Source organism: Hydra vulgaris, chromosome 14 (genome assembly GCF_038396675.1).
Source record: "Hydra vulgaris chromosome 14, alternate assembly HydraT2T_AEP".
NCBI classification, from domain to species: domain Eukaryota; kingdom Metazoa; phylum Cnidaria; class Hydrozoa; order Anthoathecata; family Hydridae; genus Hydra; species Hydra vulgaris.
The window spans coordinates 21,500,508-21,644,686 of NC_088933.1; the positions used below are offsets into that span (position 1 = coordinate 21,500,508).

Genomic DNA, 144,179 nt, shown 5'->3' on the forward strand with positions numbered 1-144,179 from the left:
ATATTACATTTACAATGCAGCAGACTAACTTTGTTTCTCCGATATGCATACAAAAAAAAGATTGTTATGTTTTTATGTTTTGTTATTTTAAATAAATAGATTCAAGATATAAAAGTAAAAAAAAAAATCCTGTTGTGCATTTTTTTTTTTAATAGTTTATTTAAAAAATTCAATTAATTAAAAAAAAATTAATTTTTTGCTGGCTTGCCTCTCCAAAAACCCTTGCTCCTCAGCGGCTGCCTATGCTAGACATGGGTAAAGACGAAGCTGGAAAGAAATTTAGGATAATTGCATAGATTCAGACTTCTAACTATCAGATCCGGATAAAAAAAGCTTAAGAGCATTCTCCAAAACAAGGATCATTAAAATGAACCCTGAATTGTCAAATTTATTAGAAAGCGAACAAAGTGAGTTTTAGAAAGGAAATATTCTAAGGTCACATTTAAGGACTCATTTGAAGAATAAGCTGTTGCCAGTTATACCAACTAATTTAATAATTTATTTTGTTTGATTAAAATTGTCTTTTCTTATTTAAATGCAAAAAAATAAAGTTCAACGTAATATAAACCGTATATAACTAAAAGTTAATATTATTAAAAAAATATACTACTTATAAGCAAAATTGTAATATATTTTGCAGGAGTTTTTTCCTCCTAGATTATTGAAATAACACACTGTGGGCCGTAAAGACTTCTAGAATCTATTAAGATTCTAGAAGTCTTTACGGCCCACAGTGTGTTATTTCAATAATCTAGTGTGTGTGTGTGTGTGTGTGTGTGTGTGTGTGTGTGTGTGTGGCTATTAAGCCACACACACACACACACACACACACACACACACACGCACGCACGCACGCACATATACAAGCGCGCACACCCACTAAGATAGCAGCCTACCTTCGTATTAAATTTCAACTAAATTGCACCTAAAGTTAAATAACTCCGCTTTATTTTGGAATTTTAAATTAACTTTTTAAATAAATAAACTGGAACATAAATTGAGTCAATCCATATTAGACAACAAGTATATTGATAATGAAAATATTGTTCTTTTTTAATTTGTAAAAGTAAAATTTTCGTTCGGAATAAGGGACACGTGTTCTTAATTCCAAACGTACATATCAAATCCCAAAAAATAGCATTCAATTTAAAATAGTAAATAATTTATCATTTATACTAGCGTAGACCTCTAGCTTAGAGTTTAGTAAAAAGGTTTTTTTAACACTAGATTACTTTTATACTTTAATGTAAGGGTGTATATTGCGTAGGTACAGCGTGGGTATTATCTATTAATTAGATCGTGTCTTCCATTATTTCTTTGTAATCAGTTAAAAAATTTCACCTTCACTGTCACTGTCTGTTTCTGCCAGTTAACCACAATTAACTAGCAGAAATCTTAGCTTAAAGTATCAGGTGGGTTGCAGCCTTAGCTAATGTTTCCCCATTAATTGAATTGGAAGCTTGTAGCGCTATTTAGTTTTGGAAGCTTGTAGTGCTGTTTAGCAATGCAAATTTTTATCTCTTATACAGGTGTGTTTTTAAATAGCAGCAATTCAAGGACGAAATTGTTAGTAACCCCTTAATTTTTTCCCCTAAAAATTACTGTTTTATACCTCCATTACAGTGGCGGATCCAGGTTATTGTCCTAGGGGCGGGACGGGGAGGTAATTTGACCAACAAAAAAAAATCCTCTTTTTTTACTTCAGATACACACTTTTTTTTTTTGATTATTTATAATATTTTTAGAAAAGTTTGCTAATAAATATATTGAATGTATCTAAATAATGCTAATAAATATATTGAATGTTTATAAATATCCTGAAAAAATCAAACGTCGAAAATAAATATTTAGTCGGACGGATTTATATCCCCGAGAGTCATAGGCAAAAAAAATTTTTGGGGCCCTAAACAATCTTAAATACTACAATTTTTTTTCCACGTTACTCAATTTAAAAGTCGAGCTTGCTAAAATCATGGTGCATATGCTGCAGTCTTGTCTGCCTGTAGGTAAATCTGGCCTTGTCTGTAATTTGCAACAAAAGACAAAATAATATCTTGAGTATATTCTTTTTTTTAAAAAAGACTTTAATAACTTTAAAAAACTACAATATAATTACCATCATTACCACATTGCTTGTATGCTTCCAGCGCACATTCAGATAGGTCTCGTTGCTTTTTGATTGCGTCTTTCCATTTTAGCCCCCAAAATTCAAATTCTGAAAAAACTTTTATTAATTGGACATTCTCATCAACAGTATTTATGTTGGGCAGCCCTTTTATAAAACTCGGCATATTAGTAATGGATGCTGTAACTCTATTTTTTTTTATTTAATAAGTTTCTAGGTATTGTTACATTTAATTCAAAAGAGTTCAAGGTTTCATCAGAAAATCTGAACTGTAAATCTAGAAGTATGCGATCAAATAGCGGTAAATAAACATAGGCTCTATAGTAAGTTAGAGGATGATTAGTATTGAGGTTTGCGCAATTAGTTTGTTTTCCTGTAACTTGTGGAATCTTGATTTTTAAACCTAAGTCTTCTAGTAACTTTGATGCAGTCATAAATATAGCATTAAAGTTTTCTTCATTCTGCCGTCTTTTATTTACTCTCTTTATGGTATGCATAAAAATAGTTACGGCATATTCCTTATCCAGTAATTTTTTTTGAAAAGCCTCACCTAAAGAGACTGTGATATTTAACACATTGGCTAATGAACAAAGTGTTATTACAAATAAGGGTTCAAATATTGCATTTTTTAGTAATGCGCCCTTTAAATAAGATTTAAAACTTAACACAGAATCATGCCGTTCAATCCATCTCGTTTCGCATAACCTTGTAAGCATTCCTTTATTTATATATTTAAGAACGTTACTTCGCTTCGGCGAAGCTGTAAAAAATGATATTACTTCTTTCATTGTGTTAAATGTATTTTTTACAGCTCGCACAGACGAACATTTAGAAGTTGTTAAGCTTTAAGCATGGTTGTAACATGGATTTTTTATTGCGTTTGGTAGGATCTTCTGTAATTTCGTGACAGTTCCGGTGTTTTCAACTAACATAAGGCTGCATCCATCAGTACCTATACCAACACAATCCTTTAAATTGAAGTCAAATTTTGTCAATTTGTTTGCAACTGTGTTTGCTAGCAGTTCTCCAGTTAATACAGGTTCATAAGTAAAATCAGAATAATTTTCAGTATGTCAGTTTACAAAATCAATAAAATCTTCACGGATTTCACAAGTATTAACATCATTATATCTTAATATGACTGTCATTTGAGAACTACTGGTATCCGTTGTTTAATCAAATGTAATGCTATAAAAATTTCATTTAAAAATTCTTGTTTTAACTAAGTCCTGAATTTGTTGAACGCATAGCTCAACTATTTCATTTTGAATACTTTTACTTATGTATGTTGCTTTAGAATTACAGTTATTAAATATTTTTTTAAATTATGTCCATAGCGCTCACTCGAAAGCGAAGCAATTCCCGAAGATTGCCATCATTAATTACTGAAGAACTTTGATTTATTTCAAAGATCTCCCTATCATCGCGATGACCTCGCAGAACAATATTCTGTCGACCAAGAAATATTAAAGATTCAAATATATAGGCTTTAATCGTTCTCGATTTTCTTTAGCGTGTTTAAGTCTACCTTAGTTAACTAAATTACGTACATCTGTAGACGGACGTTCATATGTTCTGATAAAACCTGATGCTGCCAACATAGCAACTTTGTGATGCGCATTGCAACGATGTAATTGTAAGTCTCCATTCTTACCCAAAAAAAGCTTTAAATAACTTTTAAGAGGTAAAGTAACTACCTTGAGTAATTGCACTTGACCGTGAATTCCCCCAAGTTTTGCAAAAAGAAAGCAATACTTACAAAAAATTACATTAGGGCATTCTGAAATCATTATCCACGGAAATTTATGTATATATTTCGTGGACAAAAACCAATTAACAATCTTATTCTTCTTTAAGTGCACAGAATATGGATATTTGTAATTTGGACCAGGAAACCAGTTCCATTTCAATATTCGGTATTTATCTTGTTCAGTACCTGACGTGTTAAAAATGTCCCAATGTCTATAGGCAAACAGCTATCATCTTTTGTCGCGGATATTGAATCTTTTTTATTAATTTCTGCGTTTTACTTGTAAAATTAGCAGCTTTCATACCAAGTCCAAGTTCTGGAAAAAAAGGACTAAGTTTCATTGTAATTTGATTATCTTCAGCCCCGCCAATAAATGCACGAGTAAATTGTTCGAATGATGACACCAAAGATAAAGGCAAAACAGTAGGATCAGCATGGTCCTGTATTGATAGAATTTTAATTCTTTTGACAAAACAGGCATCTAAGAGCTTGTTCTCTTTACCCTGTTGGTCATTGTAGCTAATAAAAATAATTTCATTTAAAATAGTAAAAATCATTTGTCATTTATTTATTTAAAATAGTAATAAACAAGCTTTTGTTTTCTAAATAAGAATCTAATTCCTAAGAAACTCATTCAGTTACTATATTAAAAAAAAAAAAACCTTCGTATCTTATTAAATTTTTTTTTTTTTTTTAATTTTTTTTAAGTTTACAATGTTAGTCGTGTTACATAATTCATAAGCCGTAATACATAAACATAAGTCGTAATACAATTACGCAAATAATACAATTCAGCGTACTAACAATATAAAGCTAGGTTTCCAAAAGAAGATCATAAGGATCTTATCATCGAAACCTTAAAAAGTAATATTTATAACGTATATATATAAAATAAAACATATATATATATATATATATATATATATATATATATATATATATATATATATATATATATATATATATATATATATATATATATATATATATATGTAAAACATATATATATATATATATGTAAAACATATATATATATGTAAAACATATATATATATATAAAACATATATATATATATATATATATATATATATATATATATATATATATATATATATATATATATATATATATATATATATATATATATATATAAGATTTAACTTATTTACATTATTCAAATATACAACACATTTTAAAATAAGCTGAAGAATTAAAAAATACATTTTACATTTATTTTTAGTAGAATTTTAGAATGTTGTCTATAGAGAGAATTAATTCGAAAACAAATAAAGATAAATCGTTTTTCCATATAAAAGTAAAACATAAGACATTAAATACGTTCAATTTATAAACATCTAGAACCTTCATATAATCAAAAAAATATTTTAAATGTGAAAAGCGATCCGCATAATTAACTACGCGGATTGCATGTTTCTGACGGCGATAAAGATGTTGTAATTTACTTTTATCCGTACTTCCCCAGCCGATGATTGCATAATTTATATAATTGTGTATAAATGAATAATAGAGTTGGGTTAGGTTTTTTTTGTTTAGATAATTTCGGGCTTTGTATAAAATGCCAATGTTTTTAGAAATTTTTGTGCTTATATGATCAATATGTTTTCTCCAAGTAATATTCTCATCAAGATAAACACCTAAGAATTTTATAACAGTATCTCTTTTTATTATCGTTTCATCAATATAAATTTGAGGCATATTACTTGGTAAAAAACGTTTTTTTGAGCAGGAGTGAAAGATAATCCATTTTGTTTTGTTAATATTTAAAGTTAATTTATTAACTTTGAACCAATTAGAAATTAGATTGAGTTCTTTGTTTGTAGTTGAAAAGAGTTCATAAACATCAGTATGGGATAAGAAAAGATTAGTATCATCAGCGAACATTATACTTTTCAATTTGGAAGCATTGTTTAAGTCGTTTACATAGATTAAAAATAGTAGTGGTCCGAGAATAGAACCTTGTGGAACACCACAGGTTATGCTCAAGGGTTCACTTTGCTGACCATCATTACTATACACAAGTTGTTTTCGATTTGTTAAATAGCTTTTAAACCATTTTAAGATTTTATTGTTTAAACCATAATGTTTAATTTTTTTGATTAAAATTCGGTGATTGACCCTATTAAAAGCTTTTGATAGGTCAATAAAAACACCTAGTGTATATTGAGATTTTTCAAAAGATTCAGAGATGTTATGTATAAATTGAATAATAGCATGTTCAGTTGAACTTCCTTTTCTGAAACCATACTGATTGTCGTGAAATAAGTTGTTGTAATTAAAATAATTGTATACTCTGTTGAAGATAATTCTTTCTAAAATTTTAGAAAATATAGAAAGAACAGAGATAGGACGATAGTTACTGATATTGGATCTGTCGCCTTCTTTATGGATAGGGGTAACCCTGACAAGTTTTAAACGTTCAGGAAAAATACCTTGATGAATTGATGCTCTGAAAATTTTAAAAAGAACATTTTTTAATTGTTCGTAGCAATCTATAACAATATTCCCGTTTATTTCATCTGCACCAGGTGCTTTATTTTTTTTTAAGGATTTGAAAGCTTTTTCAAACTCATCAAATGATAGTTCGGCAGATAATTCTTCAGAGCAAATATCTTTGTCAATAGGTACCAAAAAATCATAAAATGAGGTTTGGGTATTTGGTATTTTTCTTGACAGAGTTGATCCAACTTCAGTGAAATATTTATTGAATTCATGAGCTGTTATTTGTGGTTCATACAAGCTATTGTTATCGACTTTCAGCATTTGTGGCAAAGAGCTTGAGCATGTTTTTTGTTTTCCAGTAATTTCTTTTAATACTTTCCAAGTGCTTTTTGAGTCATTTTTAACTTTATTAATTAATTTTGAATAGTAAGTTTTTTTTAAATTTTTTCGAATTAATTCGAAAAGATTTTTGTAATCTTTGTAAATTTTTTCACTAGCTGGTGTTTTTGTTTTCAGATATTTAATGTATAGCTTTTGTTTTGTTTTGGATGATTTTTTGAATCCTTTGGTAATCCAGGGATTATTAAAGTGTTTTGTTTTTAATGTAACTGTAACAATTGGGAAATTAGATTCGTAAATAGAGGTGAATGTTTCAAAGAACTTTTCATAAAGGTTGTTTGCATTTTCATGAGAATTTAAGTGTTTCCAGTGTAATAATGAGAGCTGATTTTTGAAAGACTCAATATTTGATGGTTTAAAAAAACGTTTTTTTATAACTTTATTTAATTTTTGTTGTGGTTGGTCAGTGTTTATGGTTAAATAGAACTTGAAGTGGTTATGATTGAAGTGGTTATGGCTAAATAGAACTTGAAGTGGTTATGGTTAAATAGAACTCGAAGTGTATATAAGTGTAATAAATTGAATGTTACAACTTCAACTGTTGAAACAAATAGTTTTTTTTTGAATTTTAACTATCAAAAACGGTATCGCGTATATACGTATATAAATTATACTACAAATTAAAATAGAATTAAAAAAAAAAATTTACCATTAAAACCAAATCTATTTTTTTTTGTCGAAAGTTTTTAAAAACAGTTTTAAAATTTTTAAAACGATATTAATTTGATTGTTTTTTATTGTTATCTAGTTATATAATAGAATGAATTAATGATGATAATTATCGAAAAAAAACGATGAAAGTTTCTTAAGATTTTAATGTTAACATTAAAATCTTAAGAAACTTTCATCGTTTTTTTTCGATATTGTAAAAATGCTAAAAATGCAATAATAGTTTTTTTTGTAATGAAATTGTTTTAGTTTGTAATTTTAAATTAAATTTTTTTTGAAATTGTTTTGCAAAAAAAAAAAAAGTTAATAGTTAGCTGTAGAATATTTTTTTGTATTTTATTATTTCTTTTACTAATTATTCAATAAAATTTTGAAATTTGACATTTCTTTGGGAAGGGGGGGAAGGGAAGTTACTCTTCTTCCCCCCTCCCTCCCTTTGTATCCGCCACTGCTCCATTATAACAATCATTTTAATGGAGGGGTATAAAATTAGTAAACCCTTAATTTTTTTCCTTAAAAACTATTATTTTATACCCCTCCATTATAATAATTATTATAATAATTTTTAGTTCAGTAACCCCATAATTTTTAGGGAAAAAAATTAAGGGGTTACTGAACAATTTAATTCTTGAATTACTGCTATTTAAAAATAAGTGGTTATAACCACGCTATTCTTCGTCTTTAAAAACATCGCATTTTTTATTCATTTAAAAGTGGCAACCCTAGCTATACTGTACAAATTTGATAATTTTTTAAAAAATGAAATGAAAAAATTGCAGTACCCCAATAAAGTTGATTTAAAACATCAAGCTACAAAAATTAAAACTAAATTAACTAAAAAGTTATTCACAGTCCTTGCAATTCGTGTCCTTGCACACGAATTCAAGTGTTTTGTGATAACTGATAATACATGGAATACACAACAAGTTTGAACACTTTTCACATGCAACCTATTTGCTGATTGAAGCTTCGTCACAAAGGCTTCTGCAATAATAACAAAGACGATTGATCGGATATAGAGTTACAGCTTGCGGCAGGAAGATACTCAATATTTTTACTTGTAGATATCTTTGTTATTTCTTTATATTTGCTAAACTATTTTTGGGGTTTGTAAAGTTTTAAATGATATATTTTTTTTTAAACCTTTGTTTTTTGAGAATGGCTGTTTCTCGAACAACTTTTTTGGTTGCTTTTTCATCTAGTTTTCTTTTTTTTTGCAGTTTGCGTAGCTTCGTTGTGAGCCATTGCAGATAATTTAGTAATATTATAGCATGTTGTTCTTTTAATTATTGTTCCCTCATCTTTACTACCGGTAAGAGGCTTTAATCTGCCTCTAAGCACAATGAGCATTTATTTATTAATATCAAAAGATGATTGTTTAATGGCATTATTGATACTATCCAGTTTTGTGAGCAATATTCCTTTTGTTAAAACTCTATTCATAGAGTTTTTTGAACTTAATCCAATAGTATTATCCAGTAAAACTTTTGAATCGGCTGACTTTTCAGAAAATCAATTGTCAATTTTGTCATTTGTTATATCTTGAAAAATAGCCCAATTGCAGTTTTTAATGGAGTAATTTTTGAACGATTAAGCAGAAATATACCAGTATTTTGGAAACCACCACTTGCTTTTTCCGCTTTACAGCTTTTATTTGTAATAAGGTCTTTTAACATAGCAGGAAACTATTGGTTCCTTAAACTAATAAGAATTTATAACCAAGTAAACTTCTACAATTTGCTTCTGTTTTCAATTTCTGCTTTCTGTCTTAAAAACTCCAACATTTAGTGGTTGAAAAAAATGACTTAAGTGAGCTGGCAATCAAAATAAAAGTATGCTGTTTAATTCAGATAATCTTTTTAACTCGTTCAGTTTTTTTAGTTCACTTTGCGAGAACTAAAAAATTGAACGAAATCATTCTATGAAATTTTCGCTTTCCATCCAACCTAATTAGCTAGTAGAAAATAAACATCAGAAGCTAAAACAGAAGATAAAAACAGCGTCAACGTAGGTGAACCATTTATCAATAATTTCCGGTTGCGAAGACTTCGCTCTTAGAGCTTGCATACTAATAACCTTTCTTTCACAAATGTTTTTTGCATATTTCCTCATTAAACCATAGTAACACGTTCGTATTGGTTTACCGGCCTTAAATAAATAAGTTTGTTTAGTTCCTCGAACACAGTTAAAATATCATTACTTTTTAAGCTGAAGCCGACGCTCATAAATTGTCCAAGTTCAACAATAAGCCTCTCTATTATTTGGCTAATTGCTTTTGGCCTAATAGTATTAGTAATAGTAATAGTAATGAATTTATACAAATCTTTCTAGATTACATGAAACATAATTTAAAAAAAAAGTGAAACCAATAAATTATACAAAAATTTATGGTTTTTAAAATATAAACTTTAAGTAAAAAGAAGCATTTGTTATTCCACAGCAAGTAAGTTGATATCAAAACTGAGAAAAAGAGAAAAAGTATTGCTTTCTTATAATTAAAGTTTACGTTTATAACAAATATTATCTAAAAAGTCAATATTTGTAGCTGCTAAAGCAAGAATTAATTAATAAACACGCAGCTCATCTTCAGTAAAAGACGTACTGCTTGCAGCTGTAGAAAAAAAAAATACTTGTCAATTTTATTCTTAAATACATTAACTTTTTGCATGCTAACGGCAAGTTATTCCGATCATTAACAATACGATTTGTGTGGGAAATTATGACGAGCGTTATTATAAGTGAATTCACGCATAAAAACGTTGGATGGTGATCTGCGAAGTGGTGGATTATACCAATTCATAATCTCAAAACCGTTGACTAGTTTAAACTGTTGGATCAAATCGCCACGTCACCTGCGAGTTTCCAAAGTAGTAAAATTGAGACGCCGACACCTTACAGCATAAGGTAATCCTATTAAATCACGAGACTGAAACTTTTGTTACTTTGTGCTAAATTTTTTTAATTTTTTTGATGTCACCTTTTAAAGTAACAGGAACAGCGAATTCCAGACGCGGTCTAACATACGTAGTGTATAGTTTACTCCAAAGCTTCATATCTATTGATCTAAACTTTTTTTTTTTAATAGGCCGAGTATCGCATTTGCTTTACGTGTTACAACTTGTATGTGTTGATTTCATTTTAGATCATTAGATATAAAGATACCCAAAATCTCTCTCAATATCCGTTGCCTCAAGAGTAAGTGATGTACTTCCATCATTCATTACATATTCATGATTACTATTTCCATAACCAAGGTGTATAACTTTACATTTTGCAAAATTAAATTCCATTAGCCGTTCCTTTGACCATTCTGTGACAATGTTTAAATCGTTTTGAAGAATCAGACAATCGGCATCGTGAAACTCAGGTCTTATTTCTTGTAACGGTTTAGTGTCGTGAGGATAGATTTTATGATCTGATTTTATTTTATCCGTTAAGTCATTTATATATTATGTTATAGCATAAAGCGTTTTCTTTCGTAATTTGAATTTTTGTTAACTTTTGACTTTTTTTTTTTTTTATTAACGTCTAATGTCTAGATAAGGTAAACAAAACTAATGTCAAGATGTTGAAAAATTTATTAAAAAACTTAAAAGCATTTATTTGATTTTTAAGATCACGTCGTTAAAATATTGTTAAAAATTGTTGTTAATTACTTGAATGTAAAAACGCCAACTTTAGCTCACACAAAAATTCCAAAATGCTCAAAAATTTAATCGGAATTCGGAAACGTTTAAATTATGCAGAAGTACTGTTTATTAAATAACAAAGTATAAATTACAAAGTATTGCTAAATTTGATTTTTTTTTTGACAAATAATCATATTTAGTAGGCTTCCTTTTGAAAATCCCACATATATAAAAGGGGTAACAATAAGAGAACTAAAGCTGTTCGGAATTAGGGAAATCTACGGTATTAGAATTTTTTTTTTCAAAATAATGTTTAAAACCTTGTTTTTACAATGTTTGAGAAACAGCAAATAGTAATTAATGTATTTATTTTTATTTTTTTAATTTTTTGTTCTTTACAATCTTTAAAATACAATTATATATAAAATATAATTACAAGTAAAAAGTAAAAATAAAATGAAGTTAAAAATACAAAAGTATGTTTTTAATAGATAAAATGATTTTTTTTAATTTTTTCTTAAATGAGTTGTGTTTCCATTTTTGTGAAAAGTCAAAGTACTTCAAAAACTATTTTATTTCATAGGAAGGCTCCTCGAAATGAAATACAAGATTTACCAATTTTTCATTTCGTAGTTCTTATTTTCTTTTTTCTTTTAGTAAGTATAAGTAATAAAAAGGAGTAGGGGAGTTGTCGGATTTACATTTATACATAAAAACTAAGAACATTAAAAACATTAGGTTGATATACAGTGGCGACAACATAAATAGCACACTTTCATGACCAGTTGGTTTTACTTTTTGATGCCAACTTTTTTGTATTTATAGCAATTGTTGTTATTTTTTATAGCATCAACAATGTTCACCTTTTGGAACGGAAATACTCATTTGACATTTATAGCTGTCAAAATTGCTTGTTTTGAGCATTTTCCGCGGTGCTCTGTGACCGCGGTGCTCTGTGACAAGACCGTACGGTCAAGAGCGTAAGGTCAAGACCGGTCTTGTCACAGAGCACCGCGGAAGTGCATTTAACCAGGAAGTTCACGCCTCCTTCCTTACCGTGACGCGAAATATGTCCAAAGCTCGTTTCGAACCTGGATCTCCTGCTTATAAAGCAAGCGTTCTAACCACTGCGCCACGGCCGCACATTATAAGAATCAGTTGTTTTAAAATTATTGTGTTTCAAGTTTCTTCTAATTTTGCTCATAAAACTGTTAAAAAAAAGCTGACTCAGCTTTAAAAAATGTCCATTTTGTTATAAAATTATACTTTTTAAAATGGTACTTTTTTTCTATTATTAAAAAGTTGATAATTAAACATTTCGCTATTTCTACAAAAGAAATTAGCTTTTTTTAGGTACCCCTAGTACCTTAATCGAAACAAAAAAAAATATTAAAGAGAATATTTTTAATTATACCATATGAACCAATTACAATGTTTCCGCTTATATTGTCTGGACCAATCGCTTTATTAGGTTTAATCGTTTTGTAAGCAGACACGAATTCGCTGAAAGATGCTTCAAATTCATTTAGAAAAGAGTTTAAAGGAGAGATAAAATCATTTATTGAGTTGGTCGTTATAGGAATGTTTTTTGCTAAACTTGGTCCGACTGATACAAAGTAATTGTTTATTTCTCTCGCTTTTCCTTTAGGGTCATACAAAAGCTCATTATTTATTTTAATAGCATTTGGCAAAGAACATGCGTTAATTTCATTATTGCTAATTATTTCATAAATAAATTACCATTTTTGTTTGGAATCGTTTTTGTATTTATCAAATAAGTTACTGTAGTATTTTTTTTTTTTCAAATTTTTTCTTTGAATTTCAAACAGTTTTGAGTAGGTTTTATAGTGTATTTTACTTTTAATTGTTTTTGTTTTTAGGTATTTGATATGTAGTTTTTGTTTAATTTTTGCGGATTTTGTAAGTCCTTCAGTGATCCATTGTGATTTTATACTTTTGTTTGTTTTATAAATTTGACATTTTGGGAAGTTTACATCATAATCCTCATTAAAATTTTTTAGAAAAGCATTTTACATATTGTTTTCGTCTGACAAAGTACTGATACGGCTCCAGTTAATATAAGATAATTGTTCCTTAAATGATTTACATTTTTTTTCGTTTATCTAGCGTTTGGTTAAGATTTGTGTGCGTTATTAAATTGGTAAAAAAAAAAATAGGAAAATGTTCAGATGTACCACTTTTAACTATTCCTTTTTTAATCAACTGATTTAAGATATCAGTCGTTATAATATTGTCAATTAATGAGGCTGACGTTGCAGTTACCCTTTTTGGTTTATTTATTAAAGGAATTGCTCCATTTTCAAATAAATCATTATAAAAAATTTTGATATTCGAGTTTATATGATATTCAAAACAATCTAAGTTCATATCACCAATTAAGTAATTTTTTTTCGTTAAAGCCTTTTATTAAAATATTAGTATTTAAAAACTTGTTAAATTTTTCAATTATTAAAACCTCTTCATCAGCATCAGAAATACTTATGTAAAGGCCTGATTATAAAATGAAAATTAGTGTTTATGTAAATAAGAACACCTTCACCTCGCTTTTTAGTTTTACGCGTATGCGCGATCATATTAAAACCTTTGAGATGGAGATTTGCGTTTGAGTCAGCGTCGCGACGCTGACTCAGGACGATCAAAAAACGGCAAAAATTAGATAAAATTTGACATAATTTGTAAATAAATAATGTTATATATCAAAATAATCATTTTTGGGTCAAAGCTTTCAAGTTTGTTGATAAATGTTTTTTACGCGCAGCCTCGGCGCGTATAATGCGCGTATGCTTGCGTTATACGCGCAGCCTCGGCGCGTATAATGCGCGTATGCTTGCGTTAAAAGTGACTATACGCGTACAAAAAAAATTTTCTTTCAGTTTTAGCATCTTCAAGACAAACACATTATCTTGATATATTGCTCTACTTGATATTTTAAAAAAAAAATGGTTTTTAAAGGATGTTGATACATAGAGAAAAAAAAATCTATTTTGTTACATTTATTTTATTATTTACATTACAATTAATTTTAATAAATTTGTCTGGCAACGGTTTTCCTCGATAGCTCTTATGTTTTCTAAAAGATATGCTTGATACTTTTGGATCTGATCTTACTAGAAGGTAGTGCATCTGATTCATCATTGTGTTTAACCTTGATATTTTTGCCTTGTGCTTAAGTCTAGAATTTCTTTTCTGTTTATTTAAACTCTCCGATGCATCTTTCGAATATACCCCGATTGGCAAAGGTAATTTATGTGAAATAATAGAACTATGTAGTAGCAGTTTATGTACAGTAGGAGACATAACATACCAGTCGTGCAAACTCTCTTTACGTTTAGCTGTTTCAGTGCACTTTTAATCTAATTCATTGATATTAATAGGATATCCACAAGATATGGTTATGAGAATATTATGCAATCTTTTAATTATTTCACAATCAACCTTAGTAATTTCAGAAAAAACTTCATTATTTTTAAATGCTCTTCTGGCAGTATTGCCGTCATTGGTATTTCCAGACCCAGTTTTAGGCATGTAAACATATAGGCTTAACCGTTCTCTTAAAAGCACCTGAATCTCTTTTTTTTAAGTCTACAGATAATTTTTCCTCAATTGTTTTTGGCTTATACTTTTTAACTTCAATTTTTTAACTCAAATGAAGAATAAATTCCAAGCATTTTATCCAGCAATGCACAGCTGAAATTCCGAGACCCAACGCTGACTCATTCTCAGTTTTTGCTTTTAATAAATCAATATTGTTCATTTCGTTGGGTTTAGCATTGCACACATTGTAGGATTGAGTGGATTTTATCTCTGTAAGTGCGTTAACTATTTTATTATCAAACATTGTAAGATCAACTCTATAGCTGATATTAAAGGTCACCTTTCTTCCTGCAATATCAAAAACTTTGCAAAATGTTTTTAAGGTATTTATTTAATTTTTTAGATCTGATTCTTTTTCTCTGGATAAAATTGGACTCTCTTTTTTAAATTGTTGATGAAGAGGTCTACAAAAGTGACAACTTGAAGGATTTCCATTTTTCCAAATTTCGCCATCTTCTACTTTGAGCAATAGTGCCACAAAAGCTGTACTAAAAAGATTTTCTTCACTTTTAAGTTCTATACTTGTGTTGCTTGTCTCGTATTTCTGTTTATAAATACTTTGGCTTGATGCTCCATCAAAACCAATCTTTCCATATAAAACTCCAAATATTTCGTTACCTTGACCCCAATTAGGCATATCCATCATTTCAGTTATTCTACTCACAGTGTGATCTAACATGCTTTGAAGAGTACACTTTGCAGAAATTTCAGAAAAGTGTATATTCTCAAGATAACATTTCAATTTTTCCTCGAAAGTATCGCATAAGGTAGGATAAATATGTACATTGTGTACAAGAGCTGAGTTTTTGACCATTTGATATTGTTTATCGCTGAGATCAGTGTTCATTTTTAACGCAAGAGTTTCCTCTACACTCATATTAATGGGAAAAGTTTTATCCAAAGTTTCATAAACTTTTTCTAAACTCTCTAAAACATTAGAAATATTGTTTTTTAAAATAGAGGCTTTTTTTTTCTCCAGCAGCATTTGTACTTTTTGCAGAAGCTAAAAATGGAGCTTCATGATGTTCAGTGGCTAGTTCTTTGCTCTTCAAGAACACTCCATTGTTTATGGGGCCTTTCAGAACCAAAATGGCTATTTTTATTGTTCATAAGATTTTTTTGAAGCCAACAATTTTCTTTTTGTATAAATGTTTCATAATTTCGTCCACACTGTTTTAGTTTTTTCTTCACCTTTGAAATAAATATAAATAGAGCAACCTTTACTTTGTTTAAGTTTTCTTTGCGAATTTCTTCAGTATTTTTTATTTTATTAAGTAAATCCTTCCATAATCTTAATTTATCCACACCTAATTCACGTATATTTGGGATAAGATCTAATCTTTTCATTGTTATTGTTTTTAAGAACTATCAATATAATAAAACTAATATATCAGAAACATTTTAAATTACATATTATATCTTTTTACTTTACATTGTTTAAAATTTTATTTTGTTATGGCTTTAACAATTGTCACATTGTTACATCCTGTAAAAATACTAAATTACTAAGTTAACTTTATATTACAGGAAATAATAAAGTTGTTCAGTTAAGCTTTTTCAAACATGTTGTATTTTTCGAATAATAAATCGTTCTTTAAAATTGTCAATAAATGTTTTAACAAACTTTTAAATAGTATATAATGACAAAGGCACGTTTTTTAAAACTTTATTTAATATTTATGAATTAAAAACTATATTAGAGCAAGTAATACAAGCAAAAAATTAAAATTTAAGTTTCCCGCCATTTTCATTTGTTTTGATTATAAAAAAATACTTTCAAAAATGGTGGAAAACAAGGTTTTTAAGTGTTTAACAACATTTGTGTTTCTTTAATAACTTCCAATACCGCAGGAGACCGCAGTAATCCCTTTATGTTTTAAAAGTAAAAATGTAATACTAGAAAAAAAAAATTTTTTTGGAACATTTTTTCACCTGACACATAAACCAAAAAAATACAATTACTTGCTGCCTTTTTTTAAAAAAAGTCTTTAAACTTAAACAAAAAAATCAGAATTTTTTTTTTCTTTTTAATAAATTTGAAATATCTAGAGCCAAAAAGTTATCTTCAAAATAAATATACACTTTTATTTAAATTAAAGCTACTCTATTTTAGTTAAATAAAAATCTCACATTTTTCAGATTTCTTTGAAAATAATAACAAATTTTTTCACTTCTTTTTACTATAAAATACAAAATAAAAGTTTTATTAAAAAACTATTTATACTTCTGAAATAAAAAATTATTGCAATTTAATATTATTTAAAAAAGGGCACTTAATTTATAAAAAAGTTGTGAGGGGTTTATTACCATTCTTTTGTTGTTTTGAGTCACTATGCGTCATCCGAATTGCACGGCGTTTCTATTATACATTTTATGCTGAAAATATTTGAAGTTTCCTTAAAAAGATATTTGAAGTCATTACAAAATTTCAAAGTTTTTTTTAAGCTCTTAATATTAAAATGAATAACATTAATATGATTCCGCTCAAGAAGTTATTTTATTTCGTTGTTAAAAAAGTAGGAGCACTTGCTTTGTAGAGCATCTGTATTATGAAAAAGATTTAAACCTTGGCCTATTTTTCCTTCATTTTCAAACTCATTAGTTTTACAAAAATTAAAGACTTTTGATTCAAAATTATTTTGGTCATTTGAATCCATTTTAGTAAAATTATTTAGTAATAATAAAGATAATAAATAAATAAAAAAATTTTCGATCAAAAGTCGCTCGTAATTAATTTTTTATAAAAAACCTTTGGAGTCGTCCATAAATTACGTCACACAGTTTTCGATCGTTAGACCTCCCCCCCCTCCCCCCCCCCATACGTCACAAAACCGTAACACTTAAGTAGCAAGTTTTGTATATGTCGTTACAAAACTACCAACCCCCTCTCCTTAATAGCGAGACGTAATTTTTTTTTTTTTTTTTTTAATTTTTATTTTAGGTGCCCCAAGAAGTCCTAACGGTCTTGTCACAGAGCACCGCGGAAGTGCATTTAACCAGGAAGTTCACGCCTCCTTCCTTACCGTGACGCGAAAATTTGTCCAGAGCTCGTTTCGAACCTGGATCTCCTGCTTATAATGCAAGCGCTCTAACCACTGCGCCACGGCCGCACGATTTGCAAATTTCCCCTCGCTTCGCAACTCTTTTGCTTCCAAAAACAACTTCCTTATCTGCGTCGTTCTTTCACTAAAATTTTCGTTAATGTAAATGTGATCCGTCGAGAGTTTTGATTGATAGTAATTATCCATAAAAACCTTTTTATCTTTATAGTTTAGAAATTTCACTATAATTGTTCTGTTTTTCTTTGAATCTTCAGATGTTCCCGTTAAATGTGCTCGTTCAATAACTTTATTATCTTTGATTCCAAGTTTTCCTATTATTATTAGTTTTTGTATTTTATTTTTGCTCTCTTCCCAGTATTAATTCTCACTTTCAGTAACACCAATAAACCTCGGATGATTACGATTCTGTAACACTAATAAACCTCATATTATTATTTTCGAGTTCAGCTAAATTATCATTTATTTCATTACTTTCAAATTGAGTATTTTTGTAACTTTTATTTTCTGTTTTCTTTGTGGATTCTGGAGGAACAACTTTTTCCTATCAGTTGCTTACATACTCGACTGGTTTCTTTTAATCAATAAATTCATTTTTTTAAATACCATTTTCTTCTTGATGCGATTGTATTTTTTGCTCCATTTTTTCAAATTTCATTGAAACATTTCATTATTGTGTTTTTATGCATTTCTAAGAATTCTTTTATTTGTATGATATTAAATTCTGCCATTTTAATTTTATTAGCACTTAACACGTCACATCGTCCGATCGCCGCAAAAGCATACTCAAAAAAATGAAAACGTGATGAACTTAAAAACGTCGACATTAATGAAGCAGAATAAATTCACAGTGAAATCTAAATTCACAGTGAATATAAGTAAAGAAAAAAAAAACAGGTCGACAGAATGCAATAAAATGTGCTTCATTAATGAATTTGGGCCTAGAAGACCAAGATCCTAGATAAATGTCTTCATCTCATCATCTAAGGAAATAATTTTTGATCGAAATGAAACACTGACATACTTATTGCTTTAAGAGATTTGAACCACAAGGTTGTCATAATGACAAACTCGATATATTATTGAAACCTCTTATGACAAATAGAGTCTATCAATTTTTATGATTAATATTGAACACTTTGGCATCAGAAGATATTAAAAACTACTAGTCAGTGTTAGGTGATTTAAGGCTTTTTCTTGAAAAAAATATTTTTAATGCCTTGGTTTCAATTAGCTTTACAAATTTTTGATATTTTATGATCTCCACATAATATTTGTAATGTTCATCATATATTTTATGATCTCCACTAATTATTTGTAATGTTCATCATTTATTTTATGATCTCTACAAAATATTTATAATGGTTTTCGCATAATTTTGACTTAGTTTCACGACCTTGCTCTTTGTTTCTTGGTTTACTAAAAAATAATGGTTGTTATATTTTTCTGTCAATTTTCTCATTTAAGAATTATGTAACAATTCAATAATTATTATAAGGTTGTTTTGCATCATTTTAATATCAGCAGAGAATAATATGGAGCAGGTTTTAAACGAGCTAAAATGACTCACAAACTGCTCAAAAGTTTAATCTTTCTGCATTGCAACGACAATGACTTCTAAATTTAATTATTTTGTAATTTACTTATTCATTAAGATTCTAAACATATTTTTTTTTTTTAATATTTTTGTTATAACCTCTGTTTCAACTAATCCAAACTAATATTTTTTACAAGACACGCATAAAACTATTTAAATCTAGCGTGGCTGGCGGTCAAATGCGCCTTTTCTGACAGCTGTTTTATCGTAACTTCAATTGGATTTAATATGCTGATATAAATTTTATACTTGGGTGTGAAATAAATCGAAATTTACTTGGTCGCTGATTTTTAAAGCCTGTTTATACTGAAAAATTTTGTTTTTTATCAGTGACTGAAATAATTATTTTTTAATTTTCAAGGCCTATTTTCACTGATTTTTTTTTTTTTTGATAACAATATTTTTAAATTCAAAAACTTTTTATAAATTCCAAAAGTCATGTTGTTAGTTTAAAAAATTACTTTTTTGTTTTAAATGCTTATAAATGAATATGTTCATATATATTTTTTATATATGTTTATCGGAAATTTCTAAAAAAAGTCGTTTTTTCATGTGTATTCTATTTATACCGCCACAGGGGTAAAAACATTTTTGAAAGCGGTAGAAACAGTGGGGTAAAAACATTTGGAAAAAAAAAAAATGTTTCTACCTTTTTGGCAGTATAGATAAAATACATGAAAAAAAAACTTATTACCAGTCCTCTTTGAGATTCAAAAAGTTAGCTTTAAAAATAAGCGAGTAGTTGTTTCTGTTACAAAACAAAACAAGCAATTTTTAATTTTGCGGTGGTTATGAATTTGTATTATAAATAAAAACTATATTTAAAAAATTTACACAATCTCCTAGGGGTTGCACATACGCCATAATTTTTACAAAAATAAAATTTTTTATAATTATTTTATTTAAATCTCTCAACAATTTTAATTAATTCATGTAAAAAATTTCAAAGTTTTTAGCTTTATATTTTTTATCTTTATAGTATTAATACAGGATTTTATCGGTAAGAATACCTTTTTCGAAAAAACCTTTACGAAAAAAACTAATAGTTTTGAAAAAAAATTTATTAAAATGATATTTCATTTAATTCACTTAATTCAAAACTGCAAGAAAAGAAATAATTAAAAATTTTTTTTTTGTAAAAAATGGAGTTTTAGGAAATGGAATTTTAGGAAAAATGCCGAAAAAGTGAAAAAAGGAATAATTTCGGAAAGCCAATTCAGAATAATGAAAACATTGCAGGTCAAAGGGTTGCAGTGAAGTGTTCATAGATTTACTGACTAAAATAGGTACAAGCGTAGTGGAGTGTACATGTAAGTAACAAAGGGTTTGGGTTGAGTAAACAGTCAAAAAGAATAATTTAAAAAACTTTTAAAAGCCTATTGCTCTGCTTAAATTTAGAAAATATAAATCTTTGAATCATGCTTGCACAGTTGTAGCTCAAAAAAATTAGCCTTTTCAAAATTATTTCTATTTTCGTACTTTCGAAACAGATCTATTGTTTTTTTTGCATTTCGAAATAATTCCATATAGCTAGGTTTCAAAACTATTCCGATTATGACACTTTCAAATTTATTCCAAGGTTTCGAACTTATTTTTGATTACGATTTTTTGAAATTATTCTTTTTTTTGATTTCGAAACAGGTACAGCTACCCATATTTTATGTCCTATATTAATCTGAACAATATTACCTTGATATAATTTTAATTAATTTTATTTAATACATTTTGCACCTGTATTTGTTATATATTTTGTAATATAAATGTATATTTTTTGTTTCTTAGTAATTAAAAATAGTATATAATAAATAAAAAGCAATTTATTTTGAATAGCAGCATTTCATACTCGCAGTAATACTAACAACTAAAAATTTGGGCGAGGTTCTAAATTTCCAACAGCAATGATACCTACAAAAAGAGATGTTATAAAGTATTGCTTTTACGCGTTATTGTTGTACACAGTAACGATGATGCTAAAGGCAAAGGGTCAAGTTCTAATCATGAATGTTACCAATTAGTTACTTCAGAAACTGAAAATATATGGCATAAATTTAGTTTTCTAACAATCGAAACAGAAGGAAACTTCTCAAAAGTATGTAGCATCCAATTTAAATAAAATTTCAAGACTTTAAAAAAATGATAATTTTTATGCCGAATGGAAAGCTTTTGACAATATGTTTGATATATGTTTGTTCAATTTTTATGAAACATAACATCCTGTATCGTAGCATAAACCCTGTATCATATCTTAAAACCTGTATCATAGGAGCAAAAATCATGTTATGATACAGGATTTTTGTGTCCAACAAAAGCAACGCAAAAGTCAACTTAGACCACTTGATCATACTTACACACTACTTTTAAAAAAAACGGAAACACGAAAACATTTGTAACAAGGCAGTAGCAGTTAAATACAAATAAAAATGTTGATAAAGAGATGGATTGCATTATTGATGATAGTTCGTATGAATCTGAGGCAATAATAAGATCTGATTTTAACATGTATAAATATATCAAATTAGCTAAATCTAATGAAGAAAATGAAAAACTTTATAAATCTGATGTTGTCTTGAGAAAAAATAAAATAAAAATAGGATTTTTTACAATGAATTGTCTATGGTGGCAGATTTTTTTCTTTTCAGTTGCAGAGATACTGCAGCTATTGTTAATGTTACTCTAAAAGGCGTGGAATGCTAAATGAACTAAATATGCTTGATAGGAAAAAAGTAGAGCGAGAAAGACTTTGTGCTAGACAAAAATGATAATTGGGAGAAAATGTGATACAATGTAAAGGTTTTGATGAAAGAAAAGCCAATGCAATAACAACTACAGGAACAGTTAAAGAAGAAAATATGACAATGTTAGAAAATCAAGCAGTAGCTATGTAGCTATATCTAACAACTGATAATAGAACTTCTCGCTGCATCGCTGATGAGATGCTACCTTATGTGATGCAACTGTATTGAGAGAGCAACCGTGGCGCAATAGTTAGAGTTCTGGCTCAGAACCCAGAGGTCCAAGATTCAACAGCTCCAGCCTAATAAGCGACGGTAAAGAAGAAGGCGTGAACTTCCATGTTAAATGTTTTTCCGCGGTGCTCTGTGATTAAACCGTAATGACTACTGGAAGTACCTTAATAATTATAAAATGACTGTAAAGTATGGTGTCTCAAACTATAATCTGATAAATGCAAAGACACTAAATAAAAACGTTATAATAATAACACTAAAAGTAAATAATAAGAATAATAGTAATAACAACAACAATAATGATAACAATAAATGGCAATATAAAAACATGTGGATGTATATTATATTATGTATAATTATGTATAACAAATTAATAAAAAATTGATGATTAAAAATAAATAATTGAAACAACAGTGTAAAAAATAAATAATGGTAACAATAATAACTAATGACAAATTAGCAAAAAAAAAAACAAAAATAAAAAAGGTAAATATTTAGTTTACAATAAGATAATACAAAAACAATAAATACCACTTCATAATTTATTGTTCTAAACTATTCATTGCTTTTTCTGTAACATCTGATTTATAACTTTAGCACTACGGCTTTTATGTGCGTTCTCACGTGAATTCAACGTGAAGACTGCTAATACCAATCATTATGTATCAATTGTGTCAGCCATTATGCAAAGAAATGTAGCATTCATTATGTAATTAATTTGTACCAAAATGGTACGCAAATAATTAATGATTCGTTAGTAATGTCCAAATGGAAACATTTGTGTAGCAATTATTACAAAAACAATTAAGCGAAAACCAGATTCTTAAACTTTAAAGTAGACTTTTGTAAAGTTAATTATTAAACGTGTGCACGAAATAAATGTGAATGAGTAAATTCGTAATTTTTTTTTCAGTGGTTGTATTAATATATTTTTTCATTGCTTTTATATTTTGTTGGCAACATGTAATGATTTGTGTTTGTATTTTGTTGGCAACATGTAATAATTTGTGTTTATATTTTATTGGCAACATGTAATGATTTCAAAAAAAGATTTTAGTTTGACCATTTAAACTTAAAAATAAGTTTTAAAAATGATAAAAAAGAAAACGTTAAAAAAATATTTTGAACAAAATTTTTGGAAAATCTGAATTTAGCTACAATTCAGTAGCAATAAAGTTGTAAATACATTTCTATATCGTTAGTCATGTAGTTTAACGTTTTTCCTAAACAAAATCAACCAAATGCAAATCTAGTAATAGAGGAAAGGAGGTTTTTTAAGATATAAAACTAGTTAAAAAACTGGTTCACAGTTTTATGAATAACCCAAGACTCTTACTAAGTGAACACACAAAAATATGAGAATTTTCTCATTGTTTTGTTGTATAAGTTTAATATAAACATTTTTTCAAGCTTTGATTTGGCTATTTTTGCAGGTATGACAAAAAATCGGCACCCTATACTTCTGAGTCCACACTTTTTGGTAAAATATATGTTAAAGCGCGTTAACAAAAACGTCTTTTACCTCCTACTAAATCACATGATAGTAGACGTGTGTTTTTGCCCGATTTATCATTAAGTCATTATTGCAAATTGGCTATGAGATGGTATATATAAAAAAAAAAGACAATGAAAGTTGTTCAAAACAGCAAACCCTCCAAACTGCCCAGTATTTAAAATTATTGCAAAGTACTGGGTAAGCTTATAGAATGTATTAGTTTCAGAAATTCGGTCTGACATTGTTTAACTAAAAAATTTACAAAAACTTGGTTATTAAAATAAATATTTATTATGTTAAAATTTTATAATCGTTAAAAAATGTAACACCATGATATTTTTCATTTTGAACTTATAAAATAAATGACAAATAAGAAAATAACAAAGTAGACAAACAAATATGATACATCTATTTATAATCAAAAAAAAAAAAAATATTTTTATTAATACTATAAAATTTAATTAAAATTTTGAATGTACTCCATTTATAAATATTAGACCTGCAGAACTACAAAACTATAAAATTACTTCCGCAATCTTCATGCATCAAATAAATATTACCAGTATATAAACTACAAGGAAATTAATTATGATTTATGCTAGTTACTAATTTAAGGTTATGAATGGATTATTTAAAACAACGGACTGATTCTAATTTAAATTAAATTGAACTATTCTCTTTAGCTTGCAATCAATAGATACTAGCCAATCTTGCAAAAGCAAAAAAATTTAAAAAAGATTTCAGAATGAACTGGCGATTAAATATATTAATTTAAGTAATATGGGTAGAAATAGAGCCTGAAAATATTTCAAAAAATTCATGAAAATACTATAAAACTGCGATCAATTCAAAAATATCAGTCATCTTCATAGTCAGAATCTCCTTTTTGTATTTTACTTTCGTAGCTTTTGACCTCAATTTCGCGTGTCAAAATAGTAGGCTCAGTTAAATTCAGCATGGCTTCTTCTAACTGCAACTTAGAGTAAGCAGCTTTATAATCATCATTTTCTAAATCATTCTGTGTAAGTCCCTCTTGCTCAAACAATTTTCGACACGGCTGTAATAAAAAATGCAAAAAATAAATGCAATAAATAAATAAATGCAATAAATAAATAAATAAATGCAATGTAATAAAAAATGCAACTAAAATTTAAGTCAGACATAATCATAATAAATATTAGACACAATTACACATTAAATCAAATAAATGTACAAAACTGAAACAAATACCATAAAAATAGAGACCATGAGATTTAAATTTATATACATATATATACATACATACATACATATATATACATACATACATACATACATATATATATATATATATATATATATATATATATATATATATATATATATATATATATATATATATATATATATATATATATATATATATATATATATATATGTTGTCAGGTATACCGACAGTAGAAGTCGAAATACCGGTTCAGATTAAAACAGAAATCATCTGGAATATAACAAATAAGAACTGAAAGAACAAAGTTTTACTTTTATACCAAATATTCAAAACCCACTAAATCTTTTTCTATTTACTTTTTTCAGACAACAATGTTAATTAACCAATCTAGCGTCTGACATAGTTGAGTGCAAAACATTATTAAATGTTCTTTCATAACTAGCAACATAGACAGTTGCTGAAGAAAACTTAAATGCTTTAAAAACTCTTGGCAATTCATTTTGCCTTTGCCACAAAAGTTTCAATCTTTCATTGTTTGTTGGAACATCAGATTCAAAAATTATAATTATAAAAATTCCTTGTTCTGCTTAAGATAAGCATTAGCCTCCATTATTAGGCTTAAAAAGGCTAACTTTTAACATCTTTTATTCTAAAGACTTTTATTCACTGCTGAAGAGGAGAAAATTTCATGCTCAAACAGAAAGCCAGTAAATTTTACTTTATTTCATAAATGAGAGTTGTTTTGTAAACAAGCAATTAAATTGTTGGATGATACATAATTATAGTTAAGAGCCTATTAGGTTGGTGATCATAAGACAGCGAGGTTTGTCATCATGGTGTTTTAAAATTTATCTTCCTATACTTTTAGCGCAGCAGTTTTATATATGCTACATATTTTAATTGCTACATTTATTTCACAATATATAGCAGCTTCATCATCTCTGATTCTTTCAAGAGATTGGATTAAAGAAAATACAATTACTTGAGCACCTAAAATGTTGAACTCAATTTTCTGCAACTCATTGCTAAGGGCCTCTATTTTTGCAACGACTTCTTCATAACATTAACATAATGATTAAGTCTTCTTAACTTGGACTTGGTTGGTACTTGAAGAAACAAATAGAGTGCATTTTAAGAACACAATTTCTTTTAACTGCATGTTCAACTACTTCAAGTATTTAAAACATTTATTTCATTTATTTAAACATTTATTTCATTTAGTTAAACTTTTTATTTTTACTCATAAAGTAACACAATTTGTTTGTTTTTTTGAAATTATCTGTTATTCAATTTAAATATTATTAAGTCTGCGAACCCTGTACCTGTTTTGTCAGTCACAAACCTACGCAATTTTTTATATAATATTATAGTCATTATCCATGAATCGCACACCACTTGCTAACTTAGTATCATGTGACAAACCAAAAGTTATACCTACCTTATAAAAAACATTAATGGTTGATAAACTTCGGAAACAATTTTTCAAGCATCGTGTTCGTGCAACAAATAAAGTTTCATGTGTGTCACATGTTTTGTCATACTTTTGAAGTTTTAGGTTGCTTATTCATCATTTTATTTCAAAATTATATTTTGGCATAAAATGTCTAAATCTTCCATTTTTGTCTCAATCATCTCCAAAAATGCTGTTGCTTGCTAAACTAATCAAGCCAAATCTATAAAAACTTTTGTAACACACTTATTTTTCACTAATGAGAAATTGTCATTATTTTTTGCCTAAGAGTATATTAATGTGTTAACTTATTTTTCACTAATGAGAAATTGTCATTATTTTTTGCCTAAGAGTATGTTAATGTGTTAAGAGTATATTAATGTGTTAACAACAATTGAATTAGTTTAGTAATGAAGCTTTGTGAGATATATAGCAAAAAGCTCTACTTTTAAGTATGCTGTACTCTAAGTGAGAGTATTCGTGCATTACCAAAATAAAAAACGGTTTTGCATCATCTTTTTTTATTGATAGATAAGTAATTAAGTTTTATTTGATGTGGTCCAAGCTTTAGGATTCATGCTCAATTAGATTTGCGTTTGAAAATCAAAAATTCTTTGATTTTAAATTTTTAGACGCATGCTAGGATCATGCATTAGAAAATTTTAATAAGAGTTTCAATATTATTATGTTTTGTCTGTTTAAAATATTAGCAAGAGTTTTACAAGTAGCATCCACTAAAATTTCTGCTAAAACTTTAACATGGCAGTCAAGCTTTTCAGTTAGAAGTTTATATTGTTTTGCAAGTTTAATAAATCTGTAAACAAAATTTCTTTTCTTTTTAAAATCACCATAACTTGATTGGGATTCTACTAACAGAATTTAAGTACAAAAATGCAGAATTTCAAGTGCTGCTATTACTTTGTCACTGTTTTGTAATTTGTTATTTCTCATAAGTTATCACTTTATGATTTCACATATTGCTGTACCAGTGCAAGACCATAACATCTCAAAAACTATTTTAAATATAGGAAACGGAGTATTAATCTGCCAAAAGAAATAAGATTTGTGTTTTTTTGATAGAAAAAATGTAACAATGAGAGCATTGCAGTGTTTTTATTTTCTAATATTATTATTTCCATAATGAAGTCAACTTTAACATTGAATTTCTCATAATAGGTAATTTTGAGATGTTATGGTCTTGTATTGGTACAGCGTTATCAAAATGATAAATCTGATTACGTGTTAACTTAAACAAGAGGAAGTAGATAATTATTTACATTATAAACTAAAAGCAGTTTGTCTGTAAAAGAAATGTAAATAATAAATTAACACAGTTTATAAATTAATTATTAAAACAGTTCAGGATAGTCTGAATAATATTGGGGTTAAACTATTAGGCATTATATTATTTTACAATTGTCTTAAAATAAATTTATACCTAAGATTTGAAGTACTTACAACTGTAAAACAGATATGTATGCTATAAAGATAAGCAAAACTAGTAAATATATGCTTAACTAGACATGCTATTGTCGGAGTTTGGGTCAAATAAATTTGATCAAATACAAACTCAAATAAGTTAATTCTAGATTATCAAATACAAATTCAAATACAAAAACTCATACTTTAATTTAAAACAAAAATATTAGATTTTTTTGAGACAAGACTAATAAAATGATGAACTAAATAGAAGAATGAAAACAAGTCTTCTAACAAATAACAAATACCTTAATAAATCAAATTTTAAATTTATTCAAGTGGAAATAATGAAAAAAAAATGAACTTCTTGCTTTTTCTGAAGAAAAAAAAAAACACTCGTTAACTTAGTTTATGGAATTGCAAATACATTTCAATCAAATACAAATACAAATATTTAAGAAATTTTTTAATCAAATACAAATATGACAATTTAGCCTATTTTGACTAAATACAAATACGTACTTGACCCCAACCCTAGCTATAGTACATATCTATCTATCTATCTATCTATCTATCTATCTATCTATATATAAATATATATATATATATACAAAGTCTGAAAATTTCAACTGAAAAGTTTATAACACTGGTCTGTAAAGTAAATATAGATGATAACATTAACTATTTTTCTTTATTATAACACAAACCTAAAAAAATATCTTGAATAAACCATTACACTAATGACACATACAAAAAATAATCTTACTATACTGTCATAATAATACCTCAACAATATTTGACAAAACTTTGAATTGATATACATGCAGAGCCACTTCTTGTCTTTGGACCAACCAAGAGCATAATAAGGAACATAACTTTTCCCATAATGCCTTAAACAAAAATTTCAAAAATTTCATTTGTATTTTTAGATGGTTTTTTTAAAAAAAATAATCACCAAGAAAAGATTTTTTGAAACTTGGTTAATGTTTTCTGAAATCTGGGTAAATAAGAACAATAAAATTGTTTTTTGAAGAACCTAAATTTTAAATCAACATTTTTGTTATAGCGTACTTTAATTTATGCCAAAAAATATGCTTTAAGCTAAAATTAAAGTTACTTTTAAAAAAAGTGGGATTTGTGAAACCTACAAATAAAAAAAAAATGATATAAAAAATATAACAGTTGAAAAAATTTAGAAAATATTCTGTTATGAAGGGAGATTAAACACTACATCGCCATTTTAATGCAAATGATTTTGGCTCATTGTTTATATTATTATTATTTGGCTTTAAGTAAAAAATCGAATCTACTATAGGATATATAAAAAACTTTGATCTGCTATAGGATAATGCTTTAAGGAAACATTTTGTGATTTTTATTTATTAATATCTTTAATTTTTCATTAGCTAATTAAACACTTCATGAAAAATTCAAAAATTTTTTTTTTTTTTTTTGAAATTGCTACACAATTTTAATTTTTTTAAGATCAAAGTTAAATACTCTTAAAAAAAATAAATTACATAACAACAAAGAACAGATCAGATCTAAATCAAGGTCAGGTCAGGTCAGGTTTTGGATCACCAGGATCACCAAGCTACTGGCAACATGCAATCCAGTATTATCTGACCCATGTCCTGATACACTGTAGGAAACTTTAAATTTCCCTGCCTTGGGGCTCTTGGTTGAGGCTCTTACCTAGAGATAGTGTCTCAATAAAAAAACTCATCTTGAACAGATGCTAACTGCCTTCAACTATTTGGGTATGCAGAATAATTTTGTCAACCAACCTTGTACCCCCTAATTCATCTACTAGGCAGACGCAGACATAGACCTGTGTTACATTGTTTCCTGTCTAGTATGATGAATGCTGGATCTTCTTGACTCTACTCAGATTTTGATTGTGCCTCCTCGAGTGGCCATGCAACTCTGCAAGATATTTAACTCTTTAATCAACAAATTTCTAACATTCCACCAAAAATCTAATTTCTCTAATAACTCTTGCAATCAATACAGATTTCAATTTTTTCATTTTTTTTCTCGTTCTATGGCTGACTTGCTAATTGCTGTAACTGAAAGATTATATTGTTCATTAGATGGAGACGGAAAGACAAGGGCTATCGCTCCTAATATATGAAAAGCTTTCAATAAGGTTTAGAATGCTGGTCTTCTCTATAAGCTTGTTTCTAGAAAAATATCTAGAAAAATTTTTGAGATTAAAGTTATACCAATTTTTTGCCATTTTGCCGAAAGCCAATTTTTTTTTCCATTTCCAGTAACTTTTGAGGTACCTCAAGGTTCCATACTCAGTCCTGTATTGTTTCTTATCTAAATTAATGATCTTCCTGACAACCTTACAAAGTAGGTCTAATGGCTGATGACTTTATACTCTTATCTTGACAAAAAGTCTTCTCAAATTCAAGATTGGCTTAGAACAGGCAGCCAATCTTAAATTTTATCTCTTTTCTGCAAAAGCTTGGATATTGCAGTGGCTTATGAATTTTAACTCATAACAAATTATTATTTACTGCAAACAATTATTGCAATATTGTAACTATTTCTATATTGATGTAAAGCCCCCTTCTTTTTGAAATTAATACTGATATAGATCAAGTAAATTTACTAAACTAAAATACAAAATAAAAAACTTTTGAAGTTTTATAAATATTATATACATAACATATTTAAAGGTATTATATACTGTAACAAACAAAAGAGAGATTTGTAAAAAAGCTTACACTTTCTAAAAACATCAAAATACACGGCAGAAATTTGTTGCACATATGTCAAGATAATTATGTTATTAATTTGCTCAGGTAATTAGTTCTAATAAGCTGTAGATAGTCTGAGAAAATTATGGTCTGAAACTTAATAAAGAAAAAAATTAATAAGACCGTCCTGCTACTCCAGAAGATGCCGCTGTGGAGACCAAAAAAAAAAAAAAAAAAAGCCTGTAACTAGCAAAAACTTTAAAACTTTATTTTACCAACTAAAAGTTTTTTTGCTATATTTATTTTTTTGCTATAAATATAAATGCCCAGATTGAAAAAATTGAAAATGTTTTGTAATAATGGGTGGATTTGATATAACTAGCTCCCTGTGACCCAATTTCCTTTGCTTTGTAGATTTGCTATGATGAATGGTTGAAATTTTATTTTCTAAGCTTTGAACTTTGAAAAATCAATCAATAAAGTTAATCTGTGCACCTAGAGCATTAAAAAGACAATTTCTTTTTTAAAGTAGGAAGGTATTTTCATTCAATTTAGACTTTTTCTTTCGAAATGAATTACAGGGTAAAAGTTCTAATGAGCTCTAATCATGCCAATAAAGAGTGTATATATTGTTTTTCTTCTCTAAGAGCAATGTTTAAATGAATTATTTTTCTACCATTTATTCAAAAAAGGTGAAGAAATAAAGGATAGATAAATAGCTGAATAAGTAAAAAAATAAAGGTATATGTAAATAAACTCTAAACCCATATTTTACAAGTCATGACAGCTAGTGTTTATGTGTGTGTGTGTGTGTGTGTGTGTGTGTGTGTGTGTGTGTGTGTGTGTGTGTGTGTGTGTGTGTGTGTGTGTGTGTGTGTGTGTGTGTGTGTGTGTGTGTGTGTATATATATATATATATATATATATATATATATATATATATATATCAACACTGCACCTTAATAGTTATTAAAAAAAATTAAAAATTAAATTAAAACAAACAAAAAGTTAAGTTAAACAAAAAAGAAAAAATACACGAGATAAGAAAACAAATAATAAAAGTGATAAGAAAACAAACAATAAAAAGATAGAAAAAGAAGAAAATATAAACTAATAAAGAAGAAAATTATAAACAAAGTTCATGGAAAAATATAAAATGCAGTCAATATAACCCTAATAAAAATACATTGGCTAAATTTGGTCAAGATTACTTTAAGACTATTTAAAAACTGTTATTTTGCAGCATAGCAAATACATGGTTGCTACTGGTTACTTTTTTTTCTCAACTAAAACACTTTACATTAAAATATTTAATTGTTACTTACTTTTTCAAGAGTAAAGACATAAGATTCACATTCAACGGTTTTACGGAGTTCTCTAATATTTCTTACAACAAAATGATAAAAGTCTTCAGCAACATCTTCAGTTGGCTTCTAATACAAAAAACAGTTTTGAATAAAAATGATGAGTTTATGATATAACACTTAACAACAACTTTATGATTTAAAACTCAGCAACAAGTTTATGATGCAACACTAATCTGCAAGTTTACAATTTAACATCTAACAATGAGTGTATAACTAAACACTTCACAACAAGTTTACATTTTCACATTTAACAAGTTTATGATGTAAACTTTTTAAAACTTAGTGACAAATTTTTAACTTAATAAATAGCAAAAAATTTACAAATGATGTAAAAAAAGTTAATTTTTATGCCTAGCAAATATTGTAAAATTCAGATGCTTACCATCAAATTTAAAATCTTAGAAGATAGTTTTCCCTGATCATATCGAGCAAGTTTCTTCAATAGCTCTTTCATTATTGAACAAAGCTAAATAAATTACAACTTAAGAAACAAAACTTTTTAAAAAAGTTCTTGAGTAATTCCAATGTAAAAAATTTCTTACTTTATCAATTATTAAAGCAATGCTATCCATTTGCGCTTTATGTATAAAATCTTTTATGTTGGTGTGATAAGAAATTTCCTAAAAAATCATTGTAAATTAAAGAAAAAGTAGACAAAATAAATAAAACAGTCATAGTAATTAATATGTAAGATACATAAACATAATATACATGAATAATAAATAAGTAAAGCAAAAATACAGCAGCATAACGAAAAATACATACAACATAACAACAACAATACAGCCGTAACAACATAACAACAACAACAATACAGCAGTAACAACATAACAACAGCAATACAGCAATACAGCAGTAACAACATAACAACAACAACAATACACCAGTAACAACATAACAACAACAATAATACATCAGTAATAACATAACAACAGTAATACAGCTGTAACAACATAAAAACAGCAATAACACAGGAATGAAAACATAGCAACATAAATAAAAGCAACAAACTTCAGGATAAGATAGATCTTCAACTGTGCACAGTTCATCAGCCTTAAAAAAAAAAGTAACTATTTAAAGCAGATTGTTTTAATGAAAATGATAATAAAATTGAGTTTTAATCATGCTTTTTATGGCCAAATTAGTTTATTCTTTATAATATAAAAATGCTGCTTAATTAATATTAGCTGATGTTTTTGTAATAATATAAAGAATTAAAAGGAAAAAAAAAAAATAAAAAAAAAAAGACTTTTTAGCATTTTAACTGCACAACCTCTATTAAAGCAAAATAATGATTGCTTGGAGCTATTAGAAATTGTGTAACCTCAAAATTATATAATAAAGTGTTAACCAAACTTTCCAAACAAAAATATCACATAATTTAACAAAACCCCTTTTCATATGAGCCCCATCTGTGAAATACCTTTTAAATTAAAAGTGGTTGTTTTTATTCACAAACTCAAATTCCTCAAGAAATAAGAGTCCTTTTTTGGACTTCCTACCCCTGAGTAGCACTTTGGCCTTATCCAAAAGAAGTATACAAAATAAAAATTATTACTGTTTAGCAATTATATAACAAGTTATAGTCTTTTTTATAGAGTCAATTTTTTAAAGTCAATTTATAGTCTATGAAAAAAATCAGTATGCATATGTGCTCATGGAGCATCTTGGGGAGTCTTTTTATGAGTCTTTAGTAATTTAGGAAAGGTAAAAAAGTAAAGTATAACTATTTTATAAAAACAATATTAAAATATTAAATGTATTAAAACATTGTTGCATTGCATTTAATATTTATTTTATTATATTTTATAAAAACAGTATTAAAAAGCAAACCACCTTAAGTACCTCACATATTTAACAATTTTTAGTATATTAATTCAATTATTAAATAAGGAAGAGAAACACTTTTGAAATTCAGCAATTAAAAAACAGTTGAATAAACAGGTTTGAAACTCTGAAGTTTAATTATTAGTAACTTTCATAAAAAGAATATTGTCTAGACAAAAAAAAATTGAAACAAATTTAAAAGTTGAAAACCCTATAAAATTTTAATTGATCATAAATTTTTTTAATACTGCATTGTGGTCTTTTGCTATTAATGAACTGAATTGCACTTTTATTCTGTAACAAAATGATGCCAAAAACAAAACTGTAAAGCATAAAACTTTCAAACTCACTAACTTGTTCATCTGCTCTGCAGAGTACATTGATCATCACACAAACTTCAACCGGAATAACATATTCAAGATTTACTTTTCCTACTAAATGCCGTCTAATATCATTTGATACTCTGCTTAAAAAAAAAAGTAGATTAAAAAAATAATAATAATAAAAATGAATAGGCCTGTAAAATTACTACCTGTTTACAATCGCTTCGGTCATGTCAGCAGCCATTCGTTTTAACCGAGTTGCAATATGTTCTGCAAAAATCTCATCTGGCCAATGAAGATCTTGAATAAAGGCTTGAATAGAGCTGAGTTTCCAAAACACCTCTTCTGAAGTAGCACACCCATGTCTGTATAAATTTTTTATGTGTTTATATATTATTAAAAAATTTTATATATGTGACATAGTATAATCTATCTATTAAAAAATAACAATAATATAGTAAAATATGTGTGCAACAACATATCAATCAGTTTGACTTTGCTTCAATATAAAAGGAATAAAAAATTCAAAAAAGTAAAAAATAAACTAGATATTTATTCAAACTTTTAAAGTCTAAACATTCATCGCTTGTTCTAAAGATTTTGAATGTTCATTATTTTTAAAGAATAATTTATATGCTTTTAGTTAAGAGCGATTTTAGGAAGTATGACAAAAGCGAGTTCACTTTTGCCACAGTTCCTAATGTAAAAAAATCAATAGTTAGAACCATTTGTAAACAATCAACTAACAAGAGATTACAGGAGTGGCAACTCACAAGAAATGACAGGACTGGTGACTCATCATAACAAGAGATGAAGTGGTTTGCATGAATGTATAATGACGGTTAGTTTTGATTGTAGGAAATATGTTGTGGGCAAAGTCAAGAAAAAATGACAAGGAGATCGGGTACAAATGTAAAAAATAAGAATATGTAATATAAGTAATATAACACAGTCCCAGGCTCCCAGACACATATGTGTCAGGGAAACACATTGGCCTTGGCAGTAAACAATCAATGACATACAAAATTTTAATTTAAATTCTTTAATTGGTATTTAATGTGAGCATTAAATACTAATTAAATTAAAACTAATAAAATTAAAAATATCTCTTGATTATCAATTAAAAAGAACTTAAAATGCTTCTTGTTTTATTAAATTTTATGCCAAGAGTAAACATTCATTTTGAAGCTGAACTTGTTTTAAATAATTATTTAAAATTATAGAATTTTTTAGTTTCAACTTAGTTTTTATTAATAACTATCATCTAATTGAAGTAAAAATTATTTTCTTCTCTGACGCTGCAAAATTCTTTTTTTTTCTGTAACTCAGCTAAGTATTAAATTAATTTACAAGTAACACACTAAAATAAATAAAAATACCCACCCAACTGATTGATAAGTTTCTTTGGCAAATCCTTTATCAACAGATCTTGCAATTGATGATTCCATGAGGTCTATGTAACGGACAATGGATGGAGAAAACTTTTCCATTAAATGTGTGTGAAACTTCCCCCCTCGTAATGATGCTATTAATAAAAGAATATACTCAATATATTTAAAACAATACAAAATACAATATTTAAAACAATAAGAATAATATATTTAAAACAATACAAAAAAAAACTAAAACCAAACAACTATTAAACAACAGTATAAGAAGAGTTTGAAAAACTCTCCTTGAAAAAAAGATCTGGTAAATGATCAAATGAATGCCAATACCCTGTCTTACATTACCAAAAAAGTTCACAGATTATTTACAAACACTAATTGAATTAAAATTCTATAAAACTGGGGTCAGTGAAGTCATGGTCAGCGATTTTATGGTACCAAAATTTTAGTCTGATACCAAAAAATAATCAGTTCTCTGTACAACTTTCACTCAAAAAATAATGACAGTATAACTGAACACAAATTTAAAACTTATTATTTAAAAAAGAATTAGAAGTTTTCAAATCATGGACTGGTTTGTTTTTTCATTATATAGCATCTCATGACTCATATCAAGAAATTATTTTTATTCTCTGACAGCACCTAAATTTATTAGGTGTTGTGTAGTTTAAAAAAGGTATCAATCCAAATGTGTTGTTTATGGAATACAACCCATTTTCTAATGTTAGAAAATGGGTTGTATTTCATATATTAGTGGCATAAGTATTGGTTAACCATTGATTAACATAACTAAAAAAAAATTATAGGTAAGCATTAGAAAAAGAGCAACATATTTCATTTGAGAAACAAAAATAACAAAAAACAATGACAATAAAAAAAAATTGTCAAAAAAATATCAAAAGGTTTCTTCTAACAGTTTTGCAAAAGAAGAGCCAAGGAATTCAAAAAACTATTTTTACAAAAAATTCAAAGTTAAAACTTCTATTTACATTTTATTATTAAAACTATAATAATAAGATTACAAGTGATGACTTTTAGAAGACCACGAGTGATGACTTTTAGGAGATTATGAGTGATGACTATTAGAAGTTTACCAGTAATGACTATTATAATAAAGAATTTTAATTTGATAGCTATAAAAATAATGAATTAATAAACAACTAATAAAAATTTATATCTAAAAACAAATGGAAAGCAACACAATGAGCTGATAAATTGTTAATTTTATAAGTTTGATCAATCAAACAACAAACAAAACCCAATTTGTAGCGAGAGGGAACGAAACTGAAAAATTTTTGAAGAAAAGATCTGAATAAGTTTTTTATGATAAACTGATATTGTAAAGAAATTGGATTTTTTATTAAGTACATCTAAAATAATAATCTGGTTTACTTGTTCTTTTTCCATTATAAAAATCAATTTTTATGTTGTTTACTAAGATGATTAAAAGATTCTTGGGCTTCATATTCAGAGTTAAAGATAGCAATAATGTTATTATGGGTTGCTAGATATAGTTGAATGTGAGTCTGATAAAGGATATGATCAAGCATGTTTTAACGTTGGCATGTTTTAACGTTACAAAAAAGTTCAAAATTGTATACAATATATATATCTTCAATTTTATATTGCTTTAAAAAGTAAAATATTGCGACATTAAGTTGAAATATATATATATAATATATAATATATATAAATATATAATATGTATATATACATAATATATAAATATATATATATATATATATATATATATATATATATATATATATATATATATATATATATATATATATATATATAATATAACCACACACACACATAATAAATCATAATAATATAAAAACTTTATGGCATTATAGCATTACATTCCATCCGAAGATAATTGTTCAGCATTTGAAATAATGCAAAACTGTCCCAAGTATCAGGTGGCTGACTATCTAATGCCTCATCCATATCAACAGCAAATAATGACCAAAAGATTTCTGTATGTTCTGTCATAAGTTCATGATACCAAGCAAGAGCCTAAAAAAATTTTAATTAAAAAAGTTGTTTAAATATACATATACATATATATATATATATATATACATATATATATATATATATATATATACATATATATATATATATATATATATATATATATATATATATATATATATATATATATATATATATATATATATATATATATATATATATATATATATATACATATATATATATATATATATATATATATATATATATATATATATATCTATATATATATATATATATCTATATATATATTATAAGTTAGAAGCAATTATAAGTTAGAAGAAAATCACTTAACAAAAATTTTTCTCATTTTATACTGTGTTTTATCAATAAAGACTCATCAGAAATGAATGAGCAAATTAATAAAACTTCAATTTATACCAAAAATTAAATTACAGGAAGTCATAAATTTTCACACATTTGTGGAATTTGCCGACACTATTATAAAAAGAATTCTTTGGAAATGATTACTTATGATTTTTTAGAAAAATATTTTTTAAAAGGGAGACTTAATGTAACTATTATATGAGCTCATTTATTTTTATAGTTTCTTAGGAGAAACTTATTTTCGTGCCTGCATTTAGAAATTAATTCCGATTTTTTGTTTAATAAACATTCTTGGTATGCATGTGTAATTATTTCAAATTTTTTTTGTAGGCATAGTATTCATTTTTTGGAAATATTGTTATATGCAGGCGCTGTTTTAAGGATGGAGCAATTCAGTATAAAATCTTCAATATTTTTATCTTTAAATTCCCATATATATTTTGACGGCATGGTGTCATGAATAGTTTTTATTTTTAAAAGATTGCTTATGATTGGCAAAACGTTTTTTCCATTTACCCTCTGTTATGCCAATATATTGTTTATCAGGTACATTTTTAGAGGAAACAACCCATTTATATACCACATTTTTTGTTAAATAACTTCCACTCATTGGACAATTGTTTTTTTACAATTACAATTTTCTGTAGTTTTTTCATTTAAGATTTCTTTTTTGTTTAACAAAGCATTATTGTTACCTTTTATAATTCTTTCCATACTTTTTGTCCAACTGTAGCTAACTTTAATTATATTTTGATTAAAAATTTTATGTAATTTATTAGAGGGCAGGAAATGCTTATCAACCAATTTAAAAAAACTTTTTTTATGTTAGTGGGAACATTTTTGCTATATAGGGGGTTGAACCAAATTACATTTCTAGTTCTATTACGCTTTTTTGCATTCTTTTTTTCAGGGTCAAATTTTAGTTCAAAATTTTCAAAACCACTTTTTTTAAGGGCATCTTCAAATATTTGTTTAGAGGTATTGAAAACAGTTTCATTAGAGGAGTTTTGGTTTAGCCTGTTATTAATTAAAATCGGGATTTGTTTTATAACTTTGAGTGGATGATTTGAGTTAATATTAATATATAATAATTCATCGTTTGGTTTTTTGAAAGGTTTATTTGAATTTTCAGAGAGATTAAATGTGACAATTTATGTTTATGTTTATTTCAATTTGAAAGCCAATATTTAAAAAAAAATTTATATTATCTTTTCTAGTTTTATCGAGTTGTGGGCCAGATTTTTTAAGCATTACTATTAAACCATCGTCACGATAAAGGCCTAAATCTTTTATATTGATTATTTTACTTTATAAATCTAAAATATATAGTTCAACAAATTCAAATATTTTGCTCCGTCATAACTGTCCATTGTTACTTCAAAGCAGTCATGTATGTTTTTCCTTTTTCAAGTTTCCTTATTAAAATAAAGTAAGGTTTTTCTACAATGCTTTATTATATTGATTGTTTTTCCAGGAATAACTGTGGCTTTTTGCAAATTCAATTGTCTTATCTAAAATATCTGCAGTTATTGAAGGGTAAAAATCATTAATATTAAATTGAATAAATGTACCGTCATTTTTATTTTTGATTATAGAGAACCAATGTATAGCATCAGTGGTATTTATCCATTGTTGCAATTTTAATTTATTTCTAAGAATATTATTAATTTTGTCCAATTTAATTTTGCTTACATTTTTTTTATCAATATTTTATGCTTTTAAATTAATTGCGTTTTCCAAAATTTTAGGGGTTTTTTCATAAGAATTAGTATTATTGCCGCCGAAAATTTTTTCATAGTTTTCTGTTGTGAGTTAGAAAATGTTATTTGTTTTATTAGCAAAAACCAAAATATTAATTCTTCTTATAAAATGCTCAACTTTTTCAATCTAAGACATCCTAAAAAACTATAAAAATAAACGAGCTCAAATAACAGTTACATTAAGTCCCCCCTTTTTATTATAGTGTCAGCAAATTCCACAAATGTGTGAAAATTTAAGTAGTTAAGACATTTGCCACTTCCTGTAATTTAATTTTTGGTATAAATTGAAGTTTCATTAATTTGATCATTCATTTCTGATGAGTCTTTATTGATGAAACACAGTGTTAAAAATGAGAAAAATTTTCATTAAGTGATTTTCTACTAATTTTTATATATATATATATATATATATATATATATATATATATATATATATATATATATATATATATATATATATATATTTATATCTATAATATATAGAGATTTATATAGTATATCTATAATATATATATATAAATAAATATAAAGGTCAGCATCAGGTCAGAAAAAATTTGACACTAAAGTTTTAACATAAAATATAGAAACGAGGTTAAACAATTTTAGGTTAGTGCCCAACGGTGTCGCCAATCCTGATATATATATATATATATATATATATATATTTATATATATATATATATATATATATAAAGTCCTCAGAAAGAAAAAAAAAGTTGTTTCTGAGGAAAGTCTTAAAAGAATTGTTTGATAACTTACATAAGGCTAACTATCATGTATATACTTCTTTATACAAAAACATTAACAACAATTTAATTTCTAAAGAGAGTAAAAAATCACAAAACCTCTGAATGATGCTCTTCGTTTTGCTGAATAAGCTCTATGCATAATTCTGCAAGCTGTATAATAATACCAAGTTTCTCTTGTGGAGACACATTTCCCTGAAAGGAGTCTAAGAAGATAATAAACAACTTATCAGCAGATAAAAAATATTAATACAAATTCATAATGCTTTTAACCTCTAAAGACTAGGTAAAATAAATTTGCTTGTCAAATATTTAAAACATTTGCAAAAGAATTTTTATTAAAAAATTAGAGATTCTTGGATCAATGGAACAGTACAAAATAACAATAATAAAAAACTTGGAGTTAATGCTAAACTACTGTTTAAATTAACAGAAGTTCATTGAACTATTTTAAACATAAATTAGCATAAAAGTGGTAATGCAAATTATGTGCACCTTTTAGTTTTTAAAATACAAGCTTTAGTTTTTCAGTAAAAGATTTTGTTATAGCAGATCTCTTAGATGTATAAATACCCACTTACCATGCATAGATAATGCCCACTTATTCTTTGGTGAAAAACTGTAAACTGTAAATGAACAAATAAATGAATAATAAAGTAAACATGTAAATGAACATGAAAGTAAACAACCAATTCAACAGTGAAAAAATGAGTGCTTGACTTTTTATTTTAATTACTACCAATCAATATATTAAATTCCAATAGTGCAGAATTGCAGAAAAAGTTGATAAATTTCATTGGTGTAGAATTGTAGAACAAGGTAATAAATTCCATTGGTGCAGAATTGAAGAACAAGTTAATAAATTCCATTAATGCAGAATTGCAGAAAAAGTTAATAAATAATACTGAAAATCTTAATACTCTTGTTATGATCTGCATATTTGTATTCTTATTATGTTCTATATTGAATGAAAAAACAAATATTCCAGTAACATTTTAAAACAGTATATTTGAATAATTTAAATAAATTTATAAGACTTATCCAAATTTTAAAAAAGTGACTGCTTTGTTTACTTCATAGATTTTGAGTTCATTAAAACTGATAAAAGTTGATTAAAATTAATTAACTTGTTTTACATTTTATTTTGTGTTGCAACATGTTATTTTGTGTTACTTCATATTGTGTCGCTCCATGTGTTGCATCCTCAAATGAAACAAACTTTGTAAAAAACCAAAACTAATAATATATGCTGTATGCAGAACACGGCCAAATAGCTGTATGATAGTGTTCTCATGCAATACAAAGTTTTCGGTAAGCTATTCCTCAAAATTGGATGTTGATAGCAATTACACACTTTAATTGAACCTCAAAAAAGCAAAAAAAAAAAAAACAATACAGCTGTGCTGAAAGCCTTCCAATCAGTAATGGACCAAACTTAGCCAATCCTTAACTTGTTTCAATTGGATTATAATGAGCACCTTAACATCTAAACAAAAGGACTTCATCTTTTCAGAGTAATTATAGTTTTGAAAAAATTAAAAGTGCTGAAAAACCATTATTTGTTTTCTCCCCTTTCCTTATTTCAATAAAAGAAACTTGGGTATATCAAGCTCAAACTTAATAAGGTAACGCAAGCTGCAGAAGCTAAACTTCTAACAAATCATAATTCTCACCAAATTATTTCTGAATTCTTAAAATATATGCTCTCTTTTAGTTGGCACTATATCTAAACTTTTTTAAGAGCAAATATATTTTTGTGAATAAATAGTAATAATTTTTTTGATTGTTTTAGATTTCAGAACTTTCACAAATTTTAGTGTCCATTTGTATTTGACAATAAACAAATAGTCTAACATTTATTCAAAAAACAAATTGTAGACTGATAGTTTACAATTTGTTTTCCTGTATCAATTTAACTGAAGTTAAATTGATGCAGGATTTTTTGATAGACGCTGACAGAAGTTGGTAACAAGGTTCATTCCATGATTTCTGTTTGCACTCTTAACAAAATTTTTTATATTAGTCCTTTTTTTTTTCAACTTTTATATTTATTTATAACTATTTTTTTTTAAATTTTCCATGACAAAGTATATGAACATCTTTGCAAAGAAAAGAGAGCATTAAAAAAAACTTATTTTGTAAAGTTTTTTACTTTTTCTCTCTACAATTTAACTTTTACTAGTTTTACATTTTTGCAAAATTTTTTCAGGTGAAAAATCAACAACCAACTCTATAAAGCAATTGCTTAACTTAAGAAATATGTTAACAATGCTTGGTTGTATGTTGTCTTTAATAACTATCAAAATTATTATGACTATTTTTAAATAATTTAGAGGAAGCTGGTTTTTTTTTTTTTCTCACTTGTCTTGGCAATAAAGGAAGTAGATATCTTTTCTCTTGCTCCTGTAAATTGTAAACCCTCTGTTACTGTAAAGTACTAACTTCATAAACAAAACAACTTCACAGAAATACAATTCTGCACCAATTCCACGATAAATTCCATACTGACTTAACAGTTGACTTTCTGTAACTTGTTAGCTTTATCCATTAAGTATTTTATTGAACTCAACATTTAACATTCAGAATATTATCTACATTAGGACATTATGTTTACATTCAGACATTATGTATGCATTAGGATATTACATCTACATTAGGACATTATGTCAACATTTATGTCTAACTTTAGATTACTTCACCCTTCTCCTTATATTACATCAGGTCAGTTCACCCTTTAATGTACATTTTAAATTTATTATTGTAAAAACCTTCTACTTTAGCATATGATGATAATCTAGTATAATTAACAAGTGCAGCTCTCCGCAAGCAGTCTCGAATAGCTTGCTTAACATCTTCACTGTCTTCAGGATCTGCTGAAGGCATCATTGTATCTTTAGAAAGAACCTAAATTACAACCAAGTATTCAAATAAATGAGATTTAAAAACAAAATCAGGTTAGGAGAAAGGTTAAGAGAAAAGTAGATTTTTATTGTTACTCACAATGACAATAGAAAACTTGAACACTGGCAGGGATAAAACTAGAGCTTTTATTTCAGGGGGAAAAAAAATTCATTAAAAAACACTACAAAAAACAGAAAATAAAAACTGAAATTAAAACCAGGTAATAAGAAATGAAAAGGAAAAAAAATAAAGAAAAACTGGTGCTAAATAAATAAGAATGAGCAGCTGATAGAGCACGAATAAACAAAAAATGTGTTTACCCTTTCAAATATTGTCAAAGTGCTTTTCAAAGCCCCCTCTGGCCTGCCAAAAGGAAAACAATATCTAAAAAAAAAAAGGAAAAGAAAAAGAAAAAAAAATGAAAAAATTCTAAAAAAAAAAATTAACAAATTAAATTTTATAAAACTATTATTTTCATAATCTCATAAACTTTTAAAACTTCATAATAAAACATAAACACTTGCTGTTTATCTTTACTATGCTCATAGGATGCAAATAGCAATGAAGTTGGGTTAATCTTATATTTTATTTCATTAGTTACTTGATACTTAATTTATCTAATAAGTTAATACTTACATATTTATCAAATAACACTAGATAAATATTTCATAAACCATATATGAAAAATATGAAATATATTTTTACTTTTACAGATAAAAGATATTTATCTGTAAATATCTTTCCATTAAATATGAAAAATAAAAAAACTGGCTGTATCTAGGAGATCTGTTAAGACTTTTGATTCTAGACTACATGGATTTGAAAGAGTCCGCTTCTTAGCTTCTTATATATTCTAAACAGACTGTTTTTGTCTTCTCAAAACTAAGTTTGACTAATATTATTCAAATGACAGAAATTATAAAAATATGAGAAGACATTCTGAGTCCCCAACTTGATAAATTTTTATAACATGTAGCCACCCACTTAAGAGAAGACATTGTGAGCCACTAACTTGATGAATATTTGTGAGATTTCTGTAGCTACTCGCTTTATACATTTTTGTAGCATGATTTAGTAAAAACCTATATATTATTTTATATTAAACAAAATATAACGCAGTATATAGGTTTTTATCATTTTATAATAATATAAATATAAAATGCTCAAAAATTAAAATATTCTACATACTGTTGCCTTAAATTGTTTTAATAAAAAAATTAGTAAATAAAATCAATATTATCATTATTTAAACCTCTGGGTTGTTATATCTGTGCAACCCATCAACAGTATGCTAAAGCATCTTATGCTTAGCTGGTCATGTACCATCTTGAGTTTCTTTTTTTTATTTTTTAAATATAATGGTAAAAATCAAAATAAAATAAAAATATATTTATTAAAAGATTTCTTTTAAACATTGTTAGAACCTTGAGGGTACCACAATATATAAGCAAGAAATAAAAATATATGATCAAATTTCAAAAAAAAAAAATTTTTATGAAAGTGCAAAAAAAAGTTATTGAAATTTATTTTATTAATTCATCTATATGAAATAATAAAAATAAATAATTAAATTTTAAATAGAAAAATAAAAAAATAAAATTATAACAGTAAAGTTAAATAAAACAAAATAAAACATTTTCTGACATTTTAAGCAAATATTTTGATTTTAAATTTACCTAAAATGAGTTATCTGGTTTGCCAAATAAGATTTCAAACGATTCTTCATTTCATCAAATCGCTCTTTCTCATCAACAGTGACTGTATTTACACCATCTGGTCTGAACATTAAATTACAATTAATTTTTATATAAATAACAATAAAAAACCAGAAAGTTTTCTTAAAAATAAAATCTTGTTAAAACGTAAAACAATTATTCAATAAACAAGTAACTAGTATATACATACAAATACAAGTTTATTATTAAGCATTATATATACATGTATAGAGGTAACTATTATATATACATATATACAGGTCACTATTATATATACATATAAGATAACTATTATATATATATATATGTATATACATATATATATATATATATATATACATACATACATACATATATATATATATATATATATATCTTATACTGCTCATTTTAATACATTGTTTGGTTAATTTCCATTTCAGCAGAATCAATGAATGGTTGAGAGATTCCACAAGGGAATAGGGTAATCCACACAAAAATTTGTATTTTCCCTTGTATTTTATAACTTTTGATGCATACTTAGGATTATTTTAAGTAAAATTCAGTATAGGAAACTTTATTTGTATGTTTAAATGTCTTTACATTTAAACATACAAATATGGTTTATCATCAACAGTAAATTCATGGTTTCTGAATTTGAGACAAATATATCCACACTTCAGTTGTAACTGCTTTTTTGTTTATCAGTGCGATAAGGATTTTGTTTTTTTTTAAAAACAAAATCCTAATTGCTTATCTTTAAAAAACAATTTTATTTCTAAAGTTATTACAATGCAGGAATGATTACATTTCTTTGCAATTTTTCTTGCCAAAGTTCAAGACCAGTTGTTAAAGAGGTCTTTCAAATAATTGATGTTTCTAGCAGTCATAATTTTTATTTTCCATTTGATCCAGGCTTACAAGATATTGGTTTGTTTATATTGTTCTTCCACTTAGCCAAATAGCCCTTCTTAGTTCTTTTAAGGTGATAAGAGGCAACAAAATCCTCTACAAAGTTCTTGATTTTAGCAATAAGATACAAAGTTGCACATTTGTTTAATTAAAATATTCAGTTTTGTATTTTCTTTTTTCGAAAAAGCTGTATGAGTTCAAGTCAGCAAAAAAAGTTGGCAAATATATATCTATATATAATTATATATGTGCTATAGTAAATAGATATACAAATATAGAAGCTTTTTTTTATTCTTCATTATTTTTTTCTTTTTGCAAAAAACCGTATGGAATTAAATAGACATAAAATGTTGGCAGGCATATACCTATGTAAGCTGTAGTGTGTGTGTGTGTGTGTGTGTGTGTGTGTGTGTGTGTGTGTGTGTGTGTATATATATATATATATATATATATATATCAAGCCTTCCTGGGAAGCGGGTGCAGTCGCACGCCTTGTATGTCCACATTTAAAGTACCATTTTTAGACTAACTGACCACGGCAGTTTGCACCTTTTATAAAGCTTAACTAACTAACTTATAAAGCGTTTTAAAATTTTTTTTTTTTTATAATTTGCGGCAAAAAGCTAAACTTATTTACTAAGGAAAAAAAAACAATTCTTAAATAAGGAATCAAAATTGTAACGAAATGTCAAGTTTAATTAAAAACTAGAAAATTTATTAATTAAAAAAAGAAAATTAAAAAATTTTTTTTGATAAAATTTTTATACAACTTTTTTATTCTTTCTTTTTTAGAGTTGTTGTTGAAAAAAACATTACTTTTATAACGATTTAACAACAATTGAAAGTTTTGATATGCAATTTATTCAAGATTTTTATCAGTCCATATAATTAAGAAACTAATTTGCTATGTACGCTAGAACTATAAGAAATTTTGTTAATTTTTTTTCTTATGTTTATTCGTTTATTACATTTATTCGTTTTTACGCTTTTTTGCTTTTAAAAAAGTTTTTAATATATTTGACATTTTTTCTCAATACTTGTATAATAGGAAAATAAGAAAATAATTTGTTACTTATTTGTAAAAAATATTATTTGATTAATAAATTTTGTTAATGATGGAATAAGTTAAATAAAAGAATAACAAAGTTTCTTTAATAAATGTATTTATTAAAGAAATGCATTTGATGCATTTGAAATTGTTTGAATTTGAAATTGTTGAAGTATGAAATTGTTTCCTTTATATTGCTTAATTTCCAATACTAATACGAATTACTAGAGATGATGAACATAAAATTTGCTGTTTAAAAAAATGTATTTAAAAACTTAAACAAAAGTTTTAAATAGGCTTCTAAAAATTTTGTTAAGAAAGTTCAGTAAATTAACAATGCCCAAAAAATTTTGCAGCATTGTTTCATTTTTTTACATAAAAAACTTGTTAAAAAAAAAAATTTCACAAATAAATAGCATTTAGTTTTCTCACTTTTCTGTCCATTGATAAAAACAGTAAAGTTTAGCAAAGACATTTGAAAAACAAATTTAAAAACTGTTGTTGTTTCTAGCGAAAATAATAAAGTATTTCCTTAATATATTGACTACAAAAAAGTTTCAATAAAATTGTATATCGAAAAATGTTTTATATTTTCATTATAGTCTTATCTGCCTTTTTCCTTGACTTGTATTGATTTTGGTAGTGGAAAATAACAAACGCTCTAAAAATAAGAATACAAAAACAGTAAATATTTAGGTATATTATTTTTTTGACAACAATTTTCTTTATTTTATTAATAAATTTTTTTTAGCTTATTTTATTCAGGTTTTCTATTTCGTGTAGTCTTTGGTTCTTTTCTTTGAGTAATGCTGATCTATTCTCTAGTTTCTTATAGCGTTATTTTGCCATGAATTCTTAAAACGCTTTCTATATAAAAACTTGGTCAAGTTGTCTAAAAAAATAACTTTAAGCGTGGACGTACAAGGCGTGCGACCGCACGCGCTTCCGGGGAAGGCTTGATATATATATATGTACTTATATATATATAAACAATGTATTTTTTACCTGATGATTGCAAAACGCATGAAACTTTTAGTAGTAAAAATTAGGTAGTTATTTTTATTTAATCTCGTCAAAAAATCAATTATATATATAAATATATATATATATATATATATATATATATATATATATATATATATATATATATATATATATATATATATATATATAAATATATAAATAAATATATATATATATATATATATATATATATATATATATATATATATATATATATATATATATATAATTGTTTGTGTATGTACATACACATGTACACACACCACACATATGCATATATGGGCAATTCCGTGAGAAAGAGGATAAAAAAAAAAAAAAAAAAAAAAAGTTATGAAAACACATACTAAACTCCATAACTATTTTTTTTAACTACTTAAAAATACTTTTAAGCAAAAAAGTTATTAAAAAAATCATTTTATTATATCATAGCATAGTTTTATTGTTGTAAGGGTTGTATAAAAGTGGTTTGATGCTTATTTACAGTATTTTTGTGTAGCGTTATAAATCCTATCATATATCCATAATTGAGAACTTTGATAGTGTTAAAGTGCATTTTTTTAACATAATACACATGGTTGTAAATAATTATTTATATTTTTTTTCTTACACCATTGATAGTGTCATTTTATTTGTTGTTTTTGAGCATTGGATTTTTGTTACGACCATCACGACAGAAAAAACATAAAAATGCTTGTAAAACTTCAAGTAAAAACTATGGAACTCAGCATATAATAACAACATTATGAGCTAAATACACACACCAAATGATTTTTTTTTTAAATCATGGCGTTCACTGCATTAAGCCTGACAAAGTTATTTTGTTTAAAAGTGGTAAAAAATAAGCTATACAACCGTCATGCTATGTAGAGTTAATTTTTGAAAAAAGGTTAAGACTTTAATGCTGTAACTTTTAAATACTAAATTATATAGTAGTATTTCACAATTCTGTAAAGCTCTAAGTCATTTCCATTTTCAGTTCATTTTTAATAGTTTAAAGAGTGTCAAATGTTATGACTGCCACTCTTGCGGGATTGCCCATATATATATGTCATAGAGTATGGTTATTTTAAAATACCTGTTCCCCACAACATGAGATGCACAAAATGCATAACTATAATGAAAAAGAGTAGGATCAATCATTGTTCCATTTTCTGCTCGTTCTAGCAAATCTGCCAAATAACAGAGGTGCCTGTGACAGCCACGAACACCATAGCGAGCACAGTATTCATCAAGTACAAAAAGCTGACCAGGTGAAAACCAACCCTATAATTAAAATAACTCTAAAATAAAGTAACTTCATATTTAAAAGTATTACAATTTTAAGTTGCAGATTCGATATTTTTAAATAACATTAATTTATTTTCCATGATTGTATATTCTTTATACCATTTTTCATCATATAAATTTTAAATAATATATATTTACCTCATTAATGTTCACAATATTTACCCTGCAATAAATGCTGTTGAAGTGTTATAACCACTTGGGTTGGAGTCAAATACAAATTTTTGTATTGTAGAAAAAATACAAATATTTGTAACTTATTTCTGTTAATTTTTTTGAATTGTGTAAAATATTAACTAACTTTGTTTATTACTTAAATCTTTAAAGTGGTAAAATAGAATAACTTTTGATAAGAAAATTAATTTTCGGTTTGTTAGCCAACTTTGTGTAGAATTTAATTAGCTTTATAACATATATGATTACATGATGGCTTTACAACCATGATATGATTTTAATAGTTAAAAAAAATCTAAAAAAATTGCTTTTGTTGATAATAGAAGTTTACTTAGTGATGCACATAGCAATTAAATGAATCTAATCCTGAGTCAGTAAAATGTCAATTAATTTTTATATGAGCATTTTTAATTATGCTAAGCAGTATTTTTCTTTGAAACTAGATTTAGTATAAACAAAGTAAGCAATTAAATAATTTTTTTTTTAACTTACAACCACCTTAGCTAATTATTGTTCATTCTATTAAAGTTTGAATATAAATTAAGTTAAACAACAAACACCAACAGCTGTAGATATTTTTTTATTGTATAATCATGCAATTAAAATGCATATAAATACACAAATAAATGTTAACACAATAAATCTATGTGGAAATTCATTATTTTATAAACTAAAATTTTAATATTTAAGAAAATAATTACCAAACACGTGTAAGAATCATTAAGTCGATGAAGCAATGTAAGGCGTTGAAGCATGGCAAACATTTCTGCTTGATCAAACTCAAATGGATTTGCTTGTACAATGTCACCAAGCCCATGCTTTAAAGCTCTATCCATGTCTACATTGAAAAAAAAATTCTGATTTTTAATTTAAAAAATAATATTACTACACTAGTATAGTAGTTAGAATATACTATTTTATGTATGATAAAATTGTATTTTAATGTTTTATTTTTAGTTGTTTTTTAAAAAAAAAAAAAAAAAAATACTTAAACATAAATTTCTATTGAGTATAACCAAAATAAATTTTTCATTATTATTAGGTGCATTTTGCAACACAACATTATTATAGAAATTTATTTCTAAAAAACTGCAGACAATTTATAATAAGAAAATAAGACACTTAAAAAGTTAAAAAACAGTTAACGAAAGTTAATTTTGCAACTTGTATAAATCAAGAAAGTCAATAAAAATTTATAAAAAATAATTTAGGAAGATATAAGTAGAAGCTTCTATCTAAATATGTTGCAATTCATAGATATTGGAATATCTAAAGATATCATGTTGATGGCTAAAAAAACTGAGTTTTAGTTAAGTTTAGTTAAGTTAAAAATCAACTACTGTGAGTTCTAAGCAGTAACAAGAAAATTGATCAACTATTGTGAGCCCTACACAGTAACAGTATAAAATCATATTGTAGTATATTTAAGCTGTTTTAAGTTATCAAAAAAAAAGACTTTATCACAACTGGAATGTAGGTTTCATTGCATGAAAAACATGGTTGCAATATTGAATGTATGGTTCCAACATCGAGTATGGTTGTATTATTAATAAATAATTAGTATTTGAAGGAAAAATATTCTGAGTCATTAATATCGATTTAAAAAAATTAGATTTATGTTTAAAATTTGTTATATCCCTGAGGTTAATAAAAATGTTTTAATAACTTTAACAAAGCTGTGGTACAGTGGTTTGAGTTCTGGCTAGGTAAGGAAGGATATATATATGTATATATATATATATATATATATATATATATATATATATGTGTGTATATATATATATGTATATATATATATATATATGTGTATATATATATAGAATTTAGGTGTGGCCTAAAAAAAAAAAGAAGAGAGAAAGATCATTGCATTCTGAAATTTAAGAAAAAGGCAATGTGGGCATGAACCATGCCCATTAGGGTGCATTGCTTAGTACCATAATTTATAAAAATCACTATTTTTCAAAGTAACTACTCAAATTTTTATATAAAATTAAATTTTAATTTGAGTTTTCTTTTAGTGTTTTTTAATTTGAAAATGCTTTGGTAGTACAATTGACACTATGCAATATTTCATTAATTATAAAATTTTTAAATTTTTTTAGAAAAGTGTAAACTCTAAATCATTTTATATTCATACTTGTTTTATCAGAAACTGATTAAACTTTCTTAATAATGAGAACCTAGGAACACCATTCCCTCCCTAACCCCCTCGCCCTGAATTTATGTCATCATCCCTAATATAGGGGAATCATTTTTTAATCAAAAAATTACTCAACCTCATATAATTTAATTTGCTAAAAGATTTATAACTATTTAAAAAATATTTTTTGTAAAATATTTTATTAAAAATACACTTCTCATTTGAAGCGGTTCTAAGTTTTACAGGTGTAAGTTTTAAATAAAAAATGAATAAAATACATAATATACAATTTTCTTTTATTTCCTAGTTACATTATTTCTATAATATCTTTCTTTGATTTAAAGGTGGGAAGTTTTTCTCTATGTATCATTCTTGTTCTAACAAATACATCTCTTCTTTCTTGGCAATAAACAATGGCAGAGGCTTCCATCACACTTTTGATGCAGCGTTCTGTTGCTTGAGTGTCAATGCTGAATTTAGGATTTTTCAATGATTTTCAAAGAACTTGGAGAACTCTGCTTGAGAAAGATTACATGTAAATATTGGTTCATAACAATCTTTTAAATTCCAAGAAATTAATTCCTAAAGATTAGTAACGTCAAGGTTAATCTTCGGAGATATTCTTTATCAAACAGCAGTGTCTCCAAGGTCATTATTTCCTCTAATTTGTAAAATCTTATTAACACCAAACTTTCTTTCATTTTCTTTAGAGCTAGTCAAGAGTGAAACCAGAATACACTCACTATGCTGTACCAAGCCCCAGTTCGTATATATAGTGTGATAATATTCACCACATTGACTGGAGTGTCTTAAGAATTTTAAGTTCATTTACATGCTTAAGATTTTTGCAAACTGATCCTGCAAATCCATCCTTGCTTTTTGTTAGACGATCAAGTGATATAATTAAATTTCTTAACTTGAGTTCATTTGTATGTTTCATGCAAATCACCCAATAGCATTTATGGATTCCCCCTGGCCATTCTGTGTTGGTATTAGTTGAACCCATACCTAATACTATGCATGATTCAGTAGCATTGTTTTTTTGAAGCAGCTCATAGAGTGATTCAGCTATCTTTTTTGCAGTTTTTTCCAGATGAATGGCAAGTTCTGGTGTGACGTGAGCAAGATAGCATCCAGTTGGCTCCTAAGTTACACTTATATGCTCCTCTTTTATGACTCTAGGGTGAAGTTTTCCATAATTATCTGGAATTAAAGTTTTGGACCAGTCTTTTTTCCCATCATACGCAATTCCAATTATATTTTCGTTAATACATCTATTAAAAAATACAATTATTTCAATAATTGTATTTTCTTTCATAACATTATTCTAAGCCCTTCGCATTTTGTTTGGGTCAACAGAAAGGTATAACATATCAGGAGAAAGATAACCTGCAGCTATAAAATCTTTTATTATACCAGTGACTATAGCTGCTGCACCAACATTAAAAATATGTTATATCTTATTGCAGCTGATGCCACATTTGTTATGGTCATTTTGTTTTGCTTTAGACTTGGTTTTTCTAAGTATCTTGTAACCAGTGATGCCAATCTTACAAGTTTTTCATCAAGCAACTTTCCAAACAAAGTTATTATTTCATTCTTTAGTGCAGTATTTATATTGTATGTATCATTATTGTTTTCTTCCAGCAGATCGAAAACTAGTTCAGGATTCTAAATTGTTTAAAAATGCAATTTCTATAATATACATTATTAGTTACCAATATTGGTAAGTGATAATATATATAATAGAATATATAAATTTTATATTCAAAAAAGTTTAATATATATTAAACATTAAAAAGTTAGTTTTAAAGTCTATTTTAGATTGCGGTAAGAAATGTTTTAAAACAATTAAAGAATTCCATTAATTCATTGTAATTTAGCTAACCTGAAATTTATTAAACTCATTTTTTCTTCATTTTCTTTTTTTTTTCCTTTTTCTTTCAGCTTCTTTCTGAATGTTTTTTCTTTTTTCTCTACTGTGTAGGTGAATCAATTCTTTATAACCACATAAACCAATTTGCACACTTTCTTTTTAAGCCTCTGATTATGAAGCCAAAAAAGATCAAGTACAGGAAATTTTTGTAATAGAGGACATGAACAATAAACATGTGCACCTATCTTGCAGTTTTTGGGATCATTGCAAAGTGATGCTGCCTCTGTGCATATATTGATTGTATGAGTTCATGGTATGAAATCAAAGAGACTATTGAGGTCATTAATTATTTTATTGGTTGCTTCTTTGGATGATTTTGCGATTTTCAAAAACTTGGATATTTTATTCCATAGTCTTTCTATTTTTTCCGTGAGTGATTTTTTCAAAATTGTAACTGGTGGTTTAAACTGACTATTTGCTTTGAGCCATAGAACTGGCGACAGTTTAGCAAGTTCTCTGCTAAACTGGTGACAGCTCAATGGTTCAAAGCAAAGAAGAACCTTTTTTATAAAAAAAAGTTTCTAGTATATAAACGAAATTTGAGGTCTTGGGTATATAAACTGAATATGAAATATATAAACTGAATATGAAATTTCAAAATAGTTTTCACATCAAAATAGTTAAATCAGCTCATCTTTAATGTCTTCTTAATGGTTTTTTACATACGTTTTTTGTGAGATTATTATTGTATTTAATTTTATGTCTGACGATGGTCTGAGCTAATCAGACTGAAATATCACATAAAAAAATTAAAAATTTTATGATTTATATATTAAATAAATAAACTGAATTAAACTTTTGCTTCTTTCGTTTCTTTGCTTTGAATATATCTTTTCTTAACAAAAGCAATATGTATTTAGACTATTTAACAATATTAATTCAAATAATAACTAAATAGATAAAACATCTACTACAAGGTCAAAAAATCAACCACGTAATTTTATCAAACAATTCATTTTATCATATATATATAATATGCATACTCACTGAATATGAATAATATGAACACGTTATAAAAACAAACTTTATGATATTTTGATAACTGGTATTAATTTTACAATGTGAGTGTTACTCACCTTGAAAATTATAGTTGTTGCAACACATTCTAAAAATTTTTTTTACAATAAACTGTAAAATGCACAACTAAAAGTCTCATTTGTACGACCAAAACTTTTTCAAATTAAAAAACACAAAAAAGAAACTCAAATTAAAATTTAATTTTACATAGGAATATCAATACACTGTATTATTTTAATCAAAATGATTTTAGCAATGTACCCAATGCCCATGAGTGGGGATGGTTTATCCCCACTTCTTTACATAGATATTTGTATTTTTGTTCATCTAATTTTATATTATAATTTTTATCATTAAATAAATTTTTATGTGTAAATTTTAAATATCTTTATAGTGATTTAAAAATGCATTAAATATTATATTTAATGCAATTTAAAACGTCGATAAATATCCAAATATTTAAAACGTCGTCAGCAACTTATTTAAATCGGAAAGCTTTTAAATTTAAAAGTTTACTAAAGTTCGATAGCTTTTTAATGAGAAACTTGCTTGGCTCGCCAATTTTGGTCAAATAAATTGCTAGTTAAAATGTCACTTAAAAGAACTTTTGTTGCAATATGCTGTTTTAGAATTAATTTAAATAAGCTACAAAGGTATTTAAGGGACAGAGATCGTTCACTACACAAAAGCAGCAAGTATATTTAATTGAATTATCCAGTATACTGGATGTTTCAATAAAAAATAAAATATTTTAATACAAAAATTTTTTTTTTTTGAATTTTCAAATACAAAATTTACATAAATTTTGATTAAGATAATCAGTAAAAATGAAAAATTAAATAAGTTAAAAGAGTTAATTAGTTTTTGAATAGTAAGAATTAACTGAACAAACAATTTATTAAACATATTGAAAAATGTAAACTAGGAATAACAAACATCAATTATAAAATAAAGTTTTTTTTAACTTTTGAATGAATGGTCTTGCTTGTTAGTGACAATGCTTTTTTTCACAAAACAATGTTCTTGATCAACTTAACTCATTTCTTTGTTGTGCGTACTAATTACGTTTTCTACTTATCTAGAGTAACACTTTAAATCTGAGGCCAATGTAGTTTTTTTTCTTTTCACAATGATCTTTTGAACCTTTGGGAATTCTGCATTGTACACAGGCCATCAGGCAGGCAGCTTCAGTTTATTTGTATTTTAGCGGTCCAGTATTTTAACTACTTTTTTCAGTGTTTCCTTTGCATTTGCAAAAAAGTACATAAAAAAATTATTCTACAGAATTATTGACAATCGTAGCAGACAACTCAATTAAGATACAAACAACATTTCAATTGCCACTGAGAGTAATATAACCACTGAGAGTATAAAAAATAACTTAAACTATCCTTACATCCTGTAAGTTACATCCTGTATATTAAACAAAACTATTAATTAATCAAACACAGATTTATAAAATAGAAAACATTCTCACCCCCTCTAATTTTTTGTATTACACGATCAGCCCCAGATGGTGGCTTTGGAAAGGAAGGTTTAAAAGACTGACCAGTTGCATTGCATAGATTATAAACCCAATTGACTCGATCAGCATTTTCATCAGCAGCAAACAACACCTCATCTCCAGCTTTAACGATATTAAAAAAGAATCTGCCTCCTTCTAATTCTTCTAACTCAAAAAAAAATATATATATATATAAAAATCAATCTTTGCTTCCGTTGTATAAAATTGTATTCAAGACAGTAGTCATCATTATAAAATTTTATTTTGAATTTATAATATACAAAGTCCTCAAGAATAAAAACTATTCTTGCTTTAAGTTAAAATGTCACAATTTGTTAAAATTTCATTAATAATACAATTTGAATAAAAATACTTTTCAAAGAATGATGTATATAGTTTAATGATATGAACTAAAATAGTATGAAATTATTATGCAGTTATGTAATACATTAAGAATTGATTGGATAATCACAATTATAGCAATATTTTACTTAAACTTATTATTAAAATTTTATTGCGTTAAAAACATTATTTTACTTTTCGTGAATGCTGTGATCTGTTATTTATTTTTTTTCTAATATTTTATAGATATTATATCAGAGTTTATAATGATGAAAAAAAAATGGTTATGATTATAATAACTTTTATTTAATAATATAAATTGTATTTATGTTTTTAAAATGTTTTATTATTTATATTATACTATTATTATTACTATTATTATCATTAATACTATTACTATTATTAGTATGAAATATAAAACATCAATTTTAAAATTTTTTTAATTTCTTCTTATTCTATTCACCTTCCCAAGGCAGGGTGGTATACTATAGTCAAGAAGGGTACATTATTGTAGTTAGAATCCTCCTCTCAACTCTTTAACTCCAAAACATAAACCTTAACGGACAAGGTTACTACATAGAGAAACAATTTGAACTTGGTTTTACAAGAGACTTGGTGGGGATCAAACTCTGAACTTCTCATTCATAAAGCGAGTGTTCTACCACTACACCACATACCCCAAGTTGACAAAGCTACACATTAATTTTTATTTTATCTTTGTCAAATAATAAGATGAATAAAGAATGATGAAAATTTAGTTTATAATTGTTGTAGCAGTTTTTAAATATAAGCTGTTTAAAGTCATTGTACTGCTAAGACCATTTTTAGCTTGATCTTAAGTTAGTTGCTTTAGGCAGGTTTCTTAATTTTTTTAAACGTTGTTGATTCTTTTTCATATGTGCCAATACACCATGTCATTAATGGTTTCGACATACCAACTTATATTCTTATTCATATTTGAACTTTGAGTGGAAAAATTTAGCATTTCTAAAAATTGGAAAATAGCTCTTTTATAAAAGTTGCCTTTTGATTTCAGAGACTTAACATATTTTCCAATCACTTTAATCACTTTCACACAATCAATATTCACTTTATGAAGTTTTATGAAGTTCAGCACATACATAGTTTATTACTTATAAAAAATTGAGTATTGATTATGGTTTATTTTTTATTTTTACTAGACTACCTGTTTAACCTACTATTTTATTCAGAACACTTTGCAGATTATTATTCAAAATTTTATATCAAAATTATTCAACGGCATGGTGAGCTTGTGAATATGAAAAAGAACCAATTAAATTTCAAAAATCCAAAAACTGTTAAACGCAAACCAACTTAGAACGAAGCTAAAAATTAGTTTAATTACTTAAACTGAAAAATGGCTCCATCAATAATCGAATCTTTTATGATATTTTATGGTTTTTAATTATATAATGAAATCGAATATTTTATGATTAAATAAAAATAAAATGTAGCTTCATCAACTTTACGTTTTATATTTAAATACTTATTAGAGATTACCTTTGAAGAACTTATTATTATTATTACTATTATTATTATTATTGTAAATTTTATGTGAAAAAAATTAAAAGTTTACTTTTAGCTAGTTTTATCAACTATCCATCAATTTCCGTGAATTGACATGTCATTAACTTTAAAACATGATGTTTTCGCTAAATTGTAGCAAATTCGGTAACAACTTCTTCATTAACTAATTTGTTTTTAAATGACATATATAAAAATTAAAAAAACCTTCAGTTTTTTCAGTAAAGTTTACAGTGTATGATTCAACTCCCATTACTTCTCGAGGTGATTGCTTTTTAGGTCGATATGAACATAACACAAACTTGTATTGGCTAACCTAAAATAGATAGATTTAGATATGCAAATTCAAAATTTTTAAATAGTTATAAATCAGTTTTGAAAATGTTTAAAATAGTGTTCTAAATAGTGCCGGACAAACAGGCTAGGTTTAATCATTGATAAGGTCAGGCACAAAATAGTTTCGAAATCATCGATAAGGTATTAGATATGTAAAAGACTTTTTAAGATATTTTTAATTTATTTTTAGTTTAAAATTTATCTGTAAAGCAAAGGAGCTCAGAATTATCAGTAAGGCTAATCAAGACTTTTCTTTTTTAGCAGCAACCATTTTAAAACTCTAAAAAACTGATGCATTGAGAGTTATTCAGTTATTTACTGCAAACAACTATTATAGAACTGTCAACATTCCTATATTAATGAATGACAACCCTCTTACTGAGTCTTCTTCTTTACATCTTCTTGGAAACCATATATACAATCGATTGCTAAATTAGCATCTGCTAAGGTTGCTTTTCTTTATCATACTCACCATTTTCTTACTCCTGATTCCATTCTCTACCTCTACAAATCTTTTATTCATTCCTGTACGGAATACTGTTTGTCATATTTGGGATGGTTTTTCTAATGATGCTCTTTCTCTTCTAGACAAGGTCCAAAAATGAATTGTAAACGTAGTTGGACCTGCTCTATCTGCTAAGCTTGAGCCTCTTTCCCATCATCATAAAGTTGCATCTTTTTCTTTTCTACAAATTCTATCATGGTTGCTGCTCAAAGGAGCTATTATCTCTACTTTCATCAACTAAAACTCAATCTCACATGACACATTCAGCAAAGTCGTAAGTCTAAAAACTTTTATTCATCTATCCCCCCCCCCCCACTCTAACGCTTTTGAACTCTCTCACATCTTCATGTTCTCCCGACTCATACAACCTTCAACTTTTTAAGTCTTCTGTCAACTGTTTCCTTGCTCTATTCTTTTTTTCTACTTACTCTCAACTTAACACAGGCTTGGACAGGAATGGTGTGCGATCGCACGTTGTAAATAACTACGCTTATAATATTTTTTCTTTACAATTTGACCACAGCGGTTTTGACACTTTAACAATTTAAATGTTATAAAAAAATTGTTACATTATAAATAACTTTTAATCATTAATCTTTTCTAAAGTTTTTATTTTACGCAGAGGCTTAAATAAAATTAAAAAGTAATTATGGTGATGGTGTTCAAAATAAATGTATTTTGTGTAAATTAACAAATGCCATATTAAATTTTTTTTTATGTATATATCTTTTGTGTATATGTATAAACCTTATGTATACATCTTATATATATTTATATATAAGATGTATACATCTTATGTATATATCTTATATATGTTTAAAACTTCTTTATAACTTGACTAATTAAAGCATGAAATAAAAGCATAAATGAAATGAATGAAATGAAATGATTAAAAATTACTTTTTTAAATAAACTACAGTATTTTTTTAAACCTTTTTTTTCGTGCAACTTTTAAGAAAAATGTTTATATAATTTAAAAATAATATATGTAACACTTTTTAGTAATTTAAATAAAATTGGTTCATTCATTAAACAACCATTAGAAGTAATTTGCAAAAGACTTTGGCATAACTTTAACAAAACGTTTCAAAAGAAGTAATTTATTTTAAACGCAATTAAAAATGTAACAAAAATTAATTTTTGTTTTGTTATTTTTTGGTTTTATTTTATTGCATATATATTTTATTTTTCGCAAGGAATTGTTTTCTTTTTTCATTTATTTTTTATTAATTTTTTTCCTAGGCTAGCTTGCTTTACTTTTTTCAGTGCATTTCTAAAATGTTTAAAAATCATCTAAACATCTAAACAGTCAAAGTCAAGTTGTCAAAAAATAAAACCATTTGCGTGGTCAGCAATACCATTCAATCGCACATCATTCCTGTCCTAGTCTGTTTGCTTTCCGACAGTGTTTGCTTGCACAGGGTGTCCTGCCAATATTTTAAGGTGAATTTCCCTGAATTTTTTTTTATCTGTTTTCCCTGACTTAATTTAAAGTTACCCAAACTCAACTTCACAAAAATTGACCTAGATTCCTTTAGAAAAATGCTCTTCAACTTATATGCTATGCAACTTATTTAAGTTATGTAAGTTTGATGAAGAACCATTTTCCCTGATTTCTCCCTGATTTTTTTTAATCCAACTTAGTTTCCCTGATAATCTCCTGATTTTTTTGCAGATATCTGAATTCCCTGTTTTCCCTGATTTCCCTGACCTGGCAGATACTCTGTTGCAGCTTTGTTGGGAGAGAATCAGAATAAAGCAAATAAATTTCTTATCTAGTTTTGTTATTTTAATTTAAATAATTGGGTGGTATTGCCTGTGTTTAACTTGCCTGCTATAGTCTAAATTTCAATAAAATCCCATTTTCGTTTTTTTTTCCTTATAAGACTATGCAACCATTCGTTTCCATACAACTCTTTTTATTGTTGGTACCACATGTTATGATATCAAAATACTGATTATCTATATATATCAATATGAATTATCAATATGATATCAAAAATAGTATATAAGCAATACCACACGATACAAGACCATCCTTTTTAGTATCGACTAACACAATACTGGTTATCTAGTATCTAAATTCAAATGACTTATTATACCTTATACAAGTGTAAGCTTTCTTAAACAAAATTTATTTCGAGTTTGAATTATTTATCATATAGTAAAGGCTTTTTTTTGAATTGTTTATCATAAAGCAAAAGGCTGGTGACTACTTGTTCTATAAAAATAAGCAAAAAATAAAAATAAAAATATTTTTTCAAAACTAGAAGAACTTTTGGACTTTTTTAAAATAATTTGCATGGATTTAATATGGTAAATTTTCATTAATCAAGGGGAACAAACACTAACAATTTACACTAACAAGAAAATTAAGTCTTTATATAAAATTTATGATTGTAATTTTATTACTTTTTCATGTTTGTTCTTTGCTTTTGACTTTCAGTGTATATCAGTTTACTATTATTATTATTATTTTTTTTGATAAATGATGCAAACTTTTATGCTTGTCTCTAAAATATTTATCTTAAAATAAAAAAAAATTATATAAAACAAAATATTTTTCCCCTTTTAAAATACATTAAATTGAATGATTGAGAGTCAATATTTTTGCTAATGGGGCACATGAAAGATATTTTTTTTTAAATTCATTTGAAACTTTTAAAAAACTTATAAAAAAATAGATTTAAATTTAAAGCACTTTTAATAACTGTATTTAATAGCCAACATTTTATAATATATTTATTGCTGGAAAAAATTACTTTAAACAATTTTTAAAATTATCATTTAAAAACTTGAATGTTTAATAACCTTTTTACAACTTATACATCACAATTTCAATTTAATTTAAATATACAATGATACATTAAATGCAATGATATAAAGATGTTTTAATAACAATAACTTATAACAATAACAAAGTATATTTTTAAAATTTTAGTAAGAGCAGATATTGCATTGTTTTATACCAATTCAACAAACTGTTTTAGAGTTTCCTTAGCTTGTAATGACTCATATATATATATATATATATATATATATATATATATATATATATATATATATATATATATATATATATATATATATATATATATATATATATATGTATATATATATATATATATGTATATATATATATATATATATATATATATATATATATATATATATATATATATATATATACATAGAAAAACATATATTTACACATGCTTTTTGACAATAACAAGATTTTTCTCTCTCCTTCACTTAGCTCCACAGTGGGCCAGAGATCAACATAAATGCTGAAAATGAGTATTTGTGGAATCTTTTTTTTTTGCAAAACTTTAAAAAGAAATATCCCACAATAAAAAATTCTGTCATTTAAATATTTTCATTTTTATTTTAGAAGTCCTGGGAAAGTTTTGAAGCTCATTCATTTAAAAAACTTCTTTTTTAAAAGAAAAAAAAAAGAAAATATTCATAAAATTAACTCTATAACTCCGAAACATGAAACTTGACGAACAAGGCCGCTGTGCGGAGAAAGAAGTTGAGCACAGTACTACCAGGGACATGGTGGGGATTGAACTCGGAACCTCTCGCTTATAAAGTGAGCGCTCTACCACTACACCACTACCACATAAAAATATATGTGGTATATAAAATATAAAAATAAAAATGTTGTATTTTAGAACTTTTTTCTTAACTTTAAATATGACAGTTAAAATATTACAAAATATAATAAAAAGTTACCATAAATGGCTCAAGATCTTTTTTCGCCCACATTTCCCCACTATGAGATTAACTTTTTTACAGTGTCTTAATATTGTAGAAGGTTTCTCATTAAAAATATCTTGCACAAAGTTGCGCCAGTTAAAGTTTAGCAGGTTTTAAACCTTAATTTAAGTGTTCTAAGTATGAACTCTAAATAAATAATTGCAATTATGGAAACTACGAGAGACAATAAAATTTAATGCTATTCTACTTTATTAAGTAATGCGGTTTTTTTATTTGTAAACTTAAACTTATTTCAGTTAATTATCGATAATGTTTTTAATTATTTAAAATACGAATACTATTTAAAAACTTTAAAAAACTATAACTTTATTTTTAAATTGAAAGTTTCTTCTACCAATCATTATGAAAAATAAAGAAATTACTTGAAAATTGTTTCATGCTTTGGAAAACAACTTAATCAAATCAGTTACCGACCCTGATGCTTATAAAGTTACAGGGATCTCTAACATAAACTTAAAATTATTTCTAAACAATTTAACAAAAAATGGAAATTGAACAGACACAAGGATAGATTTAAGTTGCATAACAAAATCTGGTTAGAAAAAGAACTACAAACAAGCGATGCATGTTTTGAAACAGATAAACTAGATAAGGGCCAAAACTCAGGCTTGGCTTTACCTACTTCTTCTCACAATTTAGGTATGATATTTCATAAAAATGAAAGTAATGGACTCAAGATGTTTATTACTATTTAACCATGTTTTAGCAAGAGTTTATACTAAATACAATAATCTGATATTTTAATTTAAATTAGTTGTCTACGGAAGACCACCAGGTGCAAATTCCATTCACCCAAGCTTCTAAATAATCAAAATAGAGGAGAGCAGAAAAAACAAACACTGCTGTCAAAAGAGAGGAGATTAAAAAAAAAGAAAAAAAAAAAAAGATTTTACTCACTTATTTTGAAACTAAAAGAGGAAAGAGGTTCAGCGATGCTAAGGTATACTATAGTCATTTTTAATTCATCTTATTAAATTATCTTATTAAAAAAAAACTCCAAAATACTAAGCATAATAAACTTTCTTAATGGATTGTATTTATCTCACTCTTCAAATTTACAATTTTACACTTAAGGTTGTGAAGCAAATATTAAAATCAGAGAAGATGGTGCAGTTAACTCAACAACAATGTATACTGTAGAGGAAGCATTAGCTTTGATTTTGGACTGCCAACTTAGTAAAGTCAATTATCAAGCAATTCGAATTGGAGCAGTTTCTGAAGAAAACAAATTGTATCCAACTTATCATGAAGTAAGGGAAGTAAAAGAGATAAGTATCAGTTATGGTGAGGAACAATCTTTATTTCTATCCTGCATCATTCCAATTAAACTTTATATTGAAGATATATAGAATCTGGCAAATCACTAAAGACAAATGAAAAACCATCCTCTACGTTTTACTGCCGTCCAGTGCAATTTTAATATATAAAAGAAAGTGCTGAGGTTATTAGATAAGAATATATTTCCTTCGAGAACAATAATTTGAAACCAACAATCTTTAATTACATTATTATCAAACATAAGCTAGAATGTACAATGACTGATGATCATGGTGATCAATGAATTTTGCATTTTTTTAAAAATCACTAATACAGTTTACATTGCGCTTGGATTGAGCACATTACATGCATGGATTAGGTGCTCTAAATGCTGTCTTTATGTAAGTTATAGAATTGAATTAGGAAATTGAAAAGTTGAGGGAGAAGATTTCAGTTCAGATCCACTTATTAGTTCTCTAAGAAAGAGTTCGATATGCATTAAAGAACTTGAATTTGACAAAGATTGTATTAAATTTTATTGTAACATTTTTTTAATTTTAAGTTTTGTATATTTTTAATCTGATTTCTGATAAAATATCTTATAAATAAATGTTTTTTTGTTTATAAAAAGGGGTCTAACACATAAAAAATATTTTAATTAATTAATGCTTTGAATCTGGGAAAAACTGTTTCTAAAAACAACCAAAAGTTATGTCTAAAATCCCTAACACCCTACACACCCTTTTCTATTAGGGTGTTTAGGATGCCTGCATCTGCACAAAAAAAACAATTACTTGTTTTAAAAAAGGTCTTCACGATGACTAGAGTCACTGATAAAATTTCAATCTGATAACTTTAAAGATAAAGGAGTTATGATTTTTTGTCCATTTTTTGTCAACCCTGGCCCACTGTGAGCTCCAATGAATTCAAATTTATCATATACACTAAAATGCTGTCTGTTAAGTTAGGATATTCAATGACCATAAAAGTCAAGGTCAAACTTTTTACAAAGTTAAATTTGATTTTAAAATGGATTGCTAGTTTTGATCATATGCTGCGTGTTCAAGAGCAAAATCATTTCTTTATAAGTTGATTAGTATTTAACATATAATTATCATTAGACAAATATTATGCTAACAAATTTGTATTTGCAAATAAATTTATTTTATAAATGATTGTTGTTTTGCTATATTTTTGTTGTTGCCAGGTGAAGTTACATAGAACCTAGTGTTTTATGGCATTAAAATTTAAAAATGTGTTTCATGTAGGAGCCATTATTAGAATACTATTTTTAATAGATGGCTTGGCTTAGCTTTTCGTTGATGTCTATCATAAAGATTGATTATTAGATTAGTTTCATTACTGTAATTCACTGCCAAGAATAAATGTTTTTTATAAATGCATATTGATTATATCTTAACTTGTTATATTGATTATATCATTATCTTTAATGTTGTGATATTATTGCAACAAAAGAAAATAAAAAAATATCCTAAAAATCGCAAAAGAAATTTAGAGTAATTTTTTTACATGTTTCTATTTAGATACTTTTGATTTTTAATACTTTCAATTTACATTTATTTAAGGAAACCTATTATGTCAATAAAAATGTAATCAATGCAGTTATTGTTACTTTTAATACTTATTGTGCCTTTTCTTTAGAAAGACTTTGTTTGGCTACTTATTTCAAAATAACTGCTGTTATGAATTTCAATGGTACCTTCATAACATAAGGTATAAAGTCTAAAAGCTGAGATAATATATATTTTTTTGATACCGTTTATAAAAATAATAAACGTTATAAACACAAATAAACTTTTGACAGCCCTTTTATATGATGTCATCTTAATTAAAATTTTTTTGCTGTACACTTGTTGAGTTTGATGTGATATTTTTTAAAGTTATGAGTACCTAAGCAAACTCTTAACTGTAGTACCGAAACGTGAAATTTTATTTTAGTTATGGAGAAAAAAAAGGAATTAACAGCGAATTGTTAGGCCACTAACAATAAAATAACTGAAAAGATGGACTAATCGTCCAATATAGTCTAATATTAGTAATATACTAATAGTCAAAATGTCAAAGAAAACAGTTCAACATCACCTACATAATCTTGGTTACAGTTCATGAAGTCTAGCTAAGAAGCCTAAACTGACACCAAAAATAATGCAAAAAAGGCTGGAGTGGGCAAAATAGTACAGAAATTCAATGGAAGATTGTTGGAAACCATTCAAATTAATTCAAATGATCTTAAAATATTCACTTTCTTACATCAAACTTGCAAGAATTAATTAGCAATCTTTGTACAATATTTTAACGTATGCTTTAACGATGAAAGTACTCTCCAAGTATTAACAAAAAAGGCTCAATACGTAAAAAGAAAAAAAGTGAAAGAATACTTATTGAACTGCGTCATTTAAACTGCTTAACACCCCACCTCTGCAATGATCTGATTAGTGATATGTGGAAGGGAAATGTAGATGTTCTATAAAATCAAAGGAATAATGAATCAGTTGCAATATAAAAAAGCCCTGGAACAAAGATTGTTGCTACAATAGGTAGAATGATTTGATCCAGGTAATAAAAAAACCTTCATGCAAAACGAGGCACCATGTCACACAGATAAATCAATTTAAAAATTTCTATCAGAACAGAATATTCCTATACTTCCTATAACAGAATATTCCTATACTTGACTGGCTAAGAGACTCTCTTGATCTAAATTCTATAGAAAATGTTTGGGCGCTCCTAAAGAAAGAAATATCTAGAGAAAATATTATAAATAAAGTGTATTTAATAGAAAGAACTATTCACCACTGGAATCATAATGAAATATTGTAGAAAATGACTGAAAAATGCATCAAAAGTATGCCAAAAAAGGTTCTTGCCATTAGAGATGCAAAAGGGGGAATTAGTGATCCCCTTTTGATATTGATCTTGAATACACTTGTAGTAATTTAAAAAAAATAAAATTTATAAGAAATTTGATAATTGCTTTTAATTTGTCAAAAAAATACTAATTTCTTAAAAAAAATTACTTTTGAGTACATAAATCATAAAAAAATATTAAATAGACTTTGAAATTAGAGAACGTATGGTTGCTCATAATAAATTGTGACACGACTATATATATATATATATATATATATATATATATATATATATATATATATATATATATATATATATATATATATATGTATATATATATATATATATATATATATATATATAATTATATATATATAAGTCTATTATAAATTTATTAAGTATATAATCAAGTATATAAAAAATAATTCACTTGATAATAATTAAACTGCATGTTCATTTTAAATTAGAAAGCAGTTTTCTGTTTTGCACAAACAATGAATGGAAAGTTATAAAGTCATTACTACTGACAAATAGATTGGAATATTTACTATTTTCAAAACGTGTTCGTCTAAATAAAAATAAATTATAAAATTAAAACTTGATAGAATTTTGAAAAATCAAAAGTTTTAAACAGCAAATTTGAAGAATCGGCCAGGAAAACTTCGTTTAAAAAATCATATGAAACTGATTGAAAATCTAAAAATAGTTAAAAGCTAAAAAAATTCATGTCATTTTGGGACACCCTAATATATATATATATATATATATATATATATATATATATATATATATATATATATATATATATATATATATATATATATATATATATATATATATATATATATATATATATATATATATATATATATATATATATATATATATGTACATACAACCCTCGGAATTAGGGTCGGCATTCGGCAATGCCGACCTAACTGCCAACCTGAAAGTGTTTGAGGTCGGCAATTTTTTGCTGATCTCATTTTTCCTAATTCCGAGGGTTATATATATATATATATATATATATATATATATATATATATATATATATATATATATATATATATATACACATAGAGGCAAAACCAGGAAAGCATGAGATTTCATGTCATTTATTTAAATGTGTTTCAATAATATAAAAAAATAAGTAAAGATCAAAGTTATTTACTTTAAATGGCTTTCAAAAAAGTTTTTTATTTTATTTTATTCTCAACAAAACCTTTCTACTTTTCGAGTTAATTAACTTTAAAAATTCTTATATAAAGTTTATTAAAGAGATTATTGCGGTTTGGAGTTGTCGCTTATAAAATTAAAATTTTTTTTTTTAAATTTCTATTTTTTTTATTTACTTATAAAAAAATCTTATAAAACTAAATAATATAAATTGAAATTTGCACAACTTTCAATGATACTTCAATTCAAACCATTAGCTACTTAATTTAAAAGCGTTTTGCTAATATAAAAACATTAGTATAGACGTGTCGAAATTTTTAATGTAATTAAAAACAACTTTTTTAGCGCATTTTTTTAAACCGTGGTTTAATTATCAAAACAAAATACTATTTGCGTGGTCGTATAAAGACTTATAATCACATGCCTTCCTGGCCAAGCCTATATATATATATATATATACATATATATATATATATATATATATATATATATATATATATATATATATATATATATATATATATATATATATATATATATACACATATATATATACATATATATATATATATATATATATTAGGGGTATTTAAAAAAAAGTGATTTTTCAAATCTAAAAAACCATACCCCCTAAATTTGGGGCAAATATATAAAAAATGAGCCTCACAAAGTTTGAGCGTTGTCCGTTCACTTTTGACCCCCCCTCAAGCTAAGAATTTAGGGGAAAATTGACTGAAAAGTGGTCGTTTTCTGGCGTCTTGAGGGAGGGGCAATTTTTTTTTCAAATTTTTTTTTTCCTGCTATATATATATAGGCCTATATTTTTGTTTAAAAATATATGGTTTTTTCTTTACTTCTCAAAAATCTATGTTTGGTGATATTGAAAATCATAAAAATTAGTATTTTTTAAAATATATTTTCTGTTATGCCTAATGTTATATACATATATTTTCGTGTAAATTCTGATAGTTTAAAACTTTGAATTTTTCTAATAAATACAGATTAGTACATACAATAAACATTAAAAATGAGTGAAGCACAACTTAGGTCAATGAAAAAGGAGCTTTTTATTATAAAAGAGGCAAAACCAGCTATATCAGGTATAAACATTTTTATTAATATTGGAATTATAATGAGTCATTAGTTGCTAAAAAATTTATTTTATTTATAAAATATAAATTTTTCTACTGATATATACAACTTCCAACAGGCTTGGATATACTTCAACATTTAATATATAACCAACAATGTCGATCTGTATCAATATTAAGTATTATTGCTTGTCCCCTTAAAAAAAATTTTTCTAGATGTTCGGAGAGTTGTTGTGAATGTATTTTGTCTAAAATAAAGAAACCCTGGATTAAAGCTGAATTTGATGTGTTAACTGATTTAAGTTTAGTTAAAAAACTTTTTAAATTGCATAAGTCCTATTCCAACTTGAAAAAAAATGCAAAAAGAAATAGTGGTGATTTGGCTAAATAAAAACGAGTTTGAGATTGAAATAAAAAAACTTTTTTGGGCTGGTAATTCTAATCTCAAAGACACAATCAGTAAAGATAAAAAAAGATCACTAAAAGACAAGATTGAAGATCTAAAATTTCTTGAAGATCAGGAAAATGAAAGAAAGTTTGTTATTGGTTCAGAGGATATTAAATATAGAAAAAAGGTATTCAATACTTTTAATTAATTACTTTAGCTCTTTCTCAAGCTCTGTTAATTCTTTTTTCCACTAATTTTAAAATTAAAAACTAAAACTACATTTTTTCTGTTAATTAGGCAAAAGAAAGCATCAGGAAGAAAAATCGTTTACAGCCTAAGATTTTGAGAGATGATGTACCCAACGTTGAACATATAGACACAATTCTAAGCGATGATTCTTCGATTGAATCTGATTTCGAGCCAGGTGATTGGTATCATATAGAAGTCTCATAAAACCCAGACACAGTAATTGCAAAAATTCCAAAAGATGTTTTTGCTGGTAATGTTTCACTTACTGCTACAGCCTGTGATATATCACCAAATGTTTTACAGAAGGTAACAAATGCAATTCTATATCAATCAGGTGTTGATCTTAAAGAAGCAGTCAGTCTACCGCATATAGAAAAATGAAAAAAAGAAAATGAAAACATGGCAAAAATTTCAAAAGAAGATGTTAAAGCAGCCATAGACGCATCTCCATATCCATGTATAATTCATTTTGATGGGAAGACCTTGTTTGAGCTAAACAAAGGAAAAATGTTAAAGAGGGACAGAATGGCTGTTTTAGTTAACATTAATGGACAGACTTACCTACATGGAGTACCTCCACTAGCGTCATCCACTGGTGAAGATCAGTTCTTAGGTGTAATGAACTTAATTAAGGAGTATCAACTTACGTCAAAATCTAGAGGAATATGCTTTGATACAACATCATCCAACACTGGGACGAATAAAGGATCAGTTTCCAGAATATCTCAAGAACTGGATAAGTATCTCCTCCAAATAGCATGTAGGCATCATGTGACTGAATTAAGAATGCTTCACTTTTGGAAATTAGTGACCAATGAAGAAACTAGTAGACCTGATAATCCTCTTTTCAAAAAGCTTAAAAATATTTTTGAAGAACCTAATTTTAACTATAATTCAGTTCTACTGTTACAGTTTGATTGGAATAAGGTTAAAAGCAGTTTTTTAGAAAAGGCAGCTATGAAATCATTACATTTTGCAAAGCATACGTTAGTAAACCAGGTATTATAAGAGATGATAGAAGTGAGCTTGCAGAATTAGTTGTCACGTACTTATCTTCTATAAAATATAAAGTAAGAAAAACTGGTGCTATTCATCATGCAAGATTTTTAGGAAAAGCAATTTATTATCTAAAGCTTTGGCTTTTATCCAATCAACTTACGTTTGTTCAGGAAAATAATAAACTGAAAATTGAAATTAAGCTTATTACAAAATTTATTGTTTGCTTTTATGCAAAATGGTATCTACAATCTGAGGATGTCATCAAAGCTCCTTTTCTTGACATTACAGCCATACATCAAATGCATCTGTACAAGAAGGTATGTACAAACCCAATAGCTGTCGATGCTGTATTAGAGTCTCAGTATAAACACTGTTGGTATTTGGATTCAACAATGATACCTTTAGCTTTGCTAGATGATGAGTTAGCATCAGAGGAGAAGGCAAAACTTGCATCAGCAATTCTGTCATTTGCATAGCTCTGACTATTATAGACCTGAGAATAAAGTAAAGCAAGATATCAAGGAAATTTATAAAATGAATACAAAAATTGGGAAAAAACCACCATCCTTGTCTGCCTTGGTTAATGTCTTTTCTTACCTGATTTTTGACATGATTGGGTTTGATAAGCAACGAGTTCAAGACTGGCTCTCACTTCCACCAAACTATTGGCATACTCAGTCATGCTTCAAAAGTTTTCAAAAATATGCTGAAACTTTGATTTTTGTAAATGACCATTCAGAACGGTCAATAGGTATGATGGGGCAGTATATTCATAGATATTCAGATGAAACTGAAAAGCACAACAGATTGCTAACTGTGGACAAAGTTTGATCTGTATTCAGATCACAAGAACAAAAATCCGGTACAATTTCAAAGATTAAGTTTAATGATGGACTTGGTGTGATGCGAAAAAAGATTAAACTTGATTATTATTAGATTTGTAAATTTTTTTTCTGTTATAAAACTTGAATATAAATTTATAATTTTATTTATTCTTGCTCATTTTGATTTTTCAATATAGATAAATAGTATTTTTTTCAATATAGATAAACAACATTGCTGAGGTCACAACCAACTACTGTTCATTCTTTCTGGCAAAATGAAGTTGGTTGCTCCCTCTGGTATGTCTTGGGAATAGTTAGAGAGGCCTTGTGTGTATATGTTAATACACACAAGGCTTATAAATATATATATATATATATATATATATATATATATATATATATATATATATATATATATATATATAAATATATATATATATATATATATATATATATATATATATATATATATGTATATATATATTTATATATATATATATATATATATATATATATATATATATATATATATATATATATATAAATCTAACTTTAACTACAAAAATTCTGATTTTCATGATTTTCAATACCACCAAACATAGATTTTTGAGAAGTAGGAAAAAAACCATATATTTTTAAACAAAAATATAGGCCTATATACATATAGCAGAAAAAAAAAAATTTGAAAAAAAAATTTGAAAAAAAAATTTGAAAAAAAAAAAATTACCCCTCCCTCAAGGCGCCCAAAAATTACCACTTTTTGGTCAATTTTCCCCTAAATTTTTAACTTGAGGGGGGGAAAAAAGTGATCGGACAGCGCTCAAACTTTGCGAGGCTCATTTTTTATACATTTGCCCCAAATTTAGGGGGTATGGTTTTTTAGATTTGAAAATTCACTTTTTTTGAATACCTCTAATATATATATATATATATATATATATATATATATATATATATATATATATATATATATATATATATATATATATATATATATATATATATATATATATATATATATACATATAAAACTAATAAATGCATGTTTAGATAAAATGCCTGATGTCACACTGACACAGCCTGCTGCCAGGGGCTTTAGTACATACATCAACTGTCTTATAGCCTGATGCTGCAAAGGAGTGCCGCTACATTGACTGAGGGGTTGGGATAAGACAGCTAACTTTTTTTTCATAACTCTTTGTTTTTTTCATCTTTTTCTGAAAAGGTCATAGGCTATAATGATAAGCAAAACAATTAAGCAATTCCTGATTTAAATACATTATAGTGTATATATATATATTATATATATATATATATATATATATATATATATATATATATATATATATATATATATATATATATATATATATATATATATATATATATATATATATATATATATTATGGCATACTTTGAAACAGTCTAACATTATATTGAAATAGGTAGCTGATGGAATATTCAGCACATACATTGTCTAGTTATTTAGGTAGAATATTGACTATGGGTTTACAGCATTAGCAGGAAGTGAGAGATTTATTTCTCACTCTAATCTACACTCCCCTAAAGTGGTTTACGGTTGCAATTTATGGCTCTTGCAAAAGTATAATTTTTTCAAAATATATAACCACTTTTTTGTCTTTGTTTTTAGATATCGATTAGAAAAATTGAAAAAACTTGTGCTAACTACATATAATAAAAAAGACTTTAAAAAGTGTGAGTTTCATATTGACTTTTTTGCTTATAAAATGCGATTGTTTATTTAGTAACTAAAAAGTCATTGGTTTTATTTACTTTTTAAAAAAGGTCACCCCCAATAACTCTTGATTACTCATTGGGTTAAATATATCACTAAAATAAATTTTTTCTTAAATATATTTACCTGGATCTCAAAAGAATCAGAACTTTATGACGATTTTAAAATTTATAACATTTATTATCAAAAAACATTGTAAAAAAAAAATCTTACAAAATGTCTTACAAAAAATATTCTTGAAGAATGACCATATCAAGTTTAGTTTAAAGGTGTTTTATTTTTTGTATTCAAATAAGTAATTTATTATTTCTGAAATCTAAAAAAAAATTATTTTGAGACCCAAGTTCAGGGATGAAACCAGACCTGTTTTGGTACCCCTGGAGCAGTGTGGGCGCCCAAACAAATATTTATTATTTGTTACTTCTTATTTAAAATAGGAAAAAAAGTTTTGGCTTCTAATTAATTTTTTTTAATTTTGTTTAATGTTCAAAACTGTCATTTAATTACTAACCAAATGTTAGATTTTAAAAAAAATGAAATAAATCTTATTTTGAAACTCATTTTAAAGGTAATAGAATATATGAAAAAAAATTTTTTAGAAAGATAGAATGATTTAAAAAAATTCATTTAGAATACTCATTGCTTGTTGCCAATTAAGAGTTAACTATTTTAAATAATAAATGAACATGAGTAAAAATTTCAGACATAATAACAATATAGTAATCAAGCAAATTTAATTTTTGAATGCGGTAGTGGTGTAGTAATAGAGCGCTCGCTTTATAAGCGAGAGGTTCCAAGATCGATTCCCGCCACGTCCCTGGTAGTACCGCGCTCAACTTGTTTCTTCGCGCAGCGGCCTTGTTCATCAAGGTTCGTGTTTTGGAGTTAGAGAGTTGAGAGAGGGTTATAACCACAAGTAGCCTCCTCATCTGTAGTGGCGTTCTCGGCCTTGGAGAGGTGAATTATAAAAAAAAAAAAAAAAAAAAAAGAATGAATGAAATCTTTAGTTAGCCACTTTATTGGTAACCGGTTGTTAAAACAAATAATGTTTAAGTGAATTTTTTTAAATTCTTTTTTTTCAACAATACAGTCTGGTTTTTATCTTTGTTATTAAAACGTTGCATTAAATTAATTTTTAATTAATAATTTTATATTATTAATTTTATATTATTAATTTTATATTATTAGTACTACTTCAAATATATTCAAATATATATCAAAATCATTTTTATTAACACCTTTATCTAAAAGTTATTATTCACTAATATAAACAAGTAAATTTTTCGCTTTCATGTTTTGTAGCCTTAGAGACCCTCAACCATTTTATTTTACTTTAGGAAAGGAAAAAACGAAACAAAAACTTTTTTCAGAAACTTTTGTTTCTCTTCATATTCTTTTTGACTTTAATAATTATAAAAATAACGATTACAATAACTTAAAAAAAAGTTTTACTGAGATTTGGTCATTTTTAAACTTCAATGTCTTTAATTAAAAAAATATCTTAGTAAATGTAACTTATTTAATGTACGCATTTTTATTCAAATATTTATTTAGTCATTAAGTTTACCATAATAATCTCTTTTATTCAAATAAAGGCTTAAAGCACTGTGAAAATTATTATAATGTATTTAAAGAAATGTCTTTTACAACGAGATGCTATTTTATTATTTATTAACTCTTTATCTTTGGATAAAACTCAACAAGGCAAACACAAACAAAGTGATATTTATAGCTGCAGAATTGGTTTTAACTAGGAGGAGGAGGGGAAGAGAAAGGCTACTACAAAAGCAATCCCCCCCCCCCCCTCAACATTGCCGGGGAAAAAACGGTATCCCCAATTAAAAGCCATCATATTTTAGTTACTTTCAAATCAAAGTTCACCTTTTTTTATACAGTAAACTGAAGATACAAGATTGCTTAATGTATTTACTATATTGTATATAGATAACATTTTGGTAACATTTTTTAGTTACTTTTTCCATACAACTTTTTCAAAAAAAAAATAATAATAATAACAAAGATGAATAAACAGATTGCTACCCCAACCCAAACCCTTAGTCAATATAGTGGTACTCCCCTATGTGTTCTACATATTAGTCAGGTCAGTCAATGTATGTCTGTCAATGTATGTACTGTCAGGTCAGTCAATGTATGTCTGTCAATGTATGTACTGTCAGGTCAGTCAATGTATGTCTGTCAATGTATGTACTGTCAGGTCAGTCAATGTACTGAAGCCCTGTAATTGTAACTTTTTTAACTATACTTATTTAGAAGTTTCTTTACATACAAAAAGTTTATTAAAAGAAAAAAAAAAGATAATTTAATACAGACCTTGGCAAGAGTAAATGAACGCAAGAGCAAAGAAAAGCTCTCCAAAAACATACATGACGAGCCATGCAAGCTGCTCCTCTAAATACCTTCTTACAAGAGCTTTTTGTTTTAGCACAAGCTATCACTTATTCATTATTGCTTATTTAATACAAAATTTGGTTTTATACTTGTTACAAACATATTTTTTATTATTAATGCTACAAGAATATATACATAACAAGAGTCACTTATTATGTTGTGAAAAAATTCTATAAACGACCATTGTTTTGGGGTTTTCAAATAAGCTATGCATTTATTTATTAGCAAGATTACTTATTAGATAAAAAGTTTGACAAAGAGCTATAAAAGTTTTTACTGCTTATAAAAAATGTTTTATACTTTCCTATTGTAATAGAAGGCAGGCATTTTAAGAACTATTACAACAATTAAAAAATTCCATACTAAAAGTTAATATTGTATTAAAGTAATTAATATATAAAATATTTCATATAATTCATTATAGAAAATAAAAATTATTATGCAATAATTTAAAGTGTAATAATTTTAATTTTATCAGTTAAAAAACTATATATTTTATTAATATAATTTAGAGTAATAATTTTATATTTATCAATTAGTCCAATTTAATCAAAAACATTTGCATTTCAATTGGATCTGTTTTTTAATTTTTTTTTTTTTTTTGTAAAAATGACTTGGTGTTTTTTATTTTAAATACAATGGTAATTTTTTTTTTGAGAGAAAAAATTATACTTATACGAGAGCTGTAATTTGCTCCCGTAAACCATTTTAGAGCTAAAGTTCTGGCTTCCCGCTGAGGCCTGATAATACAACAACTTAAAACAATTATAAATTTAAAGACAGTATAAAAGAATAAAAAAGTGTACTTGTATAAGCATAAAATATCTCTTTTTCCATTGTTTCCATATGTTCTGACCTTTTGCATATAAAAATCTATTTAAAAATATTTTTTTATAATTCAAGTTATTTACAATAACTTCAAATACAATTTTTTAAATTTTAATGAAAATAATTATTAAAAAAACTTTACCCCCCCTTTTTCACATTTTGAGGTCTTTCCATTTTAATGGAGACTTTTAGCTTAATAGTATCGCCACTCCATGATTTATGAGGTACCATAGTGTACCACTCATAGTTATCTTGCATTCCGCAATGTGGAGTTATTGTTACCTATAGTTAAAGAAAAGATTCTGAATGCAAAAAATTTCTTTTAAAAATGGCTTTCTATGCATTTGCAGATAGTAATACGATCTCAGTTTTTTAAAGCAAAGTTAAAAAAAAGCATGTTCTGCTTGGCCTTGTTTAGATAATGTAACTGTTACCGGGTTTGGAAGTAATTGGTATCCCATATGGATATTGCTTCCTGAAACTGATAAATGCTGTTTTGAGTTAAATCAATGCAAATGTCAGACAGGTTGTACAGCGTGCTAGCACGATGCTGTAAATGTGTTTGTATCAACTTAAAATGTACTGCTCTTTGCAGCTGTGAAAGGGAGTGTACCAGATATTAAAATGAAGCATGGTTTTATTTTATTAAAAGACTTTATATATTTATCAAGTGTTTTTGGCTTGTTAGCTGCAGTAACTGTGTTATTCAGATTGTTAACAAAATTTAGAAAAAAAATTAGAAAAAGTAACTCCATCAAAGTTTTATAGCTAGTTCACAATCTAGCTATAAAAGGAGGATGACTGTTAGTACCTATTCATTTACAAAGTCATTACACAACAACAAGTATACTTTGTCATAGATAAGCATGTAATATGTTCACCAGGTAAAAATAGTATAAATCGAGATGGTGAAAGTCACCAATTCAATTCCTACTTGTTGCATTTTCTTATACAATTTTTATGATAGTATATGCACTGCAGGTTGAGTAAATACAACACTGATAGCATTTATTACTCAAGATGGCAGCCACTAACATCGTGGTTTTTGCACCCAGGTCATTTCCGGTAAAGCTATGAAAATATACTTGATATGATTTATCTTCTGAAATTTAGCTGAATGATTTAAAACTTATTAAAGTTTTGACAAACTGTGATAAGGTTTGATTTAAGCCAGTTTCCATCATGCCACCTTTTGCCACCAAATCTCTAAATGATCAGCATAATTATCTGAGTAGTTGGTAAAATTTTCATGCTTTTATCCACTTATGTACAATTTCAACCATTTTTAATGCTTATCTTTTTTTAATAATGAAATAGTCCATGCATCACAGTATAATGACATAGTCCATACATCACAGCATAATATTAAAAAAGGTTCATAAGATATTTTAATTTAGAAAACAAACTAAATTTAAAAAATTATAGAATACACAAAAACTTTCAAAGTAAAAATAATAAACTTACACAAGCAAGTTCCTTATCATCAGAGAGCATTAGCTTAGAAGATTGCTCAGCCATCAAGCGAAGTTTTAATATTGGCAAAGGCTGGTTAGTTGTCCAGTCACCTTGTGTCTCCCATCTTTTATAAAAATGATCATATAATATTGCAAAATTATTAGAAATTGTTTATAATTTGGAAATAATTTTTTATAAATAACTTTTTTCAAAATAAATTTTCTACTTTAAGTTAAAGTCATATATTAACTATTATTTTTACTGTTATTACTTTACAATTTTCATTATTTATTATTTAAATTAAATTTATTATTTTACTTCTACTACCTTACTTTTCTTTTTCTAAAAAATTTAGATTTTTCACTTTCTTTTTCTTCAAAAAAATCAATTTTTTTTTAAAGAGTAAACAAACTGTGTGGACTATTTTTAGAAAAAGAAGGTTTATGAATAAAAGACTTATAAATATAAAAGTTGGTTAAAAAGGTAGATCCTAAAATTGAATAGGCAAGTTCGCCTTTCACCATCCCAACTCAATTTGCAAAGTATTTTTAAGAAGAAACAAAAAATAAGATTAAACTTGAATAAATTATTACCAAATACTTTTGAGCTTTCCCTCAATTAAAAGGTAAACTAAATATTACCTTTCAATAATGTATAAAAGAAAATCCTTTAAAAAGAAGTTTGGATGTGTATGAATATAGGATCCAAACTTTTCCAAACGAAAAGTATAAATAATTTTTAATAAACTAAAATAAAATAAAATAAATATTTAGTTTTTTTAATCTCTTATAAGAAATTACAAATGGTATTTAAGAATTTAAATTAGGAAAACATGTTTTAATTGAATAAAATGTAATGTTTATTGATACAGGCAAGGATACACATAAAAGCCAAAATTTTTTATAACCATTAACGTTTTTAACTAATAAAAAACATGATTTATTTTAGAAAGCTACTTTATTTGTTTGTGGAGGATTTTTAAACAACAGTTTGCTGTTACCATAAAAAATATTTTCGAATTGCTGTATCTAGGTAAAAAAAAAAAGATGAATACTTTGCAAAATACAAAGCATTCTCTGACACTTTAAAACCTTTATCAATCTTTGCCATCACAAAGATGACGCGAATGCACAGATTTTAGATGTAGATAAGATGTTGAGACCAACATAAAAAAAAAACTCTGTTTACAATGATTGATAAAGTACAATTAAATAAAGTTTAATCAACATTACAAGATTTACTATGGAAAGTACCAAAGAGCCAGAAAGGTGCTTTTAATATTAGATTAACATTTGTACAACTTCTTTACAAACTGAACTTTAACCAAAAAAGAAGAACCAGAAGGAGATTATAAAATTCATTTATTGACTTTTTATTGTTCCAGTTCAGGTTTTTTAGGCCCATAATAGAAAATATGCATTAAATGAATTAATGGTCATTCATACCAAAATTTTGAAAATTGACTCAACAAAAATTATTTAAAAAGTTAACCTAAATTTAATTACATACATAACTGTATGCATCTACAACATTATTGACTACTCGGTGTAGTTAAGGCAATTTACAAATTATTCGAATTCTTTTATTTAAAATAGCATAATTTTATCAGCATATGTCTAAACAAGAGCTTTAGATGTTATAATTTTTTTTGCTTTTGGTTTTTTTTAACATTTAAAAAAACCTTTTTTTATATACATAATTTTCAAAAGCTCTTTACTACCCGCAGGGATGAACCCAGACCTGTTTTAGTATGCGGTATGGGTGTCCAAAAAAAAGCGCCCAAAAATTATTTTGATTTTTAATTTTTTCTTTTGCTTTTTTATTAAAAATAGAAAAAAAAATTTCAGTTTTAAATGCAGTAGTATACAAATAACTTTCAGTTTAGTTTGGCTGACTCATTTTTTCTTTCGGTCGATAAAATAAATTAAAAAGAAATAGCTTTTTTAAGTAATTACGTGACGTAACTGTTTATCAGTTACTAACTGAACATTAGTTTAAAAAAAAAGAATGTTGTTATGAAACTTAAATTTAAAAACACATTGCAAAATTCTATAACAATAATGTATAACAAATTTGCTTTTTTGAAAGAACGATTTTAAAATATTCATTAAGAGTAAAGTTAACTTTTGTTTTTTGGCAATTAAGAGTTAACTGCTTTTCATAATAAATGAACAAAAGTAAAAAAGTTCAGTCTTAATAACTATCGCGCAAATTTAATTTTTGAATGAATGAACTTTTGATCTTTTGCTTGCTTTTTAAGTTTACATGAGGAAAATACGAAATGTAAACTTTTTAAGAAAGTTTTGTTTCTTTTCCATATTCTTTTTGACTTTTAAAATAATAAAAATAATGATTGCAATAACTTAATAAGTTTCATTAAGATCTATTTAAAATTATCCATAGTAAATGTAACTTATTTATTAAATAACATTTTTTTAGTTATACTTAATGATTAAAAAAATATTATATATTTTTAAAAATATAATGTTTTTTATCTAAACAAATATAACATTTTTAAAATTATGTTTACCGTAATTATCTCTTCTATAATTATCTTTAATTTTAAAGGCGCCTTAGTAAATACATTTATTAAATGCTAATATTTTTTGTTCAAATAGTTATATGAATACAAGATGTAAAACTATTTTGTTAACTTTACAAATGTTATGCGATTTAATATATGTAAATAAATTATGTAATGTAAATATTAATTAAAAATGTAATTACTGATTATTTAAAACATTAATAAATACTAAAATTAAATATACTAAAATATAGTTAATAAATGTTCAAAATACTTAAAACAATCCTAGTAAAGTCTTATATTAAACTAACTCCTTATCCTAGGATAAAACTAAACAAGATAAACACAAATGATTAAAATGAAAATTGAATAAATGATGATTAAAAATCATTGTCGCGGCACTGGCTTTAACTAGGGAAGGAGGTGGAAATGGGGATGGGGGTTAAACTCAAAAATATCACCCCCACCCCAAAGTTGCCGAAAAAAAAGCGGTATCCCCATATAAACTCTAGATTCTTCAATAAACTCTAAGCGGTATCCCCAAATGAACTCTAGGTTCTTCTGACCCATAATAGTGAACCTAAAGAACACTATTTTGGAGTCTTTAGATCAATTCCGCTCATTAGCATTAACATGAATTTAGGTAAAATCTTTTGAAAAAGTGCCTTAATTTACTATTGATCCTTGTTCTAATCGGTTCTGACATATATCACCTGTATATAGTTGTCAAAACACAATACTTCTATCGATTTTCACAAAAAATACTAGAGTTCCGACCGAGAAAGAGCTTATAATTGAAAAAAATTGCCAATAAACAATCAGTAGAATCATTTTATTAAACTATGATGTTCATTTTACCTAAACAACATATTTATTTAAAATCTTATTTAAATTTGGACAAGTGATTGTGATTTTAAGAAGATTTTTTTTTTAAAAAAAGATTCTTCAGTCTGGCTTTTTTTGCTATAAACATTTATATTTTATGATACCGCAAAATTTATCATTTTAATATTTTTCGTCTTTTCATAATTCACAGACCTGATCATTAAACAGAAATATGTCATAGTCAACAAAATATCATACAGACGCTATAATATCTTAAAATTGCCTTAACTACACCGAGTAGTAAAATAAATTATTATAAACCAAAAAAAAATCCTTGAGTTCACTGAAATTTTTAGTTCAAAATGGAGACTTTTTATTATAAAAAGTTATTATTTAAAAAAATAACTCTTCTTTCCCTGACCTTGGGCCCACCCCTTGTACAACAAGTTTATTAATGACTTAAAAAAACCCTCCAAAAAACATTTTACAAAAAAAAGGTAAGATTAGCTAATTTAGATTTGCGATACTTAAATTAATATTTAGAAAAAGTGAAAAATTGCAATATTTTATTCTTTAAAAGTTATCTTTGCTGTTTACAGTTGTAAATCAAAAAAAAAACAATTGAGGTAACATAACCATTTTGAACTCAAAAATACCCAAAATGCCTTTCTTACTCAATTTACATTTAGTTAAGGTGATCTAACAAATTTTAAAAATTGGTATTTAAATGTAGACAATGCCATTTAATCAACTGTCCATGTACCAAATTTCATTCATTAAATTAGTACTGTTATCTAATGAAAAAAACTGTTGCAAAAATGCTGAGTAAGCAAACTTTAAACCCGAACATCTCAATAACTATAAAGAGTTCTTAAACTTTATCATTTTTTTTATCAATCCTAATTTTTGAATATACAAATTTTTCTCTTTTAATAGAAATGGACTTTGCAAACTCCAACACAAAATACATATTTCAAACAAGAAAATACATATTTAAAAAAAAAAACAAAGTAATACTCACAAAGGAGCTCCAGCCTCTGCTTGGTCAGTTTGTAACTTACTATCTCCTTCAAGCTAAATTTACAAATGATTTTTATAATTTTAGCTTTAAAAATTGATTTTATTTTAAACTTAAATAAAAAACTCAACACTGCAAATCAGGATCACTTTAAAAGTAATCTATTTAAAACACTTAAACAATCTATTCAAAACACTATTTTACACAATCTATTTAAAACACTATTTTAAACTTACACAATTTTAAACAATCTATTTAAAACACTATTAAACAATATATTTAACACATTATTAAACAATACTGGAGTATGCTTTTAAGGATACTGTGACAGCCTAATCGATCGATTGTTGTTTGTTCAACAGTCAAATCTTGCTTTAGAGAAGTTAACTGAGGACAAGTTTTTCAGATCTGTTGTAAAAAAAAATTATGTCTTAATAGATTTTTCGTTGTTTCTCTGTAATTTTTGAAACAGTGACATATAACTTGATTTTTAACAATCTTTATGTTGTTTTCTGTTTTATTTATTTTGCTCATGATTTATATAGTTGGATCATACCCCCCTTCCCTTTCTCTCTGTTCAGTTAGAGTTGTCAATAGAACTAGAGTTGTCAATCAAACTTTTAAATGCTCTTCATAACATAACAACGAAATTGATTTAACAAATTTGTTGACTTGATGCTGTACTCTTTCAATTACTTTACAGTCACTTTTTAAGTATGGGGACTCAACATTCTAATTGCATTACTTGTTTCATAGTGCAATATTCCACATTTTTGGACGTTAAATCTTATAAGCCTGTCCATTTGAATGCTGCATTTAAATCTTTCTGTAGACTTGAGGCACTTTCCTCTGAGATTAGCTTTATTAGAATCTTGGTATCACTAGCAAATAATTTGCATATATTGACTAACTTGTCTGGTAGATCATCAATATATTTAATAAATATCAAGGGTCCAATAAAGGAGCCCTGTGGCACATCACTAAAAATTTCAAGCCACTTAGAAACAACTTCACCAAGAACAACTCTTTGTCTTTTACTTTTTAAAAAGCTTTCTATCCATTTAAAAACTAAACCATGAATACCATCACCTTTTTTATAGATTTGTGTTATGCTTGCATACTTAAACTAAATTGGAAGTTGACTGGTCCTGAGTAATACCCTAAAGATAAGAGCTAATGGTAAAGGAAACAATATATCACAATTTTTGAGGACTGAACAAAGTTGTCAGCTCTCTCTGATTTATTTTCATTCAGTAATTTTAGTTTTGATAGAACTGACTCAAAGCTTATACCATCAGGTTCAATGTTTTTAAATTTAATTACATCAATTAATTCAAGATTAAAAGATGGGAGATTGCCTTTATTTTCAATGTGATAATAGAATAGATTTGTGTAATGAGATGTATAAAAGAGTTGATAAGTCTAAGCAATTATGTAAGTAGTACAAAAGCAAAAACTAAAAAATATGCTTAGCATTTCAACTGTAGGCTGAATAAAAAATATGCTAAGCCTTTCAACTGTAGGCTGAATAAAAAATATGCTTAGCATTTCAACTGTAGGCTGAATAAAAAATATACAAAATATTACTTGTTGCAAAATAAAATAAAAAAAGTCATGTTAAATACATTACTAGTGCTTTTTTATTTGAGACAAAGATTTAAGTTTCTAAGTACCATTTATTAAAAAAAAAACCTTGTGCTTTCATTTGCCTTATTACAAAAAAAATTAAACGTGCACTTTATGAACATAATGGATGAAGTGTTATTACATGTTTACAAGAAATTTACTTTTTTGTAAAAAATAGAAAAGGATGAAAAACCGAAAAAAAATTTATGATAAAAATAATAAAACTTTATTTTAAGAAAATTTTTATTTATTAAACAATATTTATTATGCACGCTTTAACAAAATAGATAATTATGTTAAACCCAAACATCAGCTTTAATTTTATTACTTATATAAACTTATCTTAAATTTATTTATTATTTTACAATTTAGAAAACTTTTTTCTAAATTATAAGGAAATTTCTGCTTTCACTTTTCCCACACTCTGTCACATATCTAAACTGATGTAACTATTATAAAAAATTATTATCTTCCAAAAAATAAAACCTATAAATATAAACAAAGACATTGCAAAAGCTCTATTGCTTCAAGCATAAGTATTGTAATAATTAATTAAATAAAAAACTGTTACTATGGATATAACTCTATTATTAATTTTTCAAAACAATTGAGGGAGTCTAGATTCTTGTCGTTAGGGATCGCCCAGAAATTACACAACGCTAAATTAAAAAAGGAAGTAGGAGATCTTAAGTTCTTTTTCTGGGATTTTCATTAAACTTAAAGGGCTGTTCTGTTTTTTTATTTAACTAAAGGTTCTGCAAAGAAGAACTTTTGATCTTTTTTGTTTTGCTTGTTAATGAAAATTAGTGCTGCGTAAATTATGGACAATCTCTAACGAAATATATTTATACTTGATAACAAGTATATTTATTCTTGATAACAAGTGTATCTAAACTCCTTTGAAATGCTATTTTGAAAAATAAATGATGGACTTATATGGAATTATAAAAAAAATAAACTCTTTATAAGATGCCATTTAAAGTTTGTAATGCTTTTTCATTTTTTTGATACAATCAATCATTATAACAAAACAAACAAAAAAAATTAAATATCAAGTGGCGCTAATATAAAAATAAATAATCAAAAAAATTAAAAAAAAATAATAACAATAAATAAAATAAAAATTGGTAGCTTTAACAGCCAACTAAAAAAAAAAGTTAGCCCTAAATATTTCATGGGTATATTGCTAATAAACAAATTGTAAAAATCAATATATAAAAATTGTAAAAATCAAAATATATATATATAAATATATATATATATATAAATATATATATAAATATATGTAAATATATATAAAAAAAAAATATATATATATACATACATATATATATATATATATATATATATATATATATATATATATATATATATACACATATATATATATATATGTATATATATATATATATATATATATGTATATATATATATATATATACACACATATATATATATATATATATATATATATATGTATATATATATATATATATATATATATGTATATATATATATGTATATATATATATATATATATATATATATATATATATATATATATATATATATATATATATATATATATATATATATATATATATATATATATATATATATATATATATATATATATATATATATATATATATATATATATATATATAGGATGGTGTGGGGTAATATGGGTAATATGGATAGAATTTTAGATATATATTTTTAACATAATTTTTTTTTTAAGTTAATAACCACCATAAAAACTTTTGCTAAAACTATATATATATATATATATATACATATATATATATATATATATATATATATATATATATATATATATATATATATATATATATATATATATATATATATATATATATATATATATATATATATATATATATATATATATATATATATATAGGATGGTGTGGGGTAATATGGGTAATATGGATAGAATTTCAGATATATATTTTTAACATAATTTTTTTTTAAGTTAATAACCACCATAAAAACTTTTGTTATTTTTCTTTACATTCAGGGTGTATACAATAACTTCACAATGAGTAGAACATAAATATATTTTCAATATATTTATGTTCTACTCATTGTGAAGTTATTGTATAACTTCACAATGAGTAGAACTAACTTACTAATTCTTTTTTAACAACACCTTTCATATATCCATATTACCCCACTGGTGGGGTAATATGGATACTTATATTATATTTGAAGCATATATCACATTTATTACTTTTCATGAATTTAAAACGTCAAACAGTATTGGTTATGACTAGCAGATTTCTTTTTCTTACTAATAATATTCTTCTTTTTAGTTTTATTCTTCTCTTTTTTTTTGCAACCTTGCAACAACACCTTGAGCTGTTAAAATTTTGCCCTTTTTAGCCAGAAGACTTTGATACATTGTATACTGACTCCCCTTCCTTAACAAGCTGTATGGCAGTCATAAACATGCTGTGATTGTATGTATCAATAGTCTTGCATTGATATTTTATTTCAGGCATGATAATTTATTTCAGTCATTATTTTATCTAAAATATTATAAAATTAATTTTAATTATATAAAATATAAAATTTAATTACAAAGTAAAATATGATAATAAAATAAATAAAATGAGGAATACAAAAATTTAATATAATTAGAATGAAAAAATAAAATATATTTAGATGGGAGTTAAAGTTTTACCCGCCATCCTAGAAAAACAAATTTAATGCAAATAGTTCAGTAGCATTATATAAAACTATTATATGTAACTAAAAAATGTATAATACTATATTTAAAAGCAAAAGTGAGCATAGTATATAAATAAATGTCATGTAGCTTATGATTCAGTAACAAAATTCTATAATGTTATTAGGATTTTATACTTTTTATATATATCCATTTTACCCCACTATCATTTTACCTGTATATTCATTTTACCTTATTTTAGATTTTTGTTTATTTATCAATATGGGTTATAGAACTTATAAATTAAATTTTACATGTTGTTACATCATGGTCCAACTAATAAATTTACATCATTATTCTTGGATAAATATGCAGACAAAAGTTTTGAAACGTAATGTTTTTTATATTTTTTTCAAAATAAAATGTTTAGCATTTTAACTATTCATGTAAATCAAATATAAAAATTGTTAATGCAAAATAAAAGAAGCTAATTATGTGCATAAACTGTTGGTAATTTTCAGGTTTTAGCATTATGTATAGATAACTTACTCCATGCATACTTATTGAATATATCCATATTACCCCAACAATCCATATTACCCAACCTTACCCTATATAAAAGAATATTTAGGTTGGCAATCTGACATCTACTGAAATAGTGAGCAGCCGGAGGCCTAAGTACATACATTGATTGATGTTGTCAATGAGGTTAGGACAGGACATCTTTTTCAATTTTTAAAAAATTTTTTTAAATGCAAATTAAACCATATGGATTTAGGTTGACAGAAATAGCCAAAAAGACCTAATGGTCTCTTTGGGACAGCTTTGGGAAGAGCATTTAACTATGAAGTTCATGCCTCCTTTCTTAACGATGATGCGAAATATCACCAGAGCTTATTTTAAACCATGGATCGCTTGTTTTTAAAATAAACGTTCTAACCACTACACCACGACTACTTTATATATATATTTATATCAGGGGCTATTCTACACTCTTTTCAACAGTGTTGAACGTATTTGGGCAACGTTTTGAGGACCTTTTTGGGCATCATCTAAGGACCTTTTTTTTTCTTTTTTTTATAGGACAAATATTGTTTTTTTTTCACAAAAAATGCCTATGCAGCAATGTTTATGCCAAATTTCCTTATGTCAGGTGCCAAGATGGGGACCAAATTATAGCCCCTGTATATATATATATATATATATATATATATATATATATATATATATATATATATATATATATATATATATATATATGTATATATATATATATGTATATATATATATGTATATATATATATATATATATATATATATATATATATATATATATATATATATATACACTTATAGAATCACTTACAGGGACAGATTTTACAAAAAAACGAATACTTACGGGGAAATTAACATTATCGGGGACATTTTTGTGCACCTGTTTAAAAATTTTGTTGTCCCAAAAATGTCCCAGTAAACACAGACTAGGAGTGTGTATATACATATATATATATATATATATATATATATATATATATATATATATATATATATATATATATATATATATATAATATATATAGTTTACACTAGTATGTAAATTATGTTAGTGCATTTTACAAACATTTATTATTGCTTGATGTTCTTAAAAAACAGAACAAAAATAAATTAGTAAAAACACTTATTTAGTATAAACAATTTTAACAGACTGTAGAAGAAAAAATTGTTTATACTAATAAACAATTAGTATAAACAATTTTTTCTTCTACAGTCTGTTTCTCCTTCAATAGGTTTATTAAGAAAAAATGTCAAAAAATTTTTATAAACCTGATGATTGCCTTATAAACCTGATGAAATATTTTATATATTTTAAAGTGAAATAGAAATAGAAATGTTACAAGGTAACAAACTATAGCCATTCAAGCTTAAATAATAAATGTTAAAAAAACAAAACTAACTTAACTTATGTAAATAGAAGGATATTTTTGAATATAAAATTGTAGAAGAGTTATATTTTCTAAGTATTTTTTCTACTATTAAATATTTTGCTATTATTAATTATTTCTATTATTAATTATTTTTCTAAAAAATAATTAATAATAGAAATAATTAAAAAAAACTAATAATTTCATAAGACCACAATGCTGCATTGATTAATAAAAATTAAAAACTGAAAATTACAAACAAAATATCTATTGCTCTATTAATTTTGTTTAATTTTGTTTGTGAAAAAATATGTGACTTGATAAGGAATCATGTGGACAAACAAGAGGCTCCACCCTTGATAGTGAGTTTAAGATGTATGGGGCTTTGCCTCAAAAAAATTACCTACCTATTCTAAATGTTTATAATTAAATGTAACTAAAAACCTATTCTATATGTATATAATTCTATATATTAATAAAAACCTATGTATTAAAAGATACCTCCATGACAACAAATATAATTCGATTTTGGCGTATAGAACTTAAACCAGAAGCCTCCATAACTGTAACCTAATATAAAAGAGCATTTTACAATATCACCATCATTTCATGATTATCCTTAATTAGAAATGCAAATTTGATACCTGTAATTTGAATGAAAGACCAGACACAGCTTTAATTAATACTTCATTATCATCATTTACATCCATCATTGAAATAACATTATTTTGTCCACTAACAAAAAAATTCAACAAATATTTAACTTTATTTAAAAAATTTGAGAGCTGTAAATTTATAACCTTTGACAATCTGATTATTGATGATATTAATAAATTTAGCAAAAAGTAATTGTAGTTAAACAAATACCGTTTCATTTTTGGGAAACCTGATTTTCCCTCAGAGCCACTTTTGGTAGGAGGAAAACCATCAAGATGAATTGACATGAGAGATTTCACCATTGCTTTCTGTTCCTCAATATATATTTCTTCCATATTTTTGTGAATAAATTTTGGCATAGTCTAAATGTTTAAAATTGCATTGACTGAGTTCTAAATATGTTAGAACAAAAAACATTTTTAGAGGTGCCCCAAGTCCCTTGAATATTTAGAGGGTCCCTAATATATGTAAAAGAAGTTCTTCAAAAACCTGGTACTCTAAAAAAGCGAAATTAAATAAATATTTCGCACCCTAATATATATATATATATATATATATATATATATATATATATATATATATATATATATATATATATATATATATATATATATATATAAATATATATAAATATATATATATATATATATATATATATAAATATATATATATATATATATATATATATATATATATATATATATATATATATATATATGTATATATATATATATATATATATATATATATATACAGGCCTCGGCAGGAATCGAGAGCTTTAGCTCTAGCTCTCACCCACACTCCTCTAAAATGGTTTACGGGAGCAATTTACGGCTTCGCAAAAGTTCGCAAAAGTATAATTTTTTCTCTCAATAGTATAATTATAATTATAATTAAAATGAAAAATACAAAGTCATTTTTATAAGAAAATATAAATTAGTTGCATAATAAATTGCAATGCTTTTCAAAACGTTCGGTTGTTGCAATTAAAAATAATAATTAAAAAAGAGCACTAATTGAAATGCACTTGTTTTTAATTTGATATGACTAACTGATAAATATAACATTATTACACTCTAAATTATATTGACAAAATATAAAACTATTTAACTAATAAAATATCAAATTATTTCCCTTTATTATTGTATAATAATTTTTATTTTATGTAATGAATTGTATATATTATACATTATTTAATGAGGAACTTTTGATTGTTACAATAATCCTTAAAATGCCTGAATTCTATTACAATAAGAAAATATAAAACAATTTTTATAAGCAGTAGAAAATTTTATAGCTCTTTGTCAAATTTTTGATCAAATAAGTAATGCTTTTAACAAATAAACGATAGCTAGCTAGATAGATGTGTAAAAACCCAAAGACAACGCTCGTCTAAAGAATTTTTTCATAGCGCAATAAATGACACTTGTTATGTATATACTCTTATAATATTAACATTACAAACGTATATTTGTAACAAGTATAAAACCAAGTTTTGTATTTAATAAGAAATTTTTTTATGGAATAAACAGATAGCTCGTGCAAAAACTAAAAGCTCTCGTAAGAAGCTGTTGAGTCACATGACTCGCCATGTTTGTTTTAGAAGAGCTTTTCTCCACTCTCACGCTCATTTATTCCCGCCAAGGCCTCTCTTTATATATATATATATATATACATATATACATACATACATATATATATATATATATATATATATATATATATATATATATATATATATATATATATATATATATATATATATATATATATATATATATATATATATATATATATATATATATATATATATATATATATATATATATATATATCAGTCGTGGACAGGAAAGGCCCACGATCGCACTCTAATCTTGACCATGCATGTAACTGTTTTTTATGAAAGCTTGACCTCTCTTTAGATAATTAAAAAAGCACTGAACAAAACCAACACAGAAAAAAAATTATAAACAGACTAAACTAGATAAAAAGGAAGAAACCTTAACAAAAGAGAAATTTAAAAAAAAATTAAAACCTCTAGCTTTAAAAAAAATTAACTAATATAAATCAGAAAAACTAAAACTCTAATAGAAAGTTATTTTTAATTATGTTTAGTAATTACGTTAAGGTTGAATAATTCGTCCCTTTGGTTTGATGAGTTCCTAAGTAATTTTTTTTTTATATTAAAAGAATAGCAAATAAATCTTTTTTTTCTTTTTTTTTTAATGTCTAAATAAAATTATTTTTATGATTTTTTTTTAATAATAAAAATAATAGATAAACAAATAAAAAAATAATCATAAAAACAGTTTTATTTAGACATTTTAAAAAAATTAAAAGATTTTTTTAAAATTCTCCTAATACAAATTCAACGCCACAAACTATAAAACTTTGATCTTTTCTAATGTTTTTATAAAATTAGGAGAACTCTTTTAAATAAAAAAAACTTATATTATTTAATAATCATTTAATAAAAAACTAACTTTATTTAAATTATTAAAAAGTATTTTTTTAAAAAGTTTATTGAAACGCATTCGTTGTTAAAAAAAATTACATTCATTATTAAAAAAATTTTTTCTGAAACAAAGTTTTATTTAATATTCTATGATATTATATAGCGTTTTAATATATAGCGTTTTAATATTCTATGATAACTTATTTTAAAACGTTTTAAAATAACTTATTTTATATCTTTATTTAAAAGTGTTCAGCTTAGTGTAAACAAATTTTATTAGAAAGTTTACACAGCATAACAAAAAAATTATTTTGTTATGTTTTCGACTATCAAATATATGGGTTCATCAAAAAGTTTATTAAAACAATCGTTTTCATTGTTGTTTATGAACTGCAAAAATTGTTTTAAAAACATTTACATTTGTTGTAAAAAAATACACTTATTAACAATATCTTTCGATAATTTAAATATGTCTTTTAAAGTATACAATTTTTAAAAGCAATTTCTCGATTTCAAAACATTTTCAAAAATCTTAAAAGCCATGGTTAAGTTGTCACAAAAAATAAAATAAACATGTGGTCAGGAATAAAGTGCAATCGCATACCTTTCCTGTCCACAACGAAACGATAAAACTTTTCAGTTTTTATTTAGGAAGTATTTTATTATATATATATATATATATATATATATATATATATATATATATATATATATATATATATATATATATATATATATATATTAGCTGACCCAAAATTAAAAGATAAAATAAATAAAAAAGGCAAGCATGTTTTGCAAAACCATGATGTTTATGATAAAATCAAGACAAATGGGTCTTCTAAATGTTTCTTTAAAAGATCACAAAGTAAATTTTGCTAATAATCGTACAGTACAACTTTTAAAGCCAATGAACAATATGATTGGAAAAATTAGCAAAATTATTTTATCAAAAACTAACAATGAATTCCTCAGTAAGTTATTAATTTTACGTCACTGATTGGTTTTTGAAAATTAAGGATAAACATCTCTACAAATTTTTAGTTTTTGGCATCAATGATTCTTATCCTTCACTAAGTGAAAAATTAACATTGCAATCAACTTTGCTGAAAAACATCTAATAATAAATATTGAATACAAAACATTAATAGGAAACACAAGGAAAACTTTACTTTTTAACAACAAAGATGCGTGGATTAAGAAAAAAGGTGAACCTTTTGATGTTACAATGGGTGCTTACGCTGGTATTGAAGTATGTGAGTTAGTAGGAATTTTTCTTTCATTCCAACTTTTGCAGTATTATAATAGAGATGATTTTGGTCTATATCGTGATTAATAGCTAGCAATATTTAAAAACAAAAATGGTCAGCAAATAGAAAAAATCAAAAAACATTTTGTAAAAATTTTAAAAAGTAAAGATCTTCTCATTTCCATCCAATGCAATATAAAAATAATTAACTATCTCAACGTGACATTTGACCTCAATAACAATTCTTTTCAACCATACAATGAGCACTGATTCAAACCACCCACCAAGTATTATCAAAAGACTCCGTCGCACTTTTACACAGTGATACAAATTTGTATGCAAGAACTTGCGACTACATTACAAAGACTGCTTGCCCATTGAACAATCAGTGTTTATTAGGTAATATTGTTTATCAGGCTACTGTGATTGATGAAAATCCTAATCCTAAAGAAAAAGAAAAAAATATATTTCGGTATCAGCGAGACACCATTCAAACTTAGACACGCAAATCATTTAGCTTTCTAAGGAGATTTGGAGTTTAAAAGAAAACAACATATAGCACACAATAAAGTGGAAAATTATAAAATGCTGTAAACCTATTAAAACAACATACAAAATTTGTAACCTCTGCCTTCATGTGAAATTTATGATTTTATATCACAAAGAAAACAACCGTCCCAATTAAAAAGACAAAATAATATCAAAGGCTGGCGCAGATGTATTTATAATACATTGTTTCCAGTTTAGGATGTTGAATGCTGAATCTTCTTGACTCAATGCGAGGGTTTTACTTGTCTCTCTGTTTTTATGACTAGGCAACTCATTCTATTATCTCCTAATGTGAGGGTACAGCTCTGAAACTCAGTTTTATGGTAGTCAGGTTTCCAAACTCTGTGGTAGCTCTCAGAGAGGCTGATCCCATCAAAAGCTGTAAAATATCAGAGTACTAACATTGCCATGTTGCGCATGGATGGTGTTCCTATTCCTACTTTTGATGTGCATTGTTTTGTTCCTACTGTTCCTACTTTTAATGTGCTTTGTTACGGCTTAGAGTTTATTAATAGTAATGGGGCAATTGCTTAGGCTATTATATAGTGTAATAAGTTATATCTATGCTTTGAGTCAAGTTCTTTAACAAATTTAACAAATTAAAAATGACTTCAGTACCCAAACTTTAAAACACAAAAAACTATTGTCATCACCAAATTCTCTTAACCTATCATTCACTAATATTTGTGGTCTTCAAAATAACTTTTCTTCTGTTGAGTCTTATCTCTTGCAAAGTTTATCAGATCTACTCACTCTTTGTGAAACTAATTTGAGTTTGGCTGTCTCACCTTGCGATCTTAGTGTTGAAGGTTATCTTCCTTACTTAGTAAAGTCACACGCTTTGACTAGGCATTTACATTCGTAAGAACTCCCCTATATGTGGGGAAAATATATATGAATCCACTAACTATTCTTTTATGTGCTTTCGTTTAGTAGCAGTTTACTCTATCACCTTTCTCTTTGTTCTATATTGCTCTCCTTTATCTCAAAACTGCACTCTTTTCGATGTTATTTCTGATCAAATTGACCAAGCCCTCTCTCTTTATCTATTAGTCAATATCATTGTTGTTGGCGACATCAATGCTTATCACACTGAATGGCTAAGCTCAAGTGTCAGTGACTCAGCAGGCATTAAAACCCAAAAATTTTGCATTTCTCTAACTCAAATAGTCAACTTTCCAACTCACTTTCCTAACAATCCAAATCATTTACCTTTTCTACTCAACTTATGTCTTGTTCCTGATCCTAGTTAGTGCTCAGTTTCTTCACATTCACCCTTAGGTGCTTCTAATCACAGTCTGATCTCTTTAAATCTACTACCTCATTCTTCATCATTAGAATACCCCTATTATCATACCTCTTTCAACTACCTTTAGGCTGACTGGGACTCTTTGCGTGATTTTCTTCATGATGGCCCTTGGGTAGAAATTTTTTACCTTCCTGCTGACAAATGTGCTTCTTACATAACTTCTTGGATTCAGGCTGGCATGGAATCTTTTATACCCTCTTGACAATTCCAAGTAAAACCTCATTTTTCTCATGGTTTTCTATTGCAATTTTCAATCGAAACCATTACTTTTATATCTATCAGCAAAACAATTCTTCAGAATACAGACATCTGTTTACCATTGCAAGAAACCATTGTAGAAAGGTTTTCCCAAACTAATGCCAAAAGCCACTATTCTCAGGTCATGAAATCTCGTATTTCATTTCAAAAACTAGGCTCTCGTGACTATTGGAGAATCTTTAATAGTATCAATAATAAGGGCAAATTCCACCTCTCTTGTATGGTTCAAATTTTGTCACCTCAACTAAAAACAAAGCTGAACTGTTTGCTAAGAACATTTCATCAATATCATCTCTTCATTCCACTAGTTGCGTACTACCTGATATAGCCGACAAACACGTTGATCCATTAGTTGACATTTGTATCATTCCAGCTTCTGTATCTAAAGTGATTTCCTACTTAGACTCTTCTACAGCTTGTGGTCCAAACAACATACCTGTTATAGTCGTGCAGAAGTGTTCTTCGGAGCTGTCATTTATACTTTTAAAACTATTTAACAAGTGCTTATCACTTGTTAAATGTCTTGTTTTCCAGCCTGCTGGAAAACGGTATCCCTATATTCAAAAAATTTAGAGAGCGATTTGATTCGTCTAACTATCGTCCCATTAGTCTTCTTCATAAGCAACCATAAGCAAGGTTTTCGAATCTTTAATTAACAAGCACTTAATATCTCATCTTAAATCTAACAGCAAACTTTCATCAGTATGGATTTTGATCTTCTCATTCTACAGCTGATTTGCTAACAATAATAACTGATAGGTTTTATCGTGTATTAGATAGAGGTGGAGAGGTTGAGGCTATCGCTCTTGACATTTCTAAAGCTTTTGATAAAGTTTGGCATGCCGATCTTCTCCATAAGCTTTTTTTTTACAATGTATCAGGTAACATCTTTAAGATTATTGAATCCTTTCTTTCTAAATATAGTATAAAAGTTGTCCTCGATGGACACCAATCTTCTTCATATCCTGTAACCTCAGGGGTTAGTCAAGGTTCTATCCTTGGCCCTATACTTTTTTTAATTTACATTAACAATCTTTCAGATATTCTCACATCGAAGGTGGCATTGGTCGCTGATGGTACTACCATTTATTCTTGTCATGATAAGAAGCTAACACTCTCTGACCTTGGAGGGGGCATTTGAGCTTGAAAAGGATCTCACTTCTGCTTAAGCATGGGGCTCACAGTGGCTGGTGAACTTTAATTAAGATAAAACTCAATTTTTTTCAGCCAATCGTTATCGCAATAATTTAGATCTTCCTATATTTATGAACGGTGATGTACTCGATGAGTCATCTACTCTTCATCTTCTAGGATTAACTCACACTTCCAATCTTTCTTGGAAACCATATATCAAATCAGTTGCAAAATTAGCATCTGCTAAGGTTGCATCTCTTTATCGAGCTCGTCACTTTCTTACTTCGGATTCTATTCTCTATGTCTATAAATCTCAAATCCGGCCTTGTATGGAATACCGTTGCCATATCTGGGGCGGTTCTTCTGATGATACCCTTTCTCTTTTAGACAAGGTGCAAAAACGCATTGTAAACATAGTTGGACCTGCTCTTGCAGCCAACCTCCAACCATTATCACATTGTCGTAATGTTGCTTCTCTTTCCCTTTTCTACAAGTACTATAATGGGCACTGCTCTAAAAAGCTAGCGTCTCTTGTGCCATCTACTAAAATTCATTCTCGTGTTACTCGTCATCAAATTAAGTGTCATCCTTTTTTTGTGACTGTTCCTAAGTGCTCCAAAAACGCTTATTCCTCTAGTTTTTTTCCTCGAACATCAGCTCTTTGGAATTCGCTTCCTTCATCTTGCTTTCCTGGTTCATATAATTTGCAATCCTTTAAGTCATCTGTCAATCGTTATCTTGCTCTACAATCTTCATCTTTTCTCTTCCAGTAACTTCTAACTTTAATTAGTGGCTGCTTGCAGCCTTGTTGGAAGCGATGAACAATTGTTTATGAACAATTGGGGAACCACATACCAGCAATAGTTTTTGAGTATAAGAGCTGTAGTTTCATAGCAATACTGGCCAAAACTTTCAGAGTTCAACTCATAACAGGAGCATACTGATGTTAGGATTGTCTTCAATCTAATAATCACATCTACTGAATATCCCATTATATCAGCGAAAGTTTCAGCATTTTCAAATGCCCATCTGGCAGTGTTTCCATCGTGTTGCCAAAACCCTGTTTGGGCATATCAACTATAAGACTTGGCTCTTCTCTAAACATCAGTTGAATGTACTTGTTTCTACATTTTACTGATGCTTTTTCAGCAGGGGATTAGATTAAGTATTTTTTATTATCTAGCTTGTATCCTATATGTAAAAAATATTCAAAACATCTGAGCCAGCAATGCAAAGTAGGGTGTCCCATTTTTAACCTGACCAAAAAAAATTCAAATGCACCCTATCTCAATCATCCTTATTTGATCCCAGGACACACCAAAAAATTTTTTAGGTCTCTAAGTAAAGGGGTTCCAGTACAAGGTATTTTCATATGCGAGGTTCCATGGAATTATTTACCCCCTCCCTTTCGGAGCCCCTAATTTATGAATTGAATAGGAGAAAATTGTCCATTTTACATTTATTTTTGTTCTGAAAAAAAAAATCTTTCATTTAAGAGTTAATACTTGTACAAACTTGTCATTTACAACAATTAAAGACAAATAAAGTCAAAAACCAAATTAAAATTACATAAAATCACTTTTTTTCATGTCTTTTCCAACCTCTTTTCGGTTTATTTGCATGGAATCTTCTAAAAGACCTTTGTCATGACTTTCAGCCACAAATTAAGATGTCTTATTTTAGACATAAAATGAGATTTTTTATACAAAAATTGAAATATTGTGTCTTGGATGAATAATAGTCAGATTCAAATATGTTGTTTTTGGAATATTTTGTCATTGTTTTAGCCGCATTAATGCTCTATTCAAATAATTGCTTTTATGTAAAATATTATAAGATCCTTTCATTTTATACTTTTCAGATGATAACAATTTTCTTAAAATAAATAATGGCCGATGATGATGATGGATTTCCTCGTAAATCTCCAAGGACTAGAAATGGACAGAGTAATGTAAGAAATGAGAGTAAACTAAGAAAAATGAGGAGAGCTCCTTGGTAACTACACGTTGCAGAAGTCTTCCTTCAATTAGATATACCTCTTTTAAGACTAACAGGGATTGTCAACCAGAAGCCTCAGGTACATCCTTCAACATAAGTTTAGCTCCACAGAGAACTAATAGGTGTAAAAGAACAATCTACATACTTCAGCATCCATTACATATGTTTGCACCAAACAGGTAATATTTTAAGATTTAATTAAAATAATGAATTGGAAAAGCTTTTTATAGGTAAAAAACTTTTGAAACAAATAAAAAGATAAAAACTTTTATATATGTTTAGACTACCCACACTGGGAGAAGTTTGTCGTCAAATATATTGGCTCAGGTCAAGCAAGAATAATCAAAACGCAAAACTATCCTGTGCACAAAAGACAATGTCAAGATCTATGCTTTGCATTGGCGGGAAGTGTACGAAAAGTAACAGGGGAGAATTACTGGAGTATGCATTCTGAGAGAACTGTTAAGTATTTGGGACAAGGGTGGGTTTGATTCAAGATTTCGGGTTACAGAACAAGTAGTGAAGAAGAAGCTTAAGAAATCTTATGAACGCTACAAGAAACTGTGTAGTCTTGGAACCCTTATGGAAATATACAAGATGAAAGAAGAGCAATATAAAATAAAAACAGAGAGTTTTATAAAAGAAGCAAACTGTGTTTTTCCTGTTTATAAAACAGACATCTTAAAACTTAAGAGATAAATTTTATCAAGAAAAAATGATAGAAGGGGAAAAACAAATGTTAGATATGATAGAAATTATGCGTAGAGAAGAACAACATAAAAAAGAAATCTCAAAGAAAAAAGCTATAGAGGACATAGAAAGGATGAAAGATTTTGAGAATCTTCAAGTGGTACGAGTGCCACTGATACTGACGGTGAATTTGAGCCTTGCCAAAAAAAAAAAAGAAGATCAGTGAAGATAGAGTTTACATGGAGTTTTCAATGAATGATGTTCTTGACAAGTGGGTTCCTTTCTTGATTAGGTACAAGATCAGTGTTTGAGCTGAAACTTCACTTCTGTCCTCACTTTTCAAGATTGGTAGTGTTGATCTAAATACAGTTCCTGTATCAAAGAGTAGTCTACATAGAAACAAAAAGATTGTGATTGAAAATGAAGCTAGAATAGTGAAAGAAGAAAATCTGGACAAAGTTTGGGGTTTAAAAGTCATCATTCATTTTGATACAAAACTGGTCGAACACTATCGAACTGACCAAAAAATTTCTGCATTTGTAGAAAGGCTTGCTCTCAGTATATCATCCCCCCAGGTCAATGAACCCTTAGATTTTTTGCTAGGTGCTCTAGAAATTGAGTCATCTAAAGGTCAGGATCAGGCTACAGCCATTCATAACATAGAGTATTATGAGCTCACTGACCAGATCATTGGTTGTAGTGCAGATACAACGGCCTCTAATTCTGGAAAATACAAGGGGGCAATTAAGTTCTTGGTGGATCATGTGCTTAAAAGACCTGTGCTTTGGCTGCTCTGTAGGTAAATAAATATTTTGATAACATATTTTAAAAGTTTGTTGCACTAAACTGTTGCAAAATTATTACATTTTGTATCTTTTGAAAATTGATCTTTAAAGGCACCATTTATCTGAAAGGCATATTTCCCATGCAATGGATTATATTCAAGGTTCAAGAAAATCTCTATCACATGCAATCAGGGATGCGGAGTCCCAAAAAGGACTCTGGATTTGAAAGTCACAAAAATATTACTTTATCCTAGTTTTTGGTATCCAGGAGCTCTAAAAATATAAATAAGTTTATGGACTACTAACAGGAAAAAATTAAGACTTTTAAGTTAGAGGAACAATCATTTTTCGAGCCCGGAGTCCTTAGGTATAATGGCGGTAAGGACTCTGGGACTCCAGGACTCCGGGCTTAAAAACAATAAGTTTCAAGTCACTAAATCTCATGAATGTTTTTATTATAGCAGATAATAAGTCAACAAACATGTTTAGAGCTTCTGGACACTACAGACTTGGAAAAAGTAGAGATATAAAGTCGGAGTTTTTTTGGGACTCCGCATCCCTGCATACAATATATAAAGATATTCAAAAAATCTGGCCAGAAATGAGAGAAAGGGCAAATAATGTTGATCATTTGCTTTTTTTCAATTATGGAAGAGAGGAGTATATGGTAGGTACTGATTTTCATAGAAGGGTATTAGATACTAAGAACTGTATTAGAAGGGTATCAGATACTAAGAACTTCCGCATAACAGCCCTAAAACAAGATTGCTTTCAAAGGGGAGATTATAAAGTTCTTCGTGAGCTAATAGTAATTTAACTTGGTGGCCATGTACTTGGTTTCCAGTTCAAACAATCAGGTGCCCACCATCAAGCAAGGTTCATGGCTGATTGTCTATACTTGCTTACAATGTAGCTGATTTCAAAGATTAATTTAAAGTTGAATAATAGTTAGAAAGATATGCTCGAACTGTCAACTGACTTTATTGTCACATTTTATGGAGCATACTTTTTAAAGTCTCCTCTGGCGGCCCAAGCTCCATCACATGATTTGGATGCTTTTAAGCTAGCTTATGAAATGATGAGCAATAAGCTATATATATCCAAATATGGTCCCCTGGGAAAGCTGCTCCATGCAAGCCTGGTTCGTCATAGTTGGTACCTGACCCCAAAGCTAGTTATTCTTTCAATAGCAAATAGACATTTAGAACTGAAGAAAAGAGCTGGACTAGCTCAGAAGCTGCTAGGTTTTAATAGTCCGCAACCTGATAATTTTGAACGGGAACAACCTCAACCTCCAACTCATGTGATTCCTATGTCAGTTTTGTCCGACTTTATCACTAAGGACTCTTGACTGCTCTTCATATACCTAGGTATAACTAAGGGAGTAATCAAAACATAGATAAAGGATAACTTTGAAAATGATTCCTACAGACATTTTCAACATCAGATCGAGAATCTAGCAGTAGTAAATGACAGGGCTGAGCGCCATATAAAACTTGTGAAAGATTTTGTGGCTGAAAGTCATGAAGAAAGTCTCCTACAGGATACCATGCAAGTTGTGCAAAAAAACTGAAAAGAGTTAGGAAAAAACAAGAAAAAAAGTGATTTTATGTAATTTTAATGTGATTTTCGACTTTATTTGTCTTTAATTGTTGTAAATGACAAGTTTGTACAAGTATTAACTCTTAAATGAAAGATTTTTTTTTTCAGAACAAAAATAAATGTAAAATGGACAATTTTCTACTATTCAATTTATAAATTAGGGGCACCGAAAGGGAGGGGGGCGAATAATTCCATGGAACCTCACATATAAAATACCTTGTACTGGAACCCCTTGACTTGGAGACCTGAAAAATATTTTCGTGTGTCCTGGGACCAAATAAGGATGATTAAGATAGGGTGCATTTAAATTTTTTTTCAAACTAGATTCAACCATCAAACATGGTTAAATCTAGTTTAAACTTAAATGTGATAATCGTATCCAGTTGGCCTTCCTCTACTTCTAACTTTACTTCAAACTTGACTAGTCTATTCATTTCTGCTTTTAAAAGTTCATACTCATTTCTTATCGATTCTTCAATTTCTTTTTGATATTGGAGATGTAGGGGTCTATAGTAATGTGTACTAGAGGGTTTCTTATTTAACCATACATTTTTGTTCATGATTGTTATTTTAAGTGGAGCAATAGCTGTCTGGAAAAGACTTTGTTCGTTAACTGAGGCATCACCAATATTTGTATCAGTATATTTTTGTTTATAGACACTTTGACTGGAGGCACCATCAAAACCACATTTAAAGTGAAGTAGACCTTTAAACCTCCCCCCGATTTCAGCAAACATTCTCATAGAGTCTTGGCATTTCGTAAAAGTTAATATCCTTGTCAGAGTATGATTAAACATACCCTGTAGAGGAGTTGAAGCAGATGCTTCTGTCACAATTAAAGTCTCAGGATAACATTTGTGTCTCACATTCTTAATTTGATGAAATGAATAATACCTGCATTATGTATTATTAATGAACAGTAAATATCTGCATTATGTATTATTGATGAACAGTATCAAATTATTTCTGATAATTTGATACTGTTCATCAGAAAGGTTACACTGAATTTTTAAGCTCAAGGCTTAAAAATTCAGAGTTTCATGAGAACAACGAAGTCTTTTTTGTTAGGATCTCTAGTGGCTTTTTTATTGAAGCTAATGCCAATGCTTTAGCAGGATGTTCAGCCAACTTGGCAACCTTAAACAAAATAATATTTAATATTTAAGCTTATAAACTTTTTTTTAACTGGGTTGAATTTAATTGATTTAATATTACCTTAAATATCCTGCTTCTATCACCTAAATCTTCTCAGTTCTTGCACTTTCTACCTGGACCTGCTGCAAAACTTTTTTTGTCAACAGTTTCATCTTTGTTCAACCATGTTTGTACGTATTCTAAAAGTCTAGAGGACTTAGGTACTGAATATTTCCACAACTTTGATCGGAATTAACATTTAAATATTATTAGAGTTTTCTTTAGATTTATCATTTCAGGTTTTTTAATACTTTTATAGTATAGACCCTCCAGTCTACAAAACTCATGTAGAAGAGCCTCAAATAAATTATCATGATTAATTCCTAATTCTTGAATTATAGGAACTAAATGTGTTCTTTTCATGTTGAATGTAAGCAATAAACTATTGTTAGTTATTTTATACGCGAGTTTTAATTTTAAAACATGCACTATGCCATCAAACGTTGCATATTATTGTTTTCGAGGTTTGATAATTAGCACCATCTGCTTGAGCATGAGTTTTTTACTAATAGGAACTAAATGTATTATTTGTGTGATGAGCGTAAGCAATGAACTATTGTTCACTACTTTATACGCAAGTTTTAATTAATAGAAAAAAAAGTACAAAAAAAAAACACTATTTAAAAGGTCTTATTTTAGGCAATATTTAAAGGTCTTATTTTAATTGGGGCAAGTTGGTACAACCCTCTCCATAGCTTAAAGGTTAAAACAAAAATAGAAAACCATTTCCTAGCCCTAATTGACTTACATTTCCCAGCCGGCCACAAGCTACATAAAATATTCAACTGAAATTCTATCAAGATTAGCTACAGTTGCATGCCTAACATAAAATCCATCTTATATTCCCATAATTTCAAAATTTTGCACAACAAAAATCAATTAAAAACCAAGCAATGTAACTGCCTAGATAAGGCATTTTGCCTTTTGAATAACCAGTGTTTGTCTACCAAGCAACTATAAGTTCCAGTGATTATAAACATAATAAAAAAATATATTATGGCATTAGTCATACACTACTTAAATTAAAAAAAGCAAACTATCTCAAATCATTTGCATCAGTTAAGTATAGAAATGTCACAGAACTCTCGAAGGAAATATGGAGCGTAAAAGACCAAAACATAAAGCCTATTATAAAATGGAAAAGTATCAAATATTGCAAACCCTACAATGTAATAACAAAAATATGCCACCTTTGTTTCTAAAAAAAATATGTAATTTTATCACATAATGGTAAAAACCTACTGAATAAAAAAAAAACAATAATGTATCTCAATGTCAGCATTCATAAAAATAAAGATATAATACAAAACTTTGAATGACAATTATGCTTCATATAAGCGCTATTTACTAATGAAAAAACCTCAAACAAAATTAAAAGCTATAAAAACTGAATTTCTATTATGTTAATTATTTTATCGAAATAATTATTAATAGAAAACAAAATTGTTTATTGTTAACAACAATTTTTTTTGTATACAAAGTTATTAAATGAAACACAAAAAAAAATCATAAAAGAAATATATATAATAAAAACTTTTATAATATATATTTCTATCGGAGTCCCGGAGTCCTTGCCGCCATTATACCTAAGGACTCCGGGCTCGAAAATTTAAAAAATTTACTTAAATTTCTATTTAATAATAAAAAACAAATTAATAATTAAAAAAAGTTAAATTTTATTTTATTTCATATTATGCTTTATCATTTTTTTATTGCAATGTTTGATTTTTTTCATTTAAATAATATAATAAACAAGTTAAATAATATTTAACTTGTTTTGTGGTAATTAATATTATTGTAGTAATTTAAAATTAATGTATTTAAAAAATTATGGCGTCACATTAGGCTAATGTGTTAAGCAATTTTTATTTAAAACAAGGCCTGTTATATATATATATATATATATATATATATATATATATATATATATATATATATATATATATATATATATATATATATATATATATATATATATATATATATATATATATATATATATATATTCAATATGACAATAAATACTCTTATGATCCTTATAAAAACTTAATTTCAAATTTTAAAAATATATACTTTGTATCGGTTGAACACGATGACATTCAGTACCTTTTTGCTGTTAATTATGCAAAAACTACTTAACAGATTTTTGTAATTATTTGACATAATGAAGCTAATTGAATTATTTATTTCAATAATTTTTTACATTTTTTATTGGACACTTAGATAGAAATCGAATATCTTTGTGAGTACTTGACATTATCTGCTGGATCTTGCTTTGAGTTACTTTTTTTGAGGCAGATATACTTTTTATCCTAAAATCTTTTTCATTTGTAGCTAATTTCTTGCTTTTCAATAAGATTCTTTTTGTAATTTACCAATAACTTTCAATAAATTGCTGCTCATGACAATTTGGAGGATTTGCTTCTATAGGCACAAATTTGACGCCATTTTATTCATATCATTCTAGAGACTTCTTGGAGTAATGACTTGTAGCTAAATCAGGCATTTCTTTAAGCATTCTTTAATATATAAATTTGCGTTCAAAGTTTTACAAGTAATGTACAATGTACTTTTTAAACCACAGGAGCAGATTGCTTGACATATAAGGAATTTGGGAGCAAATTTTTCAATTTGAATATACTTGAATTTTTTGGCAACATGTCTACCTTTCGACTAATAAATACATTGCTGCCCTGACAATTGTGAAAAGTCCTTTTTGCAATAGGTTTCATTGTCTTCAATTATGCACAAGTTTTCTTGGTTTAAAAGTTTATATAGCTTTTTTGAGCCACGAATTGCTTTAATTTCTTCATCAATGGATCACTTTGGAGTTTTCTTTTTATGATATGCTTTATATTCCTGAGATCTAAGTACTTTTCCTATCAAAGCTAGGTTGGATTTAAATTTTCTTGTAAGATCTTCCTGCGACTGACATGGATTTGCCTTTGCAAAATGGGCGAATAATTGATTTTGCTTTATATTTATCTTTAAATCCTTTTTTTTTCCACTTGCAGCTTCTCTTTCAAAAGATTGAGTCTGTTTATATTGCCGCAAAATAAATCCAACTGATGATCGAGAAACACCGGTCAACTTTGAAATGTCAACTTGTGACAATGAAAGATTTTGAAAAAAAAATTTTAAAACTTTTTTTCGATTTAATATTTGTCTTACTCATTTTCAATTACTCATTTTCAATTTCATTTAGTCCGATAGCAATTATAACCAATACTTATTACCATTACGATTAAACAACAACACATTAGCTTACGTATGCAAAAAAATTAAAAAATTTGTCAAGTAGTTTTTGAGTAATTAACAATTAAAAGGTGCTGAATTTCATTGTGTTCAACCAATAATACTATTTAAAACAGTATTACCTCTTTTGAAAGTGTACTTAGTATCTTTTGTCTAGAATTTAACTCTCTACGAATCCATGCGGCTTGCTCATCACTGTTATCCAGCTATAAAAAAGTTCAAATATTTATTTAAACTTCGTAGAGTATAAAGATATCATAAAACTCAAGAAAAAATATATAAATAATATCACTTAACATAAAGTAAACTGGGGTAAGAGTAATCGGAAAAAAAGTAAACGGTTTAACAATTTTGTTTCTTTTGCATTTATTACAAGCTAAAACAAAAAATCTTTAAAAATGGGAGGCCCTTATTGTAGAGAATTTTGTGCTCTATCTAAAGGTGTAAATTTATTTTTGCCTTAGCAAACTTTATAACTCTCACCCTAGTAAAAAAAAAATTTTTTCAAAAAAATTAACTTTAAAACTCGCAAAACTAAAATTAAATTTTACTAAACTAAAAAGACTATTTTGCAGAAAATTTTATGATGATCAAGATTCTCTTTACAAAATTAAATTCGCTATTTCTGGAAAAAAGTTATGAGCAAAAAACCGAGATAAATACTTTCCAGGGGAAGTATTATAGGGGACATGCAAATTACTAGTGATGTACCGATAGCACAATTGTTGCCAATGCCAATACCGATGTCAATGAATGGGAAAAGGCCGATAATGATGCCAATACCAATGAATTAACTAATTATTAAAATTTTGAAAATTTAAGAACATATAACTTTAAATCGTGTAAATTTTTTTATGGAATCAGACTGGTAAACAAATACTTGGACTCAAATTAGAGCCAAACCATTATGTCAAAAGATAATAGAAAAACTCAATTAAAAAAATATACACATTTCAGTTTTTTTTTACTATAAAAAGAAAACTTTCAAAAAATGAAATGCAATTTTGGAGGAACGCTTTTTAGTTCTATTTTAAAAAGAAAATGGTATTTAGATAAGCAGTTAATTAGAATTTTGTAACTTTATTAATTTATTAGTAATCTAAACAATAATCATATAGAAATATAGAAGGCTATACTTGAATATATATAAATAACAACTCTTAAATAGGTTACTTTTAGGTATAACAATAGAACAACACAAAATTAATTTATTCTAAAAACAACATTATGGTAATAAAAGTATAAGTACAACTGTTAAATTAAAGCTTATAAACATCATTTTGAAAATAAACAAGTTTGCCTATAAACAAAGTCAATATAAACAATTTCTCAAAAAAAATTCTAAGTAATGCATAAAGTTTAGTTTATTTACTACTTAATTATTATCATAATGCCGGATAAAAATACTGATTCTGATAGTGCAAAAAGTGGCTTATAAACTTAAGCCAATGTCAATTAATCTGTACATCACTAGTAATTACTCTCACTTATGAATTAAGATGAGCGCAGCTAAATTAATTAATAATTATTAATTAAATGTTTTTCAGGGGAAGAGTAAAAATGCTAATTGCGAACACTTTGCATTAAGATAAGCGCGGCTAAATTAATCAAAAACTAATTAAAATGTAAATAAATAGCAAAGACTATCTATCTAAAATATATAATCTATAAAAAAAATCTTTAGATAGCTAGTCTTTGCTATCTATCTAAAAATTTTTAAAACAAAAATGACTTGTACTTGCATTTGTGAAACGCAAAATTTTACATTGAAGAGCAACTTGCAGTAGAAAAAATCAAAAAAGGCAAAGAATCATTCATTAAAGCTTTAGAGGTATATAACATATCAACTCTTCACAAGTGTGTGCACAACAAAGTCCAATCACATGGTAGAGGTAAAACTACTGTGCTAAGTACAGCGATTGAGTTTGTTCTTGCTTCAGTAGTTATCAGTGTAGCCGATTAGGTATTCGGCAGAATGTTTGCAGATGTCATCACAACAGTTGGGGGCTATTTGGTATCTAAAAATCAAAGTTATTTGTTTCCACCAAACAGTATACCAACTCAAGAATGGTATCAAGAATGGTAGCTCTCTCATCTCTTGTCAGAGTAGCTCTCTCTTTTGTCTCTCTTGTTCATCTCTCAGAGTTTCTTCCTGTACCCAGGACAAAATAACAAGTTATTTCAATACACTTCAAAAACAATTTCTTGAAGAAAATATCAACAATAACACTTAGTACAAATTGTGGAACTTTGATGAAATGGGATTTTCAGGCAATTGAGGCAAACAGCATATAATTTGCTGGCTTGGTGCTAAATGCTCTTCAAAATTGGTTGGTGCAACAAAAAAATTGATTACACATATTGGTACCATTCTGCCACCATTCATAGTTTACAAATCAATATCAAAACTATACAAAAAATGATATGAAAGAGGACCACTAAACACTATATTTACAACATCCAAATCAGGTTGGATAGAAGAGAAACAATTTATCCAATGTCTCACTAAAGTATTCATACCAGCAATCAAATTAATTTCAGGTAATGAGTTTGGTCAACTTGAGTAGGTATTCACATTTTAGTCTTAGACAGACACAGCACACGTTACTTACAATGTTTACTTTAACCAATAGACATAGGTGTATGCTGTCACAGTAAACAAATTTAATGCATATTACTTACAGAACTTTATACAGCTACAAATTTCAACAATTTAACAAAAGAAAGTTTTATTCATTTACAAGCAAAAATTTTTAGCTCCTGTGACACATTTACACAAACACAAATAAGTACTGGATTTCAAAACACTGGTTTGTTTCTACTTGATATTAGTAAAGTTAATAGATCAAAATTACAAATTGCTCAAATATTTCAAGTACCATCTCAACCTGCATCATCATCTTCAAACAAGCCTGTTTGATCATCTTCATCCCAGCCTATACGACCAACTAACAACAGTCAGCATCAAACTCCAGACTCCAAGACCCCAAGACTCAAAGGCAAATCTGAAAAATGTTTTACAGCACCACCATGTTGACACACAAAAAAACCAAAATAATCAACATTACGAGAGTTGAAAACCAGTGTCCAAGTAAACTAAAGCATAACAATCAGGCCAAAAAGTCAAAGCAATTAAACACAAGATTGACTTCAGTGAAGTTTCAGATAAAACAACTTAAATTTATTTAATTAACAAATGGTTTTTTGTTTTTTTTGTATATTTGATTAAAATAGTTTTTGTAAACTTCACTTCTAATGAGATTAGTTTTCATTTCATTTTTAATTAATGATTTTTGATTTGCTTGGTTTTCCTAATATCTATCAAATGTTATTAAAATTGAACTGAATTTTATGAAGAAAAAGAAAAGATGTTTACTTTCCTTATAAGAGGAAAAAAATAGTTGATTTTTATAAAAAAACAAAAACATTTCCACTATTATAAGAGGAAAAAAATAGTTGATTTTTATAAAAAAACAAAAACATTTCCACTATTATAAGAATAGTGGAAAAGTAAACATTTTTTTTCTTCATAAAAATCAATTATTTTTTTTTAATTTCAAAATATTTTTTCTCAATTTTTATATATTTATATAATGTAAAAAATTATCTATAAAACAAAAACAAAAAAAATTGCCAACCTCATTTATCCTAATCAACCCTCAGAATTAGGGTCGGCATTCAGCAATGCCGAGCTAACTGCCTTCCTGACAGTGTCTTACATTAGCAATTTTTTGCCAACCTCAGGATTTTAAAACTTAATTTTAATTGCTATATTAGATAAATTAAAAACAGCAAAGGAAACGCTTTATTAATTAAATTTTAAACAAAATTCAATTAAATTTTAAACAAAACAATTTGAATAAAAAAATTTTAAATTTAAAGTTAAATAATTAAAATGAAAATGATTTAATTAAATTTTAATAAATTTTATTAAAAATTAAATTTTATTAAAAACCTTACGCTTTTATTAAAAAAACAAAAAAACTAATATTTCATTAAAACAAGTAAAATGAAAATAAAAAACAAATGTTTTGTTTAAAATAAAAACAAAAAACTAATGTTTTTTTTTAATTTTAGATAAAATGATTAAAACACAACCTGCAAAATTAATGTTTATAATCCTAATAAAATGGTAAAGTGCTACGTTTGCTATTCAAATTTTTAGGCCATCAAAGTCGTCAAACTCAGTGTTTGTTTTTCTCTCAATTTTATGCTAAATATATTTGCTATATATTCCTAAAATAATTTTCTACCAAAAAGGCTGCCATGTACAAGGTTTTTGGTCAGCAATTTTTTGCCAACCTTTTTTTCCTAATTCCAAGAGCTGCATAATATAACTGCATGTTGCTTACCATTTTAAGAAATAAAAGAAATAGTATTAAAAAGTCAATACAAAAACAAAATATAATATAAATTAACACATATACAAAGTGCAATGTAAAATAACATACAACAACATACATGTTAAACTTCATGTTATTTTTCTTAAGCACTGCACATTCACTTTGATATATAGTTTAAAATGTGAATGAATTATACCTGACAAGCATTGAAAAGGATCTGATGCTCATATTTTTTTACTCCTAAAACTGTCTGAAACATTTCATACAGCTGCTCCTTAGATAAAATTAACTCAGAAGCAGCTGTGGCAGCAAGGCGTGCAGGTGTCCTTTTTTGATCTTCATCACCTCTGTATATAGCATCAAATTTCGCCATCCAAGAACTCAACACAGTTTCTTTACTTAAACCTTGAATATCAGGTATGCTACGAACACGTTTTGTAATATTAGCTTTAAAAATCTCACGAAAATCGTTAGCAGAATATCCACCTGAGTTAACCATTTTATGTACTCTGTCACAACAAAGAAAACTGTCATAGTATGATTGAACAGCAATACGAAAAGCTTCATCAGCAATTATGTTTGTTTTACCATCTAAAAACGAAGTAAAACGATCTTTAATAGTTGTTAAATTTTGTTTAGTAACTTTAGAAGCTCTTCGAGCCATATCTGTAGACTGCTTTGCATTAAATGGATATGCAATACAACGTGAAACAAATACATAAAGTTGCAATCTTTTCATATGTTCAGAATCAGCTCGAAAATCATCATTAGATATTCCGTCACTTGAAAAATTTGAAATACTACTAATTTCATTTCTATTGAAAAGTTTTGTACTAGCATTTGAACTTGTACGTGAAGGTTTAGGAGAACCAGAAGAAATTAAACTTATATTATCTAAAGACCCATTTTGACCACTCTTAGGGTTTGAGATTATATAGTCATTTGAAACATCATTAACAGATCCTTTAGGAGTGCTTTTTTGTAAAGTTTGATTTTTATTATCCTCATCAGTATCTGAAGAATCGGTATCTATCATTTTTACACGTATAACTTCATACTTTTAAAAATATTTTATATTGCAACCATTGAGTAATAAAAAGCATTTTTTATTCTAAAAAATGTAAAGTATTAAAATATAATTAAAAAAATCTTTTCTCAAATTTTAAGCAACTTTTTGACTACCCTATAACAAGTTAGTTTAAAATAGTTATTAGTAACTGATAAAAATTATAACATTAAATACAAATACTTACAAATACATACACCCTTAATAGACTATATTATATAAACTTATATTAATCATGTCATATAAAATTAAAAAGTCCTCAAAATTTTTGGTATCACTTTAAATATTAACTTTAGTAATTTAAAAAAATTTAATTCATATAAAATTATATAACTAGAATTGTAAACATGCTTTAACTACACTACTATATATATTTACATATATTATAATTATATATGTGTATATATATATATATAAATATATATATATTTATATATATATGTAAATATATAGTAGTAGTAGTAGTAGTAGTAGTAGTAGTAGTAGTAGTAGTAGTAGTAGTAGTAGTAGTAGTAGTAGTAGTAGTAGTAGTAGCAGTAGTAGTAGTAGTAGTAGTAGTAGAAGTAGTAGTAGTAGTAGTAGTAGTAGTAGTAGTAGTAGTAGTAGTAGTAGTAGTAGTAGTAGTAGTAGTAGTAGTAGTAGTAGTAGTAGTAGTAGTAGTAGTAGTAGTAGTAGTAGTAGTAGTAGTAGAGTAGTAGTAGTAGCAGTAGTAGTAGTATATAAATAGCATATACAAACTGTATATACATATACATATATTTTAAACATATATAAATATATATAATATATATAATAATTAATATTATATATATGTATATATATAATAATAATAATAATTAAAATAAATTGATTTTACAAACAAAACTTACCATTTCAGCATTTAATGGTATACCCTATACAGAGTTATGACTTCCTATACTTCGAAATTTTTACTTATCTTATTAAAATTAATTTTAACTAATTATTATTATTATTTTTTTTAACCTTAGTTTAAGTATTGGTAAACTGAGCCATTTAAACCTCGCTGTAGGTTAGTACAGTTAGACATTATTTACCAATAGTTCAATTTTTTTTTTACAATTTTTTTTTATAAAAAAAAAATAGCTAAAAAATTTAAGTATAATACAAAAGCAAAAAAAATATTTGTGCATTTACTTTATTACAAACTAAACTAACTTAAAGTATAATTTAAAAAAAATAAATGTATAATTAAAAGCATATATTTATTATACGATGACTATTTAAAAATATATTCAATTAAGGCAAATGTATAATTAAAAATCTCATATTTATTTAATCCTTGGGATTTCCACCTAGAACGGGTTTATTATTTGATTTGATTTAATGTAAGATGTAAAAACTAACTTAAATAAAAAATTTATAGCTTGCAAGTTTCAATCATTCCTTTGTAAAGTGTATCCGCTCGACGGCTTTTACTTATTACACCTAGACATCCCGAATTTAAAATACATTTTCTTTCTATATATTTTTTTTAAATAATCCAAAAATGATTTTTGGTTTCTTTAAAAACTCCAGCCGTTTTTAATGTGTTTCCAATAGCATAATTTATCAAACAGGCATAAAATGAAGCTTTTGGGCATTGGAATTTTAGCTGTATATTTTGTTTAAAACTATAACTAAAGAAAATAAGAAGATATAAAAACGCGCAAAAATAACAAGTATTAGCTAAGTTATATTAATTTGAACTTAATAAATTTAAAGTTCAATTTAAAATTATTCTGGTTAATAGCTACGTAATACTGTTCAAGGGCGGCGCCAAGGGTGGGCTTATTGGGCTTCATTCCCTTAACTTTTTTGCTATTAAAATCTATATTTATTTAAAAAAGGAAAAAGCTCTTTAACGCGCGTGAAAAAAAAGAAAAACAGTACAACAATCAAAAACTTAAGTAAAGCTAATCAGTTAGAAAAACTTTAAACATGATGTAAACATGTATTACTGAGTGTTAAAAAGATGCATCTAGAAAAAAAGCCTACTCGTAAGACAGTAAAGATGTAGATAAAAATTCTCAGTATTTTTCTGCTCAAGTATGTTAACTTGATTTGTCTTTATTTTGATTTGTCAACAATTCTATTGGATGTTCAGCAAGATGACGTCAGAAGTTACATCTCTTCCAAAAGAGATGTAAAGAGTAACTTTTCTAAAAATGTTTTTAGTTAGTTATACTACAGCTGAAGGTTTGTTTTGAATTTGTTTTAAATATAAGAAGTATGACTATTTAAAAAATAACAATCAAAATTCAGCATTCAGCATTTCACAATCTGCGCAGTAACCTAGTGGGCACAGGACCTAAAAAAGACGTCTTTTGGACGTAATTGCGTTTGTAATTTCTGACATTAGTGTGGGGCCAAATCTTTTGCCTAGCATAATTTTTTTTTTCTTTGTTGTTGATTTTTTCAATCTTGCAGCTTTTTTAAATACAAAACAAAACAGTTTGAAAAGACTTAAAATTTTTAAAAATTTTGTTATGCTATTAACAGTGATGGGCATAGTTAACTAATTTTTTAGTTAACTTTTAGTTAAACTACTTTTTTCTAGTTAAATGCAATAGTTAAACTAAATTTTTTTATTTAAGTTAAACTTTTAGTTTAACTAACTTTTTTCCTAGTTTAGTTGAAAAAGTTTAACTAAATTTTTATTAACTAAATTTTTTATATATCGCCAAATAAATCGTTCTATTTCTATGCACCACTCACCTGACCAAGGACTCCAAGGATTCTGTTATTACTATTTTTATGTATTTATTTATTTAGTGCATGAACTGGACTTTTCAACATCATTTCCGCTTGGACTGTATCAATAAAACGGTTAGCGGAAACATAAATTCATCAACAAATTTTCTTGAGTTGAAAAAAAAAAAGTTAAAAAGTTGAATTTTAGTTAACTATTTCTAATTAGTTTAAGTTAACTACTCTTTATAAAAAGTTTGTTACTAAAAGTTTAACTACTTTTTTTTAGTTTTAGTTAGTAGTTTAGTTAAACTAAAATAAAAAAGTTTGTGCCCATCACTGGCTATTAATACCGTAACAAAATTTTTTACATTATAAATCTTTTTTACTGTAACTGTTTTTGCTTGAGCTGTAAACGTCTTTAGCATAAGTTTAGTTTGAGAGTGGTATATGGAACAATTGCGCATAATATATGTATAATATAAAAAACTTTTACATTTTTTAACTATTAGAAGTCTCTTTTGCTATATATATATATATATATATATATATATATATATATATATATATATATATATATATATATATATATATATATATATATATATATATATATATATATATATATGCTATATATATATATATATATATATATATATATATATATATATATATATATATATATATATATATATATATATATATATATATATATTTGCTATAAATATATTGGGCAGGATTGAAAAAACTGAAAAATGTAATATGCTAAGGAGCGGATTTGAACTCTCGGAATATTTGAACGTTTGAGAAAAAACGTATCATTTTATAAACCTCTTATACCGATTGCAATTAACCAACACTTCTCATGCTGGTTCTCTAAATAAGCGCGACTTTAGTTGGATAGTTTATGTAAATATTTACATAAACTAAAAGAGATTTATAAAATGCTATGTTTTGCTCTCAAACGTTTAACTTTGATAGCTTAGTGGTTTAGTGTGCTGTGTTCCTAGTATCGTTTTCCGAGGATTCAAATCCACCCCTTAGCATTTTACATTTTTTTCAATCTTGTCCTATATATTTGTAGAAAAATTTATATATATATATAAAAATAAAATTCGATTAGTTAAAAAAAATTTTGAGTTTTCTTATATTACACATATATTATGCACAATCGTTCCATATACCACCCTCAAACTAAACTTATGCTAAAGACGTTTACACTTACAGACGTTTGTACTTATCGGAGCTTTTACATTTGCGTAATCTTAAATGACATATTATTATTAGAGCTGTTTCGAGTAACTTAATTACTTAAGTAATTGTTTAAACGAGTCAATTACTTATATAAATTTTTATTACTTAAGTAAAATCAATAATTTTTTTTTCGAATTTAATCGAAAGGAAGTTGGTATTTTATAAAAATTTGTATAAACACACACACTCACACACATATATATATATATGTATATATGTATATGTGTACATATATATATATATATATATATATATATATATATATATATATATATATATATATATATATATATATATATATATATATATATATATATATATATATATATAAATTAGTAAAAAACATATTTAATTTTCTTTAACAATTTGTTTCGCTATCATGTTCCAGAGAAGCCAACTAATGACGAAACAAAATGTGTGTGTTTGTGCGTGTGTATGTATGTGTGTATGTGTGTGTATGTGTGTGTGTGCGTGTGTGTGTGTGTGTGTGTGTGTGTGTGTGTGTGTGTGTGTGTGTGTGTGTGTGTGTGTGTGTGTGTGTGTGTGTGTATAATAATAATTAGGGGTGTTCAAGTAATCAGAAAAATTACTTGAGTAATTTTAAGTAATTTTTTTCAAATTACTTAATTAATTTAAGTATTTTTAAGTAATTTTAGTTATATTCCTAACAATGAAATATTGCATACATTTTTGTTTCATAGTACTATAAAGGTATACCAAATCATAACCTAGCTAAATCTTAGGACAGAACGCTAAAAACATAATTTTTTGATAAATTTATCACTTAAAGATATTTTCAAATTTGTAATAAATAAAATAAAAGTCTAGAAGCACTAAAACATCTTTTTACAACAACTGATGATGGTGCTAAAATCTTTAAAGTACAGTTCAATTTTTAAAGCTTTATCGGACAGTCATTTAGTCCTTTGATCTTTTTTTAATATTCACCTCCCTAAGGCTGAGGGGGTATTTTCAGTCGAGGAGGCCACTCTTTTTTTAATATTTTTCGATTGTGGTTACGACTCTTTCTCAACTTTTTAACTCCGAAACACAAACCTTAACAAACAAGGCCGCTCTGCAGTTAAACGCAGTACTTCCGCGTGGAACTTCAAACCTCTCGCTTATGTAAATTTTTTTTCAAAACACCGAGATTTAAGTTTTTCCCATCCTAATATTATGGTACTATTTAAAAATATTTTTTACGAAATCTTAATAACTATTTTAGAGCCCCCTAAACGCCCCCAAAGACAAGTCCCAAATTCGTATTTTTAACAGCAGTGAAATTGCATGCATTTATTACAAAATTGGTTAATAACGTAAAACAACTTTTAGATTGACGCGATTTATTATTTTATAACTGTTATGATAATTTACAGCAATATAATGCTAAATATTGTTTATTACAGTGAAATAAATTTAAAATAAGAATGCTGATAAGAAGCGGCAAAGTTTTAGAAACAGAGTGCAAGTCGACATCTTTGCCAACCAGTTCAAGTCTTCAAATACTTTTAACTTGATTTCACCTCCATCATCCACATAAGACCTACTACTCGTGCATCTACAAACTTTTAGCTAATTGGACACCCATCACCATCAATTGCTGGTTCCAAGCAGCCTGATTTTCAACAAGTTTTAAAATTTTATCTTTTCCTACAACACGATAAAGAAAATGTTCGAAACCATATAACAAATCAAAAAATTACGCATACAGTTATTGACAATGTGGTCACTTTTTTGAACATGGCCGCATCAAAACGAAAACAAGACAAAGTTATCTGTTGGATGTTATGGCACTTTGGAATGAGTTTTACAGCTTGTCTAAGAACAAGAATCGTAAAGGTAATCCGAGTGGGAAACGTGGCAACTTCTTGGCCATGTTGAATTGCCTTTTAGATATCGGGTCACCTGATGCTATTAAGAAAATTACGAAATCCAGAATTCTGCCGTCATAAAAGAAAGATGATGGTATATCTTTTTATTTAGATTAAAAAAGAGACAGAAAGGCAACCATGGATGGTCATGATAAAGTTTTTGAGATCAAGGCACAATTGCAAATAGTAAGATACAAATGGAAATTGACACAATGCGATAAAGAAAAAGAAATAGTAGAACATGAAGGCAGACTGGATGATCAGGATAATGGAGACATGGAAGTCAACGATGAAGAACAAAATCTTGATTAGGATGTTGCAATTGCTGTTACGGAAGTAGATTCAGGCATAAGGTGGGACTTGAATTATAAACCTCCAATCGGTAGGCAATCAGAATTTGTTATTCTTCACATACCCAAAATAATTATGCAATGTGAAGAAATTACATCAACAGTCGACAGGCTGAGGCTGTCCGATAATCAGACAACAATGATTGTTTCTGCGGCGATTAAAGCAGCTGGTGGAAACTTGGACAATTTTGATATCTCCAGATTGACATCTCGTCAAAACAGAATGTTAAATCAATAGAAAAGTGCTGAGACTGTTATAGATAGCGTCAAACTTAACACTCCTCAATTTGGTGCCCTTCACTGGAATGGAAAACTGTTGAAAGACGTAGTAGGTGAGCAACATGAACAGTTAGCCGTGCTCGTGTCTGGAGCTCCAGTATATAGTGAGGGAAAATTGCTAGAAGTTCTTGCTCTTTCTGACTCAAAAAGAAAAACTCAAGCCAATGCAACATTGGATCTCCTAGAAGCTCGGAAGTTCAGTGACAATGTTGTGGCATTAGTATTTGATACAAAAGCCAGTAGCAATTGTGCTGCTAAACTGATCAAAGAAAGCTTAGGTAGAAAACTTCTTTACATTGCTTGTCGACATTATATCTTAGAAATTTTCTTCAGAGCAATTTGGATGAAATTGTTTGGAAATATTTTTGGACCAGAAAATAAGTTTTTTGCCAATTTTAACGCTTCTTGGCCAACATCGGATAAAGAGTTGGCATATAAAACTTTAGAAATTGAAGGCACCTGGTTGAAAACCATCAAAGAACAGACCATAAAGCATTTTACACATCTACTTGCGAATGAAAATGCTGCAACATTTCCAACTATTGTGAATGTGCCGAAAACACACTCATCATATTTGGGCGTGGTGTGCATTTTCTGAAACCAGGAGCCATTTATCAAGCATGGTTTGTAACATCTATGCTGGAAAAATGTTCATGTTTTCAAGACAAATGCCATATGCCGAGGAGTTGAAGATTAAACTTTTTAGAATGAATTGATTTCTTTCACTTTTCCACCCACTAGCTCGGACAAAAGCTAGCACTGGCGCTAATGCGCCTTTTAATGATCTGCAGATCGTTCATGACATGATGAATTTCAAAGAAATAGGCAAGGAAGTTGCTGATGTTATTCTTTCAAAAATAAACAATCACCGATGATATTTGACAGAAGAGGTAGTTCCATTTGATTTCTGCAGTAAAAACGTTTTATCCTCTGTGATACTGGAGTTGGCAGCAAAGCTCTTGGAAATTTCAGTGCCGGAGAATTTTCGTCTTGGAAAACCGGTTTTTTGTAAAATCACTCGTCAAACAGGTTTGTCAAATCTTCTAGGGCCTGAATCCCACACATTGTTCAGCATTCTTGGTATCAACACAGACTGGCTTGCTAAACCAATTCACCAGTTGACAGAGCACCCAGGTTATCAAGAAACTGAGAAATTTTTTTGTACGGTGAAGGTCTTTAACAATACTGCAAAAAGAGGAGTAAAACTGATTTCAGAATTTGAGACCATAATTACCAGTGATCCACAACAAAGGGCATGGCTGCTGCAGAGTGTAAAAAGTTACAGACAGCAATATCCTAATTTTGACAAAAAAAACACAGGGACAATGAAAAAACTTATTGAGAAATCACTTAATTTCCATTTTTTAAGATTTGTTATATTATTTAGTTCATAGCACAGAACAACACTGAGTCAGACTGACAAATAAGTATATGATTTGCAAACTGTGCATTGACTTATTGATTAGATTTTCAAATCTAATCAATTATTCAAAGCATATATATATATATATATATATATATATATATATATGTATATATATATATATATATATATATATATATATATATATATATATATATATATATATATGTATATATATATATACACACACACACACACACACACACACACACACACACACACACACACACACACACACACACACACACAAATATATATAATATATATATATATATGTATGTATGTATGTATAGGTTTGTCCCTAACATTTTGAAAAGAAAAAGTTTTTTAAAAGCATATCATGTTGAAATTCAAAAAAACTAATGAAAATTTTTGTATGAAAAATAGTAATAAATAAATATATAAAAATAAATTTTTATAACATAACTTTTACAACATAACTTTTACAACATAACTTTTACAACATAACTTTTACAACATAACTTTTACAATATAACTTTTACAACATAACTTGCAATAAAATTTATACGTTATAACTTTTCTTTCGAAAAAGTAAAATAAAAAGTTACCAAAGAGAAAAATATCAAAAATAAAATGTCGATGAATTTAAAAAAAAATATATTAATTAAAATTATCAGTCAAAATCGACAAGGACCTGACACTAAGTTGACAAGATAAACTTTAAAATAAATTGAAAAAGCTTTTCTGTACCACCCAGCTAACTTCAGAAGAAATCACGCACTCCGTCACAAACCAGAATTATTTGCTTCAATTTTGCTTGGAATTCGTAAAGAGTATCTAGAGTTAGAAGTTTATTAGATAGAGCTTTATTCCATACTTTTAATCCTCTAATAGATATTGAAAACTGCGTTAGGGAAAAAAAAAAAAAAAGTGTTTTGAGTATCTGGTTAAGTATCTGTGCTTATTTATTATGAATAACGAATAAAAAATGTTAAGTGTGTAAAACGGTCTACATTAGATAATATTCTAACTGTATGTTTTGTTTTATTAAAGAGTTTTTTAATGTTGGTCTGATTTGTGTTACATCAAGCTATGTTTGCGTAATTCAGACAACAATGAATAAAGGAGAAATATAGCAAGTTTAAACAAGTTTGATTTAATAAAGGTCTCGCTTTATAATGAAGACCAATATTTTTTTGGATTTTACCTTCAAGATAATGTATATGATCTGTCCAAGTTACGTTTTTGTCAAGAAGTACGCTTAAAACTTTTAACGAATAATCTCTCTTTATAGCTTGAGTGCCATCATAAAGTATTCGAAGTTTTAAGAGGATTTTATCGTGTTAATGAAAGCGATGAAAAAAAGTATGCTTTGATTAGTTAAATTATTAGATATTTTTTTTGCATTAAACCATTCTGTAAGTTTTAGGAGTTCCATGTTAATTGAGTTAAACAATATTTTTATATCATGATGAACATGAAATAAATTTGTATTATCAGCATACAAAATAAGGTTTAATAGATTACAAAATTTGCTTAAATCATTATTATAAATTAAAAGGAAGAGTGGTCCTAATATTGACCTTTGGGGAACCACGCAATTCATATTCATACTATTAATTCCGCAACTAAAGTAATGTATTGTTTCCTATTTTACAAATAGCTTTGAAACCATTTATTATATTCGCATGTTTAACTCTGTAATTTTCTAGTTTATTTAAGAAAATATAATGATCAACAGTGTCAAATGCTTTGCTAAAATCAATAACTTAACATGTATTTATTTTCATGGAATGCCTAAGAAATATTTTGAACAAGATGAATAATTGCTTGAGCAGTGGAGTGATTCTTTTTAAACCCAAATTGATTATTATAAAGAATATTATTATTTTCAAGAAAGCTAAATAGTCTGTGAGACATACACAGCAAACATTCGGTCTAAAAAAGATGTCTTTAAAGCGCATAAAAAACGTCTAATACGTTTAAAAGACATATTAAAATTGTCTTTTATAGATAAAATGTTTGCTGGGTAATGTATTCTAATAGTTTTGAAAAATATGGTAGTATTGAGATTGGTCTGTAATTAAAAACGCTCGTAACATCTTCAGATTTTAGGACTGGCACCTACCTTGTAATTTTAGGTTTATCCGGAAAGATATCTTGTTCGAGAAACAAATTAAAAATATGCATGAACGGGAATTTTAAATAAAAAATTGATTTTATTATTACATTACTGCAAACATCGTCAACGCCTAGACCTTTGTTTGGTTTTAAAAAAGAGGCAGAATTAGATAGTTCTATTTTAGTTAATTTACTGTCTTCAATTATTGTATTATTAGCAATTAAGTATGATTTAAAATTAGATTTACGAATTTCAATTTTTGATACTGAATTTGTGTCTGAGTTAACAAATGCATGGTTAAACGACTAACGACATTTTTTAAACAGTTAAAAATAGTTAATAACTAGTCGATAATGCCTGCGGCAAAGTAGCTTTTTAGGGAGGCGGAAGCTGTTGGTGGCGGCCTTCTAATCAATTTTTAGCGGCAAAATGTTCTTTCTTTCACCTCCAGTAGCCTCCACCCTACTATTTGGCTGCCGCAGCCAGAGTTTTTCTTTGGAGGCAAAATATTTTGGAGACCGACGCCATTAGGGAGATGGAAGTCAATGGTGGCCGCCTCCAGCAAAAATTGTGGAGGCAGAACCATTTGGAGGCCGCCTCCAATGGTTTCTGCCTCCCATCTGGCCGCGACCGCCAAATCGGAGGCGGAAATACTTGCCTCCCGCCGGCGGGTGTAATGAAAAATAATTGCACGTTTGCTTTTAAGTTAACGAGAAATTAAACATTAACTAGAAGCAAATGTTAAATATTTGACATCATGTTTCATTTTAAATGATTGTTTTCAAAAGCTTTGAGTATTTAAAGAAATTCTAACTTTTTTTTAAACTAATAAATTAAGTAGAATAAATTAGTAGTTTCATTATGCAAAACAAAAGTTAAAAGTTGGAAATTTTACTTTTATGCCTTTAGCGAATAAATTTTTTTGACAAAAAAAAAAAAAAAAAAAAAAAAAAATTAATTAAATTGACTGATTTTGGTCAAAGTTTTTAAGAACAAGTTAACATGGAAAAATTTTTTTATTTATTTTATCATTTACCATAACGCTAAAACTTACTTTTAATAATTGGATATTGTAAAGGTTATTGAAAAAATATCTGCTAATGTTTATTAAAAATTTGCGACCACGCTGTATTATGCTAATAGTTTTGCCAAATTACAACAACAAGAAAAAAAAAATAAACTTTAAACTGACTCTATATTATGAAAACGTTTAAAAATTTAAAACATTTAAAACTTTAAAAAGGTAGAATTGAAAATTGAATTTAAAAAGTTTTAAAATATTTAAATTGAGTTTATTAAATATTTTAATTGTTTCAGAGAGGTTTCTTGCTTTACGTTCAAAACTATAAATTGTTTGCAAGCATTATTTTTTATGTTTGCGTGTTCGAATAATTTTTTCTTATTTGTATGCGCTTTTTTGTACATAAATTATTACTCATTTATTTTAGCTATTTCATCAAAAAATCCATTGTAATTTAATTTAATCACTTACAACATAAATTTGATTAATTTATTAACCACCATCTAAATCCTATTTAAATAAATATTGCAATGCTTTTAGTTTAAAAATGCCTGCCACAGCCTAAACTCCCTATTTATGTCAGTCATACTATCTACACAACACTGTGACTACGGCTATATTAGCCGATATATGTATGTGTATGTATTCTAAAAAACTTTGAAAAATAAAAACAAAGATTCTTTTAATAAACATTAATTATAGGTAAAACAGTTATGTTACAGTTAAGACGCAAAAAATAGTTTTATTTTTTGTTTTTTAAAAGAGATGAATCTAAAAAACACGTATCCAAAACATATCAATAATTATTATTCATAATGATAATTTATATTTTTATAATACAAATAATAACTATTATTATTAATGTTATTAATAAATAAAATATGTGCCATAGTTATAATTTTTAAACAAAGTATTTTAAGATGATTTTAAGACGTTTTTTGGAACAAGAGCGCAAAAATAAATTTATTTTAGGCCGCTACGGCATTACCTCTCCCAGTGGGCACAGTACGTTTTTTAAACGTTCTTTGGACATTTTTATTAGCTTTAAACCTAGTAAAAACGTCTAAAAACATTAGTATGAATTTTACTCTCGCGTTTTTTTCCTTTTTTTATACTACCCAATAAAAATGTCATATAAAACCTTTACTTCCAGGTAAAAATCTCCAATAAAATTTTCTTTAAATTGAATTTCCTATTTTAAATTGAATTTAATATTTTCTCTTCATATAAGTTTCATGCGAGCCATTATTGTATGTATGTATATAATATATATTATATATATATAATATATATATATATTATAATATATATAACATATATACTATAATATATATAGTATACATACTATAATATATATACTATATATACTATAATATATATACTATAACATATATATACTATAATATATATACTATAACATATATATACTATAATATATATACTATAACATATATATATATATATATATATATATATATATATATATATATATATATATATATATATATATATATATATATATATATATATCAATAAACATCCATTTTTTAATAAACCAAAGTTCAATAAACATCCATTTTTTAATAAACCAAATTTCAATAAACATCTATTTTTTAATAAACCAAATTTCAATAAACATCCATTTTTTGATAAACCAAATTTCAATAAACATCCATATTTTAATAAACCAAATTTCAATAAACATCCATTTTTTAATAAACCAAATTTCAATAAACATCCATTTAGGTAGAATTGAATTTTATAATTAAAAAATGTTTTGGAATTCTCATACGTTATTTTTTTCCTTTTATTTTACATCGAGTTAATTAAAAATCAATTTGATTATCATAACAAAAGTTAATTTCACTGTATTTGAAATTAACTTCTGTTAATTAAAGACAAGATTTAAAGCTTGTTTTATATTTTAGAAAAAGTAATTGTTTGTTTTACATTTTAAATTAAATAGCATTACATACACTCATTTTTTTATAAGGTTAACGTTGTTAAAGAATTATACTTTGTCAAGCAAATCCAAATTTTGTCTCACGACTAATGTCGCGTTTAATGTTTCATCCGAAAGTCAAGTTCTCAAATGAGTGTAGACCATTGCAAAACTACTAAAATCTCGTTCAAGTTTAACCTGTGAAAATGCAAAACCAAAATCAACTTGAGAAATTTTATAGAGTTTCATCCACTTATAATCATCACGATTTAAATGCCAATATTCAATAAATATTAAAATTTTCATTTACCCCAATACGTGGCTCACTATACACAATATTTGTTATTTGCTCATAAATTCTTGTATTTGATATAACATGTATGGTTTGACGTTGACTTCCCTCTGAAAGAAGATAGATTAGTTATTAGTTATTTATCATGCAACAAATTTTATCTAAGTTATCTGATTAAATTCAATCAAATTAATAAGATATAGAAAAGCTTTGTAAACTAAGCTTACTTGTAAATCAATAAAATGTTATACTTTTTTTTAATTTGATTTTTGAATAGAAAAAATAGATGAACTTATGACCCTAACCCTTGACATTATTAATTTTCTACTGATGATGAAAGTTAATATAAAATAGATGAACTTACGATCCTAACCCTTGACATTATTAATTTTCTACTGATGATGAAAGTTAATATAAAATAGATGAACTTACGATCCTAACCCTTGACATTATTAATTTTCTACTGATGATGAAAGTTAATATAAAATAGATGAACTTACGATCCTAACCCTTGACATTATTAATTTTCTACTGATGATGAAAGTTAATATAAAATAGATGAACTTACGATCCTAACCCTTGACATTATTAATTTTCTACTGATGATGAAAGTTAATATAAAATAGATGAACTTACGATCCTAACCCTTGACATTATTAATTTTCTACTGATGATGAAAGTTAATATAAAATAGATGAACTTACGATCCTAACCCTTGACATTATTAATTTTCTACTGATGATGAAAGTTAATATAAAATAGATGAACTTACGATCCTAACCCTTGACATTATTAATTTTCTACTGATGATGAAAGTTAATATAAAATAGATGAACTTACGATCCTAACCCTTGACATTATTAATTTTCTACTGATGATGAAAGTTAATATAAAATAGATGAACTTACGATCCTAACCCTTGACATTATTAATTTTCTACTGATGATGAAAGTTAATATAAAATAGATGAACTTACGATCCTAACCCTTGACATTATTAATTTTCTACTGATGATGAAAGTTAATATAAAAGTAGTAAGTAGTTTTGAATTTTTATTGATTTACAATGGAAACGACTTCTCAATAAATTGTTAAAGATTCCATGACCAGCATTATTCTATGCGAAACGAGGATCCAATAAGAGTACAGCAATGAAAGCATCGCACTCAAAAATTTTTGCGACTATATATTTAAAGCTTCGAGAAGTTCAGATTTGAAATTGTTTTTTCCATCGGGAATCTTTTCCGAGTTCATTACCATTCTCATACATCGTAAAAAGAAGTCCAACATGGTTTAGTCTGATCTTTTAAAATCCTTCATTGCGAAAAAAATCCTCTTTTACTCCACAAAACATCTTGGAACAGGTTGTACCAATATTGTTTTCTAACACATTTAATCTTTTTTTTTTTTTTTAGGTTATTTAGGTGCTCCCAGAAGTTCTTACGGCCTTATTGATTTTGCCTTTTAGCTTAGAAGCGTTAATCATGTTCTAACCTTGATCTGAACAAGTTGAGTAAATATCGTCTACTTCTTTCCCTACATTTGCAAGCAGAGTAACCATCTGATCGGATAAAACCGTCCCAAATTGCCGTAAGTGCTGAGTGAGCATTCCTAATGTTCGATCATGCAATTTTATGTTTTTTGTATACCGAATACTTCCAGAAAAAACATTCGTATTGAGACGAGACGCCGAATCAAACATTAATGATGATTATTCAAAAATTATTGGAAAAGTTTTCTGTCTTTTCTAATAATTTTATGAATTTGATTAGCAGCTCTAAGAATAAATTCTTTTGCTTTTTGACAACTCCATGTCACCCCAAAATGCTTGAAAAGCTTTTGGTATGACATGAAAGTTAATAAGCAGCTGTCATTGGCAATTTTCTCATTAGGATTGACTTTATAAAATCTTTTACTGTATCGTTAACATCAAAGTCATACTAAACCGTTCTACGTGAAACAAAAACAAAAACTTCTTCAACGTTATCATAATTTTTGTTTCGAACTTTTTTTCTTTAAAAAATTCCAAGTTTTGTGACAATATCATCGTGCTTTGAATGCAAATGATTTTTGAGGTGAGAAACATTACTGGCAAGAATTAATGAGTTTTTTTCTTCGCACACTTTGCATTTCCATTTCTTATTTTCAGTCACTTCAAAATATTCTTTAACTCCTTCGTTTTGCATCTTACTCTATATGCAGCTTAAATTATTGTAAACAAATTCTCAGAAAAAAGGTTACTTATTTAAAAAAGTCATCCTTATTACTTGTTATGAATGACTTTATCTAAAATTAAAGACAAATTAATGTAATTGATAAAGGTTGCATAATAATATACATCCCATGTAAACTTAATTATTAATTAAGATTATTTTAAAATCTAATGCACTTATAATTTATGTAGTTGTGAATAAGACACGGTTTGTTAACAGTATATCATAATATTTACGGTATATCAAACATTTCATTCGGATTCACGTAACAAAAAAACAGTATTAATTCAATATTTTTAAACATTTTAAAGATTGCTGTTTGTTTCAACCTGGTTACAAAAAGCAGGTAGTATCTATTCAATGCTATTAAATCAATAGTATTGACAAAATACAACGTGGTCGCAAAATACTTTATTACTTGGGAAGTCAAAATCTCAAGAATGAAAAAAATTAAAACAAGTTTTTTACTGTCGAATAAAAATAGGTGAATAACAGTGGAAAAAAAGTGGTGAAAAAAAAAAAAAAGGTGAATAAAAATATAGAATGAAAATTTTTACTGGGGAATATAAGTTTATCGTTAGTAAAAAACAGAGTAAAAATTTCATACTAAGCCGGAATTTAAAAAAGCAAAAATTTTTTTATACATTTTGAAAAGAAGAGTATATAACAAATAAGTAAATTTATGTCAGTTAGGATCAAAAAATATTTTTGTTACAAGATTTTTGCTTGAAGTGGGTTTTAGTTCTTTAATTATTTATTTTAATGACGGTAAACACGGTCTTAACAGAGTTTTTAATTTCGTTAATGTAAAACTTGACTTGAAAAGTTTATTGGCGTTTCATCAAACAGATATTCATCAAAGCGTTTAAAAAATATGCTTATAAAAGATGACGTCAAAGTTAAAAAAAAGAATATAATACTTATTATACCTAGCATACAATTGCTTTCAAAGCTTAAGTATTACTATAACTAACTTCAAAAGTCGTGTTGCAAGTTAAAGCTTTATTTTAACGTGATTTTGAATTTTCTGCTTTTTTATGAAAGATCTACATATTTAGCGATATTTACGTTGTAAGATATATATAAACTAATTTGAATTAAATGGTGGTTTATAAATTTTAGTTACAGATCTGAAATTTTTTTTTTTTTGGTGGTTTTTTAAAATTTTTAATTTTGATCATTCTGTATTGTAAAAATAATTAAAAAACACTAAACTCACAAAGAATTAATAAAATTAAATTAATTTGATGTCAGCTTAAATAATATTTTTTCCAATAAAAAAACTTTAACGAAAGTTAAATTTTCTTTTGAAAAACAAATATTTTGCAATCGAATTTTTAGCTTGTGTTCATACGAAGAGTTTTTGCCCCACCACGCTGGAACTCGGTGGTTCATAGGCGAGACCTCGCCTAGGCAGGATAATTATTTTACATGCAAACGCGATATTAATATTGTATGTGTTTTAAAGGAGAAGTGAGATCTCAGTGGTTTTTTTTTTATCCCGGTTAGGTGGGATAATTTTTATCCGTATTCACAGCCCCTAAAGCGCGTGTTTCATTTCAATTCTGTAGCAAAAAATTTTGCTATCAATAAAAAAATTTTATTTATAAAAGTTTGGATTATTGGAAAATTCAAACCGACATCAAATTAAATTAATTTTAATAATTTCTAATAATACTAAGAGATGTTGTGTTTTCCAAATATTTTTAAAATATATAATGACTAAAATTAATAATTTAGTGTTATAGTCCAAAAATTAAAGTTTTAGCGTGACGTAAAGAGAGACAAAAGATCAAACATTGATTAAAAACTGACAATTTAATTATTTGTCATAAACTCTTTTTTTTGATTTTTTTGCTTAAGACATGTAAACAAAATTTCCCATTCTTAACATTTGTTTTGAATATGAAATTACTAATTAATTCGATAGTCCTAGAAAAACAACCGCTCTGACAAAGTTATCACTTTTTTATTCCAAAAAAATCTAAATAGTCAATAAATCATATAAAACAAAACTTGGATGTTAAATATTTTACTTTTTTTTTCAGTTAATATGATCGTTCGTTAACTTACAGACAAAAGATAAACGTGCAATTATTTTTAATTACATCCGCCGGCGGTAGGCATATGATTCCGCCTCCAATTCGGCGGCCGCAGCCAGCTAGGAGGTAGAAGCAATTGGCACCTCCAAAATATTTTGCCTTTAAAAAAAAAACTCTGGCTGCTGCCGCCAAATGAAAGGCGGAAGCAACTGGAGTCGGAATAAAGAACATTTTGCCGCTAAAAAATATTTGGGAGGCAGCCGCCGTCCACTGCGCAAGAAAAGTTGAGGCGAGAAAATTTACGCCGTTTATCAACAATGAATTAATAATTTTGCAGTCATTTATAATGAGTTTTTTTGGAAGACTATTACAATTCGTTTTTGTTTTTATACTTACGACGTCTTTAATTATGCCATAATTTTTGTAAATTGTTTTTAATTTTTAATAATTGGTAAATGCAACTTTTTTGAAAACTATGTAATCGATTCGAAAAATCATTCGTAATTTGTGTAATTTGACTCATTTTGAAAAGTTCTTTTTTTTAATGAATATTTCATAAAAGCGCATTTTTAATAAATTGATACCCGGTGTTATCCATGGATTTTGAAATGTTTTTTCTTTAATAAATTTTATAACTTGTATAATATAATTTTATAATTTGCATAATTTTTGGAAATGCTTTATTATAGTGGTTGCGAAATATCTGATTGAAACTGTTATAAGCTATATCAGTACTTTTGGTTTTTAGGACAGCTTCCCGATCTGTGGAAGATAAAAAGCTTTTAAAATGACGGATTGAAGCGTCAGTTACAAATACTACCACTACTACTACACTACTACTACTACTACTACTACTACTACTACTACTACTACTACTACTACTACTACTACTACTACTACTACTACTACTACTACTACTACTACTACTACTACTAATTTTACTTTAAAAACAACTAAAAGTTTTTAACTTGTGCATGAAATTTTCATGGTATACTCCATATGCTATAAAAGTTCGGTTACAAATACTTAGGGTATACTTAGGGGGTATAGGTAGGGGGCTAGACACCCCTCCCCTAAGAGGCGTAGGAGGGATGTGTCTAGCATAGGTACGTAGGGGGCAGGACAACCCCTCCTCGGTTAGCTTCTTTGAGAAAGCTGTGTAAAAAAAAATACATTTAATGTATATATTTTTCTAATATTTCTCATCAAGAAAAATATTAGTATTTGAAGTTATTCAGATTTTTTACTTAAAAATAGTTTTTTAGTAGTTTACTACATTAAAGCGGCCTAAGCGGGAATATATGCTTCAAAATAGTCATGGAGATGTTTTTGAAAGTTTAATTTTATACTTTTTTTTTTTTTTTAATTTTTTTTAGGTGCCCCAAGAAGTCCTTACGGTCTTATCACAGAGCACCGTGGATGAGCATTTAATTGGAAGTTCACGCCTCCTTCCTAACCGATGCACAGTGTATCGCTTCATACAAGCTAGGTGGACAAAAATATTTTATTTTTTAATTTCATTCCTAAGAATGTAGTTAACAATACTTTGGTGTTTTATTGATTAGTTATGCAGTAGGTTAGCCTGGGGGAGGCAGAGGGCAATTACCCCGCGCGTTTAAGCTTAAAGGGGCGCCAAAAAGTCAATTTTACTATAAAAAGTATTTTTTTTTTTTTAATTTTATTGTAAAAAAGGCGATATTTTAATAATTTTTAAGTTTTTAAAAGTTTTTGTTTTGAAAAAGATAATTAAGTAATAAAAATAAATACTAAATTTCAACACATAAATAATGTAATAAAATTTTGCCTAAAATAAAGATATACTCACTACAAATATACAAAATATAAAAATATAGTCGCTTCACTACGTAAAATAAAAAATATTTTATTAATAATTAATTATTATCGGATGAATCATTGTTATTTTCATACCCGATGAATCGGACTTAAATAATCTTCATCGTCACACATAATTCTATTTTCAAAAAGCTGTGGTGGTATTATAGGTGGTGTAATTAAATTCAAAACTTCCAACGGTAGTTTACCAGTTTTCTTACTTGACAATTCTCTGTGTGAGTGGATGACAGGATCTGATGTATAAAAGCATATTGAACAAATCTATATTTGTGCAAATACGTGAATTTTTTCTTGTATGGTGTTCGCGGAATCGACGAAAATCTTTATTGCGGGCTTCTTGAGACTCTTCGACAGTTGTCCTATTGGAAGAAGGCTTGTTTTTTGAAACTTTCGTGCAATGTACAAGTATTTTGTGCACAGTAACAGGCATATAGTACCACGTATACAGATTAATATAAAGAGTTTTGGTTTCAGAACAAAGCTTTTCAAATTCATAATAGTTAATATCATAGCCAAAGGAAAGTGTTCTTAATAAAATACTGAAATTTTCAATGAGATTGATGTCTAAACCCGTAACTTCGCCACTCAACTCTGGTGAACTTGACTCAAGTTCGCTTCTTGCATTCCACCCTAAATCTTTTAGTTCACCGTTCATCATTTTAGGAGTCGCACCACATATGTAACATTTTTGTTGGGAACTTGTGTCAACCAAGGATTTGCAAACTTTTTCATCTATCATTGATAGTATTAGGTCATGTTTAACAGTAATTTGACACTCGTTGAGTCTTATAGATGTTGGAACAAGTTGAGAAACTTCTTTTAAAGCTTGGTTAGTTTCTGTTGTAGTTAAAAGATTTGTTTCTTTTGAAAAAATAAATTTAATTGGTCGGCAATAAAGCATGGATGAAGGTCGTGGATTTTGCCAAATAATATTTTGACCGTCACTCAGTCTCAACGGAACAAATGAAAACACAAACAGAAACTCATCAGTAGCATCAGAGTTTTTAAATCTCTGTTTGTATGTGCTGTGACCGGAGCTCCCATCACATCCTTATTTGCTAATTAGTGTGAATGGCTTAGTAAACTTAATACTTTTAAGAACTTCGCATTGGGCTTCAATTAGGCGTTCAGTAGTTTTATCAAGTATAGCTTGAAGGCTAATTTCGGCCTGTGTTTCTGTAACAGAAATATGTTCATCTAATGGATAACATAACTTTTTTGAATTGCATAGACTATAATAAGATGGAAATAATATATGTCCTGCCTTTAAAGACCACTTTCTCGTCTGTTTATAAGAATGACTTGTACATTTAGAGTCAATGTAATAAGTTTATGCCTCGTCACAATTTAACTGCCTGCCATCACAAATAAAGCCTTTTGATTTAATTTTTTCTGATGATTCCAGACTTTTTCTGATTAAAGTAGCTTGGTTTCTGTGCCCCAACACACGGCATGCTACTTCAGCAGCTGTGGTCAACTGAGTTGCACTTTGCGATTTTACTTAGTTTTCAACTCTTCGTTTTTTGGTTTTAAAGGACGAGTCTTCAAAGTTCTTTTTTGGTCGTCCTTGAATTTCTCCAGATAATGAAAAAGTACTTTGCTGGTATATACTTACTTTAAATTCTACATTTTCCCCCTCTAACCAAATTTTATTTTTGTTTAAAAAACGGTCCATCATCATATGTGCTGCAGACCATTTTATTGCGAATTCTGAAACCATACATGAAATTTTTAACCGCAAAGACCTCTTAGAATCTCTAGTCAAATCAGTTACATTATTAACACAAAATCTTTGCAAAATAAAATCCAATAAATGAGAATTTCTTTCTTCTTGATTATGTCTTCGCCATTCTTTAAATAACTCTATTTTTGAAAAAGAGCGCACATGATCTAAATGAAATTTAATAACAAAAAATTGTGAATTTATGTGGTGAAAATTTTTTCTTTGTTGTACACAGGGGCGGACTTAAACCCCGTCAAGTGCTGCAAGTGACGGGGTAAAAAAATTAAAATAAAAATATGTATTATGACGTCTAACGCCCGCCTAATATTAATTGCCGATATATATATTTTTGTTAGAAAATATAATTAGATAAAGTTTATAGTGAAAACTATGCTTTGCGGACGTTTGAAAAAGTGTTTTATAAAAATTGCTAATGTAAACTATACTTTGCAGGATATGAGAAAGCTATTTTATAAAACTTGCTAATGTAAACTCTACTTTGCAGGATATGAGAAAATTGGATAAGTTCATTGGTTTACGCTATTAAAAGTAACAATCTGATTCGTTTAAAAAAAACAACATGTTTAGTCCTTTGCCGCATTTGCAGCAGTAATTTGATTGGTTGCAAAGATCGATAAACAACTTAAAAGAATTCAAGTAACTCAAAGAACTCCCTTCTATAAACAAAGTATTTCCTTAAATTTTTAACGTTTAAGCATGGCTTACAACTTGATTGATGATGTACTTAAAAGATTTAAAACCGATAATCTTGTCGATTTAAATACATTTTATGAAACTTTATTGGATACATTTATTTACAACAATAACAAAAGGGTTAGTAACGAAGGTCTTTTCAGTCGATATATTGATGGCACAATAAGAAGAAATATATGTGCCGAAGTTTGTATCCCTTCTTACTTAAAAGACAATAAAATGCATTGTATTGCTCTAAGGTAAGTCACTTTACTTTTTTTCAAAAATAATTATCTTATTGTATTTTATTACAATTAGTTAATATGTTTTAACACAAAATTTAATACTTTTTTGTAAAAATATTTATTGTTAATACCGTATTAATCTAATCTATAACAAATTACACTCGTTGACTAATCAACATTTAATAAGTGTCAACACCGTCAAATGATTTTGACATGTATGTATATAATATGTTCATGATGTATAAGTTATATTCCTACATGTCAAAATCATTAGTTGGTTTGTCTGAATTCTTGACTATTGATTTGATTTATGAATTTGTTCAAAAAGCAAAGATTTTTTACTCAATTTTAAATTTATTGATAAAAGAAGTTTAGCTCTTAAAAACATGAAGTAAATATATATTTTTTTTCTTAAGGTCTGAAGCATCTGGAAGTTGTATGTACAGCTCTGCATCATTATTTTTTGTTGCTGACAATACACTGATGAATGTGTTAAGAGTTTTAACGTCCCTTGAAATTTATACACATGCTGATTATTACTGTAAGCATCCTTTATTTTCAAAAATATTTTCTGATTATAGTTCTCATTTTATTAATCTCAAAAGTTTGTTGTGTATGTCAGTATCTCATTCTGCATTAGATTCTGGCTTCGAAAATAATAATATTATTAAAGCTGAACCAATTGCAAACTGTGAGAGCACAGAAAAATGGGCTGGTTTTTTATGTTTGTTAGGTTTATCATCAGTTCTTTCTTGTAATATTGTTTCCTGTTACCCAGATTTCGGTGTTGAAAAGTATAAAATATTTTTTAACCAAGAGATCTCACCACGTACTCCCATTAAATGTTGTTATCAATTTTACATTTTGTTTTGTTATGATGGGAATTTTCAGTCCGGTACATTTCAGCATAATCACTATGTCCCACTAATTTTTATTCCTAAAAAGCGTAAACTTTCCAGTAAATCAGAAACAATAATTTCGAAAAAGTTGCTGCCAGTCTTGTCACCTAATAAATTTCTAGATACAAAACAGACCACCATTGATCAAGTTGCTACAATTGTACCCAGCACAGTAGCCAAAAATCCAAATAAAAAGCCCTACTCTATCCTTACATTCTTTCATAAAACAAACCCAGACTTAGAACCCACTAGTGCAATCTTACAAAATACATCTTGTATTCTAAAATCAAATAGATTTTCTTCTCAATTAGCAATGTCTTCTTCTCAATTGACAACATCTTCTCAATCATTAACATTAAGTAAAGATGTTTCTTCTCACTCAAAGACATCTAAGGACTGTTCTATCAAAATCTTTTTTTACAAAATCTTCAAGCATCAGGAAAGTACCTAATTTTTATAATAATAATAATATTGAATGCCTTTCGAACATTATTTTACCACCTAAAGAAGTAATAAATGCTCTCCAGTCTTTTGAGCAAAATGATGGTGCTTTCTTTAGACAAAAGGTTGAATTTTTAACTGACCTTGAAATTTTTTTAATAACTAAAAATATGTTTATTCCTAATGAAGATTACATTTTCCCAAAAGATTCTGGTCGTCTGTTTAGATATCTTTGGTTGAAAGAGTTTTCTTGGCTGAGATATTCTAAAAGTACTGATGGTGCATTTTGTTTATCTTGTGTATTATTTGGCAATAAATTCAAACTAAGATCACGTAAGTTAACACATTTGTATTTGGAGCCTTTCAATAAATGGTCTGATGCTATTAGATCATTTTCAAATCATGAGTCAACTAAAAATGGTTTACATGCATTTACTATGCCTGTTTTTAATATTTTTTTGAGTCATTCCTCAGGCATAAGTCAACCAATAAATGTCATCATTGATACTAATGTAAAAGAAAAAATAATAAAAAATCGCCAAATACTTCGTCCTATTGTTGATGCTATAATTTTTTGCGGTCAAACCAATACCCCTTTGAGAGGCCACAGAGATGATTCACAATATCTTCCAGAGGCTGGAGAATATTCGAAATGTGGAACTGGTTGTTTTAATAAACTTTTAAATTTTGCTGTACGCAATGGAAATGATGTTTTAGGCTCTCATCTTAATAACTGTTCAAAGAATGCCTCCTGCATTTCGAAGACTTCACAAAATGAAATTATTAAATGCTGTGGTGAAGAAATTAGTGAATCTATACTATCTGAAGTTCGCAAAAATGTTTTTTTTTTTCAATAATTGCAGATGAAGCCTGTGACTCATCTACTAAAGAGCAAATGTCATTAGTTTTACGATTTGTTGATAGTGATTTCAATATCAGAGAAGACTTTATTCAATTTATTCATTGTAATGAAGGAGTTAAAGGAAAAGATTTGCTTAATGTTCTTTTAAATTGTGTAAGCAACTTAAATCTAGATATAAAAAACTGTAGGGGTCAGGGATATGATGGAGCCAGTTCTGTCTCTGGGTATATAAATGGTCTTTCTGCTCAGGTTCTCAATATAAATTCAAAGACTTTGTATACACATTGTCATAGCCATCGACTGAACATATCAGTTTGTGAATCGTGTAATGTCCTATTAGTTTCAGAGGTTTTTAATAAAGTTCGCGAACTTTCTTATTTTTTTAATTATTCAGAAAATAGTCAAAAGTTTTTAGAAGCTAGCATTTTAGAGCGTGAACCTCAAACGCATAAAAAAAAATTAAAAGATATCTGTAGAACTATATGGATTGAGCGTATAGATGGTTTAAACACTTTTCTTGAGCATTATTTATCTATTTTCCATGCCTTATGTATCATGGCTTCCCCTGAGAGTTCTGTTAACAAAGACACACAAAACAAATCTTCTACTTTTTTAAATTCCATTGGCACTTTTCAATTTGTCTTTACCTTAGTTGTGACAACACGTGTCTTTGATTTTACTATACCTGTTACTCGGTTGCTGCAATCAAAAACTATTGATATCTTAGACGGTTTGCATCTTATTACAGCTCTTAAAAATACTTTTATTTCCATCAGAAATGATATAGATAGTTTTCATAATAACTGCTATGAAGCAGCATGTTTGCTTTTAAGTAAAGCTGAAATTTTTGTTTTGAAACCAAGAACCTGTTCTATTCAAAAAAATCGATTTAATGTTCCATCAGAGTCTGTTTCAGAATACTTTAAAAGAGCTGTTACTATCCCTCTTATAGATCATATATCTACATCTATATCTACAAGATTTAAATCAGAAACTGTAGCTGCATATAAAGGGTTATCAATTATTCCATTTAATATTATTTCTTTTCTTAAAAGACCCAAAACCCAATTGTGTTGGAGGAAGCAGTTTGAAATATTCTGTGATTTTTATATAGATGATTTCCCTAATATCAGTGCCTTGAATGGGGAACTAGTTCTTTGGCAAAAATACTGGGAAAGTTTCTCTGGGACTATTCCTGACAATATATCTTTTACTCTTAAATCGATATAATTTCCTGGATTTGAAAATATTAAGATAGCTTTAAGGATACTTGGGACACTTCCTGTTACTTCATGTGAGTGTGAGAGAAGTTTTTCTGTTATGCGTCGGTTAATAGACTATATGAGAACAACAATGTCAGAAGATCGACTTAACGGTTTGGCATTAATGTATATCCATCAAGAAATTGTTCCATGTATTGATAATGTTATCAATAGATTTTCTATAAAAAATAGACGACTTGATTTCAATTATTAGTGTCTATACTGTTTATTCTAATACATACCAACAACTTTAGAAATTTTTGTCTATTATCACCTCTCTTCATATAACAGCTAACAAATAGGCATGGAAACCCCTGGAAAGGCCAAGACTTCAATGGTGTCCTTAACAGGACAGGTTAAATGTAACCCCATACTTTTGTTTGGGATTAACTATATGATTAGTGGTCAAAGTTCAGGCAAACGTTAACCATCTCTTTTTGACCATCTCTTTATATCATTTTCTAATTTAGCGACAAAATAAAAAATTAAAAAAATTATTTCCAATAAATTTTCTCTCAATCAACCTAATAACATTCATAAGTTTTTGTGCCATTTAAATCAGTTTTTTACTGTAGTTGTCAAAACCATTAGCTTTCTTTTTATTTGATCAAAAATGATCTTCTTTCTTGTTGTTAAGGCTTAACTTGGTATGTCTTTTTTTTTTAATCTTGTTATATAAGAATATATATATCTTTTTATTTCACGATGTATTTAAATCCATTTGTATTTTTGTCTTTGTCTTTTCAGTGCTAAATTTTTCTTTCTCCGATTGTCCATGTCCGGAATAAATATATTCCTAGACATGCTGATGAGCCCTGATATTGGGCGAAACAATCATTTGTTGGTTTATATATTTATTATATATTTATATATAAAAAAAGTTTCAAAGTAAAACTAAGATATGGGCTTCTCAATAAAATAGCAAAAAGAAAATCCCTTTAAATCCTTTAGCCCAAAGGCAGGAGGATTTAGGAGATACATAGCGGGCAGGCTATGGGAGCGATGGCCCCCCTTAAATGTTTTTTTTAATAATAACATTTTGTAAAAACGTAAGTAAATTTGGTATGCTGTTTAAAAGTGGCATAAAATTGTGTAGTCTAAATTCTTTTTTTTGGGCTTGCCTGTATAAAAATCGTTAAACCTGTAAATCTGTAAACCTGTTAATCCTGTATATCGCCCCCTTTAATCGTTTGGATCGAACGAAAAGAAAAATTTGCCCACCCCCCTTTACTACATGGTCGGGATCCGCCCTTACTCCCCCCCCCCCCATTTTTTCTATTTGCTTTGTGGGCGTAGTTGCGTCACTTACAACATGGCGTAAGGCGCATTTTTTTGACGGGGGAAATTAAAAACCTGCGTCCGCCCCTGGTACACCTTAGGACTTTAGCTATACACTGTTAATAAATTAGCTTGGATACATGTGGATACAAAAAGTTGTATAAATTTAAAAATTAAAAGCCAAAAAATATTTCACATTTTTAACCCAGCTTTTTAAACCATATTTTAACACATATCGCTTAACTTTTAAATAAAATATTTAATGTAATTAAATAGTACTTACCCTCAAAAGCAAAATCCGTCGCTGCATTAAAATGATTGCTTGTTAAATGTTAATGCAACCATTGTAATTTTTTAATTAATTTTTTTTTAAAATGAAATTACATTTTAACGCCTTTTTAATTGCTTATGACTCATTGCTCTGGAATGTTTTTCATAACAAACAACGCAAGTTATTACTAATGTAGGACTGTTATTGTATTATCAATTAGTCGATTTCTTGATATGACTTTAGTCCACCTAGGTTGTATGAAGCGGTACACTGTGTGACGTCGCAAAACTTGCCCTTAGGTGGGGTTGAACCAGGGATCCTTTGTTTTTGAGGCAAGTGCGCTACCACTGCGCCACGGCTGCTCAAACGCACGGCTGCTTTTCTTAATAGTCCTTACTGTAACATGGTAACTTAAAATCAACAACGTGAGTGATGGAAAAAATTGGCCTAAATAGAGATCGCGGCTCCTTTTTTTATGTTCAAGAAAAAAAACTGCCACACATGGAACAAACTTCGAACTAGAGTATGTTTATGCTTATTTTAAATGAGAATGCTTTGCAAAAAAATTACTGTAATTGGAGCCTGGGAACAACAAAGCCTCTAAAACTCTTGCCAAAATGGAAGGATAAATCATTAAAAAAAATTTAATCATATAATATAGTGTATATATAAATATAGTAATATATCTATTTTAGAATAAACTTATATTTACGGATAGAATTTCATCAGATAATATTTGAGTATTTGAAAGTAGTAAACATGTAAAGTTTATAACACCCTCATTTTGATGGATTTGGAAACTTTATATGGACATAACTTTCGAACACTAAAATATTACTTGATGAAGATTGAAATCTATCGATGAGTATAAACTTAGTTTAAAATAGCAGTAATATAAAACTCAGTAAATTTTCACCCTCATAATTGAGGTTAGGAGAGGCACAAGTTTAAGGGTTTTTGTTGTTTTCAGGTTCCACATTTCGAAATTTTCTGTAAAGCGTTCTTTTTTGATTTAAATATAAACATACCCCAGATTAAAGTTTGCTCCATTTCTGAAAGTTATCTTTCTTAAGCATAAAAAAAAAAGTGAAAAAGTGAGTTTTAAAAAACACTGAACGACTTATCCTATTTATAATAAAACTGTCCCGAATGTAATGATACACCGTGTGACTGTATGAATACGTAGAGCCTCATGCAATATATCACTTACAGTATTGTATCTCAAGAGTATTATCCAGTATAAGAAAAAAAAAGTTTTAAAACCATTTTTAAAAACAAATCGGTCACGTGTTTTAAGTAAGAGGTTTAAATGGTACAAAATAACATATGTATAAGTAACACAGATAAAAACAACAAAGAATAAACTTTTTAAAAGTCTTTTAAAACGTATTTAAAAAAAAGCAGAATGTTTTAACCCTTTCGCGACTGACTTAAAAACAGCTATATGACTGCGCGTAAAATTACGATCTAGGATCATGATCAATTAAAAGAGTATAAAATAAAAATTACTAGTCAGAATTTTACAAATAAGACCTTGTTTTTTTTGTCAAAGAATTGGCTTTCAGGAAATTAAAAAACTAAAAAAAAAAACTTATTATCTTAGTAACGTGATCAAAATATATCATGTTGAAATTAACAAAAATATATAGTTTCTCTATGTAACCTTTAACAAATAAAGAAGAAATACATAAACATACCGTTTTTGAATTTAAATAAATGATACATTTATTTTGGTGATCAAACAAAAAAAATCTTTACCACTATCACTGAAAAAAATATCTAGGATCTCATTCATGACAGTATACTTTTTATCTGTTTTTGTCATTTTTTAAAATTAATTTTTGAGCGATCTATAAATGCAGTTAACAAACGGTTTGAAGCATTAACTTAAGAAATTATTCACATTTCAAAAATAAGTTTAAAGTTTTCCCCAATTGCTATAGATGATTTGAAATATTCAAAATTGTTTATGCACCGCCATGCGGGTCACTCGTCATTTAGAAACAAATTTTATGAACCGCCATACGGGTCACTCGTCACGAAAGGGTTAATTAAAAGTTAAATGACTTTACGCATGATATAACTAGTCATACATCAACTAACCAAATTGGGATTAAATAATGCAAAAACTGATAACTCTTCATGTTTATTAAAAAACTGATAACTCTTCATGTTTATTAAAAAGTAAATTAAAAAAACTTTAATTTGCGTAAATGAGTTGAACACGTTTAAGCCAATTATATTTATCGTCGTGATTTAATTGTGGTTTGCTTTTTTTTTTTTTTTGTAATTGCTGAAACAGCATTGTTATTGTGTTCAGGAAATGGAAAATTATAGGAAATGACAAATTAGAGAAGTTTACGCTTTGACTGATTTTTTTTTTATTACTAGAAAAATGAAACAAGCTTTTGTGAATAATATCGTTATTTTCTTTTTAAGTTTTTTTTTGTTGTTTTCAAGAAGTTATCGATTTATTTGCTTACTTAACTTTGTTATAATATCTTTTGTTGCGTCGCAAACAATTCTTCAAGTCGAGAGATTTCAAGAAATATTAGTTACAGACACCCTAGTCTTTAAAGGAAAATGCATGCGTTATAACACTTGCAATGATGCTGACGCTTTTGGGTTGTCACTAATAGATTCTTGCCAATGTCGCTGTAAAGATTCTACAACAGCGTCAAGTTCAGATAACAAATGTGTATCAGTAGAGAAAATTTCAGGTCAGATTCATGTGTTTTGAAGAAAAAAAGTTATTTTATTTTTAAATTAATTAAGAGGACTTCTAGAAAAGCTACTCTTGAGTTCAGTGCCGTAGCTAGTGGGTCTGAAGCCCCTCTCTAAAACCGTTCTTTTGGGCCCCAATTTTATAAAAAATTTTCACTAGCTATTACTAAAAAAAAATGCTCCATGCAAATGGACCCCTTTAATTCGCTGACCCCCCCCCCCCTACTTATTGGAGGGTGTGAGGTACCCTAGCCACGGTTCTTTTAAACGAAAAATTCAGTCACTTAAGATTTATGAAACTTTTTAAAGAGTAAGGTACTTTTATCAGAAAATATGCTTTTCTCTAACTCGTTTACAGAAACATAGAACAAGAGTTTACGTTTGTACAGAACGTTACTTTTGTTTCATTTTAGTTATAATGAAACTTGAGAGTTGCTGAAGAATTGCGCTTTTATAACTTTGCATTTGCATTTAAATAGAATTGCATTTCGAGAAAAATAAACCTACATTTTTTATTTGTTTATTTTTTAGTAAACTTTAATTGTTTAGTTTAAAAAATGGGTTTAGATAAAATAAAATACCAACCTAGTTAAATCTAATCACGTGCTATAGTTCTTCGACTCCTTTGGTTTGAATTGTAAAATTTCACCAGAAATTAAATTTCAATTTCGTCAAAAACGAAAACTAATTATGTGGCTTTTACTAAAAGCCAAAATGTGAAAAACCGTGTATAGCCCCTATTGAAATTTCATGTAAGGGTACGATTAGCCTACTTATGGGGACGAAAAAAAATTCAATACAATTCACAAAAATTATAAAATTTTAAAAACCATACACAAAAAAAAAGTAATAAAAATATATAGATATATTTTTTTTGCGTGTGAAAACAAAACCTCAGTACATGTAGGCCTAGTGGTATTCTTCCGTAAGTTTCACTTAAAATGCGTCACTGGTTGTGAGTTGTATTTTTACCGGTCTCACATAAGATCAGGTAAAAAAACAAAAACTTATTCAACCTAAACAAAGAAATATTTGAAACAATTTAAAATAACCAAAGTTTTGTCAAGAATATCCCTTTTTCTTCAAGATTTCTGATTATAATTTCTGGAATACCCATTTATCTCCTAAAATAAACATATCAATGTATGTACACCAAGTATTGTATAAACTATATATAATTATTATACTTAACTCTTAAATAATTATTATAATTGTATATATATATATATATAATATATATATATATATAATATATATATATATATATATATATATATATATATATATATATATATATATATATATATATATATATACACAGTACAATCTCTCTAATTCGAATTTTATGGGGGAAAATAAAAGTTCGAATTAGAGAGATATTCGAATTTCAGAAAGTTGACTTTTTTTCAAATATTCTTTTCTAAGTAACGAATAGAAATCAAACAAACGAACAAATAGTAATTTTTTGGCCTAAATGCAATATATATTATGTTTTAAACTTTTAAATTTGAAAATAAAAGTCAGTAATTGTAGATTGTTTTTTATGCGCTAGTAAATTCATGTCAAAGACACGATTTATATCTTCAAGAGCCTTTGTCAAATTATCTCCAAATTAGTTTGCTTTTTCTTAAATTAGTCTAACCATCTTTCCAAAGCATGAAAATTTTTGAAGCATAACTCTATCGCAAAATATAAAGCTTTTTATTTTACCAGCAAGCCACTAATTGGTACATTATCAACTCTCATTCGTTTGAACCATTTAAGTACAGCTTCTTTTACTAGGTAATACGTATCATACGTATAATACGTATCATACGTATCAACTTTCACCCAAAAAGCGTCAAAGATTTTATCTATATTCTTTTTCCAAGTTGAAAGAGTGTTTGGTGGAATATCAAAAATTTTCGAAACCTCTTTATTTGTTTTTCCTTTCTTCAATTCCATTAGAAATTTTTATTTCCGCTTTAAATTGTTTTCAATATGTTTCTTTGATGCCATGATTTTTTTAAACAGTAGAAGATAATTTACACTAATCGTTTTTCAAAACTCGCAACATTCGAAATTTGAAAAATTTTTAAGGTTTAATGAGCTTTTTACACGTCAGAAGTTAAAAAAATTCGATTTACAGAGAGAATCTTACTGACGGATCTAAAAAGTTCATTCGAATTGTGGAGGTTTTCGAATTATAGAAAGTTAAACGTAAGAGTTTCTTAAGCGCGTTTCACGGTAACTTTGCATTTAATCGAATTATGGATTTCGAATTAAGGAGATTCGAATTAGAGAGATTGTACTGTATATATATATATATATATATATATATATATATATATATATATATATATATATATATATATATATATATATATATATATATATATATATATATATATATATATATATATATATATATATATATATATATATATATATATATATATATATATATATATATATATATATATATATATATATATATATATTAAACTTCATAAAGATTAAAGTGAGAAATTTTTCTCACTTTAATCTTTATGAAGTTCCGCACTTTCGCATTTTATCATGTCCATTGTTATACATTGTTTTCTATTTCTATATTTCATTGTTTAGATTGTTTTCTTTGTAGTTTTTATTTGATTTTGTGTCTAATTTTTTGTTCAATGTTTTGTGTTTTTTCAGTTTTTCACATTTTAGTACTTTTTTAGATTCCTCTTTCACATTAGCCAAAGTTGATCAGGTGTCGCCTTACCAGTTAGTTACAAAGTTTACTGTAAATAGTTTAATGCAAGATGAAATATACATCTATTTGTGCTCTGAAACGTCATGTTCGCGAAATATCTCACGTTGCACAATTGACTTTGAAAACTCTTTTTACGATAGTTCTGGATGGCAAAGAATCTGGCAAAAAAAGATTGATGTAGACTTTTTTATTGTTATAAACAGTTTTGGGGTTGCTATTCAAGTAAATTTTTTATTACGAAAAATGAATATAATTACATTTTAACATTAGTTGGGATTTTATTTTACATAACATTATTTTTTGATATCATTAATGTTTTGCTGTCATAATGCAATATTCTTTTGTCTCGATAATGATATCGCATTAAAATATTCGAAATTGTGTCCCTATATTTGTGAAAGCAAATTATTCAAATAATTCAAAATCTTTAAATAATTCTGATTAATTTTTAGTTTAAAACTGTACCATGTGCAATGAATAAGTATTCTGGTATGCTACTAAAGTTATCTTTACAGTGTCAAACTAACAACCAGGTACAAAGTGGATCTGCAGTTTTTTCTATTGTTGGTTCTTACAAAAGTAAGAAAATCAATATTTTTTACGAATAACACATCTAATTAAATTAAATGCGCACTGTAACAATGCTAAAACTGTTTAAAAAGCCAGTTTTACTATATGAAATATTTTCTTGAAAATATTTTAATATCAATCAATTTCAGTTGAAGTAAAAAAAATCAAATTTTTTTTAAATTTATTTATGACAACTTTACTTAGTAGGCGTAGCTCCAAAAGATCGAACTACTTGTAGTAAACTCGT

General features: G+C 27.1%; 2 protein-coding genes across 6 annotated transcripts in view; one reads left to right on the forward strand and one right to left on the reverse strand.

Annotated features, from left to right (window-relative positions):
• Window positions 1–24,037: 24,037 nt before the first annotated feature.
• On the reverse strand, window positions 24,038–111,955 carry LOC100207361 (calcium-dependent secretion activator 1). Its single transcript, XM_065818158.1, has 28 exons — window positions 111,789–111,955; window positions 110,050–110,964; window positions 105,633–105,716; window positions 89,246–89,397; window positions 89,023–89,113; window positions 88,880–88,948; window positions 82,142–82,194; window positions 77,781–77,895; window positions 76,459–76,598; window positions 76,295–76,361; window positions 58,054–58,162; window positions 55,933–56,124; window positions 50,064–50,200; window positions 48,980–49,167; window positions 44,904–45,005; window positions 43,548–43,611; window positions 43,095–43,230; window positions 40,426–40,532; window positions 37,319–37,475; window positions 35,449–35,590; window positions 34,275–34,430; window positions 34,097–34,205; window positions 32,927–32,968; window positions 32,458–32,535; window positions 32,298–32,381; window positions 31,874–31,981; window positions 28,627–28,731; window positions 24,038–24,822 (listed from the first exon to the last, which is right to left on the reverse strand). The coding sequence occupies exons 2-28, from the start codon at window positions 110,887–110,889 to the stop codon at window positions 24,622–24,624; spliced, it is 3,828 nt and encodes a 1,275-aa protein (XP_065674230.1). The 5' UTR covers window positions 110,890–110,964; window positions 111,789–111,955; the 3' UTR covers window positions 24,038–24,621.
• Window positions 111,956–132,622: 20,667 nt separating this feature from the next.
• The window catches only part of LOC101239543 (uncharacterized), a 13,715-nt gene continuing 2,158 nt past the window's right edge, over window positions 132,623–144,179 (forward strand). For 2 of the 5 annotated variants that reach the window (XM_065818499.1, XM_065818501.1), the window contains exons 1-5: window positions 132,623–132,906; window positions 133,308–133,432; window positions 143,328–143,584; window positions 143,815–143,941; window positions 144,137–144,179. The exon at window positions 144,137–144,179 is cut by the window's right edge and continues 220 nt beyond it. In XM_065818499.1, coding sequence (XP_065674571.1) covers window positions 132,671–132,906; window positions 133,308–133,432; window positions 143,328–143,584; window positions 143,815–143,941; window positions 144,137–144,179 — 788 coding nt within the window. In that variant the 5' untranslated portion in view covers window positions 132,623–132,670. Of the gene's footprint in view, window positions 132,907–133,307; window positions 133,433–140,192; window positions 140,625–143,327; window positions 143,585–143,814; window positions 143,942–144,136 lie in introns of those variants that run through there. The other 3 variants (XM_065818504.1, XM_065818500.1, XM_065818503.1) reach the window with 3 other exon arrangements.

What these genes read in the sequence shown, in the direction of transcription:
- LOC100207361 (XM_065818158.1), bottom strand. Translation starts at nt 110,889, where the DNA reads ATGATAGATACCGATTCTTCAGATACTGATGAGGATAATAAAAATCAA. An exon ending in TCCTTTTCAATGCTTGTCAG is followed by an intron (nt 105,717 to 110,049) that starts GTATAATTCATT and finishes ACTTTTTTATAG; the next exon opens with CTGGATAACAGTGATGAGCA. An exon ending in CTTTACTGAAAAAACTGAAG is followed by an intron (nt 56,125 to 58,053) that starts GTTTTTTTAATT and finishes TTTTTGAGTTAG; the next exon opens with AAGAATTAGAAGGAGGCAGA.